The sequence below is a fragment of the Pseudorca crassidens genome, chromosome 1 (genome assembly GCF_039906515.1).
Source record: "Pseudorca crassidens isolate mPseCra1 chromosome 1, mPseCra1.hap1, whole genome shotgun sequence".
NCBI classification, from domain to species: Eukaryota; Metazoa; Chordata; class Mammalia; order Artiodactyla; family Delphinidae; genus Pseudorca; species Pseudorca crassidens.
In genome coordinates, this window is record NC_090296.1 from 153,339,448 (window position 1) to 153,483,626 (window position 144,179).

The 144,179-nt window shown below is 42.6% G+C and overlaps 1 protein-coding gene and 1 pseudogene across 8 annotated transcripts; one reads left to right on the plus strand and one right to left on the minus strand.

Annotated features, from left to right (window-relative positions):
• Positions 1–1,807: 1,807 nt before the first annotated feature.
• Positions 1,808–90,520, minus strand: LARP4B (La ribonucleoprotein 4B). 8 transcript variants are annotated; one of them, XR_010933155.1, is made up of 21 exons: positions 89,043–89,064; positions 60,486–60,620; positions 59,780–59,839; positions 42,283–42,687; positions 37,854–37,992; positions 37,471–37,611; positions 25,205–25,283; positions 23,833–23,969; positions 21,047–21,150; positions 19,570–19,680; positions 18,320–18,373; positions 18,028–18,237; positions 14,062–14,168; positions 13,265–13,516; positions 11,832–11,877; positions 9,046–9,210; positions 6,608–6,726; positions 6,396–6,504; positions 3,678–5,296; positions 3,261–3,317; positions 1,808–2,375 (listed from the first exon to the last, which is right to left on the minus strand). XR_010933155.1 is itself a non-coding variant. In XM_067699831.1 (19 exons), exons 2-19 carry the CDS (start codon positions 60,564–60,566, stop codon positions 5,024–5,026), a joined length of 2,592 nt encoding a protein of 863 aa, XP_067555932.1. In that variant the 5' UTR covers positions 60,567–60,620; positions 90,472–90,520; the 3' UTR covers positions 1,808–5,023. The 8 variants fall into 8 exon arrangements, 5 of the variants coding, with proteins under 5 accessions (XP_067555932.1, XP_067555922.1, XP_067555940.1 ...); XR_010933153.1 differs by having other exon boundaries at positions 1,808–3,317; XR_010933154.1 differs by having other exon boundaries at positions 3,261–5,296.
• Positions 90,521–97,871: 7,351 nt separating this feature from the next.
• On the plus strand, positions 97,872–97,967 carry LOC137207280 (U6 spliceosomal RNA; annotated as a pseudogene).
• Positions 97,968–144,179: the final 46,212 nt, after the last annotated feature.

The window sequence follows — 144,179 nt, forward strand, 5'->3', positions numbered from 1 at the left end:
ATATCTCCCCCACCCACCACCCATGGTGAACTGGGAACACAGTATGTAAAGGGGAAGAGCCCCCCACACCTCAATCTAGGTGGCCCAGCACTTCATCCGGATCAGGAAGCGCTAGTGGCCCGCCAGGCCCAGCTGCCTCGGTGCTGGGGGTGCTCCTCTGACTGCTGGTTTTACCCAGTGATTTAGATAAACAGAGGGCTTTAACGTTAGTAAAAAAAAACATGCACATGCCAAGGAACGGAATGCAACGACTGCAACTTCTTGGTGGAGGGGGAGGTGCAAACATCTGGGGTCCTTCGGGGTTCAGCTCTGTGCCACTCCACGGCCACAACAGAACACGCCTCGGCTGGCCCGCGGACGACACACATGGCCACGAGCTGTGTGTCCCTGGCCAGGCCCAGAGCGGCTGACGCGCACCTGGGAGCAAGAGGGGTCGAGGGCTGGCAGAGCTGCCAAGCTGGGCGTACATCTGCCAGTCCCGATGTATGACTTGTCATTTCAAGCCACTGTGTTTGCGAAGAGTTATCTGGAAAAGGCAAATCAACACATCACCCCATTTCTCCCCCAATTTCCTATGCCAGGGCTGTGCATGGAGAACACATAGTCAGCAGATACTTCATCAACTTTACAGGTATTTATTGAGCTTCTACTATGTTGCAGACAGTGTACTGAGACCAAGGGGATACAAGGGTGACAGAGACGGGCTTGATTCCCACCTTCAGGGAGCACATCGAATTATTTTTGTGATGAGTCCTATGAAGGAAATTCCTAGGAAGGCAGAATGGTGGGTGAGTGGAATTCCACGGTGTCCGCAGAGAAATGAGCCCAGAGGCACAGACTAGAGAGGCTAGAAAAAGCTGCCTGTGCAGGTGGGAGGGAACACCAAGTAACAAGAGTGGCACACGGATCAGTGGAGGAGTAATGAGCTACTCAATAGGCAAGTTTCCACATGGCAAAAAGTAAAACTGGGTTCTCACCTCAGACTACACACACAACACACACACACACACACACACACACATCAATCAATTCCACATGGGCTGAAGACACATGTATTCATCAAGGGAGATTGTCTTCATGGCTCTGGAGTAGGGAGACTTCATAAACAAGACCAAGACACTCAACCATAAAGGAGAAGATGGGTCAATTTTACTACATAATTAAAAACTGTAAGATAAAAGCTACTCTAAATAGAGTTTAGACAGCTGGTAGGGATTGAGAGGAAATATCTGCAACACGTAACAAAGAATGAACAGCCAGAGACAAAGAAGCCCACATCAACAAGGGAAGGATAACCAAGTAGAAACACGGGGGAGGGGGTGCGCAGGTCAGTCACCAGCTGGCAGACCAGCCATCACACGTAACACATGCTGGAGGCCCAACCACCGCTGCTGGCGTCACCCTGATTTAGGGTGAAGTCCATCACCGTTTCTGAGGCTCACTTAGGATCTGAACACGATGGCCCCACCTCCACCCCAGGTGACTTTATGGGGATGTCTCCTGAGACGTTGCCATTTAACACGAGAAACAAGAGCCCGACACAGGGATACTTATTTCTGTGGTAAACCTCAAATTTAACAAAATGTGCCCTCACGAACACTGGCTTGAGGGCCAACCCTGGAGGCCCACAACTGAGCTGCTGGGCATGGTGCCCCTGCTGCGACGACTCGGGCTACGATCCGAACATGGGTGGACGGAACCCGCATTTCATTCTCACGACACAGATGGGTTCAAACAAAATACTATTTTTTAAAAAGGTGCATTCTTGAAGAAAATTTTAATTAAAAAAAAATGAAAAGAAAACCCAAACAGTGCCTAAATCTTTATTTTTCATAACCTACATTTTTTCAAATTAGACAGTTTTACACTGAATGACACAAAGGAAACTTAAATTACCAATAGTTTACACATAAGCTTGATTCCAGTCTTAATGAAAAGAAATAGAACAGAAACAAAAGCCCTGGCGAGGCATCCGCGTCACTGCCCTCCTGTGAGCTGGTGCCGTGGCCGCTCCTTCAGGCCGATTGTCCGCCGCTCCCCGCGGACGCAGATGCAGACACGGGTTGTACCTGCCCCCGAGGCCCGCGAGGCCCCAGACTGGCCTCCACACGGCACCGTGGTGGCCCTGACCACGTGGCAACTTGACAGGTTTCTTGCCACCACTAGTGACAACCAGTGATGCAGTTACAAGAGGGCCTGATCAGAAACATGATGACACGGACTCTTAAAAATCAACGACTCTTCTTGAATTCATGTCTGGTGAAACGGGGCTGGGTTCTCATTCTTATCTCTCCAAATGACAAGTATCATCACACAATTGTCCAAGTTAAAATGCCATTTGTGATGCTGTGTCTCTGACTCTGTACCTTGAGGTACTGCCAGGGGAAAGGAAAGAGTTATATTTTACACGGACGAAGCCAGACACCAGCTGTGCATGGTGGGGCTGCCCGTGGGCTGGCGCCACAGCTTCCCACTGTGCACCCCCTGTGCTTTTCTGTGAGTGGAAAACCTCAGGAATATCAGAAAGGTGGAGGTTGGGGGACATTATATAGCTCTTTGGCATATCGCCCTTGCTTAATTAAAAAAAATGCTATAAAAATCACATCAGAGTGAAGTCTTAACTTGGCTGCGGGAGCATAGGCCTCATGTGCCCGGCCGGCCATGCCACCTGGCTGGGCCCGGCTGCTGTCACGGTCACCTTCATCCCAGCTGCACGCACAGCTCCACCCTGGTCACACAAAGGGCGGACAGCACAGCTGGCCCCCCACACCTGCCTCCAGGGAAAGGATCTGCCACTATTAAAAACCAGTGTCTGGGCTGCACAGGGTTTGGGATTCGGGGATGGTGCTGACAGCATCGCTCCCTCCTCCAGCAGAGACCGCCATGTCATGGGATCCCAGGGGCTCAGAGCTGGCCTTTCCAGCTCTTTCTACAGTACTCATTAGTTTGGGTGTAAGAGGTCAATTATTTCTGATTTTTTCAGTCAGCAATTTCAAAACTACAAAGAAATTAATTCCCCTGTTCCTTTTAACAGGCATTTGCAAATAGGAGCGCTGTGTGGGTGTCTAGGTATTTGAATAAAGACGCTGCTCTGAAGGAGATGGGCTTGTTTTCCTCTGGCAGGCAGATCATGCCTATTAGCTATTTGTAATTTTAAGTAGATTATTTTTTACTTTCACTTGAAGACCCTGCCAGTTTCCACTTTCCAGATTATACCTCAAAAACCCTTTCAACATTAGCTGTGATTAGTACATACTTACATATGTTTAAGAAGAGCATGAAAATATTCGAACATTTTAGTAAAACTTTCCATTTCCCTTTCACAGCAGCAAAGAGGCAGAATCAGTTCAGCACACCAGTATAAGAGAAAAAGAAAAAACCTCAACAAATTAAAATAATATTCAAACCACAACACTGAGTTTATCTACATCCAGGTCAATAGCAACATTTATAATATATCAATTTTTATCAGCTTTTTCTCTTTAGGGTACCTTTTTAATATGTTCTGATTATTTACAACTGTACAAGCAAAGCACACACGCCCAAGTGCACATATTTAATACAGTATCGACTATTTGCATTTACAGGATTTTTCAACAGTCTGAAAAAAGATCAACTGTGTAAGATCTTCCAGGTAAATTACAAACATGACTGCTCGCTCTTCCTACAGTGCTTACCCAGTAACACCGTGACAGCAGACCCCACTCACGCCAACACAGGCCGGTCTCAGGAACTCTAAGCTGTCATATACAAAAGTTAAGGCAAAGTCATTTTCAAGTTTAAATAAAATTCAAGTCTTTAAATATTGGATGGAAATAATCTCTTTTTTAAAAAGAAAAAACCTTAGTCTTGTTAAATAACATTTTGTGGAATAAACTGTATGGTTACATTTAGCAGGAAATATTCTTATTTTAATGTCTGCTGCTTAGAATACTTAAAGAAAAAATTTAGGCATTTTAAAACAAAATAATTTATGTTTATTATCAACTGCTAGCTTTAGTGCATGCGTGTTCTTGGAGAGCAGCACTTAGAGAAGGGATCACAGACCCTGTCTTGGAGGTAAAGAGAGAGGAACTTGGATCCTCCAACACTAGAGGGCACCACAAACACCTTCTCCCACGATCTGTGTGCCGTGTGCAGAGGTTCGGAAAGGTACCCCAGGAGGGGTAAGGTGGGGCAGACTGGGGCAGACGAGGGAGCCGGGCTCCATGTCCTCACCACCTGCTCTCGGGAGCAAAACATCAGGGTACAATTTCGTGGTAACATGACAGTGGGCAACAAAGTTTATGTTCCATTTAAGTTCTATTCACAATGTGCTTTGAGTTTATCTTACATAACAGCCACTTGAGACTGGAGTGAGGAGCTGGTTACTTGCTGGCAGGACATCAGGACTCTCGGTGCTCTGCAGGGTTACTCTGCCCAGTGGACCAAAAATGGGCTCTACTTAAAAAATGCTAGAACCACTTGTTAGGCTTCTGAATGAAAGGACAACTCCCAGGCCAGCGTGTGGCGCCATTGGACCCCGTCCCTTCCCCAGGATACACTCACAGCATCGCCTCATGCCCTCAATTCCACGGTCCTCAGCCTCACCCGGCAGTCTGGACATCTCAGAGATACACACTTGCTAACCAGTTATTTTAAAAAATGAAGTAGCATAGTTCCGCTTAATTTAGAAAAACTCACTATATATATATATAGCTTGCATTCATAGCCACATGGAGGCTTAATAAAAAATATCAATTTGTTAGGATAAATGCATTTTCTATCCTGAAAAAAATCAGACTTATGCATCACCTCCAGTTAAGCACCAACCTAAAATAAGGTTTATATTAATTAAATCCTGAAAAATAGATTTTTTTCAAGAGGGGGGAAATCCGACTCATAGAAGAAAAATAACTTGCAGGCACCTTGTAGGCCTCATCTACACTGCAAGCTCCTAACCAGCGGCTCACTCACATCCCGAGCAGGACAGTGCTTAGTTGTGGCGACCTCAGCTCCTTGAAGCCCTCCCAGACCTCGGCGCTCACTGAGGGGACCTGGGTGGGGGGCTCTGTTCTCTGTGCAGACGCCGCCCCGAGGCTGGGGGAGAGGGCCGGCGGCCTGGCGGTCTCCTCTGGTCTTTGGGTGGTCCTGGGCTGGACTTGGGGGCAGAGGGCTCTCTCTCGGCGAGCTTCTTTTCTTCCTTCCCACAACCAACAGTGTTTGGCTTTTGTTCTTTCTGGGGCTGCAACGGGGAAGATGGTGGCTCTCTATTCGTCCTCTGACAAATCTCTGCGTAGCTGGGTTTTCGCAATTCCTGGGAAACAGACACAGCTCTGGGATTATATGACAACATGCGAAAATAAGGTTCACTTGAGGTAGACGTAAAAAAAGGTTTCAACTGTAACCACATTCAAAATTATTTTAAATAAAGAATTCCTACATTTTAACAACTGAGGTTCCCCTGCAGCACAACTTTCCCTCCAAGATACTCTAGAAATATATTGTAAAAATGGTTAAAACTAGAAAAGGCATGGAGATGAAAAGTGCCGACTGAACTCTTTCCAGCCTCTGGCCTGTAATCACTTCTGAGCCACATACGAGCCTGAAAGGTGGCAGACAGCAGACACCCTAGAAAAACACAGAAGCAGCATCTGCTCTCCCTGCCAGACAATCTGCCTCGGCACAGAGCAGGTCTCCTGGACCCAGGAAGAGGTCCGGCTGTCACTTATGGGTGACCTTCAACAGCTGTCTCTGCAAAGCATTTGTACACACTGCAAACTACAGAGGGCTGGAGGTGTGGTTGCAGGAAAGTCAGAGGTAACAACAACAAAAAAGTAGGGTTTTCAGGTAAGTGGAAGCATGAAGGCTAAATGACAGATGAGAACATTTAGAAGTCTGTCACCTCCATCAACCATTTGTAACTTAAAAATAATTAAAAAAAAATAATTTTAACCTATAAAAAAGTTTTCTTTAAAGATTCAACCTAGCAGACAATAAAGGGTTTAACTCCCAAATCTAAACGATAAAGGCCCACCCAAGATCAAACTAGGGACAACACAAATCAGAATTTAAAAAGCTGGACTGAGCACCCAGGGGAGGAGAGAGGAAGAGGAGCTGGCGGTAGGCCTGTGTGGACCCGGGCGGGGTGGGAGGTGGGCGTCCCTCTGATCCGCCCTTGGACCACCCTAAGTCCTAGGGGCATAGGAACTGGAAGCTGTGGCTCCTCGGGCGACAGCCTCACTCTACTGACCCTGAACAAGATGACCCACGGCTGCAGGGACAACGAACAGCCAGATCGGTTAGTTACAATCATTAGCAAATGCCCAGGGTACCCTGCACAGAAAGCGAGCTCAGTGTGCACACAGGCGGCCACCGCTCCAGGGAGCCCCTCCACATCCTTGCGCCCGACATACCGAGACGGCGCCGTCCACCTGCACCGATTTACTTGCAGTCGTGCTCAGGGTGGGAGGAGGTCTGTCCACACTCGGGGTTTCCTTCTGCTTCTCCACCACCTTGGGATCCCTGGAAAGACGCCACCAGGCAGACACGTGAACATCCGGGCCCCACGGGCAGCCCCACAGTGAGCACAGCACGGGGCACGGGCATCAGGTGCAGGTGGACTTACTCGGGCGGGTGGGCAGGGGAGGGGGCACGCTCGCAGGCTGTGGACACGGCACAGGGCACTGAGGGCTCTCGGGGGGGCACCGCGGGGAGAGTGTTCGTGCTTGCGTCTGCGTTCAGGCTCTGAAACCATCAAAAACAGTTTATCACTGCACAGAAGCACGTCCGTCAGATCTTTCTCAATGATCTTAAACACACAACAATGGTACCGGCTTCGCCGTCCTCCCGGGAGCACGGGTGGGCCAGCCCGGAGTACAACTGGACACACTGTGGCCAGGAAGCAGCCCCCGGTCTCCCCTTCCTCTTGGCAGACGTCTCACCGATCTGAGGCCTCCCTCTGTGCATGAGCACGATTGCCTGCAAGCCTGCTTTCCTACCTGAACAGGTACTGAAACCTCCACCCATCTGACACCCCAGTGCCCAGCACCGCCTGGCACGTGATCTGTGAATGTAGAGTCCCCAGCACAATCCAGTACGGCTCACCCGTTTTTACAGGGAAAACCAACAAGGTTACAGCTCCATCCCAATAAACCTGAGTGCCTTGAGGGGTGCAGGTGCTGACATCAGTTCCCACCTGAAAGCAGTGTGTTAACTCTCCTGATTTAACAGGGAACGAAACTGAGGCTTAGTCTGTTTAAGGCAAACACCTGGAGAATGCCAGCCCCATGAGCAGTAACCACTCACACATGTAGCCTTCTGTTAATTAACAAAAAAAAAAGGCAGCAGAGCAAATAAAGAACTGGAAGGGAGACTAACTGCAAACAAGCGTTTTCTCAAAATCTCACTTTTCAAAGCAGATAAAAAGTTCAGAAGTGAGAGGTTCTGGAGGGAGTGAGATGGAGGGAATAGCACTGCCCCCCACCATGGGGCGAGGGTGGTGGTGATGGAGACATGGGGCCCCTGAGAACCACCACCTCTCACGATTTTGTGCTCAAGGCTGGTGGAAACACAGGCATGGAAAACGCCTCCTTCTTGTAAAAGCTCCCTCAAGTCCAGAGCACGCCCGAGACCTCCCCCCTCCCGTCGGAGGCCTCCCAGGGCCCCGCAGAGCCGCCGAGCACTTCACCAAGAAGCAGGGACACAGTCTCTTCCACCTAGAATTGGGCTCAGGCTTCTTAAAAGTAGCAATTCTCGGGCTTCCCTGGTGGCGCAGTGGTTGAGAGTCCAGCTGCCGATGCAGGGGACACGGGTTCGTGCCCCAGTCCGGGAAGCTCCCACATGCCGCGGAGCGCCTGGGCCCGTGTGAGCCACGGCCGCTGAGCCTGCGCGTCCGGAGCCTGTGCTCCTCAACGGGAGAGGCCACAACGGTGAGAGGCCCGCATACCGCAAAAAAAAAAAAAAAAAAAAAAGAGGAGCAATTCTCTCTTCAAAATAAATTTTACACAAACTCACAATGTAAAAACAGTAAAAATTAAAAAAAAAACCAACAACAAAATACTGTTTTTGAAATGGGGTGGAGGCCTGCTTGTTCTCTTCCCCTGCCCATCCCCAAGGGGAGTAAGGTCAGGGTGAAGCCAGGACTCAGGGTCTCTAACATCATTCCATGGGGCACTGATAACTCAGAATTTAAGACTGACAATAACGCACAAGACATGTCACATTTAATAAGTGCTTCTCTCTCCAAAATACAGGGTCTTGGAATCCTCTCAACCTTGAAGGCTAAAAATGGGAGCAGTAACCACACACTAGTATGAAGACAACTAAAGACCTGGCTTTATAAATCCCACTATGACCCCGCCTGGTACTGAGAGGCGACCCCACCCCTGTGGGGGCTCTGCAGGTGTAGACGGTCTGGACACGGTCTGCAGGGCAGTGCCTTCCCCAACCCAGAGGCCAGGGGTTCTGACTCCTTAGGTCTTCGGACAGTACAGGGTGCTGGTGGGTGGGTTCCCACTGGAGAAAGACATGGTGGGTGGCTGTGGTGGAGCGCCAGGCTGAGAACTCAGCAGGCGCTGGATGAGGCATTCTGGCCACCTCTGCCCTGGTCTGCTTGTCGACTGCAGCAGGGCCACGGGGAGCCCCCGGGCTCTTGCAGCACTTGCTGATTCCCGGGATGTAATCGCTGCAGAGGCATGAATACCACAGAGCTCGCCGACAGCCACCCATATTACAGTAAAGTTGCCCTGGGCTTCTGGTTATTCATGTAGATTATTAAAAACGTGTTACTTCTGGTATAATTCAGATTTTTCTTTTTTATTCTGCTGACTTGTAAAATAAAAGCAAATCGTGAATAGCAAGAATAAAAATGCAACCTGAGTTTCTGGGTGAGTGAGTGTCTGTACAGTACACCAGTGCAGGGCTCCACCTCTGACCCTACCGCTCAAAACCTATGTGGCCTCTGCAATCACTTATCCTCATAAACCTCTTCCGCATGTGAAAAAAGCACACATGTAAAGAGCGGGACGCCAGCGGTGAGTGAGCATCAGGCTTGGGATAGCTTACCCTTTCTTTGGACGATCCTGTGAGCAAGCCAGACAGCCTGTTCTCAAACAAGTCCTCCGTCTTCAAATGCCCCGCCGCCCCAGGCAGTGGGGGGAAGCTGGAGAGGCCTAATTCAAAGCTCGGGGAGGGCGGCCTGGGCGGTGTTGGAGACTGAGTCTGACTCCTCTGAAAGAGAAGAACACCGTGGAGTCGCCCTGGGGCGGCTGGGTAGGAGGGGCTCAGAAATACCGCAGGTGAGCGATGCAAACACTCGCTCCCTAGTCTTCGAAGGTCCACACCTGTCTGGAGAAACGGACGGCCAATCCAACCCCGCCGACTTGGTCACCTATCAAAGGTCATCTGTCAGGCAACTTCGACCATGAGAGCAGAGCTGAAAAGACGAAACCTCAGGGCTGCTCCCGGCCACGGTCAAACACGCCGGTAAGAGCTGTGTGTGTACGACACCCAGACCCCCGGCAGCCGACAGAGACCAGTGGGGCACAGCAAAGTGACAGATGCACAAGAGCCTAAGTCTCGACATTAAACTTATTCACCTCCAGACAAGTTTTGTGTTATCGCAGCAGAGTCTGTGATCTAAGTCATAAAAGAGAAAGTAAAAGAAAACAAAAGCCACTCTCTCAACTCTGTACAACTTATGTAAAAAATTTCACAAAGATTTCCATTAAAAAAAGTTTAACAAAAAAGGGAGGGAGCTTCAGTTATCTGAAAATTAACTTACTGAAACTCCTTATATTTTTAAAAGGGAGGGGGCTTCAGTTACCTGAAAATTAACTTACTAAAACACCTTATATTTTTAGATCAGTATGTAAAAGCATGGTATTTAATATGAGACTGTTATCACATTCCCTGACTTCAAGAAAGTAAGTGAACTCAGCAAAATAATACCCAAGTAAAACTTATAAGCCAAAGAGAAAGGCAGGAGTCTCAGAAGAAAGGCAGTGATATACTTTTATTGAAACACTCTTAGTCAACCTGCTAGGTAGGAGTCATTCTGTAACATCCAGTTCCTTGGCTGAAACAGACAAGGAACAGAACGGGGAAATGAGTTTGTATTAGGTAGAACACAGGCATTTTTAGTTGAATGGTGGGCTACTTGGACTGGAAGCAATGCTCTCGTGGGGCTCACTTAACTTGAAAGGCCAAGATTTCCCAGAAACTTATACCAACTGGAAGATTATCCCTACAGAAGTAAAATCTACAGAAGATCTGTTACAGCTCAAGTGAGAGCAGGTTAAGGATGAAATCGGATCCACGCTGAGCACAGCCCACCTCTCCTTTGGGCCTCCTGCTGCATGTCTCCTCCTTGGCGTAGGTGTCTGAGGGCTGCCTACCTTGCTCGCGTGTGTGCCCTCTGAACCAGGCTGCACGGGTAACCGTGTGGCTACAGCGTGCCCTGTAGTTCAGCATGCTCTAGGTTATGCTCATCTCAAAGCAATTTTTAGAGGCTTTATTTTAAACATCTGCATGTTTCTGAGGTGAACCCAGCTTTTCAGAAGATGAGCGTTTCTAGGAAGAAAGACCTGAGAAAAAATTGACTAAGTATCAACTTTCAGGAAGAAAAGAGGCAATGTTTAACGTTTTTAGGGTCTGAATGGCTTAAGGCAAGGCATGAATGTCAACCCCTGGTCCCGAGGGCGTGGCCAGGCCACCTGCTCACACATCTGCAACCTGCCCCCAAGCTTCTCAGGTGTTCAGAACACCCAGTGCAGCAATGGGCTCACTGTCGAGTACACACACCTGAGCCACATGTGTGGGCATCTGAGTGGTTCCAGGTATGAACACGCAGATCAGGAACACAAAACAGAATGAAATGGAAATGGCAATAGAAAAACATTTCACCTTTGCAGGTAATGCAGTGACCAGGGGCAATGATTCCTGCAGGGTAACTAGTACCTGAAGAGATAGTCAGATGCCTGTCTTGTTAGTCCAAATGTAACAGGAATTCATGCATTCCAACTGGAACCAACCGATATAAACTGCCTTACCACAGGGTCACCAAAAACTAGACTGAACTGACCAACATGGTAAAATTAGGGTGTTCATTTACCACCAATTTGCACTTTCTAAGTTCTAGGCAAATACAGTAATGAGAATGTACACACTCAATGGCTTGGGGTCCAGACCAAGAACTGTCTCAAGGCCTTTTCCAGGCCCTGAATGTGGAGCTCTACGAGAGCCCACGTCTACATGCACACCGCCCACGCTCTCCCCTGCAGAGCACCACCCAGAGGGGGAGCTGGTCAATCACCCTAAGCAGACACAACCACGTCTCCTGTACTTACCACTCACATAAACCCATCACTTATTTTGGGTTTGTCCTGACCCTAAGTTACATGCAGCAAAAATCAACAATGCTTTCTACACAGTGGATACAGAGTAAAATATTTTGAATGAAAAATACTGATGAGCTAATTCCTACGTGAGAGAAGTTTATTCTGCTTGCCCAAACTCGTGATTCCGGTGATTTCAAAGTACACTACCTGGTCACCCACACAGAAAGCACTCATCTGGACAAGTGTAAACAGACCACATATGTGCATGATGCACTCCTGGGTGCACCTATGTGCCGCATAGGACACGCAGGTGCCAGCAGTTCCTCAGGAAACCAGCCACCACCACCTCCTCTTTAGAGCATCAAAAAAAGGTCTATTATCACCTAGCGGACATCACATTACGAGAAAATCTCTTTTGAAAAGCTTTCTCACATCTTAATTAAATCTCAGGTTTGTTTAGTGTAAGCTAGGTTTAAGCATCTTGTGAAAGTGGCACAGGCCTGATGTACTCACTGTGAACTTCTCCTCCCGTTTCTTCCGGTAACCAAAGGAATTTTTCCTAGAGGAGAGGAAAGCAGAAGACTGTTAACTTTTCCCATTTGAAACAATTTCACTGAGCACAGTATGTGCAGACACATTCAGTCTTCATGACTTTGTAATCTTTTATAGATGACTTTTGATTTTAAAATCCCAACCTTAAGAAGTGTAAGCAAAACAAAAAAAAATTTATAGTAAAGAAGTAAAATTGAGGTCTAGATAGGTAAATAAAAGAAAATATTTATTGAAGGAATTTTCCCATTTAGAATTTTTGTTATGATATGAACATCTGAATATCCATTCAGTTGGAGTGGCAAGATATGTAAAGTGTGACACTGAGCTATAAAGGTGAATTGTTAAAAAATGGTAATGACAATCTATCCAATTTATCATCAAAAGGAAAAGCTCCCAAGTAGCCTAGTCCACTCCTGCACCCCTGGCCCTCACTCCAGTGAACCACATGGGGTTTCTGAGCTCCAAGCACTTCCTCTCCCCATCTGCCAGCCTTCCACTCCACAGTTCCTGAGGCACATTTCCAACATCCAGAGTCTGAACCGCCAGCATTGGCGCCGTTCCCTGCACAGCAGCTTAAACCGCAGCAACAACCCCACCTACTGAGTGGATGTCACGGCAGGCCCAAAGGCACCAAGACACTTCACTGCCCGGACGGGCTTCCGTGGCCTAACAGTTCACACATTAATTCCCATTTATAATTTCATTTTTATTTATTTACCCTTTGTCATTTCAGCTGAACGCAAAGACTCCCTAAGGGCCCGTATTATGTAAGTTGAAAAGGAATTTAGAAATAATCTTGACCAATTCCACCCCTGATGGGCCCAGCAAGGCCTGACTGCGAAGACGGAGCCGCCTGGGGTCCCTCCCGCTCCCACAGCACCGGGAGCACACACCCCCCGCCAGAAGGAGCTCCTGGAGGCAGACCACGTCCTCCGTACATAATACTCAGAAAAGTAGTCTTTACTTACAGGTTTCAAAGTGGGTTTACAACAGGAAAAGCTTATGGAGGCTGAGCCCACGCTAGATACGCTAGATGTGTGCTGGAGCGCATGTCCTTCCTGACATGCCGCGGGGGGGGGCGGGGGGGGGCGGGGGCAGTCTGTCCGTTCAGTTCTCCACACATAATGACTGTGACCCAAGGCAGCCTGGCCCACCCTCAGTTCCCACTGAACAGTGTCCTGTTACCACAAAGATGGAACTGGTCAAGTCTCTGCTCTAAAAGTAACACCCCTGAGTAATTATATAAAACCTTGGATGGTTACAGCCTTCCATTTGATTTTCTGTGATGGACTTGAAAATAATGATTATAAAACACATCTGAATTAATGGAATCTGACACTACGAATAGTTTCTAAGTACACAGTACCTGTCCAAATGAAATTGTGAACACTCACCTCCCTCTACCTAAGCCCGGAGAGGACTCGAGGCTGCTCTGTTCCACCCGCCCGGGCCCCGCGTCTCTCTTGGCGTAGACTGGAGGGTTCTGTAGCCGAGCTCGAGGCTGACCCGTCTGCCTCGTTTGTGGGCTCCGCACACCGTTCATCAATCGGTCCGCAGTGAAGTTAAATATCGAAGGACTTTCTAACAGCCCGGGCCCTCTCTCTGCACTGGGAATGGCATGGCGCAGATGAGATTTACTAGGATTCCTGTAAATAAAATGTTTGTATACGCTCAGTTCTAAAATGATCATGGCATTATGAAAAAAGCGTGCTAATGCAGAAATGGCTAAGCTAAAATGTGCTTTCTTTTTAGGAAAAATATTAAAAATGTTAGTTAGTTCATAATATGTCTGATAATGCAAATCTAAATGCAGTATGGACGTTCTGCTGGGCTGTAGCCCAGGTCTAAATTAAAAGCAGGCGCATGCAGATGCAAGCTGTCCCAGAAGCCTTTGTCTCACGAGTCTACCCTCTACGTAGGCGTTGCAACACGCATTTCAGGGTTTAATGCTCACAGAATGGAATTCCACGCCTTGAGTCGTTTTACTCCTGGTGGACATTACTGGTGGTCAAATCTACCATTAGCCAGCACAGAACAGCCTCTTCACTTAGTGTGACTCACCCAAATGGTGAGAATGACGGAGGTTTAACACATTTGCTTTTGCTTTGCTTTGAAAATATACAATGTGGCAGTGACCTCTTGTTACAAACCCTGGGGAAATAGCAGCCTTTCAACCCCTCACGGGACTTGCCTGCTCCTTGGAGGGTATTGTCTGAGTGAAGTCAGAGGAGATGCTGCAGGTTTGAAGGTTGGAGACGTGAACCCATTTATAAATCCAGTATTTGGAAATGGCGTTACCTAGATTCATTAAAAACAAACAGACTTCAGGCTGGTTAACACTGGTCGCTGACGTTCCATGTCATACTTGGAGTGCTCGCCGTGGAGAAGAGCACTGGGTAGGACTACTGCTAATGGCCAAGACTTCTTGATCCAGGCTGGGGCCGAGACCTCACAACAGCCCCACGAGGAAGCCGCCTCACACGTGTGGAGGGAAGCGTCTGCCCCCACCCCGCCTCGCCCGGTGCTGAGCACAGGCTGAGCACGTGATCCCACACTCTCAGCCCGGTGCCCGGACTGACACCCACGATGTGCCGACATCAAGTCAACAACTCTTCATTCCTGATGACTTTAATAAAATCCATCAAAGCTCTCAATCTTGGGGGCATTTAGGGATCTATTTCACAATCACTGCCTTTGAGAATGCCCTTTTAGCCTCACCTGCATGCAAGTCTTGCTGAGTATCACGATATTTTCAGGTCATTAACAATTATGCCCCAAGTCACAATTTATGGCGATATACTTCATAAACATATACTGACATATATGTCAGAAGAAAATTAAACAGGGTCACAGTGCCCTTAAAAGATACAATCCTAAACATAATCTTAAAACATTAAAAAAATTAAGTACAGAATTTTAAATATCAGCCAACTACTAAAAAATCTAGTCACAACAAAAATAAGATCGAACTTAGTGTTGAAATAGTTTTTAAAAATCATGAAAAGAGCGATCACTCCTGTTTTCTGGATTCTGAACATGTGGTTTCACACAATTTCTGTATAAACAACATTCCCTGATGGATTGAAAGGCATTTAACTCCTTGGTGCCATCCAGTTCTGACCTCACGTTTTCACTAAATTGAGAGATACAAATAGGCCACTCCTTGTTTGGGGAAAAGGAAAAGACAAAAAGCCGGCAATTCCTCTTAACTAGAGCTAACCAAAAGCTGTAATAGGATGATTAAAAACAGCTTAAGACCAAAACAAATCATTCCAAATTTTGAAAAAGAAAATGAAAGCAATAAAAGGGAAATGCTGAGGGAGAAAGATGCAGTTAAAACTGTGTTAGGGGACTTCCCTGGTGGTGCAGTCGTTAAGAATCCACCTGCCAATGCAGGGGACAAAGGTTTGAGCCCTGGTCCAGGAAGATCTCACATGCCACAGAGCAACTAAGCCTGCGTACCACAACTACTGAGTCTGTGCTCCAGAGCCCACAAGCCACAACCACTGAGCCTGCGTGGCACAATTACTGAAGCTTGCACGCCTAGAGCCTGTGCTCCGCAACAAGAGAAGCCACCACAATGAGAAGCCTGAGCACTGCAACGAAGAGTAGCTCCCGCTCGCTGCAACTAGAGAAAGCCCAAGCACAGCAACGAAGACCCAATGCAGCCAAAAATTAATAAATAAATACGTAAATAAATAAATTTATTTTTAAAAAAACCGTGTTAGGGATTTCCCTGGTGGCACAGTGCTTAAGAATCTGCCTGCCAATGCAGGGGACACGGGTTTGATCCCTGGTCCGGGAAGATCCCACATGCCGCGGAGTAACTAAGCCCGTGAGCCGCAACTACTGAAGCCCATGCACCTAGAGCCTGTGCTCAGTAACAAGAGAAGCCACCAGAATGAGAAGCCTGCACACAGCAATGAAGAGTAGCCCCTGCTCGCCACAACTAGGGAAAGCCCGCGTGCAGCAATGAAGACCCAACGCAGCCAAAAATAAATTAAAAAGCAACAAGAAAAAACCTCCAAAAAACTGTGTTAAGATCTCCAAAGCTCTTCTGAGGAACTACCATATATTCAGAAATACATCTATCACACCAGAACCAGAGTTTGAAGATTGTAAATCATGATAAGAACAATTGAGACGAATCATTTCATACCTGTAATTTTACATATAAAACCCTGGTATTTAAGTAATTTTTCTCAAGAGTTTAAAAATAAATTGGTTGCTAACGCAGTAATTTAACACAACTTGCTGAGAATTAACAGGCCTCATCTTGTCACTTCTGCTCAAAATGACGCAGTCTGTTTTACAACGGGCCTCACGTGGCCCAGCCAGATCAAAGGAACCAGCTGCACGGCCAGACTACCACCCAGGAAGCGAGGGCCCCCACTTGGGACAGGGACAAATACGATTAAGCGAGATTAGAAAAACAAGCACAGCAGTGAGACTCCTTTGGAGGAATCATTCAACCAAGAATTGACGGATGCTATTCCCCTTGAAGATTTCCTTGCTCACGATACATTAACTGCATGGCTCTCGGTACACTTCCATGGAACGCGGTGAGGATTTCAAAACAGCAGTGTGTTTTCTTACCATAAGGATTCACTCAACAGAGACGGAGCGCTACCTTGTGTGCTCACTGCTCTCGTCCCACGCTGGCCCTGGGCTCCTGAGGGCTGTCCCTCATCCCCATCCATCCTCCCGGCCCTCATGCCTCAGGACACACTCAAGGCCTGGACAGTCTGGCCCTGACAGACCTTACCAACCTCCCCTCCCAGTCACTGCTTCAGCCTCTGCTTTAGCTCAGAAATACTCAGAGATTCACACAACTGTCGCCTGTCCGACATGTGCCTTTCCTGGACACGCATCTTGACATTCTGTGCAAAACAGGCACCAGGTACCCAGGTGCACCAATGCTCCCTCCCCCACGCCTGCCCTCTCACCATCAGTGGTCCTGACTATCCCCAGACTTGGCCACAGCCATACCTTCAGGGTTACTCAGTTCCTGCTCTTTGACCACAACTCTCCCCATGGCCCACCCTCCGCAGAGCAGCCCTGATTCTCACATCCCGCTCCATCAGACTCCTGCAATCGCCAGACATGGCCCGCCAATCACGCTAACATCTAGAGCAGCACAGCTGGAGAAAAGTGATGGATCCATTACACATCTATCGAGTCTAACCACAGGCCTTAAACAGGCCAAAATCTGTAAAAATTAATCACTCCAGCCAGCTGTAGGGCTGGTGTGAGAAATAAAGCTTATAAGACAGTACAGGCAGACCTCAGAGATACCATGGGTTCAGTTCCAGCAATAAAGCAAATGTCACAATAAAGCAAGTCACACAAATTTTTTGGTTTCCCAGTGAGCATGAAAATTATGTTTACACTATCCTATTGTCTAAGTGTACAAAAGTATTATACCTTACAAAAACAATGTACACACCTTAATGAAAAAATACTTTATTGCTAAAAACTGCTAATCATCCTCTGAGCCTTCAGTGAGTCTAAGATCACTGATGACAGATTACCATGACAAATATAATTATAATGAAAAAGTTTGAAATACTGTGAGAATTACCAAATGTGACACAGAGGCACAAAGTGAGCACTGTTGGAAAAATGGCACCAAAAGACTTGCTCAATGCAGGGTTGCCAAAACCTGCAATTTGTAAAAAAAAGAAAACCAAAAAAACGGAGTACCTGCAAAGCGCAATAAAACGAGGCCTGTCTATATGTCTTCCACTTGTCCTGGATTGTTAGAAGCCTATTAAACACCCTTTTCTCCTTCAAACCATGTCCCGTTGGGTTCCTCTCTGTGCTCAGAAGGACCCCGGCTAGCCTACAACTCGTAATCACATTTTGTGTTTTTCTAGGGATTACACAGCTTAGGAAAGGAAATGCTAGACAGGAGGGGAGGCAAACCAGGCAAAGGATCGGGATCTCATTATTGGAAAGGTTTTTAAAAATTTACACAGTTCCATATTTATCTCTCAATTAAACTGAAAATCCACCAGAGAACCTGAAGGCCTGTTTTACTATGGCAAACGGCATCCGTACTGGTTTCCCCGGTTAGAGGAAGATCTTATTCTCTAAAGCACCCAGTGTCTGCCACAGGGTTGTCTGCCATAGAAGCTCCAGTGAAGCCAGGACTCACCAAGGGCGGATCAAGATAGCTATGTGTCGCTGACCATGTCTGGGGGGCGATCAGGCTGTAGAGAGGAAACTGCTGCTGGGGGCTGTAGACTGGAGGTAAGTAAAACGATGCGGTGTAGCGCTGCTGTGTGTAGAGGCTCATGTCCAGAGGTCTAAAGCCATTCTTTGGCAAAAATGTGTTTATAGCTATTGCCTTCGCTTTTATCCGTGCCTGTTTGAAAACATGTAAGTTTCTCTTAGAACACTTAAGGACACTGGTTTGCAGATAAAGTATAACCAATGATCTTGCTTACCTTAATTGGTTTTCCTTGAAAAGTTTTGACTTCTTCTCGCAGATATTTGTAAGCCTGAAGACAAAATCATTCATAACACCATTGTGTTAATTTTATAAATAAGATGAACCTATAATTAATTCAGCACCTCAAATAAGCAATTATATAGTTAAAATATGGTGGATAGGACCTAGCACAGTGATTCTTAACCTTTTTGGGTCACAGATTCCTTAAAAGATCCTGATAAGAGCTATGGAGCCCCTATCCAAAATTCTCATTAATGTAATACTGTAAATTGACTATACGTCAATAAAAAAGAAAAAAAGGAAAAAAGTTCTTATGAACAGTATTTGTATACAATTTTGTAAGTGTTAATAGAAACCATAAAAGCATCTCACAGATCATAGGCTAAGAATCCTTACCTGGGAAAACAATGGATACCAAGGTCCTAGTAATAACCCCAATATGAACTTGGAATTACAGTTTAGGAAATGAAAGGATTATGATCGCAATATTCAAAAGTCATTATTTGTGAAGCTCCTGATTCTGCTCCAAATTCTCCTACATAACTCCGAAGGCTCTGACCCATGTGACTCAGCCTCAGGCCATATTCCCCACGCAGGTAAGGGGGGCTTGCACCTGCCCCACAGACCTGCCTTTTCTCACCTCCCATCACCTTGCTCCTCCTAGTCCTTCTTTCCCTTCCATCCAGTTAAGACCCATCTTTCAGATTCTTGTTTCTCTCTTCTGAACCCACAGCAGCCTCAAATGTGTTAACGCCTCACACTCTACTGCCATTCCTTTACGCAGGCTAGAGTTTCCCCTGAATATGATGCTTCCTTCAAGGGCAGGGAGACGTCTGAGCTCCATGCCTCTCACAGAGCTTCTCAATGCCTTTTCAAGCACCTTGTAATACAAGGCTGCCCAGGGAAAGTTAGAATTAGGTTCAAACTTCCCAAACACTTTTCCAAATATTAAAACCTTTATCTGTACAGAGATAAGAAAAGAACTAGTTTTCCTAGGCTGCCTGTCTTACATGTCCTTAGAAAATAACGTCTATGCTTTTCACATCGCTACAAAACTGTCTACACATACACCTTTTTAGGTTTCTTCAACCTGATTTCCCTGCACCTTATGTTCACACTCAACACCACATGTGATCGTAATCTCCGTGCCCACGTTTAGTCCCACAATGTACTGACTGCTAAGTACTGGTAAACTCTGTCCTTTGTGGCAGAACAGGGTGGGGGGTAAGGGGAGGAAGAACTTACCTGTTGTGCATCTGCTTCTGTTTCAAATGTAATAAACCAATTATCATTATAGGCAAATTCACAGTTTATAAATCTCGGTAAGTTATCTCCTTTAAATAGTGCTTCTACTTCCTACAGGAAACAGAGAGGTTAGGAATTAATTCTCAACTACGCCACTGTTTGTCCTCACCAAAGAAACACGGTGCCCACTCTTAAGGACAGATGCCTAGAAGACAACCCCAGCACACCGAAGTCCAGGGCCCTCTCTCAAGGTGGCTGAGGAGTTCAGTGTGGCTTCCAGAATTAGGATCCCATTGTCACAGGAAATAAAATTCACAACCCACTGACAGCTTTCCTGATCCCTAAGAGACCCGAAACTAAATTAATAGGAAAATATTTTATTTTACCAGTAGCCAATAACTACACAATTTGGAGCCAGAGAAAGGTAATTTAAGAAATCTAAAAATTAGCTGGCCTTTTGCTTCCAGCCAAGATGGACTACATTTACCCTCCCATATGAAATAATTACAAACAAAAGACAAAATATATGAAATAGCATTTTTCAGACAGTGGACCTCGGGCCATGCAGGACAGCAATCCCTGAGAGGGACAGGTACAGACAGGTCCTCGAGTGCCTGACTCACATATGGGGCTTCCAGGCCGTGGTGCCAGGAGGGTGGGCACAGGCCCAGCCCAAAGCTGCAGAAATAGCAACCTGAAGTGATGAGAGGTTTCCCCTAGAGCTCTCTGGGATCGAGGAGTATCTCCATCAGCCTGAGTGGAAAACAATCCTAACTCAGGACATCAGGTGGAGCTCTCAGGAAGCACTGCCCCAGGGGGAGGCCAGTCTGCTTCCACCAGTTCCAAGTCACTTAACTGAGCCTCGTAACAGAGCTCAAGAACATGTACAGAAAGGAGTACAAAAACACTCTGTACCCAATGAAATAAAATCCAAAATGCCTGGCTGGCATCCATTCAAAATTTGCAAGGCACACAAAGAAATAGAAAAATATGACTTATAATGAAAAAATCAACCAGTCAAATTAAACCCAGAAATGCACCGATACTGGCACGTCGGCTCAAATCAAGCACAGGCCACACTGGTGTTCACTGCATCCTTCTCATCGTGAAAATTTGTTTTGGAAAGTGATTTAACATAAAAATATGTTCTCTGTCTCAACTTGTTGGTTTACTATTCTTATTTTTAAATGAATAAATATTTAAACCTTTTCTCTTTCTAACTTCGAAATACTGAAGTTACCATAAACTCTCACTACTTTTTTCAGCGTGAAATGTGTAATGGAGTCCTGAGACCAAAAAGTTTGAGAACCACTCTTACAAATGAATCACACTGTAACTATCAGAGTGTGTAAAATCTTGGGAAAAAAGTGTTACTGTACATATTTCTGCTTTAAAATACATCTTCCAAAAACCACAGAAACAAACAAAAAACCCACCCAAAAAAGTCCAAGTTTCCTTCAGAGGAGAAATGACTTACTTCTACAGGGGTGGATTCAGGTATTTCACGTAATATTACTATGCAACGATTCTGATTTGGCCTTACTTTTTCTCCCTTCTCATCCACTTGGACTAAAGGTAAAGCTGTAAAGAGAAGAGAAATGGATGATACACAAATATTAAAACAAAGCAACCATTTGCACTACATCGGGACCTAACGTAGATACTCTAGCGGGACGTGTTAGACTACATCGCCAGACGCGTTAAAGAAAGCCGTATACAACGGGAAAACTATCAAAAGTCTTGATAGCTTAACACAAGCTATCAAAAGGTTTTAGACCAATCTTGCACATTACAATTAGGGGCTCTGGGGAGCCCTGTGGGAGCTGTAACAGAGGTAACGCTATGACACAGGTTCTCCATAGCTCAAACAACTCCAAGTCGGTCACAATGCAGGGCTAGAGACTTTCTCTTTCTACAAGTCCCCAAAACAAGACACTTTCCTGTCTCCTTACGACTTAATTTTGAACTCACAGAAGTTGTCAAGCACCCTTCACTCAGCCTTCCCTAACGATGGATCTTACATGACCACAATCCACCATTGAAACAAGGGTCAATGCTGCCAGCACGGGGACAGGCCCAATTCAGGTTTCACCAGCTTTTGCCTTATCTCCTTTTGTTAGGTTTTGTTTTTTGGTGTCACTCTATGAAATTCTATCACATGCAGACTCAGGTCATAGCACACCAGGATCAAAATCAGGGCTCAGAGCTGTGTACCACCACGAAGACATATATTACCAACATCAGAAATGGAAACATCCCTTAGTACCAAAGCTAACTTTTGGGAAGTAGGATCCATGAGAGAAAAGAAAACTCAAGGCCCATGTGGTTTCTGGAGAATCCTACCAAATGTCAAGAAAAAAAATAACAATTCTGTAGTACAAACTCTTCTGAACTTAAGAAAGTACTTTCCAATTCAACCTATGAAGCCAGCAGTTCTTTGATACCCAAACTAAACAAAGGCATTACAAAACAAGAAAACTATAGACCAATATCTCCCATGAACAATAAAAATTCTTACCAAATATTGCCAAATTGAATCTAACAATATATAAAGATGGGAATACAAAATGAATGACAAGTGGATTTTTCTCAGTAATGCAAGGTTGGTTTACCAAAAGAAATAAGCAATATAATTCACCATATTAATGGACTAAAAAACAAAAAAAAACCCCACACAACTATCTCATAGATGCAGAAGCATTTGACAAAATCCAACATTCATTCCTGATAAAAATTCTCAGATAACTAGGAATAGAAGGGAAACCTCCTCACCTACAAAAAAAACCAACGTCTAGCATCTTTCTTACTAGAAGATGGGCCAAGGCAAGGATGCTGACTCTCCCCACTTCTATTCAACACAGCACTGGAGGCTTAAGCCAGGGCAATAACACAAGAAATAGAAATTACATACACCCAGACTGGGTGTAAGAAGGTAACCTTTTCATTCACTTTCATTCAAGTTGAGCTCTATGTAGAAAATCTGATACAATTTCCATAAAAAACTAGGATTGTGAGTTTCAAAAGGTTTAAGTATACAAGATTAATATTCAAAAATAAATTTTATTCCTACATACTAGCACCGAACACCTAGAAATTGAAATAAAAATATTTATGCCCAAATATGAAATACTTAGTTATAAATCTGGTAAGATATGAAATACCTGCACTATGAAAACTGCAAAACATTGCCAAGAGAAAAATTTTTAAGATTTTTCTAAATGAATGGAGAGATATCCTATGTTCATGAATTAGAAAACCCAATACTGTTAAAATGTCAACAGTCCCCAAACTGATTTATAGATTTAATGTAATCCCAGTAAAAATACCAATAGGACCTTCTGAAAGAACAAAATGTCGATTCTAAAATTCACAAGGAAATGCCAAGCATTTGGAAGAGCCAAAACAAAGCTGGAGATTTTGCAACTACTCTAAGATGTACTCTAAAAGCCAGTACCATCCAGACACTGCAGCAATGGCATCAAAACAGACAAAATAGATTGAGGACAGACATACGGCCCAGAGAGAAACCCACACATACAGGGATACATGATTCTCACGATGGCACAAAGGCAGTACAGTGGAGAAGTAGAGTGTTTTCAACAAACGGGCTGGAAGAGCAGCACATTCACATGCAAGGGGGTAGAGAGCTCATACCACATACAAAAATCAGCTGACAACAGATCACAGACCTAAAAATGTAAACCCTAAAACTAAAACTTCTAGGAGAAAATCCTTGTGACCCTGAATTAAGCAAAGATTTCTTAGGCACAATACCAAAAGCAAGATCCATAAAAGAAAAAAATTAACAAATTGGACTATATAAAAAAACTGAAAACTCTGCTTTTCAAAAGACATTAGAACAAAAAGAGAAGCCACAGACTGGGAGAATGTATTTGCAAATCACATCTCCAATAAGGACAAATACAGATATGTGCATCTCAAATTGCACACAAATACACACTCCTTAAATCTCACCTGTAATAAAACTAATTTAAAAAAAAGTGGTGGGGGTGGGGCATCTGCACAGACAGCTCAGAAAGGCAGCACATGAAAAGACTGCCCAGTGTCATCAGGCACTAAAGAAACAGAAATTAAAACTACAATGAGATACCACCGCCCACCTGCTAGAAAACCTACAGTGGCCCATCTGTGACGCCAGGCCTGGGTACCTTAGCACGAATGGCTGTGAATCTAAGCATCACACTGGCAAGAAAAATGCTGTCAAGACCACGTACGATGCAGCCTGGGCTGCAGTCTACTTACATCTCAGCACTTCGACAATCAGGTCTATGTCGGTGCTGAGCTTCTTGATGTGGTCCAGGTTAGCTACCGTGGTGATTGGCACGTACTGATCACTGTCCATCTGCGATATAAGGTACATGTCACTAGCAAGGTTCTCCCTGGAGAAAGAAGACAATCTGTCTTAATTCACAACTTCTTTAAAAGGAACCTTCACAAGAGGCACGAGTGTGGTACGGTACTGCCCTGGAGTGAGAGCTGAGTTCAACCCCCACCCCGCCGCCGCGATTTGCCATCTCTCTGACCTTACGTCGATTTTGTCAAAGACATCTGGGGAGGCAGAGAGAGCAAAAGTAAAAGTGTACTGCACTTTATACGATCAAAATTAATGAGCAGGTAAATCTTTAAAAAAATGTATTTATAGCTCATCTTTGTTCTAAAAAGTGTTTTGAGTAGCTTTTTAAAAATAGAAACACAGGGCTTCCCTGGTGGCACAGTGGTTGAGAGTCCGCCTGCCGATGTAGGGTACACGGGTTCGTGCCCCGGTCCAGGAGGATCCCACCTGCCGCAGAGCGGCTGGGCCCGTGAGCCATGGCCGCTGAGCCTGCGCGTCCGGAGCCTGTGCTCCGCAACGGGAGAGGCCACAACAGTGAGAGGCCCGAGTACCGCAAAACAAAAAAAACATAACAAAAACAAACAAAAAAATAGAAACACAACTTCTTTTTTTTTACATTGATATTTATTCATTCATTCATTCATTCATTCATTCATTTATTGCGGTACGCGGGCCTCTCACTGTTGTGGCCTCTCCCGTTGCAGAGCACAGGCTCCGGACGCGCAAGCCCAGCGGCCATGGATCACAGGCCCAGTCGCTCTGCGGCATGTGGGATCTTCCCGGACCGGGGCACGAACCCGTGTTGCCTGCATCAGCAGGTGGACTCTGAACCACTGCGCCACCAGGGAAGCCCCGAAACACAACTTCTTAAAGTAAGGAAACACAGCTAAGAGAATGAAAAAGTAAGAAAAATGTGATAAGGCCAAGAAAGGCTGGTGCCCAGAGTGCTTGCAGTTCAGGCTGAACACTTGTCAGAGGGGCTGTGACTCCAACTCTGGCCTCAACAGCCCTCTGCAGCAGAGGACGGAAAAGCAGTAAAGTGAGTGACCAACAGCACGACCCAGGACTAAAACCTGTGAGGCTGACCACCTATGGCTCCACCATCAGAGTCCAAGTCCGTGGGCAGGGGATGGGGGTAGGGGGGATCTCGACTTCCTACAGATGGACGTACAGACACAGATGTTAACAGATACTCCTTCTGCGTAAAGCATGACATCTGTACATAGTAGCAGTGCACAACACCTTAGATATCAGATACTAGAAAAACACTACCATCCTCACCTAGACAAGCAGAATTCCAATGTTTTTTTAAGTACTTCCCGGGGGTCTTCCTGGCTTTCTGGTTGAGATTCATTTCCTCCTACAGAGAAGCAATGGAAAAACGGCTTAAATTTACCAAGCACATGATTCAGTATAGCAATTCTAATGTTTTCAATATACACAGTAATTTATCTACATAATGTATAGAGAATATAAGAAAAATGATATTTTACAAGGCAATCAGAGGCAAAAAAACAAAACAAAAAAAACACTCTCCCCCAAACAAAAACACAGTTTCAAAAAATAACCTGAGGGCTTCCCTGGTGGTGCAGTGGTTAGGAATCCACCTGCCAATGCAGGGGACATGGGTTCGATCCCTGGTCCGGGAAGATCCCACATGCCGCGGAGCAACTAAGCCCATGCACCACAACTCTAGAGCCTGTGAGCCACAACTACTGAGCCTGCGAGCCACAACTACTGAAGTCCAAGCACCTAGGGCCCGTGCTCCACAACAAGAGAAGCCACCACGATGAGAAGCCTGTGCACTGCAAGGAAGAGTAGCCCCCATGCGCCGCAACCAGAGAAAGCTCGCATGCAACAGCGAAGACCCAATGCAAAAAAACCCTGAGGAGTAAGATTTATTAGCAAAGTTTAGCAGGTGCTTTTTATTACAAAATAAGTATAAGCTTATTTAATGCTTTGTCTCAATTCAAAAAGGATTTTCAAGTAACCTAGAAGCACACGAGATACTAAACATATAATAAAATATACAGGAAATAATCAAAATAACTAAAAGTTTTTTTGCACACTACTATATAGATTTGCATGGCATAATAATACATGAAGAACTTTCTAACAAGAGACACTTGTATTTTAAAAGTCAAAGTTAAAGACCATCAAAAAAGCAAAGACAAAGTGGGAACACTGATGACAAATAAGGACAGAGAGCTTGTGTGTGTTTTATGTAAAGAGCTTTAACAAAATCCATCCCCCACCAGCAAAAAACAAAACAAAACAAACAAAACCAATGGAGCAAATGAGACAAAATCAGAAACGGCCGTTGAAACCACAATCTCATTTCATTCCTTCATCCAGAAAGGCCTCTCCTGAGCACCATTTAAATTCACATTGAACAGATATGTCCTGTCTCTCCTTTAGCTATCTCCTGCATGCCGGGCACTGCTGTGGAACTGCTTACTCAGCCTCAATGAGGCAGTCTCTGCTCTTATTGGGAGGCAATCAATAGTCAAACAAGTCAACAGTAAACAGGTAGAATGTGACACAATGGAGAAAACCACAGGGCGCGGGCAGACCTAATTGTGCAGAAGGAAGAATCAGCAAGCTCGAAGACAGGTCACGTGAAATTAGCCAGTTACAGGAACAAAGAGAAAAAAGGATGCAGGACAAGGAAGAAAGCCTACATGACTTGTGACATACCACCAACTGTACTTCTATACACTAACAACAAACTACCCGAAAAAGAAATTAAGAAAACAATCCCATTCACCATTGAATCCAAAAGAATTAAATACCTAGGAATAAATCCAACCAAGGAGGAGAAAGATCTGTAAGCTGAAAACTTTAAGATATTGATGAAAGAAATTAAAGACAAATGAAAAGCTACCCCATGTTCCTGGATTGGAATAATTAATACTGTGAAAATCTCCATGTAAAAATTTCCAAAGCAATCTACAGATTCAATGCAATCAATTCCTATCAAAATTCCAATGGCATTTTTCACATAAATACATCAAACAATCCTAAAATTTGTATGGAAACACAAAGACACTGAATAGCAAAAGCAATCTTGAGAACGAAGAACAAAGGTGGAAGCATCATACTTCCTGATTTCAAACTACTTTAAAAAAAGCTATAGTAATCAAAAAAGTATGGTACTGGCATAAAAACAGACATATAGACCAATGGAACAGAATTGAGAGCCCAGAAATAAACCCGTATATTTATGATCAACTGATTTTCAACAATGCTGCCAAGGATACTTAAGGGGGAAAAGGACAGTCTCTTTAATAAAAAGTGTGGGGAAAGCTGATGGCCACATGCAAAAGAATTAAATGGAACCCTTATCTTACATCATATACAAAAACCAACTCAAAATGAATTAAAGACTTAAACGTAAGACCTGAAACCGTAAAACCACCGAAAAACATGTAGGAAAAAATGTCCTAAACATCGGTCTTGGCAACAATTTTTTTGGATATGACACTAAAAGCACAGGCAAGAAAATCAAAAATAAACAAGTGGGACACTACATTCTATTTAAAAGCTTTTGCACAGCCAAGGAAAGCATCAACAAAATGAAAAAGCAACCTACTGAACAGGAGAAAATATTTACAAATCATGTACCCGATAAAGGGTTAACATCCAAAACATAAGGAACTCACACAACTCAGTAGCAAAAAAAACTCTGATTAAAAAATGGGTAAAAGACCTAAATAGACATTTTTCCAAAGAAGACATACAGATGGCCAAGTGGCACGTGAGAAGATGTTCAATATCTCTCATCACTAGGGATGTGCAAGTCAAAAACCACAATGAGGATCACCTCACACCTGTTAGAATTGTTATTATCAAAAACAGGTAACTAATAACAAGTGTTGGCAAGGATGTGAAGAAAAGGGACCCCCTTTGTATTATTGGTAGGAATGTAAATTGGTGCAGCCAATGGAACACTATGGAAAAGTGTGGAGGTTCCTCATAAAATTAAAAATAGCACCCACTACCACATGATCCAGCAATCCCACTACTGGGCATATATACAAAGGAAAGGAAGTCAGGATCTCAAAGATATGTCTGCACCTCCATGTTCACTCGATTATTATTTACAATAGCCAAGACGTGGAAATAACCTACGTGTCTACTGATGAATGGGTAAAAAAAATGTGGTATACACACACATACATACACACACACACACACACAAATGGAATATTATTCCACAAGAAAGAAGGAAATCCTGCCATTTGCAACAACATGAATGAATCTGGAGAATATTATGCTAAGTGAAATAAGTCAGACAGAACCCAAAAAAACTACACAATGTCACTTATATGTGGAATCTAAAAAAACTGAACACATGGAACCAGAGGGTAGAACCATGGCTGCCAGGGGCTGGAGGTGGGAAAATGGAAAGATGTTGATCCAAGGATACAAACTTTCAGTTATAAGATGAATAAGTTCTGGGGACCTAATGTACACCGTGGTGATTATAATTAATAATACTGTATTGTATACTTGAAATATGCTAAGAGAGTAGATCTTGTGTTCTCAGCATACCAAAAAAAAAAAAAAAGGGTAAGTATGTGAAGTGGTGGATATCAAACCATCATGTTGCTGTATACCTTAAGTATAATTAATTTTTACGTGTCAATTACACCTAAATAAAGCTAGAAAAAACTGTAACCTACCCTACCATGCTTTGTCTTTTCCACTGTGTTTTATCACCCTTACATTATATAACATGAACTTATTTATTATGTGTATTATGAATAGTCTGTCTCTGCCCGATAAGATGTAAGCACAGTAGGGCAAAGGCTTTCATTGATCATATTCACTGATGTGTCCTAAGTAAATCTGGCATGTGGTGGGTTTTGAATGAGTTTTTTTTTTTTTTTTTGCAGTACGCGGGCCTCTCACCGCCACAGGCTCCAGACGCGCAGGCCCAGCGGCCATGGCCCACGGGCCCAGCCGCTCCGCGGCACATGGGATCCTCCCAGACCGGGGCACAAACCCGCATCCCCTGCATCGGCAGGCAGACTCCCAACCACTGCGCCACCAGGGAAGCCCGAATGAGTATTTTTTTTATTTAAAAAAACAAAACAAAACAATAAGTGAAGCAAGTTTTCCAGATGTAGAGCATCGGCTCCTGAGCGATAAAGACACACAACGGTCGTGGGCCTGGGCTCAGGAAGCGGGAAGCAGATGGAAGCCAGCAGGCTCAATGAGTTCAGGGCGTGGGACAGAGTGCACTGGGAGGGCGCCCAGAGGCGCGGGGAACCCCCGGAGGCAGATGCGTGTTCTATGCACATCACAGGTATGATGGACTCCCTGAGGCCAGGAAAGAACCACTTGAAAGGAAGAAGGGAGCTCACATATCCTGCTGCACAGTGCCTGCTCCACCAGCTGGCCTGGAAGACCTCACGCTCACAGAGCCCCAAACACACTGGCAAGAGGAGAGAAGGGTCTGGCCTCAGAAGTGGGAAATAATGAGCCCCAGACTGAGCACTGCTCCACTCATGCCTAACAAATCATAAAACAAGATATGGAAGGATCCATTTGTTTCCAAGTAACTTTGTGGCATCCTGGAACAAGAACCAAAATATCTATAGAAATATAAAAATATTAAGTACCTAACAAAGTCAAATCCAGTCCAACAAAAAATTACAGTGAGTGTAAAGAAACCTATCCCACACAGATGTTAACATTAACTGACAAAGACATTGTAATGGTTATCCTACCTGTACCCCACATGCTCCAAAGGTTAGGTAGAAACATGAAAAATATAAAAAAAGACCCAAATAGAATTTGTACAGATGAAAACTACAATGTCTGATATCAAAAATATAGTTTGTGAAATTAACAACTGATCAGATAGTATAGAAGACTAGTGAACTTGAAGATATGAGAAACTTTCCAAAATGAAACAGAGAAATAAGATTTTTTTTAAAAAGGACAGAGGATCACTTCGAGGGACTTAATATAGGTATAACTAGAGATCATGTAGGAGAAGAAATGGCAAGGTGGGGGAGGAGCATTTGAAGATATTACAGCCAAGATATTCCAAGTTTGATGAAAACATTTATAAATCACAGATCAAGAAGCTCAACAAAGCCCAACCACAAGAAACAAGATTACCTTTAAGACTAAGATACATCATAATCAAAATACTCAAAACTACTATAATGAGAAAAATCTTAAAAGCAGCAAGAATTTTTTTTTTTCCAGTACGCGGGCCTCTCACTGTTGTGGCCTCTCCCGTTGCGGAGCACAGGCTCCAGACGCGCCGGCTCAGCGACCATGGCTCACGGGCCCAGCCGCTCCGCGGCATGTGGGATCTTCCTGGACCGGGGCACAAACCTGTGTCCCCTGCATTGGCAGGCGGACTCTCAACCACTGCACCACCAGGGAAGCCCTAAAAGCAGCAAGCTTTTAAACAGTGGAACAAAGTTAAGGATGATACAGTTATCAGAAATAATGCAGGTAAAAAGAGAGCACCACAGTATCTTTAAGGCCAAGAGAGGGAGATCAGGATTTACACGTAGGAATAAAGAATACCAGAAATGCTAACTGCATGGCTAAGTATGGAAGCTTGCTTTCTTATAAAATACCATTTTCCAGTACAAGGAACCAAGGTTCCTTGGAGAAATGGCTGATTCTAGGACCAGAGCAGCCAGAATGAGAACAAAACAACAAACCCTTCACTGATGGGATAGGTCAGATGGAGGAGCCAACTAGAAGAGCTTCCAATGGCCAAAGGTAGAGCATCGGAGCAATCAAATAAAGAAGTGATGATTTTTACACATGGATACAATAACACCCATGAGTCCACACTGATACAAGTCAATGGCTGAACAAATAAATAAATGAGAGGGAAGAGACAAATCCCTATGCATAAGAGTTCCAAGTTATTTATGGAGATTCTCTGCCCTCATGAAGGGGACATTCCTTAAGTGTAGGTTGGGTACAGTCAGTGACTTCCTTCCAAAGAGCACCACATGGAAAGAGGTAGGAAAAAGAGAGTAACTTCACAGTTGAGAAAGCTAATAACAAACCTACTTCAGCCAACTGGTCAAGGTCAACATCAACCGTAATAAATCATGCTGATAGTATGTACCCTTAAAATGATGGGATGAAAACTGCTCTTGACCTCTGTGGTATTCCTTCCCTCAAATCCATCATGATGAGAAAAACATCAAATGAATTCCAGTACCATACAAAATAAATGACCAGTACTGCTCAAAACTATCAAGGTTATCAAAAACAAGTAAAATCTGAGAAACTGTTACAGCCAAGAGGAGCCTTAAGAACACATATCAACTAAATGTAACATGGTGTCCTGGGACAGAAAAAGAACATTAGGTAAAATGTACCAACATTGGTTCAGTAACTGTGGCAAATATATCATACGAATGTAAAATGTTAACAGGAGAAAATGAATGCTGCGTCTATGGGAACTCTCTGTACTCAATCTTCTCAATTTTTCTGTAAGTCTAAAGCTATTCTAAAACAAATAGCAAGGTGAGAGACTCAAACCTAAACATATCAATTACCACAGTAAACATTTATGTTCTAAACATTTAAATTAAAGGTAGAGACCATAGGATCTGACTTATGATCCAAATACTGGTTCTCTGATATGAATATAATCGACAAACCTCTACCCAGATTGACTAGGGGGAGGAGGGGAGAAAAGACATAAATTACCAATAACAGGAATGAGTGATGTGACATGACTACAGATTCTACAGATATTAGAAGTATAAACAGAGTATTATGAGCAATTCTATGCAATAACTGAAAATTTAGATGAAATGGACAAAGTACATAAGTAACCAAAGCTTTCTCAAGAAGAAATAAACCTGAGTAGCCCTATATAAAAAAACAAACTGTAGCTGACAACTTTCCCACAATCAATACTCTAGGCTCAGATGGCTTCATTCTTCATTTAAGGAAGAAATAAACTCTTCCCAAAAATTTAATAGGAGGGAAAACATCAAAAATACAGCTACAGAGCAATATTCCTCATGAACACAAGTGTACAAATTCTAAGCAAAATTATGGCCAGTCTAATCCAAATATATATCAGAAGTGTATTACATCCTGACCCAGTGAGGCTTACCCCAGGAATTTAAGGTTGGTTAAACATTAAAAAAAAAAAAAAAAAAAATCAATGTAATTCATCTTAACACACTAAAAAAGAAAAAAAATATTTGGTCATTGCCATAGATGAAGAAAAAAGTATCACAAACTCCTCTTCAACCATTTCTCTTTAAAACTCTCAGCAAATCCTAACAGAAGGGTACCTGTCAACCGATAAAGGTCATATACGCAGAACTACAACTAACATTATACATAATGGTGAAAGACAATGTTTTCCCCCCTAAGATCAGTCAGATATTTGCTCTCACCACATCTGTTCACCTTTGTAAGGAAGGATCTAATCAGCGCAACCAGGCAAGATAAAGGAATAAAAGGCACCAAATTGGATAGGAAATAAAACTGAATTTATTCATAGATAACACGATAGCCTATATAGAACATGCAACAGAATCTACAAAATAGTTTCTAAATACTATCTAATAGTTTCTAAAACTATTTTCATTTAATAAGTGAGCTTAACAAGTTTTCAGGGTATGATATCAATTTATAAAAATTAATTATATTTCTATCTACTAGTAACAAACAGTTGCAGATTGAATTTTTAAAAATGACTTACAATAGCACCAAAAAATATGAGATACTTAAGGATAAATTGGACAAAAGATGTGAAAAGCCAGTAGGCTGAAAACTGAAAAATACAGTCAAGAGAGATTAAAGAAGATCTGAACAAGTGGAGACATACACCATGTCACAAACATCTAGCCAAGATGTCAATCTTCTCCAGCTGATCTACAGAGTCAATGAAATCCCAATAAAAATCTCAGCATTCTACAGAAATTGACTGGCTCATTCTAATTTGCATGGAAATGAAAAGGACCTAGAATAGCCAAAATAACTCTGAAAAAGAAAAAATCTGGAAGACTAATACTACCTGTTTTTAAGAATTATTTACAGTAAGCAAAACAGGGTGGTTTTGTTGTCCCAAGAGATGGATGGAGAAGAGACAGTCCAGAGACAAACCGACATACTCAGGGACAAATGATTCTGACAGAGGCACAAAGGCAGTGCAGTGGGGAAAGGAGAGTCTTTCTGACGAATGGTACTGGAACAGTGGCATATCTACATGTGAGAAAAAAACAAAAAAGAACTTTGCTTCACACCTCAGACCACATACAAAAATTAACTTAAAATGGGCCACAGACCTAAAAAATGTAAAATTTAAAACCATACAACTTATAGTAGAAAAGCTTTGCAACCTTGGATTAAATAAGGATTTCGCAGGAAAAACACCAAAAGCAAGATCCATAATTGGACGATATAAAAGATTTTAAACTTTTGCTTTTCAAAAGATATTGTTAGGAGAACAAAAAGACAAGCCACAGACTGGAAGGATGTATTTGCAAGTTATATATCTGGTAAAGACTTGTGTCCAAAGAACTCTCAACTCAATAATAAATCAACCCAGTAAAAACATGGGCAAAAGACTTGGACAGACCCTTCACCAAAGAAAACATACACAGATGAAAAGATGTTTTGCACCGTTAGTCATTAGGAAAATACAAAGTAAAACCACAATAAGATTCCACTGCCTACCTTTTAGAATGGCTAACATTAAAAGATTGACCGTATCAAGTGCCGGTGAGGACGTGGAGCTGCTGGAGCTCTGATCCACTGCAGGTGGGAGTGCAAAGGGTGAAGATAAACCTATGCCTAATAGATGATGCATCTACTCCATTCCTATGTATTTACCCAAGAGAAATGAAAACATATGTACATACAAACCCTTGTTTATAAATGTCCATAGCAGCCTTATTTGTAAGAGCCTCAAACTGGAAACAATCCAAATATTCATCAGCAGGTGAACAGAAAAACAAACAGTGGTATATGATGAACTGGAATACTATTTGGCAATAAAAAGGAAAGGCCCATAAATGTTATTACATGAATGAATCTCAAAATTAGTAAGTAAAAAAAGCCTAAGAAAAAGCACATACTACAAAACTCCGTTTACATAAAATTCTAGAAAACCCCAAACTAATCTACAGTGACAGGAAGCAGATGAGCAGTTGGCAGGGACAGGGAGCGGGCAGGAGGAAGGGCACAGGTAGCTTCGTTATCTTGACTGGGTCACGGTTTTTCATGTGTACACACACCTCATCAAATTCAGTAGAGAAATCAGTGAGGAAGGGAAGAGTCAGCAAGTCAATTCTAGAATGCACTGAATACTGTGCTTTAAACTACGGAAAATAAAACTTATAGAAAGGTTAGGGTATTCCAAACATGTGATGTTTATGGTACATCAATTATGCTTCATTAATGCTCTATACCCCAAGGTTGGTAGATGTGAAATAGCCATCCAGAAGCTGGGCTGCACGGGGCCACGCAGCCCCTCTAGTCCGAGACCGTGAATGGAAAATGAGACCATTCCACACTGCTATAATCCTTTTCTTCACCCACATCTGTCTATCTGCTCAGGAACAGACACAGAGTAGGTAGAGAATTATATTTAAACAAGATGGAGGCATTTGCTAAGCAACTGTGAAGAAGTTAGATGCAAGGAAGTAACTGAAATGATGGTCTGTGTAATCCAGGCAGAGTGAGGAGGGAAGCGAGGGTCCAGGCAGGCATGTGACCACAAAGGTCAGTCAGTGCCAACCGAAGCAGAAACCGTGTGGATGAGGTCTTCGTGGGGCCCCTTCAAGGGGAAAATAAACAAATATTTAATGCCAAACACTTACACGGTGCTTATTACATACCTCTCGTACATAACATCACAGCTGGTGGTGAGAAAGGGAGGACAGGCTTTCTCAGTCATGTAATCTTCTCTAACCCAAGCATGTCTCTAGACAGTCACACAGGGTCCTGAACACGCTCCACAGGCAGTTGCTCTGCTCAACTGCTAGCAGCCAGTTTCAGGGAGTTATTTCTTTCCACTCAAGCTTTCCCATCCAACTGGCAATAATGAGAGTGTAGTCTACCCCTAAGGTCTGTTGGGGTTTTAAAAACTGTTTGGTTCTTTTAGATCAAGGCAGAAACAAAATCGGAGGTGAGCAATTGGTGTCCCATTACCTACAGCCATTTCTATGCTGGTCCACACCCTGGACCCCAAAAGAGAACCGCTCTCTTCCTCTTTTCCTTCTTCTGAAAAGCTTTAAATATCCCTTTTATAGAAAGCCAACTCCTTTTGGGTTTGACTCTCAATTTCAACATTAACGTTCCCTCTCTGTACTTTTATCGACGTTTTGCCCTACAGTCAGTTTTCCGCTTCTCCTATTTAAATCTGATTTGCCGTTCAGGAACTATTCAGGTCTTACATTCCCTGTGAGGCCTCTGGACCAGAACCTCTCACCTCTGTATCAACAGAAGAGTCAGTTTAAAGGAGAAGCAAAGGAAGCAGTGAAAGGCACATTGTTTAGGGAAAGATTTAACAAGCTGAATTTTTAAAAGCACACAAACCTCTGAACAGGGCAAGGGTGGCCATTGTCGGTACATGTGTGCACAGAGATATTGGACTAGAAATGGCCTGGGGCTCTGACGGCGTGTTGGGACCACCTAGTGTGCACCCCAGCTCACTCCAGCCCCTCTGGCTCTGGCCCGCTCTCCACTAGGGTGGAGGAACCACTGCGGGGTCGGGGGGTCTGCACACATTTAGAGGGAATGGAACCAGCTCAAACCCAACCCTCAAGGCTTCTGTTCCAGCACCATGGGCCCCCCAACCCCCCCCAGCCATGATAGTTACCTGTTTTATCTAATTTCATAGAGACAGAGAAAGTTAAACAAAATGAGAAGACAGAGGAATATGTTTCAAATGAAAGAAAAGGAAAAAACCCTGTAAAAATCCCTAATGAAACAGATAAATAACTTATCAGATAAAAAATTCAAAGCATTAGTAATAAGAATGCTAACTGAACTAGGGAAAGGAACAGATGAACACAGTGAGAATTTTAACGAGAAACTAGGAAATATAAAAAAGAACCAGTCGGAACTGAAGAATACAATACCTGAAATGAGAAAGACAGTACAGGGAATGAAAGCAGACTAGGCGACACAGAAGAACACATAAGTGATCTAGAAGATAGAATAATGGAAATCACCCAATAAGAACAGCAAAGAGAAAAATTTTTTAAAATGAGGATAGTTTGGGACTTCCTTGGTGGCACAGTGGTTAAGAATCCACCTGCCAATGCTGGGGACACGGGTTCGAGCCCTGGTCCAGGAAGATCCCACATGCTGTGGAGCAACTAAGCCTGTGCACCACAACTACTGAAGCCCGCGTGCCTAGAGCTTGTGCTCTGCAACAAGAGAAGCCACCACAATGAGAAGCCCGAGCACCACAACAACGAGTAGCCCCCGCTCGCCGCAGCTAGAGAAAGCCCGCGTGCACCAACAAAGACCCAACACAGCCAAAAAAATAAATAAGTAAAATGAAATGAGGATAGTTTAAGGGACCTCTGGGACAACATCAAGCATACTAACAATCACATTATAGGGGTTCCAGAAGGAGGAGAGAGAGAGAAGGGGGTAGAAAATGTATCTGATGAAATTATGGCTGGAAACTTCCCAAAGCTGAAGAAGTAAACAGATATCCAGGTACAGGAAGCACAGAGGGTCCCAAACAAGATGAATCCAGGGACCCACACCACAACATATTATAATTAAAATGGTAAAGGTTACAGAGAGAATTCTAAAGACAACAAGAGAAAAACAAAGAGTCACATACAAGAGAACCCCCATAAGGCTATCAGCTGATTTTCCTGCTTAAACTCTGCAGGCCAGAAGGGAGTGACATGATATACTTAAAGTGCTGAAAGGGAAAAACCTGCAACCTAGGATACTCTATATAGCAAGATTATCCTCCTTCGGAATTGAAGAAGAGATTAAAGAACGTCTCAGACAAGCAAAAAACTAAAATAATTCAATACTTAAACCTACACTAAAAGAAATGTTGAAGGGTCTTCTCGAAGTGGAAAAGAACTAAGAATCTATTGGAAAGGGAAAATTCCACTAGGAAAGGCAGACATATAGCAAGGAATGAAGATTACTTAAGTAAGTCAGTATGTAGATAAGGATACAAACTGTAAAAGCAACTATAACTACAATACACAGTTAAGGGAGAAACAAGAATATACAAAATGACATCAAAAACAAAATGTGGGGGAGGGGAGTAAAAAAAGAAGGATCTTTTAGAATGTGTTTGAACTTAAATGACTATCAGTCTAAAACAAGTAGATATAGTTATAGGTTAACATCTACAAGGAACCCCATGGTAACCACAAATCAAAAACCTACAATAGATACACAAAAGCTACAGAGAAAAGAACACAAGCATGACACTAAAGAAATCATCAAACCACAAGGGAAGAAACAAAAAAGAAATGAACAAAGAATTAAAAATGTAACATAAAGAAGCCCATACTCTATATGAAAATGAATTCATAAAACAGCTTTACCCGTCTCGCTATTTTCAGGCGGTGATTCATACTCTGAGTGGTCCAGACCCAAAGTGCTCATGGCTGTCTGGTCTGACTCCTGTAAATCTGACAGTGCAGCATTCTCATGACTTTTGTCACCATCACCATTGGTGTCCAATCCTGTAATTAAGAATTTCACCCCAAAAGGCAGGGTTAGAAGAACAGCCTTCTCTTAAAACAAAACAAAAGACTTATACCTGCAGTTACCTGACCTTTTTAACTTGACTGTGAGAAACCTCATTGCTCTTAAATACTGTCACTAACCATGACACAGATCTTAACAAACACTTTCCCAAAGATGAACTACAAGGAAACAAAGCCAAAGCCAAGAGGAAAGATGCCCCTCGCCCCCACCCACTCACCCTCCTGGCCGCGGCCGGGCGTCGCCTCCCAGGCTGCGCTCACACTGCCATCCGCTGCACTACTTGCTTCCAAGTGTAACACAGGAGTCCCCCATACTTTTGCATTAGGGTTTAGCTCTGAAACCTTGGCCGTTGGTACCTAAGAAAAAATGTGATATATTCATTTGTATCCAAATTTCAATCAAATGCAATTTTACTTACTAATTCAGAGTTAAAACACATCCATCTTAGAGAATTTATGGGAAAAAGGCTGAACCTATTTACACGTACGTTTAGGATGAAATCAAGTGAAAAAGTAATAAAAGTTGATGTACTCAGAACTCAACTCACCAGTAGATTTTAAGTTCTTACTAAGTAGAAGGCTCTCTAGAAACAGGAATGAAAGAGTCCCTGCCTTCATGGAGATATCTGATCAACTGTGTAACTGATAAATAACTGGTGATCCAATTATCATTTCTGTTCCAGATTCCCAACACAATTCACAGATTTAGAAATCTGAATATCAATGGATAAAATGTTAAAATAAAGCTCGAACACTCACAGAAGTAAAGGCTGCAGAAAATGAAAGTCTGTCGGAGAGGTGCCTGATGCGGCCACTCTTTGTGCTCATTTCCAGTTACTCGGCCTCCTCGCTGTTCTGGACACACCGGGCCCTTCTGCTTGCCCGGCTCCATTTGACCAGAACACTCCCAGACGTCCGCACGGCTGGCTCACGCCTTCACACCCCTTGGGGATTGCTGAGGTCTTCCCTGGCACACCCTACTAAACCCACAACCACCCCTGGATTTTTCCTCTCCTGCTTACAAACCTTGAGTGGTTCCCAAAATCTAAAAGAAAGTTGATGTCCTGGGGACAGCTGCCCCCCAAACTAACTCCAGTTCTACTGCCATGATTCCTGAGCAAAACCTAGCCAAACGATCTGCCTTTTCCCAGACACCATAAGCCTTAACACCTCTGTGCAGGGGCCAGAGCTTCCAAAGGGAGGGAGACAAGGTTCCAGGTCCCAGAAGCCCCCAGGTAGTGCCAGACAGGAGCTCCAAACTGGGAGCAGCCTCACTGCATGACCCCAGAGATGCCGTCTCCAAGGTCAGGGGCACCATGATGAGCCAAGAAGGAAAGAACATGTGGGTTAACAATCCTAAAAAATAAATTCACCCTAGCTGGGGCGATTAAAGTTTGTAGTGAAAGTTTTTCTGAAATTGAGCATAGAGACTGATGTGGATTAAAACTACAGAATATATTCTGTTCATACCTAGGAGGCATGGGCAATAAACTTCATGCCCACAAAACCAGGGACCTAAGTGAGGGCCTATCTGGAGTCCTTTTAAGTAAAGTACTGGATAGGGCAAAGAATAGGGTCCCCCTTCTCCTTCAAGAATATCATTCTCAAGAAGCACTTACTCTTCAAGCTCCCTTCTTAAATGACATCTAAACTTCCAGCTCATTTCTGGTCTCTGCTTCTGCACATCCATTCATCTCTCCAACAAATTCTGAAATTCTCACTAAGTGCCCGGTACAGCACGAGGCGATCAGAGTATCATGGGGAACAGGCAGAAACAACTGCTGCCTTGAGCACAGCAACGCAGAAGATGCTCCGCACCTCACAGACACCACTGCCCTTCTCAGCAGTTACACTTTTTCAATCTGTTCTCTCTTTTTTTTAACTCAAATCTTTATTTTCTTTCCTATTCTAATACTAGCGTATATCACCTTTTCTGGTTAGACCCAGTCTCGTTCTACCACACAACACACATCAAGTTTCCCACCCACGGAACATACTCCCCTGACCTCATGGACATGCTATACATTCTCTAAATTCCCAACACCAACCCACACTGGTCTTTTCCATTTTTAGCACCATCTTCAGTTGGCTACACTGCATCACCGACACACATTTTTTAGCTCACTAACACACACACACACACACACACACACACACACACACACACACACGGTCCTAGGAGCACCCTGCCTGCAAGCAGCATCCCAGGGCCGCGTGCTCCTCCCCCTCTGCTCGCACCGCAAGGACATGTCCTGTCCTCTCTGCGGCCTGAGGGTTCCCGGACGTCCACCCTGGGCACACTTCACGGCTGACACCTGGCAGTCCTGAGCTCAGCATGGAGCTGCCTGAGAAACATGCAGAAGGAATGAATGTTTAATAACGTAATAACAGAAAATTCTACTTTCCACTATTTGACAACTTGTGCAGGTTTTATGCCACAGCTGAATGGAACCATATCTGTACACAATTTACTACTTCTAAAGCAGTAAATCAAGTATTAGGGATTTACCAGTTTTGAGCAGTTAACAAGTATTCAAGAGGTACTCTGAGGTGTGACATGGGATGCAAGAACAGAGACATGATTAAGGGGGAACAACATGACAGCTAGCACGAGGGCCTGCTGGGTGACAGGCGCACACCACGCACATACCTGCGTTTAATCCTAACACCCTAGGAGGCAGTGGTCATCACACCCCATTCCACAAGGAAGAAAACCAAGGCAGAGAAAGGTTAAGTAACTTGCCAACAAAAATTATGGTAATTAGAAAACTGTATTCTAATATCAGGAAAAACAAAACATTTATCAAGAGTTCATTAACTTCATGTAACTCACATGAGAAACAACTTGTACTAAAAATATTTCTTTAAAAATGTAGCTACTCTCTTGCAGTCACAGGGACCTCCAACTGATTATCAACAACTCAAGTTTCATCTGCACAGCTTCCTAAGTCTTATTTTTCCACTGAAAAATCATGGCTAAGCAATGGTTATTAGAACCAGCGGTGAGCTGACCTTAAAGGCTACATGCTGAAGCCATCCTATACAAATGACCAATGTTACTCTTTGAAGAGTACAGTATCCCCAAATTCTTGACACTCCAAAGAAACTTTCTAAGCCTCTAAATGCTACGCTCCATTAACAAAAATAAATAACCTACCAACTCAGAAACTTACATTTTCTGGCCAGGAAACAGAATGGTCCCACTGACAAGTAACTGAGTAGGAACTAGAGTAACTAACACCAGAGGAAGGGAAAGGCACATGGAGAACATAAAATAGGTGAGATAATGGAGGAAAAGAAGCACTCGTTTTCTATTTTAAGTTAGCATGGACTACTCCTGGATTTGCCACTAAGTTTAGTAAGGTTTTACAGTCATGACATCTGTAACTCTGGCTTTTTATTTGTAAAATGGAATAACAGTGGCTACTTAAGACTAGTTTAAAAAGATGTCTGTACAAGCACTTTGAGAACTGGAGTTCTGAACAAAGAGCACTCTCATTAAATGTAGTCTGTCAAATTAGAATACTGTTGGGCACATCTCACAATTGAAAAGCTAATTCAGAACAGTGCACACGTACCTCACCCACGTGTGTAAGAGCAAGACCCATGGGCACTCTACTTGAGGTACAGGCACGGACTCTCGCAGCCAGGTGTCAACCACATCCACTGATGGAAATGATTAGGTAGCGTTTTGCCTCCATAACTACTTAAGGAACAAAACTGATTAACTTGAATGGAACTGTTTCTGGTAAAAATCCCAAATGTGGGCATGGAAAGGAAAGAAAGGAGGTTAATGGATAAATTATAGGATTTAATTTCTACTTGTTTATTTCCATATAATAGGCATAACACTGGAGCCACATCTATCTCCTTACTATTACCATTTTTCTTGCCTAATGCAAAAATCACTAAAAATAAACTACTGACTGAATGAGATTTTGCTATTACAAGTATGCAGGTCCAAAGGACAGCTTTAAGAGCAAGACTAACTTCCTGTTTGTTGAATGTTTCACTTATTACAGAAATTCTAGGAAGATGCTCAAACTAGCTGCCCGTTGCAGGATCATTTGCGAAGGTTCTCCCAAACCAGTGGGGCCTGAGCACTGAGGTCCAAAAAGCTCTGCAGGTGCTTCTGACTAAAAGAAGACAGAACCAAGATTTTGGAGCCAGTTAAAAGCATCAAGGTCTACCTCCCTTAGATGGTTACCATACAAAAACAGTGGAAAGCACAGATTTTAATGCCTCTACATTCTGCAAGTGTAAACTTCTTAGAAGTGACTTTAAACACCCAATGGGCCAAAAGTTTGTTCCGCTCCAACGAGGGGCTGGTGGTGAGGACAGGATGGATGAAGACTGAGGGGAGCAGCCTCTGGGGGCACATGCATCTGATGACCAGCATGCAGGGGTTAGTGCTAACGAGAGTTGACACGTAGATTCTGGCTTAAATATACTAACCAGTGAACCAAATTCACGTTCTTCACTTTGGAAATGGTTAAATTGATGTTATACTAACTTATAGCTTTACAATAACATTCAAACGACTGCCAATTGTTTAGAATAAATCTTTGTTAATCTGAGTTAAAAGCAATCAAAATGAAAGATTAACACATCACTGCACAATAATAAGAACTGGTACAGCATACTTACTAACTGTCCACCTCTCTCTTGCCATCCCCAAATAACACCATCTTCTGCCACTGGTAGCTGATAAGGGGGCTTTTCCATCCAAAACAAAGAGATCTCTAGGTCCTGTGGCTTACTGTGCAGGTCCTCACTAAATATCTGCTCTTCTAATGTGTCTTTCGCAGCTGTATTAGTCCACGGGCAGCCCACTTGATATCCACAACCGTCTGCCAGCCCTTCAGAAAACATCTGTCTTGCCAACTCTGCCATCGGGTAACAGGAAAGTTCATTCAAAAACTGGGAGTACAGTTCCTCTGGGAAGCTCTGCAAATCCCCCTTTGAGGGCTTTTCAGATATGAGTGGTAGAACAGTGTCCTTGCAACCTGGTACTGTTATTTCCTTGCTGTCACCTGGGATGACGGGAATCACCTGCGGACCATCGAGAGGAGCAGCTGAGTATCCGTCCACTTCGGCAGGGTCAACACCAGCCAAGCAGGAGCACCCCGCACGAGCGCCCCCTAACTCCATTCTTCCAAAGATCACCTTTGAACTTCCCACCAAACCCACTTCCCTATGTAACCCAGGTCCCTGCACAGTGGGCCTGGCACCCCTTTGTCTGAAACGGCGTGCATGTCTACTTGTCCCGCGCAGACCCACACAGCTGATGATGCCGGGACCACTGCCGCCTTCCTTCAGACAAAGCATCTCCTCCTCTTCTCCACCGAGCAGCTCTGGTTTTCCCACCCCCAATGCACGTCCACCGGAGGCATAAAAAACTTCTTCAGCTGACTCGGAGAAAACCTGCTTCAGTTGCGGGCTCCCACCATTGTCCACAGAGTTCATCTGCACTACTTCTGACTCGCGCGCACCTGGACTCGAACTCTGGTTTAAAGCTGGCACAAGGCTAAGATCTTCATATCTGTCGTCATTCACTCTACAAGTTTCATCATTTTTTTCTACTTCATTTGTTTCAAAGTCAGGGTTTTTTGCTACACTAGAACTAACACAAGCCAGCACATCCTGACTGTGCACCACCTTGCATTTTTGTGCATTTGTTTCCCAGTCAAAGGCTGTTTTAGGGTCTGACTGGACACTTCCTATGTCAATTTTACTGGTTTCTCTGTGATTGGCTCTCAATGATTCTTGTTCAGCACTTTCTAGTCTGTGAGGGTGACTCCCTGAGCTCTTCACACACGTTTCATCCTCTGTTTCACATTCCTCTTCAGCGCAGGTGGAAATACATGCAGAGGAAATGAAGTCACCCTTGAGCCACCTGGAGCCACAGAGAGACTCGCCGTTTCGGGGCACTTCCTGTGAGTTTCGGAACACTCCCTCCACGTCTGCTGCCTGCACTGCACACGTTACATCACTGATCTGGGCCTTGCTGGCCCTAATGTCTGCACTCAGATGTACCTGACAGGCAGCTCTCCATTCAAAAGCCCTCGAAGCACAACCCTCATCTTCAAAAATGCTAATTTCATCCTCATGTTGATAAGATGAACTATTTTGAGACTGCAAAGACAATTCTGCTTTGTTTGCAAGCTGGCTGCTTCCCACTTCCAAGCTGTAGTCACCCTGGTGCTGCTCCTCAAGCATCACTGGCCCCAGGAGGAACTCAGGGCCTGGATCATCACATCTGTTAGGGGCTGATTCTTGGATATTTGCATGAATAGGAAGACACTCATTTCCAAAGCTCAGTGAAGTGATACATCTTTCTGAACTTAAATTGATTCTATCTAGACTTATGGAAAGGAGACTGTCTGATCTGCTAACGTCTAAACTGGAACAATCATTGTCTTTTAGTGGTTTTATAGAGTTATTTTCTCCTTCCTTTTCAGAGTTTAAACTCTGATGTACAGTAGCTGTTATAGCACCAGAATCACCGTTTCTTTCAACGTTTGAAGTGCCATTAATTAAATTAACATGTGAATCAGCCACCTGACCTCCCGGTCCTGAACTGCAGTGCTCTCTCCCTTCTGGAACAGTGCACACACACAGTAGCGAGTCAATGTCTGTGCTGATATTTAATGTGGGGAGTGTGCCAACATTACATAATACACTCCTTTCTGTGTAATCTTCAGGAAACCTGGTGGAAGTCTTTGCCTGCAGGTCACCGATGTTTACTTTACAGGGTGGGTCACCATCACTCAAAAGTTCAGAACTAGGTTCAGTTTTCTCGTTAAAAGCTTCCTTCCTTTCCCCTGGGAGTGGCCTGCCCTGCAGGGATGGCTCTGCCCGCGGTGCCTCTGACTCCCCTGGCCCTTGGGCAGCATTGTCTGGTGGCCAGGCCCCTCCGCAGACCCCCTTGGAGGTGACAGCTGGACGACTCTCTGGAGCCGCAGCTGTTCCATGCACATGAGCACACAGCTCATCTCCAACGTCCGGGCCGTCAGGGTCAATAACACAAATACTGTAAAACCCGCTCTCTCGTGAATTCCTACATCGTTTGTGGTCACCACAAATAGGATCTCCACCCTCCCTCTCCCCACGATTCAAACCTGCAGAGTTAGCAGCGCTGCCAATCTGAACAGTTACCGCTACCTCATTCTCTACTGCAGAGCTTTCCCAGGTGGTTGGGTGACAGCAGGGAGGATGACTGCCAAGGCCCCGGTGGGAGGGCACCCGGGCACGTGAGCGGGGTCCCTCGCCCTCAGGGAGGCCCCCGCTCAGAGGGGCGCAGGCACCTTCACCACCCCACCCGACAGCAGAGACGTCGGGGTTCTTGTCAGCCTCACCCACACTTTCAGACCCAGTTAAGAACCCAGATGTGGGAGAGGAGACCGAGTTAAGTGGCTGCCCTGGCATTGTACCCTGTCTGTGCACCGGCCTCACAAAAACCCCGGCCCACACACCGGCCCTGCGTCCCACTCCATGAAGTTCCTCACCTCCAAAGGTACCGAATAATGAAGATAAAGTTTTACTTATCTTGTTCTCTGGTTCCTTCTCCTCCACAGATTTTTCTAACAGGCCAGTTTTTTCACTGTCATTGTCACTACTTAATTCTTTGCTGAAGCAACAACCCATGTTCGAAAGTTCAAAAGCTCACATAAAAATGCTTGTCACTTTCTGAGCCTCCGCAAGTGCATCTCCCACTAACTTTCTATAGTTTCTGATGAGAAGCCGACACCCAGATCCCAAAAATAACCCTCGCACAGCAGTCACATGTCCCTGCCACTCAAGTCCAAAATCCTAATCACAACAGACCCTGTCCAACAGCCATTCTATTCCACACATTAAAACCCAAATGGCACACGGAATCCAAAGACTGAGAACACAGCAAAAAGATTTTCGTATTATTTTTCTTATTCTCATAAACTCAATAAAAAAATAACTAAAATTATTATCCCAGACAGAAGAAGGAATTTCAGACTTTTGCTTTTTCTACAGTGTTTCAGCATTCTCTGAATTATATTTCATGGAATGGTGGCAACCAAAGGAGTTAACATGTATATTCCCCAAAGGGAAACAAGTGTAAAAATTTGTTTTTTAAAATTCTTAGGTACTTATAGTTGAATCTAATTTTCTGCCTTAAAGAAATAAAGTCTGTGAGTGTTTGGGAATGATCGTGCTAGGCAAGAAACTGGAATGGTGTCTGTTAGAGATGCATGTTGAAATGTTTACGGCAAATGGCACGCTGTTAAATCACACCTGGCCTGAAAATAAATAAGTAAATACATACAGACATAACACTTTTTAAAACTGTGTGTGCAGAGGGGAGGAAAAAACAAAATAAAAGCAAAATGTGAGGGTGGGAACTGTTCAAGTCAGAATGGGCACACTGAGGTTCATTTTATTACTCTACTTCTACAGATGTCTGAAAGTTCTAGTTAAGAAAACAGAAAGAGCAAGAGAAAAAGAGAAAGAAAGAAAATCTGCACCTGCCAATCCAATACAGGAATCCCCTTGAAAGCTCCCAAACGAAGCCCTTCTTCGAGCAGTAGGAGCACCGCCACCCTGCACCCTGTGGTCCAGGACCGCTGACACATACAATGGGTCCGAACCTTCTTCAACATCTGTAAGCTTTGTTCTCAGTATAAGAGATTCTTTTTCTTATTATGATTCAGATATGCTACTCTGAAAACAAAATAATTCTGTTAACTCCTCTGCAAGGAGATTTTTCTACTTTAATCTACAAGTTATGGCTGGTGTACTACTAACATTTTACAAAACGCTGATATCTTTTATTTTTTAAAATAAATTTATTTATTTTATTTATTTATTTTTGGCTATGTTGGGGTCTTCGTTGCTGTGTGTGGGCTTTCTCTAGTTGCGCCGAGCGGGGGCCACTCTTCATTGCGGTGTGCAGGTTTCTCACTGTGGTGGCTTTTTTTATTGCGGAGCATGGGCTCTAGGTGCAGGGGCCTCAGCAGCTGTGGCTCATGGGCTCTTAAGAGCGCAAGCTCAGTAGTTGTGGCGCACGGGCTTAGTTGCTCCGTGGCACGTGGGATCCTCCTGGACCAGGGCTCGAACCCGTGTCCCCTGCATTGGCAGGCAGATTCCCAACCACCGCGCCACCAGGGAAGTCCCAATGCTGATATCTTTGACGAAAAAAGTTTAGGAGTTCTACTTAAACATGAAGATAACAGGGACACTTCTAAATGTACATAAACTCAAGGACTGAAACCACAGCAGATGATGGTGATGATGATGATGATGATAATGGTAGCACTTATGTGCTATAAGAATCTAAGCACACAAATATTTTCATTTTGTCACACATTTATTTGAATTCACACTCCCAACAACCTGGGGTAGATGTATTAACCCCATTCTACCGATAAAGAGGTCTGTCTCTATCACTATAGAGTTAAATATCCCTACAAAAAATGGATTCTTCACCCAGGAAGACACAAACCCTTCATATCTGTGACATGGAGTTAAATGGAGCAGGAGTTACAGGGGCAAATTCATAAGCTTATCTGCCTAGGTATGTGCCGGTTAGCTTTTACCATGTGTATAAGCTTTGGCAAATTATTTAGTCTCTTTTTCTCAGTCTTCTCACTTGTAAAATGAGTTGTCGTGATGCTATTAAGTAAAATACTTAGAATCAAACCCCAACATCACTTCAAACTCCTCATAATCCGACCCCAGCCCACCTCTATAATTGCCTCTCATTCTAAGATGCCATCCCCCTCAGCTCCTCTATTTCATCTAAAAAAAACCCAACTGGGAACTCCCTGGCGGTCCAATGGTTAGGACTCGGTGCTTTCACTGCTGAGGGCCTGGGTTCAATCCCTGGTTGGGGAACTAAGATATGTTAGTTTGGCAAGCCTCGCAGCACAGCCAAAAAATAAAATAAAATATAAATAAATAAATTAAAAAACCCCAACTGAATAACCCTGGCATATCCTATCTTTGCTCAAACCGTTTATCAGGTCTCCTCCCCCCAATTTCCAGATCGCACCATCCTTTATAAGGCCACCCCTCTCAATTTTGCAAAACGACTCTCTCCTATCCCCACACACTGCCCCATTCTTCAAGCCCCTGGGAAAGCATCCTAATAGCAAGTCAGTGTCTGCACCATCGACTCAAAGTGGGGGAATCTACAGGCTCTCTAAAAGAATTAAAGGATGCAGGGCTTCCCCGGTGGCGCAGTGGTTGAGAGTCCGCCTGCCGATGCAGGGGACGCAGGTTCGTGCCCCGGTCCGGGAAGATCCCACATGCCGTGGAGCGGCTGGGCCCGTGAGCCATGGCCGCTGAGGCTGCGCGTCCGGAGCCTGTGTTCCGCAACGGGAGAGGCCACAGCAGTGAGAGGCCCGCGTACCACAAAAAAAAAAAAAAAAAAAAAAAAGATGCAAATACAAAATTTTAAAGATACGTCCATGTTTGCATGTAGGTTTAAGAGTGCAGTGGTGCTATGTGATAACACCTAAATTAACCTAATTTACTGAGAAAAGAACTGGATCTAAAACGTCATAAATTCATTCAAGCCCAGTGAAGGCCAGGTGACACCAAGGTGCACCAAAGAAACGAATCAACAAAAGCAGTAAGAAGTTATTCACTCGAAATTCTGCAGTTTAGGTTGTGGTAAACTCAAAGAAATTCTGGGTAAACTAGTACCACAAGTACTTGGTGAAACAGCTTTTAGTTTCAGCAAAACATCACCTGCCAGACGAAATGAATGTCATTAATTTGCATTTTATAGGTTTGAACAATCAAGTTTTATATTTGTATAAGAATTCTTATTACATGCAATAAGAATTTATCAGTAGTTCTATGTTATTAAAAAGACAATTTAAATCAATGACAACCTGGAAAAAGTTCTCACATAAAAGGTTATGAGAAAATGTGGGGAAGGGGAGTAAGAAAATACTGATCTTTTAGAATGTGTTTGAGCTTATATGACGACCAGTCTAAAGCAAGTAGATACAGTTATGCGTTAACATACTTGAAAACCAGGGTAACCACAAATCAGAAACATAAAACAGATTCACAAAAACCAAAAAGAAAGGAACTCGAGCATAATACAAAAGAAAACCAACAAACCACAAAAGGAAAAAGAAGAAATACAAAATTAACTGGAAAACAAGATTTAAAGTGGCAATAAATACATACTAATCAATGATTACTTTAAATGTCAATGGACTAAATGTTCCAATCAAAAGACAGAGTGGCAGGGCTTCCCTGGTGGCACAGTGGTTGAGAGTCTGCCTGCCGATGCAGGGGACGCGGGTTCGTGCCCCGGTCCGGGAAGATCCCACGTGCCGCGGAATGGCTGGGCCCGTGAGCCATGGCCGCTGAGCCTGCGCGTCTGGAGCCTGTGCTCTGCAACAGGAGAGGCCACAACAGTGAGAGGCCCGCGTACCACAAAAAAAATAAAGACAGAGTGGCAGATTGAATAATAAAATAAGGACCTACAATATGCTGCCTACAGATCACTTTAGGGCAAAAGTCACATATGGACTGGAAGTGAGGAGACAGAAAAAGTCATTTCATGCAAATGGAAATGACAAGAAAGTGGGGGTAGCAATACTCATATCACACAAAATAGACTTTAAAACAAAAGCCATAAAGAAGGACAAAGCCGGACACTATATAATGATAAAACCATCAACAGAAGGAGTGGATATATGCACCCAACATAGGAGCACCTAAATACATAAAACAAATACAACAGACATAAAGGGAAAATTCGATGGGAATATAATAAAAGTAGACTTTAACACTCCACTGACATCAATGGATAGATCTTCTAGATAGAAGATAAATAAGGCAATGAAGATTCTGAATGACACATCAGAATAGTTAGATTTAGTTGATATTTCCAGGACACTGCATCCAAAAAAACCCCAGAATACACATTCTTTTTAAGTATGCATAGAACATTCTCTAGGGTACAAAACAAACCTCAACAAATTTAACAGTATAAAAATTACTTCAAGCATCTTTGCTGATCACAACGGCATGAAACTAGATAGAAATTCACCACAGAAAGAGAAATAAGAAAAAAAACGATTACAGGGAGACTAAACAACATGCTACTAAGAAACCAATGGGTCAACAATGAAATCAAAGAGAAAATTTAAAACATACCTCGAGACAAATGACAATGAAAACACAACCGTACAAAATCTATGGGATGCAGAAAAAGCAGTTCTAAGAGGGAAGTTCATAGCGATACAGGACTTCCTCAAAAAAAAACAAGAAAAATCTCAAATAAACAACCTAACCTACCACCTAAAGAATCAGAAAAAGAACAAGTGGAACCTAGTGCTGGCAGGAGGGAGGAAATAATAAAGATCAGAAAGGAAATAAATAGAGAGTAAGAAGAAAAAAAACAGAAAAAAAATCAATAAAACCAAGAGCTGGTTTGTTGGGGTTTTTTTTGTGGTACGTGGGCCCCTCACTGCTACGGCCTCTCCTGCTGTGGAGCACAGGCTCCGGACGTGCAGGCCCAGTGGCCACGGCCCCCGGGCCCAGCCGCTCCGCGGCATGTGGGATCCTCCTGGACCAGGGCACGAACCCGTGTCCCCTGCATCAGCAGGCTGACTCTCAACCACTGCGCCACCAGGGAAGCCCAGAGCTGGTTTTTTGATAGGTTAAACAAAAGCAACAAACCTCTGGCCAAGCTCACCAAGAAGAAAAGAGAAGGGATCTAAATAAACAAAATAAGAACTGAAAGAGGAGAAACAACAACCAACACCACAGATTTTTATGGTATTTTAACAAAATACCATAAAAAATACTATTAACAGTTATACGCCAACAAAATGGACAACTCAGAAGAAATGGACAAGTTTCTAGAAACATACAGCCCACCAAAACTGAATCAAGAAGAAACATAATTTGAACAGACCAATCACTAGATGTGAAACAGAATCTGTAATAAAAAAAAAATTCCCTGCAAACAAAAGTCCAGGACTGGATGGCTTCTCTGGAGAATTCTACCAAACGTACAAAGAAGAACTTATACCTAACTTCTCAAACTCTTCCAAAAGACTGAAAAGAAGGGAACACTCCCAAAGTCATTTTATGAAGCCACCATCACCCTGATAATAGAACCATACCAAAAAAAGAAAATTACAGGCCAACATCTTTCATAAATAAAGATGCAAAAATCCTCAACAAAATATTAGCAAACCAAATAAAACAGCACATAAAAAGGATTACACACCATGATCAAGTTGAATTCATTCCAAGGTCACATGGATGGTCCAACACATACAAATCAATCAATGTGATACACCACATCAACAAAAGACAAAAAACACATGATCATCTCAATAGGTACAGGAAAAGCATTTGATAAAATTCAACATCCACTCGGGATAAAAACTCTTCCCAAAGTGGGTACAGAAGGAACATATCTCAACATAATAAAAGTCACATGACAAACCCATAGCCAACATAACACTAAACAATGAAAAGCTGAAAGCGGGACTTCCCTTGTGGCACAGTGGTTAGGAATCCACCTGCCAATGCAGGGGACATGGGTTTGAGCCCTGGTCTGGGAAGATCCCACATGCTGCAGAGCAACTAAGCCTGTGCGCCACAACTACTGAGCCTGCACTCTACAGAGCCCACGAGGCACAACTACTGAGCCCATGTGCCTAGAGCCCATGCTCCACAACAAGAGAAGCCATGGCAATGAGAAGCCCGTGAACCGCAACGAAGAGTGACCCCAGCTCACAACTAGAGAAAGCCCACGTAGCAATGAAGACCCAGCACAGCCAAAAATAAATAATTTTTTTTAAAAAAGAAAGAAAAGCTGAAAGTCTTCCCATTAAATTCTCAAACAAGCCGAGGATGCCCACTATCACCACTTCTATTCAACATAGTATTGGAATTCCTCACCATAGCAATTAGACAAGAAAAATAAAAAGTATCCAGACCAGAAGGGAAGAGGTAAAGTTATCATTATATGCAGATGACATGATACTCTATATAGAAAACCCTAAAGACTCCACACAAAAACTATTAGAAGTGATCAATGAACTGAGCAAGGTAACAGGATACAAGATTAATATGCAGAAATCTGTTGCACTTCTTTACACTAACAATGAAATATCAGAAACAGAAAGTAAAAAAGCAATCTCGTTTAAAACTGCATACAAAAAATAAAGAAAAAAGAAAAAGAAAAAAACCTAGGAATAAACCTAAACAAGGAGGTGAAAGATTTATGCACTGAGACCTATAAAACACTGATAAAGGAAATCAAAAATGATTCGAGGAAATGGAAAGATATGCCATGCTCTTGGATTGGAAGAATTAATACAGTTAAAATGGCCATACTAACCAAAGCAATCTACAGATTTAATGTGATCCCTATTGGATTACTCATGACATTTTTCACAGAACTAGAACAAATAATCCTAAAATCTATGTGGAACTATGAATAACCCAGAATTGCCAAAGCAATTCTGGAAAGTACAGAGGAAAAAGGAACAAAGTACAAAGCTGTAGGCATAACCCTTCCAGACTTCACACAATACTACAAAGCTACAGTAATCAAAACAGCATACTATTGGCACAAAAACAGACGTACAGATCAATGTAACAGAACAGAGAACCCAGAAATAAACCCACACACCTATGGACAATTAATGTTCAACAAAGGAGTCAGAATATACAGTGGAGAAAAGACAGTCTCTTCAGCAAGTAGTGTTGGGAAAGCTGGACAGCCACACCTAAATTAATGAAGGTAGAACACTCCCTCACACCATACACACAAAAAAACTCAAAACGGCTTAAAGACTTAAATGTAAAACATGACAACATAAAACTCCCAGAAGAGAGCATAAGCAAAATATTCTCTGACATCAATCATAACAGTTTTCTTAGGTTGGTCTCCCAAGGCAAAAGAAATAAAAGCAAAAACAAACAAATGGGACCTAATCAAACTTAAAAGTTTTTGCACAGCAAAGGAAACCATAAACAAAACAAAAACACAACATACAGACTGGGAGAAAATATTTGCAAATGATGCAACTGACAAGGGCTTAACTTCCAAAATACAGAAACAGCTCCTACACCTCAGTAACAAAAAAACAAACAGGCCAATCAAAAAATGGGCAGAAGATCTAAATAGACATTTCTCCAAAGAAGACATACAGATGGCCAACAGGAACATGCAAAACTACAATGAGGTATCACCTCACACCGGTCAAAATGGCCACCATCAAAAAGCCTACAAATAATAAATGCTGGAGAGGGGGTGGAAAAAAGGGAATGCTCCTACATTGTTGGTGGGAATGTAAATTGGAGCAACCACTGTGGAAAACAGTATGGAGGTTTCTCAAAAAACTAAAAATAGAGTTACCATATGATCCAGTAATCTCACTCCTGGGCATATAACTGGAAAAGATAAAAGCTCTAATTCGAAAAGACACACACACCCCAAGCGGCACTATTTACAACAGCCAAGATATGGAATCAACCTAAATATCTACTGACAGATGAATAATAAGAAGATGTGGTACATATATATATATATATATATATATATATATATATATATAATGGAATACTACCCAGCCACAAAAAAGAATGGAATAATGCCATGTGCAGCAACATGGATGGACCTAGAGATTACCATACGAAGTGAAGAGGTCAGAGAGAGACAAATATATCATTTATATGTGGGATCCAAAATATGATACAAATGAACTTATTTTACAAAACAGAAATAGACTCACAGACATAGAAAACAAACTTATGGTTACCAAAGGGGAAAGGTGGGGAGGGATAAATTGGGAGTATGCGATTAACAGATGCACATTGCCATATATCAAATAGATAAACAACAGGTTTTACTGTATAGCATAGGGAACTATATTCAATATCTCGTAATAAACTATAATGGAAAAGGATAGAAAGAAGAATATAGATATATACATACATATGTATAACTGAATCACTTTGCTATACATCTGAAACGAACACAATATTGTAAATCAACTGTACTTCAATAAAATAAATAAACATAAAAAATGAATTACGCAAGTGTAGGATTAAGAAAAGCAAAAAAAAAGGTTATGAGAGGTCAAGCAAACTGGTGAACTAGGAAGCTCCAGGCTCTCATTCCTTCACAGAAATATCATGAAAAAAACAGAAGTTTCTGAACACACTTGGTAGGAGCTCTGAAAAACAATCACAGTTTACAGCAACTAAGCAAAAAAACAATCACGAAAAGGCTGTGCTCGACATGGCAGGAACGTTTTGTGGTGTGGTGTGACCTTGGTCTGGGGTGGCAGCAGCCCAGGTCCCAGATCCCCTCCAGGAGCCAGAGGGAGCAGGGTAAACCTTACTTGCAAATTAGTGTGTCCATCTGTTCTGTCTTAGCTGGAGGCTACCTAAAGGACTGACTTGCCCCTCCTATCTCACATAACTCAGAACACAAATGGGAAAAGTGGGGAATTCCCTGGCAGACCAGTGGTTAGGACTCAATGCTTTCACTGCTGGGGTCCAGCTTCGATCCCTGGTCAGGGAACTATGATCCTGCAAACTGCACAGTGCAGCCAAAAAAAAAAAAAGGCGGGGGCAAAGTGTCAGGCACTGCTCATAAAAGCTATAAGGTGACTACAAACCCACACATGCCAGGGCAGAAGATGACACGCAGAGACATGCAAGAACCACCTAAAGCCCCTAGAAGAGGCTGGAGTGTAACTCCAGGAAATTAGGACACTCAAAAGCAGCCATGTATATGGGGAATTCAGAAAGCTACAACCAGGCAAGATGTGTGCTCAAAAACATCCTGAGAAGACCTTCAGCTTTCACTTCAGGCTGATCCCTAGTCTCCAAGGAAGTTGAGCTACTCAGTGAGGGACTGTCCCAGCACAAAGCCAGTCTACAAAGACTGGGAGAGGCAGCTCTACTCCCTCTCACTGGGGGGAGGGTTGGGGGGGGTGGGGCAGGAGGGGGCCACCAGGCAGGGCAGTGCTGGACTGACTGTCTGCTTCAACTCACGACATTCAAGGAATCTCTGTGAAAATATCAGTTGAACACAAGCAAAAGGAACAGAGACATCACTGAATACACATGACAAGGAATGGTCTTTACAAAAATAGTTTGGAAAAGTCTCAAAACCATGAGACTACTATAGCCTTCAACAACAGTGACAACAAACAGCAAACCCTGGGTAAGAAGCGAATCTGACGTCCAAAGTTAACACATTACAAATGTAATCAAATGCCCAGTTTTCAACAACAACAAAATCACAAGGCACACAAAGAAACAGGAAAACACAGCTCATTCAAAGGAACAAAATCAACTGTCCCTGAGAAAATCAGACGTGGAACTTACTAGATGAAGACTTTAAACAATCATCTTAACTATGCTCAAAGAGCTAAGGAAAAGACATGAACAAGGAACTAAAGTTAATCAGGAAAACAAAATGTGAACGAAATGAGAATATCAACAAAGAGATAGGAACTGTAAAAAAGAACCAAACAAATATTTCAGAGCTGAGAAGTACAATAACTGAATTGAAAATTTCACTAGAGGGGCTCAATAGCAGACTTGGACAGGCAGAAGAAAGAATCAGCAAATTTGAAGACAGGACAATTAACATACACATTGTGGGAGTCCCAGGATGAGAAGAGAGGAAGGGTAAGAGAGAATATTTGAAGAAATAATGGCCAAAAATTTCCCAAATTTAATGAAATCCATGAATTTACAAATCTCCACAAACTTCAGGTAGGATAAACCCAGAGACCTATACCAAGACACATTACGATTAAACTGTCAAAAGACAAAGAAAGAAGCTTAAAAGCAGCAAGAGAAAAGTGACTCATCAAGTACAAGAGATCCTCAATAAGATTATCAACCAATTTATCATTAGAAACCTTGCAGGCTAGAAGGCAGCGAGATGAAGGAAAAGTGCTGAAAGAAAAAAACTGAGAATTCTTTATCCACCAAAACTGTCCTTCAAAAATGAAGGACAGGGGCTTCCCTGGTGGCACAGTGGTTGAGAGTCCGCCTGCCGATGCAGGGGACATGGGTTCGTGCCCCGGTCTGGGAGGATCCCACATGCCGCGGAGCGACTGGGCCCGTTAGCCGTGGCCGCTGAGCCTGTGCGTCCCGAGCCTGTGCTCCGCAATGGGAGAAGCCACAACAGTGAGAGGCCCGCGTACCGCAAAAAAAAAAAAAAAAAAAAATGAAGAGCATTCACTTCATTTTGGACATTCCCTGGAATGTTAAAGGAGGGACATTCCCTGGGAAAGGACATTAGCAGATAAACAAAAGCCAAAGAATTTAAAAGGCAAATGCATAAAAACAAGCATAAATCTATGGTATTGGGCACATAATAATAAGATATAATTTGTGACACCAGAAATGGGGGTGGGGAGTTAGAACTTTATAAGAGAAGAGTTTCTGCATGCTACTGAGGTTATTAAGTAGGCAACTTAAAATTTGATAGTTATAACTTCTGGATGTTATATGTAATCCCCATGGTACCACAAAGATATATATATGATATACACAAAGATAAGTTTTTAGGATGAATGACTAAATTATCAATTATGCCATGTTGATGTTAACAAAATTTCTTTTCAATTTAAATAAAGTATGACTTGCAGAGAACTATCAACGAGCTACATTACATAGTTCCTGCCCGAATGGGTCTTAAAACTCCCATGACAAAGCAAACACATTTGAAACATTTAAAAAATAACACAGAACATAATTTATTAAATAAATTTTAATCAAATATACATATAAGGAAGTAATACAGGTGACTATGAAAAAGATGAATCAGTGAAGCTAACAGTTATAACTGAGAATGCCCTTGAAGGACATAAAACTTCTAAGATGGGCAAAAATATTACAGAAGGAAAAAAAAGTATTAGAGTTGATTTTATTCTAAATGGCAGCTCAGTTACTTCTTAATTGTAATTTTTAATTTTAGGTAACTCAGTTACCTAATCCACATAAACAATAGTAGCTTTAATATTCTTTTCTGTGTAATAAAAACAATAAAAAAAATCTATTTGTTTATTCCAGATTTACATCTCAGGGCCTAACCTCTCTAATCAGGTCCAACTGGCACTGATGACCCAATTCACTGCTCACTTAAATTTATACCAGGTGGATTTTCCCTCCACAAACCTTTCCTTCTCCAGTTTCTTCCATCTCAAAATAAATGAAACCACCATCCACTAAGTTGCTCAACCATCCTTGATTTACTTTTCCCTCACCCTAACCCCTAAATCCAATCCATAAATGGTGCCATTGAATCCACCTCCAGAGTAAATCTGAAATCCATTCATTCTTAGTCTAAGCCACCATCATTTCTCACCTTACTTAACAGCTTTTTAATTTGGTTTCCATACTTCTATACTTGGCTCACTACAATACATTCTATTAATATAATAAGGTCAAAATAATGGTCAAAATAATCTTCTTAAAATATAAGTCATGCTATTCCCCACCTAAAATCCTCTAGCTCTATCCCAAATTAATTTCAACCACTTAGAGCCAATGCAAATAGTTCCCAAATGGTTGACAAGAGCGAGGTTTTGTCTCTCGTATTACTTTCTACTTGTTGTTTCTCTTTCTAAAGGAAATAACAGATGCCAAAGAGGAAGTTCTCTTCTCGAGTTGGCTCTGAAGCCAGGTTGCCTAGGTTCAAATCCTGGACAGCTGAGCAATCTTGGGGAAATTACTTAAGCCTCTCTGGGTCTCAGTTTCCCCTAGCTAAGATCACTTTTTGGCTGATTGGCTAAACTTGTAAATAGTTACTACTCAATAAGGGTAGTATTTTATAGGGGGAGGGAGCAGGGAGCTGTATAATAAACAATTGGTATTACCAATGGATAAATGCAAACCTGCTCCTTAATTATCCAGACATTTATTTCGGGATCACTATGGCCATTCTCCTCCTACTTACACTGCATCCAACTTTGGGGGGAACACTAAACCTTAAAGAAAATGGTTCCTAAATTAGACTGCTAAGCACATTCACCTTCCAGTCATACAACTGCAGACCACTGAGGATCAGCACTCAGAGCCACCACACCAACTATGCTATCCACACACTTAGGTGCACCATGATAACGCTGGTTAGAAAAATGTTCAAAGCAATGCCATTTATAATAGCAGGAAAAAGAGAAACAAGTTAAGTAAACGTACCCAAAAACCCAACAGCTAAAGAAGTGACGGCAAATCAACATAAAGAAAATACTACAGGGCAAGTACAAGGCGATATACAGATGAAATCTGCTATGGGGGAAAACATGAGGTGAAATATATATATATTGATTACAACTTCATAAAAGTTGTAATGGATTTCTTTTATTTTCTATAAAATGCAAGTTTGTTTTAAAGTTTTAAAGAACATACATGTTGTGAGCCCAGACGGTCTCTTATGGTCCCTTCCAGCTCTAGTATTTAATGATCCTATGAAAACCTCAAGTGTGCAATACCTTGAAAAACTGATAAATAGTATATGCACGTTACAATATCAGGTGTCAGAGATGTGCTCTACCCAAGAGACTCCAGGGGTACTGGGTTGCAGGACTGGACCAAGAACTAGTCATATAATATTCTATTGTAGTACCTTGACCCTTTAAAATGACAAAGCATGTGTAGGCAGTACTAGTTGCAAATTATTTCGCCACAGAAATGAAAGATTGAATTCTGGCTAAAGTGTTACACTTCTTTTCCACATAGGTCTCTCTCAGTTATTTTCCACGAAGTAATTTTAAAAAGCAAGCAAAGAAACACCAAACCAAAACCCACCCATAGAATCCAAATATCTAGTTTTATGCCCTGAAATATGTTTTAAAGATGTTTGAATATTATATTGGACCGCAAATCAACCAAGAGGAAGAGGGAGATTTGATCTGAAAACAATTATTTTAATCCATCAATGATTTCTGTATAAGTCTTATATTTGGATTTTGAAGTACTTAAGATATTATAAAATTCACTTAAAAAATCAATGTAAAGTACAATATGCAAAAAACCCTACATACATAATAGAATAACAACAATGAAACAAAGTAGTTTGGAGCGGATCCCTCATTTTTTAAAATTCTGCCTTACTAAAAATAGATCAACAGGGACTTCCCTGGTGGTGCAGTGGTTAAGAATCTGCCTGCCAATGCAGGGGACACGGGTTTGAGCCCTGGTCTGGGAAGATTTCACATGCTGCGGAGCAACTAAGTCCGCACCACAACTACTGAGCCTGTGCTCTAGAGCCCGTGAGCCACAACTACTGAGCCCATGTGCCACAACTACTGAAGCCCACGTGCCTGGAGCCTGTGCTCCACAACAAGAGAAGCCACCGCAGTGAGAAGCCCGCTCACCGCAACAAAGAGTAGCCCCCGCTCGCCACAACTAGAGAAAGCCTGCGTGCAGCAATGAAGACCCAATGCAGCCAAAAATAAATAAATAAATAAATTTATTATTATTTTTTTTAAAAGATCAACAATCCAATCCCCGCCTTTAGTTTCTACATGAGCTGCTTATATTTTCGGGGTGTAGATGAGGTTGACTATAAATTTAGTAAGATTACTCTTAAAAATTTACTTTTACTTTAAAAAAAAGACTTACTTTTAAAATTTTGTAGGATTTATGAGATCACTTAGAGGACTGCCAAGCTAAATGCGCCTGACTCCAAATGCACCTGACATACGCAAATGCAAACGGTGTAAAGCAGGATTTAAAAACCAGAGGATCTCTATTTCCTTATTCTTTCATTAATCACAGCTAAAATGTGAAATCAATTTTCTTACTAAAAGCTTACTATCACTTTTGTGCTTTAAGGAACACAGGCTATTAAAACGTAAAGTTAATCATATACATACAATAGATGATCAGTGAACCATTAAAAACTGTGAGGAATACATGAAATTAAATTAATACACATGGCACACTGCTGTCTGTAGAACTATACACATACACACACACACAAGCCAGAAAAGGATATACAGTACTGACATATAGTGTACCCAGGTGGTGGTTCCCCCCACTCTCTTTTTGGGGAACACTGACATTTTCTAATTTTTTTTATAATTAATATTTGTTGTTAGGCAATATCTGTGAGCCTCAGCTGTGATTAATCTCTGAACTGAATTACCTGACTCAAAGCTGGGATGGAGCTTGTCTGAGAAGTGGTTTGAGATATGGGACCATTCATCTGTAAAATTGAAAACACCAAACACACCATCACAACAGTGTAAAGAAACATATTTTCAAACCATAGTAATTTAGCAAAACAAAACCCACTGAGAAAAGCAAATTTTTACATGACAAAGAAATTCAATGAGATATTCAAAATGATGTAGGAGTCTTGAAATTTAAAATATTTTGAAATTTTGACTGAACACCATTAAGTAAAATTCCTTGTAGTTTCCACAGGGAAAATTAAGAAAACCTACTTTTCCCAATGTCATTTAGAAACTTTAAATATTATTGCTTGACATGATAAAATCTTACAATAAACAAATGGACTCAAAATTAAAAACTTACATAATTCTAATTAACTCTTTAAATAAATACCACTACAATGACTATAATGTTATTAAACTATTTACAAATCATTGCATTTTTCTTGGTGATTTTAAATCCAAAGCTTTAAGTATTCAGAGCTATAAATGACATCTGTTTTCTCTATCACTTTGAAACTGCTAATTTCCTCTACTAAGCAACCCCTAAATTTACTCAGAATATAACACCTATATTTCAGCATGAGATATGCTAGTGTTCCAAGTGTACTGTAGGATCTGTTATCAGAAGAGAAGAGAGGTACACCAGGCCAGTGTTGGCCTTGGATGCCCACTCACCAGATGAGCGCTGTCTTTGCCTTCCTGGACTCGCTGGCCCTGAGGTTCAGCCACGACCTTAGCGTCCTGATCAGAAGTCATGAGCTGTTTACTTTGTGGCTCCACTGGGAGAAGTTTAATGCTAGCCGTAGGATGCTGTAAAACAAGAGACAGTAAATTGGTAACTTGAGGTGCAGAGTGTAATTAATTCTAAAATGATATTACTAAGCAGTTTTAAAATCTTCAAGTTTTCCAGGACATATGTTTATCCCTCTGGAGTCTAAGTAGTTTAAAGAAATTTGCCCATAATTTCCACCTTACGCACCCAAGAAATAATACTTGTTTTTTAATAAGTTTCTTCTTCACACTGATTTGGTAACCATGATAATATCCTAAGACTTAGAAACTAAATGCTAACATATCCAAGCCCACTCATGTTCAGAAAGTTATTTTTTAAAAACAGAAAATTACAAAATTAATAGAACTCCAATTTGGGATTGATGAATCCCAAATATACACACACACACACACACACACACACACACACACACACACACACACATATGGTTTTTGACCAGCCCCATTAATTTCATTCTGTTCCAGGAAAACAGCTGTCAGGAGAAATAAACAATAATTCATTTAAAAGGAATCCCTTCACAATTTCTGAACCAAAGAAACCAAAAACAGTCTAAACAGGGCACAAGTATGCAAAGCAGCCTCTGCAAAGCATTCACTCAGCTCAGAAGCTGGACACTGAACTTCACATACAGTATCTCATTTGATTTTCCCAAATGGCTTATGAAGTAACTCTGGCTCAGAAGGGATAATAGTTTGCATAATTTCATATTATGAGTATCGGAACCAAGATTCTCAGACATCCAGGTGTGCCTTCAGGCACTCCCTCTCTTCACTGTAAACTACACTGCTTCACAAGATAAAGAAGTTGATTTAACCCAGATTTTTCAGGCTGCTTCTGAAAACACATAGTATCCAAGTGGCAGATAAAGAAATTTAAAAGCTAACTGTTCTTGTCTCACCAGGTAACCATGTAGGGTTTTTTTTTGCGGTACGCGGGCCTCTCACTGCTGTGGCCTCTCCCGCTGCGGAGCACAGGCTCTGGACTCGCAGGCTCAGCGGCCATGGCTCGCACACGGGCCCAGCCGCTCCGCAGCATGTGGGATCTTCCCGGACCGGGGCACGAACCCGTGTCCCCTGCATCGGCAGGAGGACTCTCAACCACTGCACCACCAGGGAAGCCCACCATGTAGGTTTTTAGTTTCTATTATGGCACTCCTTATTCTCAATAACCTGCTTGTGATAAATTCTCAAAACCCTTGATAATAGTCTGATGGTCAAAGGTGATCTCATCCTTTGTCAAATGTATAATATCATCAACCACAAAAGCACAAAATCACTGAAATGCTATAAGACACGTTTGGAAATGTAAACTACTAACAGAGGAGAAATGCTTGAAACAAATTAAATCAGTTTCACAGAGATCAATGTTTTCCACAATGTAGGATGAATGACAAATATGTTAAACTGTAATTATTTGCAATGTGTTAAATTGTAAAATCCTGAAAATATAGATTGGTACCCAGACTGACAGTCACAGAATGGGGTGTAGATGCATTTTACCACTATTAACTTGATTTTTAAGATTACCAAAGGAAAAAAAGTTTGGTTGAAAACAAGATATGATACCCAAAAGAGAAAAAAAATCAATAGTCCTTTATTATATATACTACCTATATTTTTTCAGACAGTCAGAAATTATGTACCTTATAATAGAAACAGCATCACTACCAGATAGGAAGTAGTCTTGCAAAACAAACAACAAACCCAGGACGTGATCTTATTACAAACTTGCAGCAAGCACAAGCACAGAGGAATGCCAAGGGGTTCAGCGAAGCTCGCAATTCCTGGATGAGTACCCTTGGCTTCTTCAACACAAAAGGAGACAAGATACACATACTGGCCAAACTATGGCTTTATTTTGTTTATATGGCTTTATCTGATGCAAATAAACTGAAACCAAAGACAATCAGGGAAGCAATAGTGATGGGATATTTGACAGTATTAAAGAATTCCTGTATTTTCTTAGATGTCATGATATTGTGGTTATGTTTAATAATAAAAGTGAGCCTACCTTTCAGAGCTGCATATTTAAGTACTTACAGGGGAAACACCATGATGTGGGGCAGAGACATGGGGGTTCACAACTGTTCTTCCCAGAAGAGGTGAATGAGGGTTCATGATTCGACCCCATCTACTTTTGTATGTTTGAAATGTTGTATAATAAAAGGTTAAAAAGGTAGCCATGGCAGTAGCTTGTATAACAGAACAGTGGCCCTGATCTGACCCATGCATCCTATCTATAAACAAGTAATCTTTACATCACACGACTATATCTCTTTATTACTGACCTGACACACGTTTTTTTTTTTTAAAAAGTCCAACAACTGGAAAAGTTGCCAGAAAAAAACCATAATTCAAAAAGACACATGCACCCTAATGCTAACTGCAGCACTATTTACAATAACCAGGTCATGGAAGCAACCTAAATGCCCATCGACAGACGAAAGAATAAAGAAGATGTGGTACACATATACAATGGAATATTACTCAGCCATAAAAAGGAACGAAACTGGGTCATTTGTAGAGATGTGGATGGACCTAGAGACGGTCATACAGAGTGAACTAAGTCAGAAAGAGAAAAACAAATATCGTATATTAACATATATATATGGAATCTAGAAAAATGGTACAGATGAACCAGTGTGCAAGGCAGAAGTAGAGACAAAGATGTAGAGAACAAACGTATGGACACCAAGGGGGGAAGCAGGGAGTGGTGGTGGGGTGGAGGTGGGATGAATTGGGAGATCAGGATTGACATATATACATTAATATGTATAAAACAGATAACTAATAAGAAAAAAAAAAGTCCAACAACTGGAAAAGTTGCCAACAGAAGGGGTTACTGATATGCACCTCATTAAGCAAGCTGTACAGAGATACACAGCATTAAAATTTGCATTAAAATTAACCTTATTATCAAATATCTGAATCTGAAATAAGACTAAGAGTATGATGAGTATGATGATGAATATGAGTATGATTGACAACAGTTCCAATAAATAACAAAATAACTTTTTCATTACTTGTTCAAGAAACCAAAACTACTTTAAGACTTACCACTATACAAACTATTGTTTCTTGGCATAAAAGTAGGTCTCTAGGTTGTGAAGACAAATAGGCAAGGGGGGAATAGATCTACTGTCAAAGCAAAATATTTCCTGGCATAAGACCTAGTAATGTGACAACCTGATAGTGGTCAGAGGCAGCTTTCACAAAGCTTTAACGAGCTGAACAAAAGGAGTCATTTTCCTGATTTGATTTCATTTTCTCTTTACATGAAAAAACAAAGAGATGAAATCAGAGGGCCCACCTGCCTACTTAGTGGTCTTTCTGCTAGCAGACCTGGTTAATTCCATCTGTCAAAGCTCCACCTCAAAAAGTTTTATTAATCTTATTAACTACTTGGGAGAGTATAGTTCTCTTAGTTCTGTTTCTAAACAATTCTTTTCACATATACCTGAAATGTTTGTTTCATAATTAAATATTTATTTAGGTCTTTTGGGACAAAGAAATCCTTAAAAAAATATAAATCAGTTTCAAATAAACATAACTGTATATCAAGGTGGCATAAATATCCAGAGAAGAATTATTCTAAGTGATATTAAAAGATAGTATTTGCACACAAAATCCTAAAAACTCACCAAGAAATCTTAAAATGCACCCAGTAGGCTTGTTCTTTGGGGTAAATGTTGGTATTATTTTGAAACTATTTTACATATTATATACACACATACACACACTGTAATATGATAAGGTAAGTAAGAATTACATTAATATTAAGTATTCATTTTTAGCATAAAAGGAAATACAAACATAAAATCAAATAAGCTAGGTAAGATCTACATAATCTTTTTTTATTTACTGTAAATGTAACTTTTTAAACTACAGTTGGCCCTTGAACCACGGGAGTTGAGGTGTGTGGGTTCACTTATATGCAGACTTTTTTCAATAAAAAATACCAGAGGACTACACGATCTGGATCTGTGGTTGGTTGAATCCAAAATGCAGAACCAAGGATACCAGGGTACAAAACTGTGGATATGGAGGGCTGCATGCCAAGTTACATGCTGGTTTTCGACTGCATGGGAGTCAGCGCCCCTAACTCCTACGTTGTTCAAGGGTCAACTGTATAGATTTTCTTTGGCTTTCACTAGTTTTTCTACTAGTATCCTCCTTCTACACCAGAACCCACTCTAGGATCCCACACGGCACTGAGCTGTCACTTCTCTCCAGTCTCCTCCAACCTGTGACAGCCCCTCAGTCTTGCCTCCTCATTCAGCCACACTTTTGCAGAACGTTGCTCAATTTGAGATGAACCTGGCACACCTTATCATGACAGCAAGGAAGTGCTCCAAGACTCCTGTGGTCACATCACAGGAGCAACAGGAAAGGAAGGGAGGGGCTCCAGATGGCCAAAGACAGAGAATGTGAGGGGCACAAAGAAAGAATGGAAACAAACATATAAAAATCCACAACAGTTCAAACGCCACCACTATACTAGTCACTTCTGGATGCTGTTATGATACCAACTTCTTTTTCTGAAGATTACTCTAGGAAACAAGCATCAGCCTGCCTTTCCTGGATGACTATTTCAGCAAAACCAAAGATCAGGGCACACAGTTCACTATACAGGAACCACAATTAAAAACTCATAGTGAATAACAGCATTAGAAAATCAAAATGTTGCAACATCTAATGAAATGATGGTTGATGTCTGCTAAAACTAGGGGAAGAGCTGATGGGGAACTTATAATGATTGGCTCAGAGGGACTGAAGCTACTTTTCAATCTTATCACTAACGTGCAACAAGTAGGTATCACACTCTTAATGGGACGAAGAGTATCAGATCTATGAAGTATTCTTGCCAAAAAAAAAAAAGAACCTGTATTCAATCAAACCTCTATATCCAACTCCCAATTTCAAGGAAATTCTGGGAACACTATGTGTTAAATAACACCAACACAAAGCCACTAGCTAAACCCAAAACGTGGGGCATACTACAAACAGATGCCCTCATTTCTACAGCAAATCTACGACATGAAAAAAAAAAAAAGGGAGACTTTTATTGCTACAAAATACAAAAGCTTTAACCAAAATAACCTTATGTAATGTGAGAACTGTATCTGGATCCAGATTTGAATAAATTAAGTTAAAATGACATTTTTCACAGGAATAATTGAACGCTGCCTAGCTGATAAAAGGTGATTATTAATTTTGTTGAGTGCAATGAAGGTGCTGTGGCTGTTTACTCCTAAATGTCTTATTTTTAAGAGACATAAACTAAAAGACCACAGATGAAATTACACATCTGGAATTTGCTTTGAAATATGCTAATAACTTTTTTGTAAGTTTAAGGAAAGAGAAGAAACAGAAATACAAGAATGCAGCAAGTTAATGGTAGCTGAAACTAGATGATGGGTACAGTACGTGGAGGACTGCTATAATGTCCTCCCTACTTGTGTAGTTAAAATTTCCATAATAAAAACCAAAAATAAAACTCTAACTAGGATATAGTATAAATACACATCCAAAACTTCCCATACTTACTTCTATTTAAAATCCGTACTAATGAAACAATTCAAAAATATGTAAACCATTTTATAAAAAATGTTCATGGAAGCTTTAGTCAAAAAAGGGGAAATAAAAACTACAGAAAAGCAAAAAAAAAAAGCAATATATTACAAGTATTAAAAAATATTCACAAAGATTACATAAAGTAAAAAAGCAAGATATAAAACTGTGGACAGTATAATTACAACTATGTTTTTAAAATTCACAGAGCTTTGTGAATATTTAAAAATGAAACAAATGAAACTAGAAGGAAAGGACACCAGATGAGTAACAATGTGTGATTAAGATTAAAACTCAAGGATCATGTTCCACTTTGTTTCATTCCTGTAGGCTCAATTTTTTGGAATAACTTATGATTTATATATCACACATACTTAATAAAACTCACCGGCTGGCTGATTCCACGTTCACAAACCACCCACCTAATCCTTTAGGGTTGAGAAAAGTCTCTCCTGCAGAAAGAGCAGGTACTGACCCAGCTGTCTGTCAATATGGGTAATAAAACTGTCATTCAGTTATCACGACATTTTCTCATGAAGTTATACTATCAGTCTTGTTCTCTGAGACAGGGGGTCTCAAAGTGTGGTCTGCGCTCCATCAGGGGTCCCAAAGGCCCTTTCTGGGGCAACGAGGTTGAAACGAATGCTGACATGTCTTTTCCACCCTCATTCTCTCCTCACAGAAGCTCAGTGGAGTTCTGGTGTAAGATCAAAGTTCAAGGTTACATGAAAAGACTATTAAAAACTCACCTTCCCAAACTGAAAGCATTTCCACTAAGATCAGGAACAAGACAAGGTTGCCCACACTCATTACTCTTATTCAACATAGTTTTGGAAGTTTTAGCCATAGCATTCAGAGAAGAAAAGGAAATAAAAGGAATCCAAATTGGAAAAGAAGAAGTAAAGCTGTCACTGTTTGCAGATGACATGATACTATACATAGGGAATCCTAAAGATGCTACCAGAAAACTACTAGAGTTAATCAATGAATTTGGTAAAGTAGCAGGATACAAAATTAATGCACAGAAATCTCTGGCATTCCCATACACTAATGATGAAAAATCTGAAAGTGAAATCAAGAAAACACTCCCATTTACCACTGCAACAAAAAGAATAAAATATCTAGGAATAAACTTACCTAAGGAGACAAAAGACTTGTATGCAGAAGATTATAAGACACTGATGAAAGAAATTAAAGATGATACAAATAATGGAGAGATATACCATGTTCTTGGATTGGAAGAATCAATATTGTGAAAATGACTCTACTACCCAAAGCAATCTACAGATTCAATGCAATCCCTATCAAACTACCACTGGCATTTTTCACAGAACTAGAACAAAAAATTTCACAATTCGTATGGAAACACAAAAGACCCCGAACAGCCAAAGCAATCTTGAGAACAAAAAACGGAGCTGGAGGAATCAGGCTCCCTGACTTCAGACTATACTACAAAGCTACAGTAATCAAGACAGTATGGTACTGGCACAAAAACAGAAAGATAGATCAATGGAACAAGATAGAAAGCCCAGAGATAAACCCACGCACATATGGTCACCTTATCTTTGATAAAGGAGGCAGGATGTACAGTGGAGAAAGGACAGCCTCTTCAATAAGTGGTGCTGGGAAAACTGGACAGCTACATGTAAAAGTATGAGATTAGATCACTCCCTAACAGCATACACGAAAATAAGCTCAAAATGGATTAAAGACCTAAATGTAAGGCCAGAAACTATCAAACTCTTAGAGGAAAACATAGGCAGAATACTCTATGACATAAATCACAGCAAGATCCTTTTTGACCCACTTCCTAGAGAAATGGAAATAAAAACCAAAAATAAACAAATGGGACCAAATGAAACTTCAAAGCTTTTGCACAGCAAAGGAAACCATAAACAAGACGAAAAGAAAACCCTCAGAATGGGAGAAAATATTTGCAAATGAAGCAACTGACAAAGGATTAATCTCCAAAATTTATAAGCAGCTCATGCAGCTCAGTAACAAAAAAACAAACAACCCAATCCAAAAATGGGCAGAAGACCTAAATAGACATTTCTCCAAAGAAGATATACAGACTGCCAACAAACACATGAAAGAATGCTCAACATCATTAATCATTAGAGAAATGCAAATCAAAACTACAATGATATATCATCTCACACCAGTCAGAATGGCTATCATCAAAAAATCTAGAAACAATAAATGCTGGAGAGGGTGTGGAGGAAAGGGAACCCTCTTGCACTGCTGGTGGGAATGTGAATTGGTACAGCCACTATGGAGAACGTTAAGGAGGTTCCTTAAAAAACTACAAATAGAACTACCATATGACCCAGCAATCCCACTACTGGGCATATACCCTGAGAAAACCATAATTCAAAAAGAGTCATGTACCAAAATGTTCATTGCAGCTCTATTTACAATAGCCCAGAGATGGAAACAACCTAAGTGTCCATCATCAGATGAATTTATAAAGAAGATGTGGCACATATATACAATGGAATATTACTCAGCCATAAAAAGAAACGAAATTGAGCTATTTGTAGTGAGGTGGATGGACCTAGAGTCTATCATACAGAGTGAAGTAAGTCAGAAAGAAAAAGACAAATACCGTATTCTAACACATATATATGGAATTTAAGGGAAAAAAAAGTCATGAAGAACCTAGGGGTAAGACAGGAATAAAGACACAGACCTACTAGAGAATGGACTTGAGGATATGGGGAGTGGGAAGGGTAAGCTGTGACAAAGCAAGAGAGAGACATGGACATATATACACTACCAAACGTAAGGTAGATAGCTAGTGGGAAGCAGCCGCATAGCACAGGGAGATCAGCTTGGTGCTTTGTGATCGCCTGGAGGGGTGGGATAGGGAGGGTGAGAGGGAGGGAGACGCAAGAGGGAAGAGATATGGGAACATATGTATATGATTCACTTTGTTATAAAGCAGAAACAAACAGATTCACTTTGTTATAAAGCAGAAACTAACACACCACTGTAAAGCAATTATACTCCAATAAAGATGTAAAAAAAAAAAAAAAAAAAAAAACTCACCTTCCCAACCACATATTTGTGTAAGGCCAGGTTTTCCCTCTTACACTTCAACCAAAATAACCCATCACTAACAGAGGAAATGCAGAAGCAGATGAGATTACAGCCGAGATTCTATTAAATCAGACATTAAAGAGATTCACAAAAACAGAAAATGATGCCACTTTCCTCATTAAATTACTTTTTGTTTTTGGAAAAGACTGCTGTTTTTTCACAGGCAATGTTATTTATATTACATGCAAGGAGTTTGTTATTTTTAAAGAAAAATACATTTTTAAAATTTTGAAGTCTTAATTTTTAATATAAATATAGATAGAAATAAGTCATGTAAAGAAAAGCTCTTAGGGACCTTCAATGTTTAAAAGTGTAATGAGGTCCTGAGCCCACAAGGTTTGAGAACCACTGATAAAAGACATAACTAGTTCTCATGGACAAGTGCCTGGTGTTCATGGATGGGATGACGTGCTACTCTTATGGCCAACACTCCCCAAATCAATCCACAGAATCAATGCAATCCCTATCAAAATCCCACCTGCCTTTTTTGCAGAGACTGATGAACTGATCCTAAAATTCCTATGGAAATGCAAGGGATGCACGATAGCCAAAACAATCTTGGAAAGAACATAGTTGGAGGGACTTCCCTGGTGGCACAGCGGTTGAGACTCCGTGCTCCCGATGTAGGGGTCTGGGTTCGATCCCTGGTCAGGGAACTAGATCCCACATGCGTACCGATACCAATCCTGAGAGTTCCCATGCTGCAACTAAGGAGCCAGCGAGCTGGAGCTAAGAAGCCCACAAGCTGCAACTGAGGAGCCTGACCTGCTGCAACTAAGACCTGGTGCAACCACATAAATTTAAAAAAAAAAAAAAAAAAAGAACAAAGTTGGAAGACTGATACTTTCTGATTTCAAAAGTTACTACAAAGCTATAAAAATCAAAACAGTATGGTGCTGGCCAAAAGACAGACATACAAATCAATGGAACAGAATTAAGAATCCAGAAATAAACCCTTATATTTATGGGCAACTGAGTTTCGAAAGAGTGCCATGACCATTCAATGGGGAAAAAATACTCCTTTCAACAAATGACTCTGGGACAACTGACTGTCCACATGCAAAAGGATGGAGCTGGACCTCTAAACTTACTCTCTCTATAAAAATTAACTCAAAATGAAGCAAACACCTGCCTATAAGAGTTAAAACTATAAAACTCAGAAGAAAATAGAGTGAAGCTTCATGAGCATGGGCTAGGCAATGGCTTCTTAGCTGGGACACCAAAAGCAGAAACAACAAAAGAAAAAATAAACTGGTCTTCATCAAAATTTAAAACTTCTGTGCTTCAAAGCACACCATCAAGAAAGTGAAAAGATAATATGGAGAACGGGAGAAAATATTTGCAAGTTATATATCTCATAAGGGACACATATCTAGAATAAAGAATTCCCAAAACTGAGACACAAGTAAGTTAAAAATGGGCAGAGTCTGAATTGACATTTCCCCAAAGAAGATATACAAATGGCCAATAAGCAGGTGAAAAGATGCTTAACATCATTAATCATTAGGGAAATGCAAATTGAAACATGAGATACCACTCTACACTCACTGGGGTGGCTACAATCAAAATGACAAAAAAAAAAAGCGCTGACAAGGATGTGTAGAAATGAGAATCTTCATACATTGCTGGTGGGAATTTAAAAGGGTACAGCCGCTTTGGTAAGCAGCTTCAAAATGTTAAACAAAGAGTTACCATTATGACTCAGCAATTGCATCCCTAGGTATACACCCAAGAGAATTGAAAACATATTTCCCCACCACAACTTGTACATAAATATTCATAGCAACATTATTTATAATAGCCAAAAAGTGGAAACAACCCAAATAGTAAACAATTAGAGGTTAAGAGCCTTATTTTCAAACACATGCCTGGCGCACTTCAATGGGTTTTCAAATAATAAGGACAGAGAATTTGATAATTTCTAAAACAGTCAAAATAAAGATATCATTCTCGGGACTTCCCTGGTGGCGCAGTGGTTAAGAATCCGCCTGCCAATGCAGGGGACACGGGTTCGATCCCTTGTCTGGGAAGATTCCACATGTCCCGGAGCAACTAAGCCCGTGCACCACAATTACTGACCCTGCGCTCTAGAGCCCACGAGCCACAACTACTGAGCCCGCGTGCTGCAACTGCTGAAGCCCGTGTGCCTAGAGCCTGCGCTCAGCAACAAGACAAGCCACTGTAATCAGAAGCCCGTGTGTCACAACGAAGAGTAGTCCCGGCTTGCCTCAACTAAAGAAAGCCCATGCAGAGCAACAAAGACCCAACACAGCCAAAAAAAAAAAAAAAAAGATATCATTCTCCTAAAACAGCATGAAATTCTTTTTCTTAGTACAAAAAGGTAACGTGGAAACATGGATGATTTGTCTCTAGATTAGAATCAGCATCTGGATCTCTGTTGTGCAACGATTATTCTAAGTACTTTACATAGTACTAAATTAACCTTAATTCTGTTAGGTCTCACGGCCACCTAGCAGACTGGGAAACTGAGTTCAGAGGACACGCAGTCAAGGCCACAAGGCTAGTAGGTCCAGTGAGCTGGGTCACAGGCACCTGTGCAGGTAGCTCACCCTGTCAGTCCACACTAACGGGCACACGCCCCACTGTGACGGGGCCTCAGACGTACCTATAGTTTCCTTAGCTGCTCTTCGTTCCTTCTTCCCTTTTATGGTAATATTCATTTTCTACCAATGTGCAGATTATGATTTTGGCACTTAAAATAAGCGGTTTAAAAAAAAGAAAAAACATGGTGCCTAAATATAAGCCAAATACTTCATCTTTCTTTACAACAAAAAGTGATCTGATTCAATGTCAGAATAAAAAGTAGAGTGTGGAGAGATGATACACTGCACCTTCCTGGGGAATTTTCAAGGGTAGAGACAATTTTTGCTTTATGAGTTGACCTTAAAAGGTACACATTTCACATAAGACAACTCTCCACTATATGGGTGCCAAATACAAAGCCTCTTTTCTGAATCTAAAAACATTCTGAAGTCAGGAAGTCTGGACAGACTTCCCCCCACGCTCCGTATTCACTGAACCCTTGAATACTTCCAGACCTTTCTTTGCATTCTGTTCTCCTGGCCTGGAACGCTCCTCCCTCCTTCCTGAAGGCAACCTTAGATTCCCCTTCTCATTCCCTTCCTCACACACCACAGCCTCTCTGCTCTTTACAGCAGTGACCATACGTGTACCTCTCCCTTACCATCCTTAGTTTCTCAAAGGTATCCATGTGCTTCTTCTTAGTATGTATAGGACACAACAGGAAAATATATCCCACCAGTGATATATTACAATTTACCCCAAAGAGCTTCGTTTTGTCAGTAACACTCAAATACATATGGTTTTACTATCCCGTTGCCTAAATACTCTTTCTGCATTTGCAGCCACATATGCTAAGGTCTCTTCTAACGCCTAATAACTGTGTGTGATCAAGAGCAATGAGTTAAGGAACACAGCACAAGCAGAGGAGATGGACGATCCACGATGCTATCACACAGACATATGTTCTAAGAACTCCAGCCTAACAACTGGAATCATTTTACAAAAAAACAGTAAATATTCAACTAGAAAAGTAAACACAATTTTATCTATATATGAAAAATGGATTATTAGTAACTTCAGAGGTTGTCTTAATTAAGTAGTGTGTGACCCCTTTGACAATCAATTAGAAAAGTTAAAATCTGTTACTTTCAATGTCTAACCATACTTTTTAGAAAGACAGTTTACCTCCCAGACATGTGAAACTAAATAATCTCATTAGAAAAAGACAAAAATGGTCAAAGAAGCTAAATCAAATCATCAAAGCACAATTCTAAAGTTTTGGGACTGTAAGGATGTGTGTTAAGAATTGTACCTTAAATATTTTATGAACTCAATATGCCCAACTCTAGATAAAGAGGTGTAAGAAAATCAAACACCACAATGGGAATGACAGTTATCAAATACTTGTCTCCTACTGCCGGCTGGGCTGTACTGTTTACCTCACAGCTGTCTGCATCACCCTACAGTATCTGAAGTGCATATTCCTGTCTCACAGCAGAATAATTCATATTGGGGCAGATCAGCTTATGCACCTTCCACAGCACCTTCCACAGATTATATCCTCAACTGAATCTGTAGGCCTGAATAGTGGGAACATTTACAGAGCAATAGACGGCTGTCTCCAGGAAAGCTGTTACTCTAGCTCTTTTGCTTTTTAAGATTCAATATCTCTATGACAGTCCATTCTTTCCACTGAGTCTTCCTACAGTGATGATGAATGAAAAGAGCAATCCAATCTCAGTGGAGTAGTTGTTTAATTACGCTTTCAAACTGGCACCCAGTATGGAAATACGTATTCCTAAGCAGATGCTGCCAATAAACTGATATTAATTTTTTAAATTTCCTTTTATACATGCATACCTGTGCTTCTACTGAAAAAGACAGTAGGAGGAAAAGGTAACTCTTTTTCATAGTTTGATCTGGTTCTGCTCCTAGGGAGGGCATAAAATCAAACACAACATGCAAAAACTTATTTCTTAGCCAAACAGGAATGGGAAAGTATCTACATGACACATATACCATAAAAATTACATTATAATTTTTTTCTACTGCTTCCAATTTAGATCTTTACTAGATAATTCCACACAAAAAAGTGAAAAAGGTCCCTTGCAGCTTTAAGACTTATAATTGGTTTATGACATATTATCTTGCCCTGGAGAAGACAAATATTTGAGAAGATTATTTTACTAGGTTATAAGGAACCCTAAATAAACTATTATTTGAAACAAGTAAAGCAATATGAAAAAGATTTTAAAATCCTTCTCTTACTTTGCAAGTGGTCGTAATGGCTGTTTTGTAAAAATTTTGGTAAATGTGAGTGCAAAGGTGAAGCAGAGAATCACATCCTTAGAGATATAGCCTTTCTGCCCTCAAAGTATAACCTCTTGCTCTTATCATGAGTTGCTCCTTTTCCAACAGAAGAGCATCTCCTGAAACAGCCACATATTTTTTCACCAGTGCAAGCTTTGCTAATTGACACATCTTTCTGGACACGACCAGGAAGTGCCAGGGCCAAACTGGCAGCCTGCACAGGACACAAGGCAGCACGTCCACACCACTCAGCCTAATGTGGAAGGAGTACATATGCCAAGAAATACTTTTATTTTAACAAAGATATTCAACTTCATAGTTTGAAAGCTAATGGTCCTGAGTCCAGCCTGTTTAGAATGTATTCTGACCTCCATTCATCTGTTTATCAGCATTTTTTCAGTAAGAACTACTTCCCAGGTTGAAAGTGAGGGCCCCCCCCACGTGCCAGGTGCACAGGGTCTGGCCAGCAGTCTGCCGGGCTGAGAGCCCCCCTATACCTCTCCTGCCTCACTCAGGCCCCCTCACTTCCACCCCCAAGTCCTTCTCACATCAGCAGCACATCAGTCTGCTCACCTGCTGCAAAGGCCCTTCCAGCATGAGCGCCTGCGCCTCTTATTCACGTGTCTCTGTTCTCAGACACACACTAACCTTGCTGATAGAAAGCTGAACGTGTCTATAGTCCAGAGCAGGAAAAAACAATCACTGCTGACCTTTCATGCATAATATCACCCTTTGGACAAAGAGCAGAACTGCTTCATTCAGTATCTTTCATAATTTATTTTTACCTTAGGGGACTGAGCATATATAGGTTTTTTTCCCCTAAACCATACAGCTTTGTTACTTTCATTTTGAACATGTGATCACTTTCTTGAGATTATTGAAACTCTCCACAAAAATCACTTTCTCTCATTTACATTTGAAAACAAAAAATGCTGATAGCCAAATATACCAATAGTATACACCTGTACCTAAAGTCTGAACCAATACCACAAAAGTGTCTTTCAAGAGACCCAGAAGCCCTCTTCAAAAATAAACTCTAGACAGTACATTTCTTCAACTCTTTTTATGGGAAAAAGTCTCTATTCACCTCACCCTTTTAATGAATCTTGCATTTTTTCAAGGACTGCCTATCACGTTCTATTGTGCTTTCCAATTTATAATCACATAACTACAGTTTTTCAGTTGAAAGAGCACAATACTCTTTAACCTGAAGAGGAAGACGGGTGGGGGGTGGTGAGCAAACTTAGAACTCAACATTTTAAAGAATGACAGAACGTCAGAGCTGGAAACATCTTAGAGCTGCTTTAACCCTGTGCTGCTCAAACTGGGACATGTTTATTATTCCTAGGAGGGCGCCACAAAACCAGAACTAGAGGTGGCACGATTGTTCGAAGTTCTGGAACCATATACAAATTCAGTGATTTAAAAAAACTGTACACCTGATACTGACAGAATATTTTCACTTCTTCATCCTGTAACAGACCAATTTCTTAAAGTACTATCAACATGTAATTTTCAAGTATGTTAAATTAAAAGAAAAGCTTTGGGGCTTCCCTGGTGGTGCAGTGGTTGAGAGTTCGCCTGCCGATGCAGGGGACACGGGTTCGTGCCCCGGTCCGGGAAGATCCCACATGCCGCAGAGCGGCTGGGCCCGTGAGCCATGGCCGCTGAGCCTGCGCGTCCGGAGCCTGTGCTCCGCAACGGGAGACGCCACAACAGTGAGAGGCCCGTGTACCCCCCAAAAAAAAAGAAAAGCTTTGCTGTGGGGAAAAGGTACTTCTGATCTACATTAATCAACTAAGCAATAAACCAAAACAAAGCAAGAACATCTTGAATATGTAATGTTTCTCCAAAGGAAGGACAATGAAATTCCCACAGGGTCTGCAGAGCTCCAAAGCAGTAAATAGCTGTATTTGATGCAACAGATGGCCGTAATAAATAGCGCAACCTATCTTCCTCAAGCCCCATGTACAGCCCTATGGGTCTTCCCTAAAATCTTGTTACCTGACATGCAAATCATCTTCTTTAAAAATTAAAAGCCACTTAACAGCTTTATAAGTAGTGATAAAATATGACTTATTTCAAGATCTACGTTAATGTGCATCTTTCCTTTCCTGAATTTAGTATTTCTAATAGACCTATATTTCTTAGCACTTTGGTGAAAGGGAAATATTCCATAACAACTATAATCTTATATAGCTCTTGAAAACTAGACCTCGAAAGTCAAGGCAAGGAACCCAAATACATACAACCTGCACCTAAGACAACTTTTAAAAACTTCATGAAAATGAATGAGTTTTTCTCTGCAGTTTCTATATCAGAGAAGGTTTAGAGAAAAAACTACCTGTTAATTGTAAGAGTGCTGGTCATTTATCTGTGGTCTGGATCCCATTCCCTTCTCTTTTCCTATATCTTCAACCTCCTCCTCCTGTCCCTGTCTAAACGTGCCCAGCCCGTGCTGTCTCCAAAGGCAGAGCACAAGGGAGGGAGAGTGGAGACAAGAGAAGCAGAACAAAACCAAGTGACTGGGGGAGTCCTGGACCAGATGCAGCCTCTCCAAGGACACTGTTCCTTCCAAGACGGCCACTCGCCTGCCTGACACTAGATGGACCAGAAGGCAGCCTCTGCAAGCGCTCTCTTCCTCATGTGCCTGCTTTTCTGCTCCTCCTCTCTGACCCTCCCTGGATGCTCTCTAATCCTATGTGACAGGAAGTAACTGTATAGTAAGGGAGGCGATTCTGAAACCTGATACATGAATCCTGAGCCACCTGAACTTGTATATACTCATCACTTGGGCCTTTTTCTTAGACTGAGTTAGTCTATTGGACGTTCTTTTATTTCTTTCTCACCTAAACCACATCCTAATGAATCACCTAAGACTTTCACTTGTTTCCTTAAAGTACAACTTAGATACTTAAAAAATAATCTGAATGGTGCAATGCTTCTAGAATAATTATTCCCCAATTTTTTATAGTTGTCATATCCATCTACCTAATTTAATAGCAGTTTTGGTGATTTGTTTTTATTGAGACACTCCAAAGTTTTCAAATTAGTTTTCCTATGATAACTGTTTTGTACTATTTTTATCAGTTTATATTAGTTAAATCATCTACTAATGAGTACAACTGCCCTGAACAAACTCGGGGACAAACTTAATTGGCTCGTGTAAGCAAACAACTCAACTGGTAGGAAGAGGAACAGAGAGAAAACAAAGAGCAGCCCACCAGCCCCAGCACTTTGCTGCCCACATGTAGCTGGTTTCACCAGGAGGTCATCACCTGGAGCTTCTACCTCACTGGGCCTTCTGCTCTCAGCTTTTCCTGATTTCAGTTAACACCATGTGTTAAATTTCAGTGCATCTAAGCAAATATCTGGCAAACATTTTTTGACCTATGGATTCCTCAAAATCAACCATTTAAAAAAATCCATTCTCATATAAAACAAACAAACAAAAACTGACAATTCCTCAATCTCAAGGAAAGACAGTACATCATCTACCCTGCTGCTCTAACCAGAAACCTGCAAATAAATTTCTAACCCCTTCTCTCACATAAGCTTATACCTCCTCACCTCTACTGTCACTAAACTGTTCCAGTAACCATGATCTTTGCACAGAATGACTACCTCAACCTCCTAGGTCTTCCCCGTCCCACCAATCCTTCCGCAGAATGACACTCCTGAAACAGGAGACCTGCATCCCACCCTCAGCATACACCCACCATGCAGGCACTCAGGACACTGGGACACCAACCAGACAGCCCAGCTGGAAATGTCACTCCCCATGCTCTCCACAAAGCCTGAGTTGCAAACCCTTTACACGCAGCGAGGCAGCCATCTCTCCAGTACTGGGAGGGTGGGAAAGTATCTACTTTCTTGACCGCTGTATCCTGATACAGTACCCAACAGAGCATAATCTCAGGAAATGTGTTTAATCATCTCATCTTTCATGCACTAAACATGTGGGAGGAAACTCCCAGTATTTAAAATATAAAGCTCAGAAAATGAGATGACTCCAAGTGAAAGCTTCTGTTGCTGAATATTCCAAATGATGTGTTAATGTGGGAAAAGGCAACATTCTTAGATCACAGTAAAATTACTTTGAGTTCACTTTCATTTTATTTTAGATACTCTCTAGGTTTTGTATATGTGTGTACATGTGTGTACATACATGTAAGTGTACACTTGGGATCTGAACATACAGAAGAGTTAAATACAAAGTGATGTTGGCAATAAAAAATTACATTTAATTATCAAAATGACAACTCACAGAAGAAACTCCTAAGCGGCAAACACACAAAACCTATTATTTGTATTGAAAGTAGAGGTCAGGACTTCCCTGGTGGCTCAGTAGTTAAGAATCCGCCTGTCAATGCAGGGGACACAGGTTCGATCCCTGGTCCAGGAAGATCCCACATGCCACGGAACAACTAAGCCCATGTGCCACAACTACTAAACCTGCGCTCTAGAGCCTGTGAGCCACAACTACTGAGCCCGCACGCCACAACTACTGAAGCCCACGTGCCTAGAGCCTGTGCTCTGCAACAAAAGAAGCCACCTCAATGAGAAGCCTGTGCACCTCCAAGAAGAGTAGCCCCCGTTCGCTGCACCTAAAGAAAGCCTGCATGCAGCAATGAAGACCCAACACAGCCAAAAATAAATAAATTAAAAAAAAAAAAAAAAAAGAAAGTAGAGGTCAAAGATCCTTCTGAAAGTATGCTGAAAGTTATGACTCCTTTCACTGGAAAAATGGACATACACTAGAAATGTTAAACACAAACCCAGGAGCTCAAGGATTCCCTCCTCACCCCAAGTCCACCTATGACATCAGGCTGGGCGTGGGATGAGGACAGTAAGAGCAGTGACCCCCACCCAGCAGGTGGTGAGCATATTTAGGGCCTGTCAGCACAGAGCATGTGCTCAAACAAGTGCCAGCAAACAACCAGGCACCGGCTCCAGGGAGCTATGAAACACAGAGATCTCCCACTTTGCCAAAGTTTGCTTGTACGAAAGGCCTATGTTAGTACCCGTTTTTGCTAACCAAGAGACCTGAAGAGAACTTTTGCTTTTGCGAAAATCAAAAATGGCGGCTTGGCAGCTTTCTGCGTTCGTTTTGCAGCAGTTACAGAGGCATCGCTCACTAGAGCAGTGAGAGCAGCCTCGCTGAGCTTCTTCCCCCGCCACACTCAGCATCTCAGCACCCAGCCACCTGGCTGCGAGCTGCGTCTGTGAGCATCTGGGCTTTACCTCCATCTATTCTCTGCCTCCCTTAACAAGATGTGTCCTAAGGTAACTGCTTCTTTGCTTTATACCATTTTGGCTTATGGAAGGTTCCAGAGGAGTGCTCCACTTCCGAATAGGACAGCAGGGACACCCATACTACATTGTACTCAGAAAGTAACAGCCACTGAGTCCAAGCACAGAACCTAATCACGATCCTCAAAGATTAGGTTTGACAATTGAACACGCTTTCATATTTTCCAAAATGACTGTGCAAATCAGTTAATATTAAAATACATCAAATACCCCCTAACATGAAGCATTCCTTACAAAAATGATACCATGTTTGAAAAAAGAATTTATGTTCCACAGTTATAATTCAAAAGCATGTACTACTTTGGATAATCTTTCAGTTTGATATTCCAACATAATACCATCTCCATTTTGTAAGTAACTGGATCACAAGTCCTAGCCCACTTAGGATTACAGTTCAACAGACGATGAAACTAATAACATCACCATAAAAGTTCCAAGCCAACTATGAGGATCAGAATCAGCTCCAATAATTTTGAATTACTGCTCAGCAAGGTAAATGACCTTCTCTCAGACTTCTGTTGTGGGCTACCCCTGACCTAAACAATCATCACTATAAAACAACTATTAAAACTTTTTAACTAAAGCCAGCATTTCTGATGATTAGCTATGCTGTGTTTATTGCTCTCAAATCTATCAGGTTACTGGACCTAAGACACCTTTATGCAAGACACCTATGCTTTCTGAGAATTGGGCACTATTTGCAGTGGACTTGGAAACAAGAAGTTAGGCAAATCCCATTTTCTGCTCTTCTCTCTTGTGTGATATAAGGTACCTGTCTCCAGGCCTCAGTTTCCTAAACAGTAAAACAGATGTTCCTGAACAGTAAAACAGATGTTCCAAAGAACAAATGGGGAAAAAAGCAGCAAGGGCTTTGGGTCACCTGAATTACAAGTCCAATACACTGCGGAGGATGACCTGCGCTCAGGTCTCCGTTTAGGAAAGCTGCAGGCTATGGAGGTGTGAAATCACTGGGCACACGGCAGGAAGGAACACAAATAGACAAGGTCGAACTGAAGGCCTGGAGAGGTGCTCAGAGCTCTGGAGCCCGCCCTCCTCTTCACAGAAAGGTGGTGGGTGTGAACACAGGGGCTGCTGCTTCCAAAGCCTGAAGGCAGAGCCCTGCACCGGGGTGCGGATGTTAAGGTCTAAATGCTTTAGGAAGGAAACCACTGAATTTAAATGAATTTTCCTTAGACTATTTCTCAAAGACGAGTCTGAATATATGATACAGACAAAAGACCTGTTAGCGCCTTCCTAACAGGAAGGATTTTAAATGGATTAAAGCTAATAGGTTAAATTATCTAAAATGGCAAACAAAACCCTTAATTTTCCTGGAGTAAAAACATTAATTCAATGTTTTAAAAAGCACAGTTTAATGGCTGCTTTACAAATCTGCTTTAAAAACATAACAATAAAATGCTGACTTAAAATTCTATAGGATACATAAAACTAACACTTTCACCAATTTCAATTTTTCTTTTGAAATTCCACTGTTAAGGGTATAACTTGAAAAGTATCCTACTGAGTTCTATTAATAGTGGACCGAAGTTATAGTCCTCACTCTGCCACCAGCCAACTAGCTGTATTTCTAATTAATTTTACTACTGTGGGTTTCAGTCTCTGAATCTTTAGAGCTCTAAAACCCTCACACTACAACTGTAATACTACACAATTTTTCTGGCAGTTATTTTCAGAAACTATTATCAAATCTCAGTTAATAAAATAATGTAGACCAAAACTCAAAGTCTCAGAAAATGACTTACTTCAAAGTGTTATTTCATTCACACCAAACATTACATGAATAGTCAAAAAGGATAAAAGGTTTCCCTCTCAGTCTTATAATTCCAGGCAGGTAACAACGGCATTGATAAAAACAAACTACTCGGGCTTCCCTGGTGGCGCAGTGGTTGAGGGTCCGCCTGCCGATGCAGGGGACACGGGTTCGTGTCCCGGTCCGGGAGGATCCCGCATGCCGCAGAGCGGCTGGGCCCGTGAGCCATGGCCGCAGAGCCTGCGCGTCCAGAGCCTGTGCTCCGCAACGGGAGAGGCCGCAGCAGTGAGAGGCCCGCGTACGGCAAAAACAAAAACAAAAAAACCAAACTACTCCATGTAACTGGATTAAGGCTGATTACGTGTATTGTTAATTATTAAACACTTAGTACACTTATTCTTCACCAATTATCAATAAACCTACCTAACCTCACCCCCACGCACCAAACTGTAAATTGGAAGTTAATGATCTAGCTTTCATTTGCCCCACTCAGAATATTACCTAACATAGTAGTCCCTCCCTATCCGTGGTTTGCTTTCCATGCTTTTGGTTACCCAGGGTCAACCATGGTCCAAAAATATCAAGTGGAAAATCCCAGAAATAAACAATTCATAGGTTTTCAATTGCGCGCCATCTGAGTAGCACAGCCCAATCTTGCACTGTCCCACCCGGGACATGACTCAACCCTTTGTGCAGCTCATATCCCGCCCATTAGTCACTCAGCAGCCAGCTGGCTATCAGATCAGCTATCACAGTCTGGCAGTGCTGGAGTTCAAGGGACCCTTATTTTATTTAATAATTGCCCCAAAGTACAAGAGTAGTGATGCTGGCAATTTAGATATGCCAAAGAGAAGCTGTGAAGTGCTTCCTTTAAGTGAAAAGGTAAAAATTCCTGACTTAATAAGGATAAAAATTGTGTGCTAAGGTTAAGATCTATAGTACGAACACTGAAAATTGTGAAGGAAAAAGAAATTCGTGCTAGTTTTTCTGTCGCACCTCAAAGTGCAAAAGTTATAGCCACAGTGTTTGATAAACGATTAGTTAAGATGGAAAAGGCATTAAATTTGTACAATAAGGTACTTTGAGACCACATTCACATAACTCCTATTATGGTATATGGTTATAATTGTCATATCTTATTATTATTGTTAATGTCTTACTGTGCCTAATGTATAAACTTTATCCTAGGTATGTATGTATAGGAAAAAATTATATAGGAGTTATGGCACTATCCGCAGCTTCAGGCATCCACTGTGGGAATGTATCCCCCACAGACAAGAGAGGACCGCTGTAATATGACTTGTGGCCATACAGTGAATTTGGGAAAACACCTGATCTATGGTTTTTTATCTTGAGCTGTAATCTTGCGATTTCACGAAAAACTTATAACTACATTAACAGATTAAAAACCTCCACAATGACAATCAAACACACTCTCAACATTCTAAACTTCAAAGAACAGTATGCTAAGAGTGTCCATGACTGAAAATACTAAAATTTATGGTCATTTTAGGATCCCAAGCCACTCTTTTGTAGGAAAACATTTCACTCTAAACTGAAAGTTTCGCCAGGTCACAGAGACTTTCAAATTCTATCTGTGTGCCTGAATGCTTCTGCAATTTTATTTGGTGATCCTATTTTCTACTTCCGGTCCTTTCATGTTTAGGATTAGCTCTCCTGCACTGAGCCCTGAAAGATAATGATTTCAGCAGAATAAAGGAAAATTTGTCAATGTATACAAAGAAATAGGAAGAGCTCTGAAAAACTAAGGGCCACACACACAGACAGCAAGTACTACGTATGAGCTGCTTTAATCACTGCATCCTTCTGTCCTCACCAGCTGCCCTTCCCCTGCCTAGATATTTAAGGTGTGAAGAAGCAAACACTGCTGACTCATAGTTACTCACTTGTACAATGGTCTGTACTCCAAGGGAAATGGTCTGTACGAAGGGAAACTAGAAATAGCATTCTAGTCTGACACCAAACATCACTGGAGATACAGATATGAATCCAAAAGGAACATGGACCTTACAATAATGCCAGAGAAAGGTTTATCCCAAAAGGTTTCCACACTGAGCTTCTGCACTAAATGACAACCAGCATACCATAAAAGTACAAGCAAAGATCAAATGCTTTTGCCTTCTAAATACCCAGATTTTTAAAAGGCAACTCTCTCCATGGGGACTTCAAGTCTGCTTTTAAAGGCTGCTGTTATTCCCTGACCATGGGAGTTGTGAGAAGCCAGGCAGCAATGGATTACAGTACATACTATATGCAGTGTGCTTATGACTGACTGACACACACACACAGACACACACAGTTGACTCAACAACACAGAACTGTGTGGGTCCACTTATACACAGATTTTTTTCAATAAATATGTACTACAGTACTACACGACCCAAGGTTGGTTGAGTCCACGGGTGTGGGACCACAGATACAGAGAGCCAACTGGAAAGTTCTATTCTTATTTTCAACTGTGCAGAGGACTGGCTCCCCAACCCCTCCGTTGTTCAAGGGTCACCTGTACATGGCAAGGCAGAAATTATACAGATGGTAGAATCTCAACAATGAAATACAGAGACATACGTAATCAACAAACAGAAATAAAAATGTTCAGAAAGTATTAAGTATTTAAAGAAGAGGTTTTAAAGGACTTATTTCCAGAAAAAAATATTTGAAAAGGGAATGTTTAATATATTCAGAAAGAGATAATAATCGAGGCAACTTGTAAATCTATATCCAACTGGTCACTATGTTTTTAATCCCTATATTTTCAAGCTTTGACAATAAAACAAAGCTTTTTGAAATCTGAAAACAAAATGTTCTCATTTTTCAGAGATGTTTCTAAAAAAGGAATCTGTTAATTAGTCTGCCTTAATAAAAGCTGAAATAACAAATATACTTTATACTTTAAACAAGTATACTTTAAACAAGTGACAAATGCTAGCAGGTTTGAGGCCTATTTTTAAAGTATTTTTTAAACACACATGATTATGTGTAAGACAAATGAAAGGGGTTCTAAGCAACCTATTCTTCATTTAGACCAGGGCTTGGACTGTTCCACTGTGACAAACACAAGTGTAAGCAAGAGAGCTTGCCACCCTGGGGCCAAGTAAAACCAGTCTGTATGCATCCATTCCTCCCCTTCGACACAAGTCTCTGTAAAGCAGAAGGATTGCTTAAAAAGGCAATTCTGGTCTTGGAATACTGTTTCAAACCCTCTGACTGCTTCTCACTGTTCTTAGGATAGAAAGCACAATTCTCACCCATGCCAGGAGCTCCAGACCCTGCAGGACCCCGCTGCTGCCTTGCCCACCCCATCCCTGTCGCCAGCCTCTCCGAATCAGTTCCTAGCTCAGAGTTTTTGCACCATTATCCTCTGCCTAGAAGGCTCCCTCCCCTTGCCCAATCCCTCAAGGTCTACATGACAACCTCCCAGCACAACATTATCTGTTTGTCTCCCTGCCTCAGTGGACAGGAAGTTCCAGAGAGGAGGGCAATTTTCTCTTTTGTTCACCATTACAACCCTGGGATTTACTCAATTATTTAGTGCATACTGTTTTCTAAGGTCTGGGTTCATACCAATGAACAGAAGAGACAGAAACCCTCAACTTCATAGGGTTTACATTCAAGTACAAGAAGACACAAGGTACGTAAAATACAGGAATTACATGGCATGTTATAACGTAGTAGTAAGTGCTACAAACAAAAATAAAGCAGGGAAGGGAGATGAGGGATGTCCACCACACACCACACTACAATAAACTCGACTGTCCTAACGGGACTGCTCAAGGAAGCGTGGAGTGGAGAGTCCTAAAGAAGTTTCACGTACAGAGGGTTCAAGATTCCAAAAATGCTGGTCTACTTTACTTTAAATAAAACAATTCACTGTCTTAATTCCTTCTAGACCACAAGCCTTAGAGAAAAGTTCTGGTATCATTCATCTTTGTACTGCTAATGTGTGGTTGATCAAAAATACCCGCTCAAAAAAGGAATGAATGAACTCTCCTCTTTCCTCTCAGTGGCCCTGCTCTGCACCAGGTCATGGAGCAATGATTCTCAAAAGGGAATAAAAAATTGAAAAATCCACTGAAGTTTAAAAATACATTTTCACTATTGTAATTGCTTTGTTTTTGGCTAATATAATTTGTTTTCATTTCAAAGCAAAATAAAGAAGGTAAGAAATATTGTTATCAAAAGGGGCACATTTTTAAAGACTGAGAAAGAATATCATCTAGAGGTCACGTAGTTAAATCACTCCACCTAAAATAGTGTACGTGCTAGATGTAGCTATCAAGTCAGTTAACATTTTGTAAGTAGAATTTTTATGCATTTTCTATTGCATTCTTTTCAAGTAAAAATTTGCATGTTTGTTTATGAAAGCATGCAAATAATTCCTCTAAAACTGAGGTGGGAGGTACCTTATCCCTCTAGTGAAACAAAGTTTCCTCAACATCTGTAGTGCAACACTTGGCCCCGGGCTGGGCAAAGAGATTAGGGACATAAAAGGATCTTGCCCACAAGAAGCTTACATTAATTAATTAGTGCAATGCCTTGGGGTGCTATGGAAACAGAGAAGCACTCAGCATGACATTAAAAATTAAGGCAAGCATTCCTGAAATACCTTTTTAAGGATGGGTTAAGGAGCTAAGTCAAAAAAAAAGAAGAAAAGACCTTCAATTCCAGGCAAAGGAAAGAAAGAGCAAAGACAAGGCCATGGTTTTGGGGAGAGGACTGTGGCCAGAGCAGGCCAACCAAAGGTGGCCCAGCCGGCAAGGAGAAGGCAGAAGTGGCAAGGCCCCTGGGCACTTCTTAGTTAGGCAGGGGACAGTCACTGAGGAGTTTTTACAAAGGGCCTAACAATCAGGATATGCCTTTAAAGCAACCTCTCACTACAGTGTAACAAAAATGGTGTGTGTAAATAAAAGAGCATTTTATTTTTATCACACAAATAAATATCACCCTAATTTATCAATTTTTAAGCCAAAACTTTTGCATATCAGATTTCATAAATAACATTTTCAGTGAAGACTAAGTCTCACCTCAAGGATTATCAAATTTAAGTTAAATAGGAAATGTCCACCATGTTACAGAATGCGCTCTGTGGCCCAGGTCTCACTATAGTAGGGAAGTAGGTCTGACACTAAAGAGGAAACCAGACCATGACAGAAGGCACAAAAGGGGTGGCATCACTCACCTGCAGCCCTTCATGATTACACAGGAACCATGACTGCTTCTCCAAAAAAATGATGAAAAAGTTTATAAAGCACTGAAGGAACAAAAGGTTTGGGGTGGGGGAGGTGAGAAGGAAGGAAACATAAGCTGACTTAATCATTTTGCCTGATCATAAGGAAGACATTTACATGTGGGAAAAATAAAGCGCTAGAACATTAGGGAAAAAAATTTCCATGTTGGAAATATCCTCCTCCTTTCAGTAAGAGAACCTAATGGTTATCTACCTTACAATTCCACATTCTAATAAAGAAATTCATTTTCTAATCAAGATAACTCCAGAAGTAGAGTAGCTCCAAAGATACCAACAAGTGCAACAATTAGGAGCAAAAAGTTCAAACTGAACTAAATTAAAATCAGGTCTGGTGAGTTTAGCCCTCTCAGAAGGCAGTGCCTCCTTTACTAGGTACTCTAAAATTAGCTCTTACAGAAAAAGGAGAACTCTTTACAGGAATAAAGTTTTACAAAGGAGCATAAGCGACCAAACCCTGTAGCAGTGTCTGTTTCTTTTAACAATGCACTTTCCATAAACACAACTTCAGTGCTTGTTTTCTTCTCTCCATTATTAAAAGGTTGAGTCAATGGTCTTATAGGAGGAATTACAAGAATATACATGATTTTCTTGCATTTACCAATCGGGAAAAAAAAATCCTTAAATATGAGAGAACCCTGCAAGAGTACAGCATGTGTTATGAAAGCCTATTTGAAACTTGTGCCTTAAATATTAAGACGAAAACAAATGGAATTTAAAGTAATATAGCTACAGAGCTTTTTGCAATCTCAAGGGACAATCATAAAGAAAACACAAGTTACTAAAATTAGAAGACCTAGGTTATAATCCTAGTTATCACTACAGAAAGTATGAATTCCAGCAGCAGGACACTGAAATTAACAGTGAAAGGAGTTTGTCAGCCACTTGGTTGGTAACATCAACTACAGCTCTATCATTGCAAAAACTTGTAATATTGTTGCAAATCTATGTTAAGTAGTGGGGCTACTTTAAAGCACTGTTTATTGTTATTAACATTAAAAACATGATGTTCCCACCTTGCACTTAAGTATTTTGGAACTGTTTTATGATAGATATATGAAAACTGCTTCATTAAAAACAAGTGATTAAGTAAAATATTTGTTTCCACAGATTTTAAATACGTATTTGTCTAAACATGTGCTTATCTGTGAAAACCATATTAATATCAATAAGTTCTCCAAATCTCAATTTTTTTTAAAGTGCAATTCCTAGGAAACTTAAATAAAATCAAAATCTTCCCTGAACATGTTGCCATTTAATTTTGGCTACTCTTCAACAAAACACGTTAAAATAAATGCCAAGAAACTTCTGTTCTCATATTATCATCCATTTTCTCTCTGGCTCCTACTCAAATATAGTATAAATCCTTTCTCCAACTACACATTCTGTCCTCAGACCTGCTTTCTCTGCCCAGATACATGTGATAAAGAAAAAAAAAATCTGTTAATAAATTTAAACTGACACTCACTAAAAGAATATTGAAAACAGTAATAAGGTAAACACCATTTTCAAAATTCTGAATAAGAATCTGAGTAATAAAAAAAAAGAGCAAAAACAGCCAACATCAATATGTTACAAACAGTCCAATGAGGCTGATGTTATTATAATCCTCCTTTTAGAGATAAAAAAGTGAAGCCCCAGAGGGTAATTTCTAATCAATAAGAAGCCATGTCTCTCTTCACACACCCACTTCTTCATCTTACAAAGGCAACACACATCAACTTTTCAAAATACAGGATGAAATTTATTTCTAACTAAACACAAGTTTCAAAACGAAGTACACAAATCAAACTTATGGTTGAATAATAAACTTGCTAACCTGATGCCTTTCATAAAGTATTCCACCTTAGCAACTCAAGCAAACTTACATCAAGCGATTTCGTAGAGCCTGATTATAAAACTGCCCTTCAGAATATTAAATACAGAGAAAAGTTGACAAGCCACAACCATTTCAACTTCTGTAAATTACCCTGACTGTAAATTAGAGGGAGCCAGGCAGGTGGGGAAGTATGGAAATTGCACACTGCACATATTATCTGACCTCCAAAGAAATGAACGTCACTCTTCCCCACTGTGGTCTTTGCAAACTACAACTCAGAACCTATTTCAAAAGCATTTTAGATACTTAATACAAAATAAGAGACCAGCTAAATGTCATGAGAAAAACTTTAAAAACAAGAAAATAACTTGTATGCTTACAATATTCAAGTTGATATTATCTTTTTCTAAAAACCCTCACACAACCTGATTTCCCTGAAGAGTCCAGGGAACTCTTCCCATTCCTTCAGTTATCCAAAACGTCAAACTTCCACTTAACATTTAGGGCAAGTTACTGAGCAGCCAAAGAGAGGGTCTCAAACGCACAGGATAGCTACCCTACAGATAATCTTCTCAAGTTTCACCTCAGCCTAAATTAAAGACCGTTTTATGTAGAAATGAGGGGGAAGACAAGATGACCTGCACGGAAAGTTGCAATACAAAATTACAGTGAAGTCTGAACAAGTCTTAAGTTTTACGTTCTGATTGGACACGACTGAGAAGCAGGTGGTAAGAGATTCCTGACCTGCCCCTTTCTCGAACACAAGGCGTCTTTAGAATTTTTTCTTAATTCTTCCAGAATCTGCCTCTGCTCAAACCTCTCTGAGGAGAGCGGGACCGTCCCAAGCATACCCGGAGCAACAGGATCCTACTTCCTGGTCCGAGTGACCCGGGCCCTCCCCGCCCGGCCGGCCGCGGTCCCGGGCCCGGGCGGAGGGCAGGGCGAGGCCGCCGCAGTGCGGGCCGGACGGCGGTGCTGCCCGTACCCTACCCCTGCCCCGGCCCCCGAGACCTCGGCCCGGCCCTGGCCGGCCCCAGCCCTGCCCGCCGCCCCGGTCCGCACCCAGACCCCTCTGCCCGCGCCCCGGCCCGGCTACACTCGCTGGGCCCTGCCCGGCCGCGTCCTCCGGGAAGATGGCGGCCCATGACAGGCGGGCGCGGCGCGGGTCCGAGGCGGAGGCCGGGCGCGACGCGTCGGGAGCGGAGCAGAGCAGCCCGCCCGCCGCCGCGCTCACCTGTCAGCACCGCCGCCGCCCGGCCGCCGACCGCCGCAGCCCCGGTGCCCGGCAACCGCGCCACACGCGGACGGGCCGTGAGGGAGGGGCGGAAGCAGGGGCGCGGCCGGCCCGGACGAGCGGCGGGGGTCGGCGCGGCGCGGACTGGCGGCGGGGCGGCGGCAACTCTTTCCCGTTTCGGGCCGAAAAATATCTCAACCTCGCGACTCCAGCACCCCAACGCTCCTTCCCGTTCGCAGGAGAACACACAGCTCCCGCTTCCGGGCCCCGCCGGAAGTCCCGCCCAGCGCGCTCCCGCGCCCGCGCGCCCGCGTACTCACCGCCTGGTCCGCCGACTGGCGCTCGGCGCCCTTACGTCATGACGGCACGGCGCCCTGATTGGCCTCGCGCAGCGCCGGGCCCGCCCCCTCCTCCTGGCCTCTCGGTGCTCGTGCCCCTCCCGGCGACGCCTGTGATTGGTGGGGGCGCGCACGCAGCCCCACCCCGCGCACGCTCTCCGTACCGCCCCCGCCGCGACCTGAGGAGGAGGTGCTGTCGGCTGGGACCGCGACCACTGCCCACTTTAGCCGGGGACCGAGACTCCCGCCCCCGGCCTCATCCCGGGACCCTGACCCCGTCACCCCGGGATCGCGACCCCCGTCCCCCTCGGCCCAAGACCCCGACCCCTCCCTCCCCTCATCCCGGGACCGGACCCTCCCCGAGGCCGTCTGGCCATCCGGGTGGTCGGGTCAGGAGAGCCCCCTGAGCGCGCCCGGGAAAAGGGAGAAGGCGGCGTCGCCTGTCCGTGGAGCGGGTGCCCTGGGCCGCTCGTCGGCCAACTCCGTTCTCCGCGGTTTCAGGGGAAATGCTGAAGACTCGGGATGTCTTCCCAAACCCGAGCATGTGCCACCCACCCGACCCATTCTATGGGGAGGAAAAACAAAAGTAAAGTATGTTCACCGGCTTTAATCTTGCTGCCTGATTTCCTGTGTGCCTGCTCCGCTCGGCTGTTGATTATGTAGACATACATGTGACCTGGAAAGGCTTCTCTGGGTCACTCTGTCCAGCCTTATCCGTGCACCGGTGCTTCTTACCTGTTCCTTCTGCGGGTCCGAACGCCGACAGGATGCGCTCTGGACTTCCGTGTATTGACTGGGAAGATCACATCGGTGCTGGGCGCCTTCTGCTTTGGCATACGTTGTAACATCCTCGCTCTAAAAAACTTGGAAGTTCAATAATGCTATTCATAGCAATGTCTTTAAACATAATCACGTAAGACTGAGATTTCCTGTAATATTCAAAGCAAGTACATATTTCTGGAAAAAAAGTCGCGTTTAGAGTTCACTTTCCAAGAGAACCTGTTGGATATGTTGCAGAGCCCTTCTCAGGTACCTCCGCTTGGAACGTTTTAGACTGAGGCCCAGGAAGTCATCCCTAGGCCGGGCCCAGTGATGTGGTCCACCTCTGAAAGGTCAGGAATTCTCCAAAGTTATTAGGTTAGATTTCCATCTTTTTTGCTGGTGTTTACATTCTGGCAGACTTTTTGATATACAGATAAGTTCCCATATTACAAAAGAGACTAAATGATATGAGAATAGTTTATATTGAAATGACATCTCTCACTTTCTATTTGTGTTGGGTGATCCTTCCTAAACAATCAAAACTGGCTTTTTATTCGTCTGTGCTTTTTTTTTAACCTGTGCTTCAAAAGAAGCACCCATTTTCACCTTGGGATGTGAGATTATAACAAAATGAATTTTTATGGCATTTCTACTTAGAAAAATAAGATCAGTTTTTAAAAACCACTTCTCATCTCAAGCAGTTACAAGTCCTACCTATTCTATCTAAAAGCTTTCCTTCTGCTTATGATGGATTTGCCTGCTGTTACTTCTCTCCCAGTTTGTTTCAGTAGCATCACAGCTGGTCTCTGCCTCCCCACCTTTCACCATGCCAGCTTACATTTCCTTTAAAAGCCTCCTCACCATTCCACTCTGAGTCAAGACTTGTTGAAGTCCAAGTTGTTTTTCATGGACTAGCAGGCCCTTCACAAACTGGCTCACGGGCCTCTCACATCTCCTTTCCTGCCCCAGGGTTAGACAACCTAACCTTCCAATCACATTCTCTTAACATGCATTTTTGAAGACCTTGGGGTAGTCTCTGGGTGTGGATGTGAATGACACGCAGGCTTTACACTCTATGACCCTACTGTTTACTGAAAGGCCAATCAACTGGCAGTCACCACAGTGTTATAATTCCTGTTAGAGAACAAAACAAAGAGAGAAGCATTGGTTCCCAAATGTTTGCTGCGCATGAAGTTGTGTGTGGAGTGTCTTCGTTTCTGAACACTTTGGTCCTCTAGTGTCCTTCATCTGTGCTCTTCCTTCTGCCAGAAGGGTCGTCCTCTGCTTCCACTTCTGGCAAAATCTGGCTTATTTTTCCAGTTACAGCTCAAGTGTCAGCCATTTACATCTTTTCCTTTCAGACAATCGGTTTCCCTTCTGGGTACTCGTAGCACTCACCAAGTCCCTGCTCCGCTTTAGGGGCGGTGCTAAGTGCTGGGGAGATGGCACAGAGCAGTACCGACCAAAAGACAGGTGAACAGGTAGAGGGGAATAAAGAGGAGTAAGGTTTGCTATGGAGTGTGTGCAGATTGCCCAGGTAGCAAGCACATGGGAGGGTCTGAAGCCAGCTTGGGAAGGAATCAAAGAAAGAGATGACCGAGCCAAGGCCAAAGACACCAGAGTGGAGGGGCTGCCAACACACCTTCCAGCAGGGAGGGAGAGGCCAGTCCTGGTCAGAGAAGGAAATATTTGAACATGACAGATCATAAAACCAATGTGGTAAGGTGAGTGGAGAGCATGAGAGCCTGGAGGGGTAAGCAAGGCAAGAATCCCAAAGGTCTTCCGAGCGCTTATGATGTTTGAATTCGATAGTGAGTCAAGATTTGTATTAGAAGGTAAGAGAGGGCTCATAAAAGGTATTAAGCTCATAGAGAATCTCTGGCCCCCAAAAGCCATCCAAATAGAAATGCAATAAAGAACTAACTTAGTCAAATTAGGTGGAAGTATCAAAATGAAAATGACAGTAATACATGAGAATACATTGGAAAATAAAAGAATCCATGAGTTCTTACTAAATATAAACAAATGTGTGAGTAAAAAAAAATAATAGAGATGAGGAAGGAAAAGGGAAAGCTATTCTTTACAGTAGAAGGCTGACTAATGAATGAGAAAGAATTGTTTTTTAAATTACCATGTTGCAACTATCGTAGCATTTATTCTGGCAAGAGTCATCAATGTATGCTAAAAATCATTGGATAAAAGTTGTTGAGTAAAAAGTTGTGAATGCCATTTCACAGCTTATTAATTGCTTATTCCTTATTAATTTCAAAGAGAGGAAAGGTATTTTTACAGTGGATAAATATGGTGGACCCCATCTTAACTGAGAGGTGAAAGTTGGCATCCCCAATAATGGTGGCCTGCTGACATCACGTGATGTCAGTTATGTCGGGTTCCTGTCAAGCCACAAACTAACCATGAGGAATAATCACAAACTGAGGACGTTCTACAAAAACTCTGACTCTTCAAAAACCCGTACTCTTCAAAAATATCAAGGCTTGGGAATTCCCTGGTAGTCCAGTGGTTAGGACTTGGTGCTTTCATTGCTGAGGGCCTGGGTTCAATCCCTGGTTGAGGAACTAAGATCTCACAAGCCGCACGGCATGGCCATAAAAGACAGTGAAAGGTTAAGGAACTTTTCCAGATTTAAGGAGACTAAGGAAACATGACAACTAAATGCAATATGTAATCCTAGACTAGATTCTTGATTGGAGTAAAATTTGCTATATGGGTCATAATTAGAATTTCAATATGGACTCTATTCCAGTCTTATAATCAAGGTTAAATTTCCCAAATTGGATTTATTTATAAATTGTTTTATGGCTCTGTAAGAAAATGTCTTTGATCTTAGAAGATATAAACTGAAGTATTTAGAGGTGAGGGAATCAAGATATCTGCAAGTTTCTTTCAAATAGTTTAGTGAAATACACACACACATACTTATACAGAAAGAGAATATAACAGAACATTAATCGGTGAATATAGGTGTGGGATATGTTAAGTGTTTGCAACTTGCCTGTAAATATGAAGCTCTTCAAATGGAGAATTATCTTTTAGAGATACATACTGAAGTGTTTATGAATGACATGATATTATGTATGTTTTACATTTGATTCAAAACAATCTAAAGGAAGGTGGTCAGTTGGAATACAGAAGAAATAATGGGACAAGCTGGTGTGTTGAAAATTGTTGAAGCTGGATGATGGATACATGGGGGTTCATGAAACTCTTCTCCCTGCTTTTCTATATGTCTTAAATTCCTCATGATAATAGAAATACAGTGATGAAGTGGAGGGTTTTAATTCATTAAAGATATTCCATTAACATGTATTGCTCAAAAAGCAGTCACAGAGGAGGACTACATTTCCCAGGATACTCCACAGCCTTCCTGCTGGAGAAACAAAGGGGCAAAACCTCTGGGTCTCAAAGCTGAGAGACCAGGACAGGGGGGCAAATTTGTGTTGGCAGGTGCCAGCCCAGGCGGAGGAGGCCTGAGGGCCTGTAGGGGAGATGCAGGGTTTGCATGAATGTTGGAAACAGGAACCATATCTAGAGAGAGTTTCTGAGAAACTTTTTTGTGTAGTGTGCTTTGTAATACCCCAGGGCTAGTTCCTAGTAAAGACCCTGGCCAGTCCTTCAAGGCTTCTGTAGTTGGATCGTGTTTCCTTTGAAAGTAACTCCTTTCTTGGCGGCGGGTGCTGCCTGGGATGGCAGCTTAAATTTGTACTATTGCTGGCAGATATCTTCTGGGGTAGTTGACCTACATAGTACCTCTGCAATGAGGCAAATGTATTACTCTAGGCCTCAAAAAAGATTGCATTTTCACCATGATTGCTGCCTCCCTGTAGCTCTCATAGAAAGAAGGATGAGTTGATGAGTCATAAGAGACATTTTGGAGAGACTTCCCAGTTTGGATGTTTCAGGCAGAGAACCAGACTTAATAAGCATGTTGTTTTTATTAGATTGAGAAAAATTAACTTCCTGGAGATCTGGCAAAGTGGACATTCTTTTTAGTCCAACATCCATGTACATTCCTCTAATGGGAGGGAAGGTCGATGGCTAGACATCATTGCCTTTCTTCAAAGTTCTAGACTATGCATGGCAACTGCCAGACACTCTCCTGTTTTCTTCCATGCAGTCACTCCTTGCTTTCCTGGCCCCTCTTCTCCAAGCTGGAGTTGGTCCCAGACGCTCTAGGATGGAGCGCTAGTGCCAGGTGCCCTTTGGTAGGCTCACAGGCGTCTCCTGAGAAGTGTGCTTCTCTCCCCCAGGCTCCTCTGATGAGGACTCTCCACCTCATTACTTTAAGAAACGGGCACACCCACCCAGTAATCCAAGATGGGCAGCTCCTGTTGCTCCCTACTGGTGATGAGCTGTCAAGGTCAAGGAAAGGAGCCCCTGAACAACAACATGCTCTGTTTTTGAACCCTAACTACAACCGCCTGAAGGGGCTTGAAATTTCCCTCCCTGATCCTGGAACTGACTGGAGTTTCCTGAGCACACTAAGCCACTCCACCTCTGTGTTTCTCCCCCTCTGTCTCTCCCCTCTTCTTTCTGGCCAGTTGTCTTCCACAGTTTCCACAGCCTAACTCAGACACTTTGACCTCCTCCAGGAAGCCTTCTCTGAATACCTGCCCCCTTACCCATCCCCGGCGGGATCAGGGCCCATCCAGGGTGTACCTTTATCACAGTTCTTACTGAGTTGAGTAGGAGTGCCAGTTTGTGTTGTTGTTTATCTCCTGCTCATTATGAACTTTGCAAAGGCAGAAACTTTATTTATCCTCATCATTTTTCACAGTGACTGGTCATTAGTAGATGTTTGCTGAACTGAAATCATCCCAACTTTGCTAGCTCACCCACCAACTTCTGAGAGGTTTCTGTCAATTCTTAGTGAGCTGCTTTCATTTTTGACACCATTCACTATAGTGAATCTAGTAGACTTGGAATTCTTATCATTTGCACTTGGTGTTTTGTTTTTTTTCCTAGATTTCATGGTGATAGCTATTTTTGTTTCCTTGTTTATTTATTTTGACATTATAACCTTAGATACCATATACCGAAGTTGAGTGAGTGATAATTTTCCATACATCAGCATTTTTACAATCATGTTTGCTCTGGATATATTTTAGTCACTTTGATTAGACTTAGGAGACACTGTTTCCTTCATCCAGTTAGCGCAACACTTAAGTCTCATCAGAAACACAGCAGTCACCACGGGTGGAGTCACCACCGAGAAAGTGAATCTAAACCAGTGCATGTCCATTCTTTTTTACCTTCAAAGGATTACATCTTCTGACTTTATCCCCTAACTCTGGGGGTGTTACCCTGTTTCAACATACCATCTGCACACATTTGTCATGTGAGCAAATATGTAACACACACATAAAAAATACGCATTTCAAATTTTTCATTTTGTCAAATGTTTGAATTTATCTTTTTCTTTGGAAGTATCTCCTCACATGCAGGGTTAGAGTATTTCTCTCACACCCAAGTTCCATCAAAGTCACAGTTAGTGGAATATCCATTGTCTTACATATGGGAAAAGTGAGTTAATGCAGGGTTTTCATGCTTTTTTGAAAAAGCCAAGACCCATAGTAAGAAATACATTTTATATTACAGCTCAGTACACACACACACACACACATACACACACAAAGCAAAAGTTTCATGAAATATTGTTGATGGTGGTACAACTTTGTGAATGTGCTTAATGTCACAGATCTGTGCTTAAAAATGATTAAAATGGTAAATTTTGTTATGTATATTTTACCACAGTTTTTTAAAGTTTCATGAGATAATATTTACCCTTACTTTGTGAGATTTTCTCTGATCTCTTCTGTTTTATTTTTGTTAATTCTAGTTGTAACCCTTTTAATTGATTTATGACTCACTGTGGTCACAACCTGCCTGCTGAAATGCTGACTTGAGGGCCAGGAAGCTGAAACTTATTCACTCCATTTTCACAGTTTACTGGGCACTTTGCTTTTCCAAAGCATTTGAAACAGCATAATTAAAAAGAACAAGTAGAGCTTCCTTGGTGGTGCAGTGGTTGAGAGTCCGCCTGTCGATGCAGGGGACACGGGTTCGTGCCCCGGTCCGGGAAGATCCCACATGCCACGGAGCAGCTGGGCCGGTGAGCCATGGCCGTGGACCCTGTGCGTCCGGCACCTGTGCTCCGCAACGGGAGAGGTCACAACAGTGAGAGGCCCGTGTACCGCAAAAAAAAAGAACGAGTAAAAGCAAGCTAATAATTCCCTAAATATGTGTGTATAAGTCACTATTTTTGAAGGCCGAGCTTGGGGCCATATTTAGAAAATATGACTTAATTGTATAACTGTAAATTATATCTTAATTTGCAAATCTTCCCTTCCTTAGTTTGACATTGTAGGTATGTGATTCTGTTGATTATTATTTTTATCTTTAGTGCTAGAGGTTATAAATGCAAATGCCTTTAGGGACCAGACATTTCACATAAATGTGTGAACTGGCTGGAGTGATAAAAGGGAGTTTGCCCAACCTGGAGGCACTCACATTCTGTTAAAAACAAACACTCAAACTGCTGTGTCCACAAAGGAGTGATCCGGAGCCTGTGTTTGAGATCTTGGTTACAGACAGTTGTTTCAGGTAGTTTGACCATAAAGGCCACAAAGGAAAAAGAAATAGTAGGTTCAAGAAGGAACCATGGAGTGACAGGAGAGATTTTTAAGATGGGAAAGACTTGAATGTACAGAATGAGAGCATGGAAAACATCACAGCAGTATACAGAACTGCTGCGATCCTGCTTTTGGATCTATAATATTAATATTGATGAAGATGTTATTTGTAGTTCTTATCGTATTATAGAATTTTATCCAGCACTCCAAAGTGCTTTTATATAATATTAATAATTATGACTCTCATTTCTTTACCACTTTGAATTTATAAGATGTTTTTCACATGCACAATCTCATATCCCTAAAATGACACTGGAATGTAAATTATCACCATTTCCACTTTAAAGATAAGGAAAGTGAACTCAGAGGTGTAAAATAATCTGCTAGTGAGTAGAAAGCCAGACTAGAACTCCAGATTCTGTGCAATTTCCACTATCCCATAACGTGTACTGTGTTCTCTGTCAGCAGAATGGAGGTCCCATCATGGAAATCTCACATTTCACTAGGTGGAATTTTTTTTTGTTACACCTTGCTTAACATGGCAAAGTGGAAGACAAATAACTTTCTATATAAAGAATTAATAAGACTTGTGCTCGCTTCGGCAGTACATATACTAAAATTGGAACGATACAGAAAAGATTTGCTCAAGGATGACACACATATTCATGAAGCATTCCATATTTTTAGGTCCTACTGTATAGCACAGGGAACTCTACCCGATACTCTGTAATGACCTATATGGGAAAAGAATCTAAAACGAGTTGATACAGTAAGTCCCTTACACATGAACCTTCAAGTTACAAACTTTCAAAGACGCAAACGTGTGTTCGCACATACAATCACGTAAGTTAGTTCACGTGTCTGGTGTACATTGTCACGTGCATGCATCCTCTACAAGTGGTTGTGCTTTTGTGTACTTTACTGTACAGTACTGTATAGAGTATAGTAGTACAGTGCCTTTATTTCAAGCCCAGCATGTCCGGAAGCAAGTGTAAAAGCAGCGGTGATATAGCTGGTTCTGCTAGGAAGCGCCAAGTGATAATGATGGAAACAAAAAGTGAAAATAATTGAGACAGTGGAGTGACAAGAGGAAGAAGAAGTAACTGAAGGACTGAAGAGATTCACGATGCAGGAAATGGCAAGAGGATTTTCTTTATTTGAAGAGGCACTGTTAGTTTAAGGCACTAGTAAAAGTTAGTCACTTGACGTTCCTGGTGGAGGAGGAGAGCATCTAGAGTTGGGAAGTAGGGCAAACAGAGGAGAAAGGAAGGGAGGGCTGGTGGTGAGGACGGTACATGACCCCAAAGTCAGTCCTACTGGTATAGGACAGATGTGAGTTAGGAGAAGATGAGCCAGAAGGACATTAAATTCTGAAGTCCACCTTTTCCACCAACATGGTTGCATGGTTGCATCTCCTTAGAATTCTCAATAAAGTTCTGAACATTGGAAGAACTCATTGTTTACACACTTATCATTATGTCACTAAAGACTAAACTTCAAAATTGATTTGTTACCAATTTGTGAAGAGTGGCATGAATAGTGATTGGACAGGTTGCCTCATCATAAGAAGGGAAAGCAAAATTTTCATATTAATACAATTATATCAGAGCTTGGCCAATTTCTCTTCACTACAGGGTGAACGTGGAAATCTTGTTCGGCATCATTGGCCTGAGGTTACATCCCTTAGAAAACTGGGGAGGGGGCATGGGTCTTGGAATGAATGGATTTGGATTTGAATCTCAACTTCCACGCTGGTCCCTGCCCCAAAAGCCTTAATCCCATAACAGTTCAATGGACGAGTGTCATTCAGTCAGTTTCAGGGAAAAAATGAATTTCCCTTCCTGGTAACACTTGTGCTTTGGACGTTTATTCTTGGCCCTTCCTGTGTGTGTTGACCCTGCCCTGCCCCTGTACTGCTTTCCACTCAGTTTGCCCTGCTGGCCACGGCTGCATACGTTCTGACTCTGAGTCCTGTGTCTGATTTTGAAGTGCTTTGTTCTGTTCTAGATTCTGTTTCTGGTGCTCTTCCTTGATGTCTAATTGAAATCAACCCATAATCAGTTTCCTAAAAGTTAATATCTGAAGGTTGCTTTTCTGACGCTTTAAGCTGCAGGAGGTTACATCATAGTCCAAGTTGTATGCATAGTTAGTGGATAGTAAATTGTTGATAATATGTGACAGAATTTGAAATTCACTAAGTATTGTTGATTCTTATGTTTCTAGATTCTTAAATGTTTCCAATTTTTCGTGTATTATAAAAATAAAAGTAAGTGTATATTAACTATGGTTATAATTCATATTTTATTGATTATATTCTTGAATGTGAAGACATTTTAGCATTACTATCTATTATGGATTGAATGTTTACCCAAAATTTATATGTTGAAGCCCTAACCCCCAGTATGGCTGTATTTGGAAATGAGGTGTCTAAGGAAATGATTAAGGTTCAAAGCAGCCATAAGGGTGGGGCCCTGATCTACTAGGATTAGTGTCCTTGTAAGAAGAGACACCAGAGAGTTCTGGGGCACCCTCTCTCCTCAGGTATGACTGAGGAAAGGCCAAGTAAAGACAAGGCAAGAAGGCGGCCAGGAAGAGGGCTTCACCGGAAACTGAATTGGCTAGAACCTTGATCTTGGACTGCTAGCCTCCAGAACTGTGAGTAAACTAATTTCTACTGTTGAATCCACCCAGTCTATGGTACTTAAGGCCAGGAATAATGCAATTATGAAAGAATTGATCCCTAGGGGAAAAGTCTCTCCATAAATATTACTTGCTTCCTGGTACTTTTCCCAATTTATCTGTTCTCAGTTAACATCACATTATAGAATACTGAAAATCAACTACTAAAAATAAACTTTTAATTTCTACATTCTGTATGAATATTTCTCAAAAGGTCTTTACATCCCTTACCCTCCTCACTGATTGTGTGTTTTATATCAGCTCTTAATTACATAGACTGGTTTTTAAATGAAAATATAAAGATTTATAAAGATTTTTAATTAGTTAAATTAGGGAATATTTGTTATTTTTATAAATAAATACACATTTGTCCCAATTGCTTTTCTGATAACTTTTAGGGCAATTAGCATACGTTCCTCCAGTTATTAAAAGAATCTTAAAAAGCCAGGGAAATAAACATTTCCTGTAAGGTTTGTCTTCTAATGACATGTGGTGGCATAAGGGAAGGTGGTGTGAGTGTAGGGAGTGCAGGACTGTGGACCCCAGTTCTAAGTAACGTCCAACAAGTTATTTCAGCCCTTTGGGGTTCATTTCCCCCATTTGCTTAATCAAAGGATTGAACGAGAAGCTATACTATAACTAAACAAAGCAGCTACATTAGATTAAAAGAAGGCACTCAAAAAATACTCTTCATAAAAAAAAATTAGGGGTAATGACTTCAGTCAAAGCTAACTGGAAATGAAAACTGCCATAATTTTGACTCTGATATACTTTTATCTGCTGAGCTCCAGAAGTAAACATACTTTGGGGTGAAAAGGAAGCAAGAACCAGCATTTCATCATCAAAACCAGTGTATCTTGCCAATTTTTGCCAACAAGCAAACAAAAAAACGTTTTGTTCTGCTTCTTTCAGGCATGGAAAAAATATGACTCGGTTCTATCCGCAGTACAAGAGGCAGAGGCTCTGTGGTTCTCTGCGTAGCAGATGGTCTGTGAGTGACCCACACGTTCCAATCAGAGGGTGTTAGACCTCGGCCATGGTTAGTGGTGGTGCACACTGAGATACCAGGAGCTGGGGAGGAAGTCTGTGACTCGGTAGAACCAAGAAGGAAGTAGGCTGTGGGCTTGGAGAGGTTAAGAAGTCTCAGATTTTCTTGATTGACTGAGGAATAGTGGTTTCTTCTTTAAATGTAAAAAGCTCCCAGATCATGACGGCTTGCCTGGTAGCGCAGTGGTTGAGAGTCCGACTGCCGATGCAGGGGATGCGGGTTCATGCCCTGGTCCAGGAAGATCCCACATGCCGCGGAGTAGCTGCGCCTGTGAGCCATGGCCGCTGAGTCTGCGGGTCCGGAGCCTGTGCTCCACAACGGGAGAGGCCACAGCAGTGAGAGGCCCGCATACCGCAAAGCTCCCAAATCATGAACTTAATTATACAATTTTTAAAAGCTAATGAATCAAACAAAAATGTCTTCAATCTTGGCATGGTCAGACGGCTGGCAGTGTTATGGTGACTGGAGAAGGACAGAAAGACATCTTGAGGACAGGGTCTGTGACAGTATGTTTACTGTTTCAACTGGCAGGCCTCCACTCTGGACATTTGCAGAGTGGTATGGATGGACCACAGTTTAACCATTCACTCATGGAAGACATCTGAGTTGTTTCCAGTTTGGGCCATTACAGATAAAGCTGCTGTGAACATTTGTGTACAGGTTTTTGTGTGAACATAAGACATCATTTCTGTTGGATAAATGCCCAGGAGTACAATTACTGGGTTGCACGGTTAGTTGTATGATTAGTTGTTAAGAAACTGTTAGACTGTTTTCCAGAGTGTTTGCACCATTTTACATCCCCACCAGCAGGATATGAGTGGCCAGGTTTCTCCCCAACCTTACCAGCATTGGACGTTGCCACTATTTTTTATTTTAGCCATTCTGGTAGGTATACAGTGATAACTCATTGTGGTTTTAACTTGTATTTCCCTAATAGTTCATTATGCTGAATATCATTTTGTTGAACATCTTTTCCTGTGCTTATTTGCCATCTGTATATCCTCTTTGGTGAAATGTCTTTTCATATCTTTCTCCCATTTTATAATTGGATTATTTGTTTTTTACTGTTGAGTTGAGTTTTGAATGTTCTTTATGTAGTTGAGATACTAGTCCTTTGTTGGATATGTAGTTTGTGAACATTTTCTCCCAGTCTGTCATTTGTCTTTTTATCTTCTTAACATGTTTTTTTGCAAAACTATCCAAAAGGTTTTATTTTTGATGAAATCCAATTTATCATTTTTTCCTTTCATGTGTCATATTGATGGTCTGAAGTCTAAGAAATGTTTGCGTAGCCATAGATCCCAAAGATTTCCTTTTTTTTTCCTAAAAGTTTTGTGGTTTTGTGTTTTATATTTAAGTCTGTAATCCATCTTGAAATAGAGTAGAGCGAGTCCATTGCTTTATTCTTCTTTTTCAAAATGGTTTAGCTATTCTAGTTGCTTTGTCTTTCCATATAAATTCTAAAATTCTCTATACTAAATATCTTGCTGGCATTTTGACAAGAATTGCATTAAATCTGTATATCTGTATTATATCAGTGTGGGGACAATTGGTATCTTTACTGAGTTGAGTCTTCGAATCCATGAACACCCTATATTTCTCCATTTATTTAGATCCTCTTTGAGTTCTTCCATTGACATTTTGTAGTTTTCAGCATACAAATCCTGTACATGTTCTGTTAGATTTACATTTACGTATTTCTTTTTTTTTTCTTTTTGAGTGATTGTAAATTGCATTGTATTTTTAACTTGAAGTGTATTCATTGCTAGTATATATAAATACTATTAACTTTTGTATGTTTACTGTGTATCCTGTGATCCTGCTGAATCCATTTATTAGTTTTAGGGGTTTTTTGGTAAATTCTTTGGGATTTTCTCTGTAGACAATCATTTCATCTGCAAATAGGGACAGTTTTCTTTCTTTCTTATAGTTATGCCTTTTATTACCTTTTCTTTCCTTGTTGCAATGGCTAGGACTTCCAGCACCATGTTGAATAACAATGGGGAGAACAGACCCCTTTGCCTTGTTCCTGATCTTAGGGGGAAAACATTATCTTTTACTAGTAGATATATTATTAGCTGTAGGGTTTTTTGTAGATGTGTTTTATTAAGTTGAGGAAGATCCCTTTTATTTTTTTTTCTGAAAGTTCCTTTTTTTAATCATGAATAGATGTCAATTTTGTCAAATGCCTTTTCTGCATCCATTGATAAGATCATGTGACTTTTCTTCTTTAACATGTTAATGTGGTAGATTACATTGATTGACAATTGAATGTTGAGCCAGCTCTATTTATCTCTATAATAAACTAGGTCATGGTGTAGAATTCTTTTCATATATGCTGAATTCTTTTTGCTATTTTGTTACAAATTTCTGTATCTATATTTATGAGGATGTTGGTCTGTAGGTTTCTTTTTTCGTACCATCTTTTGTTTTGGTATCAGCTTCATGAAGTGAATTGACAAGTGTCATCTCCTATTCTGTTTCCAGGAAGAGATTATGTAGAATTGGCATCAATTCTTTAAATGTTTGGTAGAATGCTGCAGTGAAATTATCTGGGTCTGGAGATTTTAGTACTTTGGACAAAGTACTTGCTTTCTGTGTATGATTTGATGATACGTCAGTGAAAAACACTCATAAAAAATGAATCATATAAAGTTGACACGTATTAACTTAATAATTCTTAACAGTTTATGCAGTGAGTTATTGTTTATGTATGCGTGTTCCATTAGATCATCATATCAATGCTGTGAATTCAATGGGGCAGGATTACTCTCACCTTTTTAGTTTATTTCAGTTAAAGAAACAGGCTCAAAATTTGAATGACTCATCCAAGTATACTTAATAAGCTAAGAAAGAGCAAAGAAAAGCTTGGCGCTCAGATTTTTTCATGATGGGAAATGTGAGATTATATTAGATTAGAATTTTTAAAAATAAACTAAGCTATCCGAGAAAAGGCAAATGAACATAAAAAAGTATGATTGTGAAAGCCAATTTTCCTAGTTGTTACTTTATAGAAGCAAATTCTCAAGGCACTTTAAAAACTGAAGTATAGTTGACTCACACTATTATATTAGTTTCAGGTATACAACATAGTAATTCAATATTTTTATAGATTATACTGAATACAAAGTTATTATAAAATATTGACTATATTCCCTGGGCTGTACATTACATCCTTGTAACTTATTTACGTTATACCTAGTAGTTTGTACCTCTTAATCCCCTTCACCTATTTTGCCCGCCCCACCAGCAACCACCTGTTTGTCTCTATATCTGTGAGTCTGTGTGTTATATTTGTTCATTTATTTTTTAGATTCCATATGTGTGATAACATACAGTTATTTGTCTTTCTCTGTCTTATTTCACCAAGTGTAATACCCTCTAGGTCCATCCATGTAAATGGCAAAATTTCATTCTTGTTTGTGGCTGAGTAGTATTCTATTGTATGTATGTATGTATTTATGTATGTGTGTGTGTGCATGCGTGTGTGTGTGTATATGTGTATACCACATCTTCTTTATCCATTTACCTGTTGATGGACACTTAGGTTGCTTCCATATCTTGACTACTGTGAATAATGCTGCTAAGAACATTGGGGTGCAGATATCTTTTCAAATTAGTGTTTTAGTTTTCTTCAGATAAATACCCAGGAGTGGAATTGCTGGATCATATGGTAGTGCTATTTTAGTTTTGTGAGGAACCTCCATACTGTTTCCCATAGTGATTGCACCAATTTACATTCTCACCAACAGTGTATGAGGCTTCCCTTTTTGCCACACCCTCACTGACACTTACTACTTCTTGTCTTTTTTTTTTTTTTTTTGCAGTACACAGGCCTCTCACTGTTGTGGCCTCTCCCGTTGCGGAGCACAGGCTCCGGACGCGCAGGCTCAGCGGCCATGGCTCACAGGCCCAGCCACTCCGCGGCATGTGGGATCCTCCCGGACTGGGGCATGAACCTGTGTCCCCTGCATCGACAGGCAGACTCTCAACCACTGCGCCACCAGGGAAGTCCACTTCTTGTCTTTTTGACGATGGCCATTCCAACAGGTGTGAGGTTCTTAAGGCACTTAATGCTTCAACAGGCAGGTTTTAAAAAATATATTGTGAAAGGAGATCTGGATGGTTTTTACTCCACCTGTAACCATGGCATCCTACTATGTCTAATAAGTAGAGAGGGTCCTTGGAGGTGGGCAGGAAGTAGGAGAAGAGAGCTTCAGGTTTTCCATTTATTCCCTGCACATACAGCCTCTCCTCACCCCAATATCTGCCTTCCTTGCCACTGCCCAGAGATATAGATAATGAGGAAGATTAGCAAGTAGTCAGTAGTGCTATTTATGCTCCACAAAATGAGAGGGAAAGCCAGGAAATACTACCTGACAGCATCTTACCCTCCACTACACACACACACACACACACACACACACACACACACACACACACACACATACACACTCAGAAGGCTCTACTTGCTTTTTTCAGATTATTTGACGCTTACCCATCCTGCAAATACTGCTCAAATCTTCTCTCCTCCGGAAGCCCCCTACACACGACATACCTCCTGCCTCTGAACAGTATCATTAGCACTGCTTTGTGCTGCTGCACACATTTTGACTCTGAGTAGACAGTAAACTCTTGGGTTCTGGGATCCCATCCTTTACAAGTTTATTCACTTCCCAACTCTGTGTGTCAGTTGCAGGAAATGCACAGGCCAGGATTAGGCCAACCGGTCTCCTTGCTGTGCCCTGTGCGTGCCTCGTGCTTCTCGCAACCGTTCAGAACCTGGCTCTCACCTCTGCCTAGAAAGTCCTCTTCCCTTCTACCAACTTTGTCCTTGAGTCATTCTAATGAGGGGAGCAAGCATCAGCTGTGCCTAAACAATGATCGTCCCTGGCAGGAAAGAGGGTAGGAGATGAGTTGGCAGTGGGGCTTTGAGGGGGTTTGATTTATTCCTTCCCCATCACTTGATATGAACATTTGCAAATATATTGAAATATTGAAGGAATGGTCTCTGCAACATCCATATAGCCACCACCCACGTTCAACTGTTAATATTTTATTATATACTATTTTGAATAGCTTGTATTTACTTTAGCTTATATGCACAGTTCTTTTTTCCATTAATAAATTAGCACAAATTAAAGTATTTGTATAAAAAGTCATTTGGTCCGGGGTCCAGGTCCAAGCCTGGGACCTTTGGGTGGCTAAGCGAAGGGCCTTCCTCTTGGGCTGCAGCCTTCTTCTGCCTAATGTTTGCTGCCTCACTTTAGGCTGGCTTCTATCTTAGCTTCCTGCTGAAATCAGTCTTGCCCAGAAACCTGGCCTGTTTGGCCAAAACCTTGACACCTGTGCCAGTTTTCCTCCCCCTTCTGGGTCCTTCTTCCCCTTTCCTTCTTTTCCTGGAACTATGCTGTTGCCTCCCTGCAGTTTTGAGTATCACCCACTATTTATTTTTGCTGTATGGCCCATATTCTTGTCATACTCTTCCAGGAAGTGAGTTTCTGTCTAGATCAAGTCTGAATACTGCATATTGGACTGTCCTCTGGGTCAAAACCTCCTCCTAGATCCTTGTTTCCTCCTCTTCCTCACTTCCCCAAGGCCAGTGACTCCACGGTCCCAACGTGTGTAGAAACTGAGCCAACACAAGTTTTGCTAGTGTAAAAGTCATCTCATTCCTTTAAGTTGCTGGAAACATCGTTAATATGGCCCTAGCTCTGTCTCTTTGAATTGCAGTTATCAAAAACATCTTATTTTTCCTTACCAGATTTTAATCTGTAAGTGGCATAGACAATGTCTTATGTGTTTTATACCCCTCATAATGTCCTGCATTTGAAAAAGTGGTCATGTATTTCCTGAATTTATTGAATGAATTTACTGACTAAAGGAAAGAATAATTGTGGTGGAGTGAACTTAGAAAGAGTTGAAGGTGTTGTGGTGATCTGAATTTAAAGAGGGGGATGGTCATATTGAGAAGGAAGGTAGAAGGCTCTGAGAGCAAAAGGAGAAGGAGAGAGAAGCTTCCTGCCAACAGAGGAATAGACACGTCTGCGTGCGTGTGAATGCCGCTGTGTTTGGTGGGGACCGGAGATGAGGCTGGTGAGGCAAGGGTCAGTTGGGGAAGGTGAGAGGCTGTGTTGGATGGATGACGTGCATGCAGAGGCGGAGTGAGGGGCCTTTCAGGAAGGGTTCTGGACAAGCATAGTACGATGACAGTTTTTCTTGTTAGCAGTACACAGGATGTTTGATAGGCAAGGAGACTGACAAATAATAACATCTCATCTTTGGCTCTTTCCCCTTTGCCCCAAATCTTATCTTTTGGTTCCCTCTGGGCAAAGGGGACATCCTCTCCTCACATTGGCCTGGATGATGGGAAACTTCAACTTTTAATTTTTGCAGAGAGAAGCCAGCTTTTTAAGTAAGAAAATGTGGTGTGTGGTAAATATTTTCACAAACATTTCCTAAAAGTAATCAAGAGAGAAATAAAAATGGAACATCTGATGAGAAAAGTCTTAAAGTAAGACCATTGTTTATTTTGATATTCCTTCTTGGAAATCAAATAGTTCCAGCAAGATATGTCAATTGGCTGATGCCACCATTCTTTCCACATTTAGGAAAGTTCAAGAATGTTGTTACTTAGAAAATCACTGGGAAAGCTGACAGCAAGTACATGGCCTACATAACTTGCAGGGTTTTGCCCTTGTGTACTTTGCGCAGGTGCCCAGAGAAAGCCTGCTCCTGTTTGCTTATTTATCTTATTTGTAAGATAAGCATTCTTACTTTCTATCGCTCCTTTCTTTAAAAACAATAAAACCCTTTCTATTTCTTGGCTTGAAAACACCTCTCTGCCTCTACTGTTGCCCAATGTCTGGACTATTCTTCAATTACATATTCTCCTTTTTCTTTTCTAACCTTCAAGTAAAATACTCAGATTCAGTCCTTCTGGGAGGTCAACACATAGAACATCAGAAACTGCAGGGTGTGAACTGAGTGATTATCCCAGAGACCTGCTGACATGAGAGGCCTGGTCTCCAAGCACCACGACCTCAGAAACTGCAGGGTCTGGACTGTGAGATTATCCCAGGGCCCTGCTGACACTAGCAGCCTGGTCTCCAGGCACCATGGCCTCCGGGTCTGGCACTTTGGAGGGCCTTTGGGTTCTACCTACAGTTCTAATGAGTGTGAGTCTGAAGAACACACTTTAACACAGATGGACTGCAGCCTCCTGACTACATTGGCGACATTTAGGGTGAGGCAAAGCATGTTTCATTCTCTGGGTTGTGCCCACCTTAGGGGGGGTCTCAGCAAATGGATGAGGACTCAGCCCTCTTTCAAAATCTGAGGGAAGTGATGGACACTCTCCCTAGAAAAATACCCATGATTTTTTGTTATTTTGCACAACACAGACCCGAAGCCCCTTCGGCGGAACCACGGTGTGAATCCCCACTTAGAGCTTGGACTGTGGCCTCTCTTACCCACACCCCAAAAAAGCCCTTGACAAAGTCAACACTGACACCCACTCAGCAATAACAGAGCAAAATGAGGTGCTTTATTCATCGTCCTTGTCCAGTTGACATTCAAAATCCCAGAAACATTTTCCTTTTCTTCCCATTTATTTGTCGTATTTTGATCTTAGTTCAAGGGGTCAGGGGTTTTATGTGCTGGCAGATTCTGTGTCTGGTGAGAACCCCCCTCCTGGTTCATAGACTACGTCTTCCATGTCCTCACGTAGAGTAAGAGGGGAGGGGGCTCTGTGGGGTCTCTTTTATAAGGTCACTAATCCCATTCTTGGGGGCTCCACCCTCATGACCCAATCACCTCCCAAAGCCCCCACATAATACCATTACCTTGGGGATTAGGACTCAACATATAAAGTTGGTCGGGGGGGACACAAATATTTGGCCCATAGCACTAGCTGAAGGTGTGAGTGAGGGGGACAGGTTGGGGATGGTGGGTCACCTTTACCCACCCTTGTTAGATTATACAAGGCCTGAAACATTTCATGGTGGAGAATTTGGAGTTGATTCTGCATCCAGTAAGGAATCACTGAGTGTTTTAAATCAAAAGCGTAAAAGTATCTGTTTAGGATTGAAGAACATCATTACTTCATATTTCTTCTGGGCAGAAAATGGATTGGAATAGAGCAGTGGTTCTCAATCCATGAAGATTTTTATCCCAGTAAATATTTGGCAGTGTCTGGAGATGTTTTTGGTTATCACAACTGGTAAGGGGAGGGTGGGGAGGGAGCTGTGGGTCTGGAGCGGGTGGAGGCCGGGAATGTTGCTCACACCTTACAGTGCACAGGATAGCTCTGCTCAGTGACAGAGAATCATCCGGCCCAAATGCCAGCTGTGCTGCTGCGGGAACAGAGTGGGTGCGGCAGGGACCTACCACAGCTGTCTGGGGGGATGTGGACGGAGCTGGCAGCTGGAGCCAGAGGAGGGTGGACATCTTCCAAATACATCAGGAGCGTAGAGAGCAGGACTTGCTGATGGGATCATGCATGTCTGGAATGGAGGCAGAAATCAAGCAGGAGTCCCAGGTTTCTGAGTCACCATGTTGACAGTGGTGTTACTTATCCAGGTGGAGAAAACTGGGAAACTGTTTGGGATGGGCAAGTCGAGATTTATGTCTGGATGTGTTTGGTTCAAGAAAAGCATGAGACACCTACGTGCAGATGTCAGGTCAGCTGTCTGAAGCTCAAAGGAAATGTCAGGACTGAGTTGGAGTCTTCTATGTATAAAATAAATAACTAATGGGAACCTACTGTATAGCATGGGGAACTCTACTTAGTGCTCTGTGGGAACCCAAATGGGAAGGAAATCCAAAAAAGAGGGGATATATGTGTACGTATAGCAGATTCACTTTGCTGTACAGTAGAAACAACATTGTAAAGAAACTATACTCCAATAAAAATTAATTAAAAAATAAAAATGTTGGCGTCTTCAGTATATACGTGGTTTTGGAACCATCGAGACTGATGCAGTTGCTTAGGGAGCTTAGAAGAAGAAAACCAAAAAGACACAGGATGAAGGCCTGAAGTACTCCTATTGTAGTAGGCTCATTAATAGTCACTAGAAGTTCCTTTTTGAATTGATAATAACCAGAAAATCTCTTGAAACTGAAATCCTCGAAGTTCACAGAAGTTGGTATTTACTGCATTACAATCTAATCTTTATTTTGATTTTAAAATATTAGTCTTTTTAAAAGCCGCATTTTGATCCTCTTCACCCCATTTCTAACATCGGAAATACTGACATTTTTGTTAGACTAATCGGGGGATTCCCACTCCAACAGCCTGTAGGATACATGGCCTGGGTGGAATGTGGACCAGGCCGGGGTGGGCGGCAGGTTTCTGAGTCAACACGGCGGGGTTGGAGTCTAGGCTGTGGCCTCAGCCAACTGGAGTCACAAAAGGCTTCTGCTCCTGCTGTGGGTCCGTGATGCTGGACACACCAGCGCTCAGCAGAAATCTGGTGCGTGGCGTGTTTAACGTCCATTCTGAATAGCTGTATACGTAAATATCCTATGTGAACATGTAGCTTTACCTTGTTGATCTGAAGATTCTGGTTATGAAAACCTCAGACTCTTACATTTGCCTAAAAAGTACAGGCTTTCAAGGTAGTAAAAGCAAGTAACTCCATTACAGAATGATCTACCTACTAAAACCCAAACATTATCATATAGAACCACCACAAAATGGAACCGAGGACCCTGCCCTGCTCTAGAAAAGGGCAGAGAGGGCCCCTGTGTGGGGAGTGGAAGCATTTCTGCTTAGAATTCCACAGGGAACACACACCACAACCTGGTTTAGAGACTCCAGGGTCTCTAGTTACAAAACATCTCAGTAGACTTGTGGGGAATCAGTGTCTCCTCCGGGCTGGCCCCGCTGCTCCGGCTCGTGGACCACCAGGACTCCAGTTTCTGCTGTGATGATAGACAGTGAGCCCCCGGCCCGGGAGCCAGCGGAGGACGCGGTGCTGGGGCTGCCTCAGAGCTGCCACAGTCTTGGACAAATGTGGAATGTTAGGAGAGCCGGTGGTTTCAGAGAAAAACACATGCAAAATACTTCGAAGCGACTCTTCCACTGCTCACCCCGGCCCCTGTGCCACTTCACCAGGTGCGCGGCCAGCGACTGTAGAGGTTCAGACACTGTTACCACGTGGCCACGCTTCTAGGAAGGTCCAGTCGAGCCTGGCGAGCTGGCAGCTGCGGGGGTAGGAGACAGCTGGGGAGAAGGAAAACGGAGCGCTTTGGGGTGGGGACAAGCATGGCCACTGTGGGAGGGGCCTCGGCACGGCACCCATGCAAGATGTGCACGAAAGAAGGTTGGGTCACAATACTGTGCTCAAGCCCAGCTCTGCATAAAGGGGGCAGAGGAACTCTCCCTCGGCCACCACTTCCCTGAGCTGCAAAGCCCCACCCACGGGACCCAACGTTGGGCTGGGGCATCAGAGAGCTTTACAAACGGATGAGCAACCAGGCCCCATGGGAGGGCCTGGTGTGGCAGGTTACACTGCCCTGCCTCAGCTACTGACCTCGAATGTGAACTCTTGAGTTCTCGCCCTTTGCAGACCTCAATTTACTCATCTGTAAAATGGGGATCATACCATCTGCCTCACAGGGCTGTTCAGAGTTAGACAGCTGACCTATGCAGTCACTCAGTAAATAGTAGCTCTTGTTTATTCACCCCAAACCGACACTGTTATTATCTAATTCAGCATCACCGTATGTTAGATACTTGGTATAACTTATGCACACAGAGGTATTTTGAAAAGATACTGGATTTGCCCTCAGTTGTGTTTGGTGAGTCAGCTGAGAATCGAACTACCATTGGTGACATTATTCCAAACATCATATGTGGATTAGCTTTGGGACTATGACTTACCTGTAACTTGAGGACCCCCGGAGCAGTGTGTCAGGAAATGCCACCTTCAGAGATAGAAAGCCTCAAAGAGTAACCTAGCTCCCTCCTATTCGTAAGAGACTGCATTCAGCACCGCTGCAAAGAGTTCTGCGTGAAGTGGTCGTGCACAATCTTCTGCCTTGGGCCATGTTTATTCCTGGAGAATAGTGACTCACCAGCTGCTGAAAATATTGCGACTGGATTTTTGTGCCTTCCTGCAGGGCCGTTTCATTTAATTATAGCATAATAGTAAACTGCAGCTTTTCATTTAATTATAGCATAATAGTAAACTGCACTGAGCAGACGCATTTATATTTTTGTTGTCAGTGGGAGCTCCTTGAAGAAAATATGTGGTATTTGCTTACCGTGTTCTTGCAGCTACAGATACACAGCACTGCTGTTTAGCTCCTCTGGGGCGATTTTCTGCCAGTGCACATCCCTCTACCCAGAACACGATTGTATCTGCAGAGAACTGTGTGCTGCAGCAGGCTGTGTGGATGGTGATGGAAAGGAAGAGCCTCCCCTTCATCTTTATGCCTGCTAGCTATGACTGGTTTTTTTCTAGAATTCCACCTAAAGAGAGGAAGAGTTAGCCCAGTGAGAAAGAATATGGAATTGAAACATAAACACTGACTCGTTCATGATCCAGAAACACTTACCTCATTAATACCCTGACCTCTAGCTTTATCTTCGGGTTTTTTCATCTATTTATATTTTCACCTTTGCCTGTAGTTGATTTGTAGGACCAACGGAAAGTGACCCTCAAAACTGAAGATAACACTACCCTTTAGACCAGAATGAAGGAGAACGAAGATAGCAGGTACAACAGAGCCACACGACTGCAGAAGAATCCATGTCAGCAACAAATACTCATAAACCTTGCTCTTCACTTAAAAACTTGGACAGACCTCCAGGGGCCTCCAAGGCTCCTAAGACATGTAAGGACAGAAGGACCACAGGTAGAACTGGAATAATCAGCCCCAGATGCAGTGGTGCTAAAGTCAGAAATAGAAAAAAACTTAAAAAATATTAAACTAATAGAACTTTCGGAGACTTTCAGGACAGTATTGTATATATGAAACAAGAATAGATTGCCAGGAGGAACACCAGTACAAGAAAGAGTTGTAGGGAATTTTAAATATAATTTTTATTTTGTGTGTGTTCATTTTGTTAATTTTTTTATTATAAATTTTGTTTATTTTTTAAACAAATAGGTTTTATGGGTTATTTTTGCAGCCTTCAAAATTAGCTAATCAACTCTTGGTTTGAAAAACACAACAAAAATCCTCTATTATATACTTTATATTCAACATGGGGAGTGGGGATAAAATGTAATTTTTAGAAGAAGTTACAAAATACAAAGGGCCAACCTAATAACAAAATGGACTCAAGTATATAAACGACAGGTACAGGGTGTGTTTGAGGAAATCTAGAACATGCAGTAAAAACACAGAGACAGGATGAGAGGATTTCTGCTTCCATTAATGGTGGAATGGGTAAATCTGCCCAGACCTCCCTGAAAACACCTGAAGAGGCAGCATATTAAAGATCTTCTGGAAAACATATAAGGACTAACCAAAATCCGGGGAAAGATGGGAATTTGCTTCAGCTCTTCCGTGCTTGCGATGGGGAAGAGGGGGCTGAGAAGGTGGAGCTGGCTTTGACCCGGGAGCAAGGGGCCCAGGACTGCCTGGGTGTAGCCATCTGTGGACTGTCTCGGAGCTGAACCCCAAGGCTGGGAGCAAGTCAGCACTGCAGAGACCGCATCCCAGCTGTGTGGCGTCGGGTGGCCCAGAACCTCTGCAGCCCTCACGCTGGATCCCTGTCCTCTCTGGGGCCGCAGGACAGAGTTCTCTGAGACTGTCCTCAATTCTTTTCATTCTTTTTACTTTATTCTGCTCCCTGGCAGTTATTCCCACCACTTTATCTTCCAGGTCACTTATCCATTCTTCTGCCTCAGTTATTCTGCTATCGATTCCTTCTAGAGTATTTTTAATTTCAGTAATTGTGTTGTTCATCACTGGTTGTTTGGTCTTTAGTTCTTCTAGGTCCTTGTTAAGTGTTTCTTGTATTTTCTTCATTCTGTTTCCGAGATTTTGGATCACCTTTACCATCATTACTCTGAATTCTTTTTCAGGTAGGTTGTCTATTTCGTCTTCATTCATTTGGTGTTGTAGGTTTTTACCTTGCTCCTTCATCTGTAACATATTTTTTTGTCGTTTCATTTGTTTTTGTTGTTGTTGTTGGGTGGGGCTGTATTCCTGTCTTACTGGTTGTTTGGCCTGAGGCATCCAGCACTGGAGTTTGCAGGCAGTTGGATAGAGCCAGGTCCTTGTGCTGAGATTAGGACCTCCAGGAGGCCTCACTCTGATTAATATTCCCTGGAGTCTGAGGTTCTCTGTTAGTCCAGCAGTTTGGACTCAGAGCTCCCACCACAGGAGCTTGGCCCTGACCTCTGGCCTGGGAGCCAAGATCCTGCAAGCTGGTCACTGGGTGTTCCTCCCATCCCCTTAATTGTCAGTGGTCCCCTACCGGTGCCTGGTAGGTGTCCTAGTTGTGTGAAGACACATTTTCTGCATCCTCCTACTCTGCCATCTTGACTCTGCCCTCTGCTGAGTACTTTCTTGCTTCAGTTTCTGACATATCTGTTGCCCCGGGCCATTGGGCAGGCTGGCTCCCGACTGGTGTGCACACTGCACACTCTGTGCTGGTTGTGGCGAAGTCCAGAATTCCACACCTAGAGAAACTTTTCGGCCAGCAGGGCAACCACAGGGGTGTACGTTAGTTTTACATCCTGCAACTTTACTGAATTTATCAGTTTTAATAATATTTTGTGGAGTCTTAGAGTTATCTCCTATATGATCATGTCATTTACAAACAGAGAAATGTTTACCTATTCCTTTCCAATTTGGATGCCTTTTATTTCTTTTTCTTGTCTAATTGCTCTGGCTCAGACTTTCAGTTCTATGTTGAATAGAAGTTGCCTTGTACCAGATCTTAGAGGAAAAGCTTTCAGTATTTCCACATTAATTATGATGTTAACTGTGGATTTTGTATTTATGATTTTCATTATGTTAAGGTAAGTTCCTTCAATACCTATTTGGAGATGTTTTACCATGAATGGAAGTTGGATTTTGTCAAATGCCTTTTCTGCATCTATTGAGATGATCGTATGGTTTTTATCTTTCATTCTGTTAGTGTGGTGTATCACACTGATTAATTTGTATATGTTAAACCATCCTTGCATCCCAGGGATAAATCCCACTTGGTCATGGTGTATAGCCCTTTTCATGTGCTGTTGAATTTGGTTTGATACAGTGCCATCTCTGGGGGATGAGCAGTGGTCCATCTCCAAAGGGGCACAATGGTGTGGGCTCTGGTTGTCTCTAGCAAGGGCTGCAGGATCCTCAATGAAGAAGGCTGCTGAGGTCCTCCTGCTCTTTTTTTTTCCCTGTGAGGGAACTCACAGGGAACTCCTTTTGGCACTGAGATGTGCCAGTCTGGGGAATAGGGTGACAAAGGTAAAACGTTTCTGTGCCTTTCCTATGTGGCCATCCTCAGTTTTTCTGCTCCACTGGGTTGCTACAATTTCTTAATTGTACTCCAGAGCTCTTCCAAGGATATTATCATCTGTGGATTGTTGTTAAATTGTTGTTTTTGTGGAGGGACAAGGGCTGAGACCCTCCTAGCCCACCATCTTGCTGACATCACCTGCATCCCTACTCTTACATCAACCCGCTAGTACTGTAGCCAGTGGGGGAGTCCCACACCACAGGCGCCAGGTGTGCTGTGTGATGGAAGGTTAGGCAGGTACCTGAATACACTGCCAGGTTTTTCTTCTCTGAGCCCCAACCCCTCATGAGATAAGAAATGTGTTTCAAGCACTTCTGTGTTCCCTGAGCTGACTCCTTTTTCTGTGGTTTTGATGCTGACTAAACAATACTGATGACTGATAAACCTTTAAGGTTCTACTCAGGTCATTGTCTTTTCAATGAAATATTTTGTTGTCTAGGCAACATATATCTTTACCTGTTGCCTAGAATGTGTAGCTTATGTTCCTTACTCCATGAATTTAAAAGAGCCTTTCCATCCTGCAAGACATACTGCAAAATCTGAAGAGATTAATACTCTTCTGCTTTAAGTTGTAGCAGGAAATAAGCAAAGTAAACACTGTTCTCTTAGCTGGAATAACTTGAAACTGCACTGGTAATTTTATTTATATATATATATATAATTTTATATATAATTATATATATAATAAATTTATATATATATATATATAAAATACTTTGGAAACCCTGGCAAGAAGGAAATGTGTGAGGGTGTTTAGAACCTTGGGTCTTAATTTCTCCTTCTTAATCCTGTCTGATGCAGACAGTTCCTGGCTGGCTGAGAAATCACTCCCTCCCCACTCTGGTCCCCACATTATGCTTCTCCCACTTCATGTACACACTGTGCCTGCCCAGCAGCCCTACATAGAAGGTGGGTCACACACACCACTCTGCAGGAAAAGAGGCTCCAGGCTAGGTTTCTGGTGTACCCATCAAACCAGAGGCTTCTTTTTACAGCTGTCCTGGGAGCTGACTCAGACCAACTTTGTGCTCTTAAACTGCTGACCCCATGAACCCTGAGAGATTCAAGCAAATTATACATGCACCAACCCCTACAGCGAAATGTAATAGCAGCTTGGAGTTTGATTTGCACCACAACTATGTAGTTATGTTACCAGAGTACTTATCGGGCTCCTGTCTACATGCCCAAGACTACCCCTACATCTAAGAGACACTAAGGTGCATAGTCTAAGGCAGAAAATCTTTAACTTATTATTTTGTTCAGCCTAAAATGACAAAAACTAAGCAGGTTCCAACTGGACTACTTCCCTATTGGTGGTGGGCTGTGGGCAGCAGGTAAGCATGCTGCCTCCCAGAGCTTTTGGTAGAACCCCAGCCCCTTGTAGCCAACAGGAAAGTTGCACCTAGGCCTGGGGAGTGTGGCCTGGAGCTAGGCACTGAGAGAAATGGAAACTCTACAAATTCTTTATCACGGAAAGTGTTAGAATGGACCTATTATGTAGAAAAATACTGAAAGAAGAGCTTAACATTTTCAAGATCCTGGTATTTACATTTCTGGCCTCATCTGTAGCTTGAGCTGTAATCCATGTTTTATTCCTTTAGAGTCTGTCATTCTGTGAATGGAATAAACTCCAAATCAAAATACAACTAAACCTAAAGTCCCAAGTCTAACAACCCCCCAGACTGTTTGTAAACATTTTTGACAATGGGAGAGTAAACACTGGTTGTTTTAGTGGATCTGAAAATATCCCTTCTCCTCTCTCAGCTACAAACCAATACTCTTGGGTTGGTTAATAAATAAATAACACGTATTTATTTCCCCACATGTCTGGAGGTTGAAAGTCCATGATCAAGTTTCCAGGGTTTGTTTCTGGAGAGACCTCCCTTATAGAGGGCTTATAGAGGACACCTTCTCACTATATCTTCACGCGGTGCTTCCTCTGTGCATGTGGAGAGAGAAGGGAGGTGTCTGGTGTCCCTTCCTCTTTCTATAAGGACACCAGCACTATCAGATTAGGACCCCACCCTTATGACCTCATTTAACCTTAATTACCTCCTTAGAGTCCCATTTCCAAATACAGTTATACTGGGGTGGGGACTTATACGTATGAATTTGGGGAGACACAGTTCAGCCCATAAAAGAGTGGAGTGGTCAGGGCTTGAGATGCAAATCTAGGTTTCTTTTGCACATAGATGACTTTACCCAATGACCCCCGCCCCCTGTATAATCCCTTCCCATTAAGTGTGGGAGGATCTGTACCTATGATGTGATGTAACTCTTATGCTATGGACCACCTCATATGGTAAAAGGGATTTTATAGATGTGATCAAGGTTCCAAATCAGTTCCTCAAAAGAAAGATTGTCTTGGGTGAGCCTGACCTAGTCAGGTGAGCTCTTTTAAAGCAGAGGTTTTATTCCTGGCTGGCCTCAGAGGAAGACAGCAAAAACCTGTGTCAGGAGGTACCTGTCTGTTGAGAGGGGTGGCTTCTAGGAGCTTAGAGTGTCCACTGGCCAACAGCCAGCAACACCCTGGCACCTCACTCATACAACCTCAAGGAACCGAATTCTACCAGCAACTTGAGTGAACTCGGGTGAGGCTGTAGGCTTTGCTGACAACTTGGCTGAAGCCTCGTGAGACCCTGAGAAGAGGACCAAGCTAAGCCACGCTCAAAGCTGAGAAAATTCATGGATTTGTTTTCAACACGAAGTGTGTGGTGAATTGCTGTGCAGCAGTAGAAAATGAAGAACTTCCTCTCTACCAAAGCCATGTTAAAGCTACATTGTCTCAGCTCTTCTTACAGGACCTTCTGCTCCCCTGCCCTTGCATTCTTGTGTCACCACTGTTTGGAAAGATCTCAGCCCAGGACTAAACCCACTGCTTCCCTGCCCCCTCCTCCAGGGCTGCTGAATATGTTGCTGGTGGGAGCTGGTGAACTCAGAGACCAGAAGCACAGACTCTAGGGTCCATTCAGCTGTGCTCCACAGCCTGCCGCTCTCCCCCGTTCTCCATGATGCTGGTTCATGTCTTCTCCATCCTCCTCAAACCACTGAGCTTCCTCCCCTTCATCACTCTTGGCAGACAATCTTTTTTTTTTTTTTTAATTATTTATTTATTTGGTTGCGCCGGGTCTTAGTTGTGGCAGGCAAGCTCCTTAGTTGAGGCACGCAGGCTCCTTAGTTGCAACTTACTGGGTCCTTAGTTGCAGCATACAAACTCTTAGTTGTGGCATGCATGTGAGATCTAGTTCCCTGACCAGGGATTGAACCCGGGCCCCCTGCATTGGGAGTACAGAGTATTAACCGCTAGACCACCAGGGAAGTCCCTTGGCAGACAACCTTGCCTTCAATTTCAGAGAAAATAAAAGCTACCACACAAGAACTCCCTCTGATCCCTGGCACAGAATCTACACATTCACCTGCATTTGAGCCTCTTGTTTCGTAGGAATAGGCGAGGTCTTCCTGGGTAAAGGCTGAGTTTTCTGCACTTGGCACCCCCGGTTCCTTTCTTTCTCGTCATCCTCTTAGCCCATTGCCAGTTGGCCTAAGCTGCCCTCTACCTGTGCAGACTGCTCCTGCTGGGTCACTGACAGCCTCCCAAAGGACAAAGCTGTTAGACAGCTTTCAGTGCTCAAGCCATGGCATCCCTGTCGGCCACACCCTCCTTTCTGAGCAGTGTCTTCCCTTGGCTTCTGGTCTCCTCTCTCTCCGCAGATCCTTTTTTGTTTCCTTTTTAGGGTCCTCTTCCTTTCTTCCCTAACTTGTGGTATGTCCTAGGTTTCTGCTGTGAGTCCTCACTCTCCCCACCTCATCTGGGGCCTTCCATCATCTTCTCTGTGCCAATTACACCCAAACCAAATTTCCAGCCTTTGTATATATCCCGAACTTAACTTCTGTGAACCCAGCTACCTACACAACACTTCCCAGAAGGCTGAAGAAAAACTCTCGCTCAGGTTAACATTCAGGTTACTCCTTTTTTAAAAAAAAATTAATTAATTTTATTTATTTTTGGCTGTGTTGGGTTTTCGTTGCTGCGCGCGGGCTTTCTCAATTTGTGGTGAGCAGGGGCTACTCTTCGTTGTGGTGCATGTGTTTCTCATTGTGGTGACTTCTCTTGTTGCAGAGCACAGGCTCTAGGCACACGGGCTTCAGTAGATGTGGCATGCCAGCTCAGTAGTTGTGGCACACGAGCTTAGTTGCTCCGTGGCATGTGGAATCTTCCCGGGCCAGGGATTGAACCCATGTCCCCTGCATTGGCAGGCAGATTCTTAACCACTGCACCACCAGGGAAGTCCCTGCTCCTTTTTTTTGACCTGCCTATGTGAGAGGCACTAGCAACCAATTCTGCCCCTATGCTCAGTCCCACCAGTTCTCTCCACTGGACACTGTACTGGTTGTTGCTAGTCCATTTACCCCTCACCTGGTCACTACACTCATCTCCTATGTAATCTACCAACACCCCTTCTTGTCACATCCCAATGCTCTGTCACTCAGCAGTGAGGGGAAATGTTACACAAATGTGCTTACTGCTGCCCGTCTGAGGCATCCAGACTCCTTCCCAGGGCACCCAAAGCCCCTCCTGGTCTGACTCCGTTTCCCTTTTCACACTCACTACTACCCATTTTTCTCCTGAATGTCACACTTCTCCTTTTCTCGAGCGGGCACACCATAGCTCAACTTCAGACTCTCACAAACGCTGTTTCTTCACCAATGATGTGGTTTTCCACCTGGAGCACACAAACTGGAGCCAACAAGGGCTAATCAGAGGCCTTCCAGGCATGAGCCCAGCAGTGGGTGGGGTGGAGAGGAAAGAACAGAGTCAGGGTAGAGCTGAGGGCTTCAGGGAAGGGAGAAGTCTGCTTAGAGGAGAAAAAGGACCACAACACGGGACAGATGGGATGACGCCATCAGTGCTAAGAATCAGGTCTTGACAGGTGGACATCAGAAAAAAGGATATTTCACTCGTCAGCAGTGATGTAAAGAGGAGGGTTGGCATGAGTGAAAGAAAGCAGAGACCACTCTGGGGAACCTGCTGGACCACTCTGCCTAGAACACAGACTCTTTCCAGGAAGGAGTGAAAAATGTCTGGCAAGCGAAATCCTCTTTCCTCTTGAACCTTCCTCCCCTGCATCTCTCCATCCGTGAAGTGTATTTGGCATAAGTGATACTGACTGCTTTTCTCCCCTTAATCTTTCTCACTTATGAAACAGCACTTGGTGCTACAAACCAGAAAATACAGCACTAAATTATATTCTTTGTTCTCTTACTTTTTCCATATGCCTTAGTCTTAAATCCTCAATCCAGTAAGCACTCAAACTTCAGTTATTCAGTAAGTACCTTCTGAGCATCTACAATGTGCCAAACACTGTGCCTGGTGAGGTTCAAGAAGGAGGGAATGGTCAGCAGTGTTCAATGTAAGTAAGCAACGAAGATAGAGGCAGAAACGTCCTCTGGGTTTAGCAGCCAGGAGATTCTTGTTAATTGATTTATGGAGTAATGTAAGATTTTTTTAAAAATGAGGGGGTTTTTTAAGAAAAAAGAAAAGAAGCCAGCTGAGATGCTGATAAAGATTGCATTGAGCCTATTGATCAATTTGGGGAGTATTGCTGTCTTAGCAATATTAAGTCTTCCCATTCATGGACTTAGGATAGTTTTCCATTTAGATCTTATTCAATTTCTGTCAACAAGGTTTTATAATTTTCAGAGTATAAGTTTCGAACTTCTTATGTTATTCCTAACTATTTTATTCTTTCTGATGCTATTGTAAATAGAATTTTCTTAACTTCACTTTTTTATTGTTCCATGCAAGTATATAGAAATATGATTCATTTTTGTATATTGACCTTATATCCTGCACCTTGAATTCGCTTATTATTTCTAATGGGTTCCTTAAGATTTTCTGTATACAATATCATGTAATCTGTGAATAGAGATAGTTTTACTTCTTCTTTTCCAAACCGGATGGCTTTTTTTTTTTTCTTTTCTAATTGCCCTTAGGCTAGGACCTGTAGTATAGTGTTGAATAACAGTGGCAAAAGTGGACATCCTCGGGACTTCCCTGGTGGTCCAGTGGTTAAGACTCCAAGCTTCCACTGCAGGGGGCACGAGTTCAGTCCCTGGTTGGGGAACTAGGATCCTGCCTGCGGCGAGGTGCGGCTCAAAAATAAATAAATAAATAAATTAATTAAAAAAATCTTTATTAATAGATTTTCAGACGTTAAATCAACCTTACATTTCTGGAATAAATCCCACTTGATCGTGGTGCGTAATTCTTTGTATGTGTTTTTGTATTCCATTTACTAAAAAGTAGTGCTTTGTTGAGAATTTTTGACATATTCATAAGAGATATTGATTTGTAGTTTTCTTTTCTCATGCTGTCTTAGTCTGATTTTGGTACCAGGGTAGAATTCCCCTCACAGATTGAGTTGAGAAGTGTTCCTTCCTTTTCTATTTTTTGGAAGAATTTTTGAAGAACTGGTATTAATCCTTCCTCAGGTATTTAGTAGAATTCACTAGTGAAGCCATTTGGGCCTGGGTTTTTCTTTGGGGGTAGTTTTTGAATACTGATTCAATCTCTTGTTATAGGTATATTCAGATTGTCTGTTTCTTCTTGAGTCAGTTTTGGTAGTTTGTATCTTTTAGAAATTTGTCTATTTTAGTTAAGTTATCTAATTTATTGGCATACAATCACTCAGAGTACTCATTTACAATCTTCTTTATTTCTGTAAAGTCAGTCATAATAGCCTCCCTAATTTGAGTATTTCATGTGTTGTTGTTAAATCTAGACAAAGGCTTGTCAATTTTGTTGATCTTTTCAAAGAACCAGTTTTTGTTTTCATTGATTTTATTGATGTTTTTCTAGTTTCTATTTCATTCATTTTCACTCTTATCTTTATTATTTCCTTCTTTATGCCTGCCTTAGACTAGTTTGCACTTCTTTTCTGGTGAAAAGGGACTTACCATATACATCTTATCAGAGTTAGCTTTAGATTTATACTTAATTCCAGTGACAAACAGAAATTTTCCTCATATATAGTTATATTTTCTTTTCCTCCTTTTTGTAGTATTATTATTTTTTAATATTTGTTTATTTATTTGGCTGCACTGTGTCTTAGTTGTGGCATGCGGGATCTAGTTCCCTGACCAGGGATTGAACTCCGGCCCCCTGCATTGGGAGCGTGGAGTCTTAACCACTGGACCACCACAGAAGTCCCTTTTGTGGTATTATTGATATACATTTTACTTCTATAAATCCTACAAACCCAACAAGACATTGTTATAACTCTTTCTTTTTTAAAAAATAAATTTATTTATTTATTTTTGGCCGCATTGGGTCTTTGTTGCTGCGCGTGCGCTTTCTCTAGTTGTGGTGTGCGGGCTTCTCATTGCAGTGGCTTCTCTTGTCGTGGAGCACGGGCTCTAGGTGCACGGGCTTCAGTAGTTTTGGCACACGGGCTCATTAGTTGTGGCTCGTGGGCTCTAGAGTGCAGACTCAGTAGTTGTGGCGCATGGGCTTAGCTGCTCCGTGGCATGAGGGGTCTTCCTGGACCAGGGCTCGAACCTGTGTCCCCTGCATTGGCAGGCGGATTCTTAACAACTGCGCCACCAGGGAAGTCCCTAAAATTATTTCTTTATATAATTTTATGTCTTATTAAAAAGCTTAAATAAGAGAATGAATATATATTTATAGCTTTTGTTATATTAGCTTCTTACTTATCATTTCTGATTATCTCTATTTGTTTCTATGAATTCCGGTTACCATATGGAATCATTTCCTTAGTACAATACAGCTTTGCTGCAACCCATCTCTTTTGTTGGCATATATATAACATTTCTAATATGGTATAGGCGCAACAATACATTACATACATACTGTTTTATACAATTGCTTTTTAAATCAAGAAAAGAAAGGGGGAAATATGCATTTATACTGCCTATTACAATTACATAATTATCTTTATTAGTACTATTTGTTTGTGTGTATGTGTGTGGATTTAAATTACCATCTGGGGTCACTTGCTTTGAACCTAAAGGACTTCCCTTAGTATTTCTTGTAAGGTGGTCCACTGACAATATATTCTCAGCTTTGTTTATTTTGGCAGGTCTTTATTTCACCTTCATTTATGAAAGATAGCTTTACTGGATAGAGGAAACTTGGTTGACATTTTTTTCTTTGAGCACTTTGAAAATCTTCTTCTGGTCTCCATAGCTTCTTCTCTTTTTAAAAAATATTTATTTATTTATTTATTTGGTTGCACTGGGTCTTAGTTGTGGCAGGCAGGCTCCTTAGTTGTGGCTCACCCGCTCCTTAGTTGAGGCACGTGGGCTCCTTAGCTACAGCAGGTGGGCTTCTTTGTTGTGGCATGCAAACTCTTAGTTGCAGCATGCATGTGGGATCTAGTTCCCTGACCAAGGATCAAACCCAGGCCCCCTGCATTGGGAGTGCTGAGTCTTAACTCACTGTGCCACCGGGAAGTCCCTCACCCTTCTTCTGATGAGAAGTTAGCTGTCGGTCTTGTTGGAGTTCCCTTGTACATGATGAGTTGTTTTCTGCTTTCAAGATTTTCTCCTTGTCTTTGGCTTTCAGCATTTTTATTATGTTGTATTTGTTGTGGAACTCTTTGTATTTATCCTACTTGAAGGTAAGTGAGCTTCCTGGATGTAGAGATTAATGTTTTTCAATTACTTTGGGAAGTTTTCAGCCATTAGTTTTTTGTTTGCTTGTTTTGTTTTTCTGTTTTTGGCTGCATTGGGTCTTTGCTGCTGCGCATGGGCTTTCTCTAGTTGTGTGAGCAGGGGCTACTCTTCATTGCGGTGTACAGGCTGCTCATTGCCGTGGCTTCTCTTGTTGCAGAGCCTGGGCTCTAGGTGCACGGGCTTCAGTAATTGTGGCATGTGGGCTCAGTAGTTGTGGCTCTCGGGCTCTAGAGTGCAGGCTCAGTAGTTGTGGTGCACAGGCTTAGTTGCTCCATGGCATGTGGGATCTTCCCAGACCAGGGATCGATCCCATGTCCCCTGCATTAGCAGGTGGATTCTTAACCACTGTGCTACCAGGGAAGTCCCAGCCATTAGTTTTTTTGAGTACTTTTCCCTGCTCCTTTCTATCTTCTCCTGCTGCTATTTCCATTACAAGTATGTTGGTGCCCTCAATGGTGGCCCACAAATTTTCCAAGGTTCTTTTAATTTTTCTTAATTAATTTTTCTTTATTGTTCTTTAGATTTTATAATCTCTATTGTTCTAGCTTCGAGTTTGCTAATTCTTTCTAATGCCAGTTCTAATTTACTATTAAGCCCCTCTAGTGAATTTTTCATTTTAGTTATTTATATTTCAACTTCAGAATTTTGATTTGGTTCTTTTTTTTTATCATTTCTGTCTCTTTTTTGGTATAATATATTTGATGTGACATTGTCATCATACCTTTTTTTTTTTTTACTTCTTTATGGTTTTCTTTAGTTCTTTGAACATTATTTATAATGGCTGTTTTGAAGTCATAGTTAACATCAGGTCACTCTCACTGGCACTTTTTGTTGCTTGTGTTTTCTTCTATTCTGGTGTCTGGGTTATACTTTCCTCTGCATGTCTTGTAGCTGCAATGTCTGGTTTTTATTCTGCTTTATTTTTTCATTTAGCAACATAACATTAATATTTTCCCATGTCAATAAAAGATTATCCTATGATATTATTTTTATGGCTGTATATAGATTTTAATAGGCTCTTTAAGAATGAGTACCCCAATTTATTAAACCAATACTCTATTTTTGGACCTCTCCCACTCTAATTTTTCACTAAGCAAACTTATTTTATATATACTTTTGTTTTTCTACAAACACAAAAACTGAGGATCAGCTGTTCTTTTTCCTTCTGCAAATAGGATTAAAAAAAGATGGTCTTAAAGTGTAACAAAAGTGGTATAATTTAGACATTGGGGAAACTACCTATAAAGAGTATAAACATGGATAGACTTGTTTCAGAAACTTGTTCAATCCTTCCTTCTTTCCTTCTGGATTCTAAGACTGAGCTTTTTTTCACAAAGGGAATACTAGTGGCATTTTGGATGCGACACTTTTCCTCCATGCGGTGCTGTGCTGCATGTTGCATGATGTTTTGCAACCCTGTTCCCTTTCTATTAAAGTCAGTACTGCTTCCGGTTATTATGACAACCAAAACCCTTCCACCTTTTTACAAAACACTTCCTTATCAAAAATCTTTGGACTATCTTTCTATAATAATTTAGTTTCAGTTTTGATAGTAAGTAAGGGGATGGAGAAGGTAAGACATTTCAACAAAAGCATTACTTAGAGTGTTTAAAAATCATGAATTCTACTCTGTATCTCAGGCCTACTGCTCAGGCTCAGAAGCTGGGTTCCAATTTACGTAATCAGCAAACAAGCTCGGGAGATAGGCATTCTTTCTTCCATTTTATGTGTGAGGAAACTGAGGCTCAGAGGCAAGTAAATTGCCCAGAGTTACAAGTTGGTAAGTCATTGAGTCTCAGTTTGATATCTGGTCAATCCAATTTCAAAGACCAGCTCTTAACTGCTACTGCCCCTCTGGTGAGAGGTGAAGTTTCCAAACACGGTGTAGATTCAACAACAAAGCACCCAAAAGTAAAGTGAAAAGTGAAGATAAAAGATGGAATATATAAAAGGAGGGCACCCAGGAATTGTTGCTAATGTTCTATTTCTTGCCTTGAGGGCTTGTTACATGGATGTTCCTAATTATTCATTGTTCATATGTATGTTGTACTTCAAAATTTTAAAAAATAGTAAAAAGGGAGTGTTCAGTGAGGACAGTTTTTGTACAGGTCTGATTATAAGTTGAGAAGAGATAAAGGAATCAAAGGATCAAAAACATAATAAGATCAAGGTGTTAAAAAAAAACCCCAAGTTACAAGGAGTTAGAACTTTGATGCTTAAGAGGATTAGGAAAACATTTGCTTCTCATCTGCAGTTAATTTCTTTATTTGTGGGGCATAAATAATACTTTCCATGAGCTAACTTACCCTCTTTCAAAATGTATTTTTCACTTTCTCGACTTCTGCATGTGTTAGCATGGCATTTCCACGGCTGTAATACCATTTGTTTTCTCCTAATTTGCTTCTTCCTTAGATTTTCTTAATGCTCCACAATGGGGAATGTATTCGTGCTTCGTTTCTTGCTCCTTCTGGACACATATGCTTCACCTGCTCCTGGAGGCCGAGGGGAAAGAGAAGGGCTACCCTCTCTCCATCTTATTTCCTTTCCTCTCCTTCACTAAAGGAAAGGTATGCTTTAGCTGTATGCTTGGATTACCTGCCAAGTAACCAGCTGTCAGAGAATTGGTCGGATAGGTTTTGAGGTCCAGTACTGAGCATTCCGGTTGCTGATGGGGAAAAAAGGCGAAGACTTGAGAGCAGACAGTGCTGTGCCCCTTCACACAGGCGTCCTCATGCCAACAGGGTGGCTTTCCTTCTGAAGCCACGTCCTCTGTCCCTGACGTCATTTCAGGTTTGTCTCATGATGGAGTGGATTTGCTCCTTTTATCTTCAGCAGTGCACAAGCTTTGCCTCTTTCCTTTCTGACTTTAACTGCTGTTCTCTCCTTGGCACCCTGTGGCTTTGCAAGATCTCTCATTTCTGTATTAAAATACTTTGTTTACAGCAGACCCAACAAAGCCAGCAATAGTCACGTGATCACCTTGGTTGATGCTGATCAAAGATGTAGCCCTAACATAGCAGAACTTTGAGAACCACAGGTAGAGTCAGAGTTCAAACAGGATTGGGGCCTTCTGTTCATTAAAGATAAAGAGAAGTTTATCTTCCATTTCCAGGCCCCCCCATAGGGAGATAAGTTGTACCTGCCCAACAGAGGGGTTTCTGGACTGTTTGATGTACATTTGTCTGAAAGCCTTGTGTGTATTTCTGCATGGATGGTGCTAGGAAGATGCTGAAGATAAGGTAGATGGGGAAACTGACCCCACCCAGGCAATCATAAGGAAACTTCCCCTTCTAAGGCAGAAAACTGGCATTTTAAATACCTAATTCTCATCTTGTAGGATGATAACAATTTTCCTATCAAGAAATGAATGCCCTTGCTCACACGGTGAGCTCATTTTCTCACATACTTTCAATTGTTGTATGATAGCTTTTGCCATCCATTTATCTGCAGTGAGATAGCAGTGCTCCATGTTGCTTTAGAGCTTTCTCAGTCACATGACTTGAAATAAATAAGTATCTTTTTCTAGGGAGCAGCCACTGAGCTGTCATTGGAAAATAACTGTACTCTTGACAGGCTTCAAATTTTTGCCTTTATTTTTAAACCAAGAAAGAGTTTAAGACTGTTGGGAATCCACTCAGAACCCCAAAGTTGGTATGCAGATTACTTTAGACTCACAACATTTCATTCAACAGGTATAGAAAGAAGCCTTCTCAAAGCTCCCCTTACCTAACTAAAGGCAGCTACCTCAGGGCAATGAGAATCGCCATAAGCTCCCTCATTGGGGCAGCTTCTACTCCCAGCAGAAATACTAAGAGTAAACCTACCATAAGCCCCCTCTCTGGGGGAGCCCAATGGCCATGAAGAAGACAGCAAGACCACTTGCACCTGCAGAAACAAACATTATCAAAACTTTCTTATCTCCCATTTGTTTTCCTAAAAACCCATTTGTCTTTCCTAAAGAAATGTGCTTATTCTTCCCATAGGAACCTTTTCTCCACTCTCCCTTCCCCTACTAAGGTGGGTACGTAAGCCCCAAGTTCTAACCACCGCTTTGAGTTATTCATCCCTGAATCTCTGTGTGTATGCACTGTGCATGAGTAGATAAACTCTGTCTCTTGTCATTTAATTCACAGTTACTGGAGCTAAGGGGGCAGAGGAAGAGTTTTTCCTCTCCAGCAAGACACATCTGAGCTCTGCAGACCGAGAGGACCCCATAGGTGCCATTTCAATCTTGTAAAGTGAAATGCACATGAATGTTCTAAGTGGGGCAGGTCAAGTCCATGAAACTTGATTTCCAGACCGTGAATTCAGAGATGACCCTGGATTTCTTACTTGCCTCATATTCCTTCTTTATTCCCCAGGTTTTTACTTCTCAGTGTGTGGTCTGAGGACCACCCATCTTGGTAAAATGGCCATCGCTAGGCCCTGCCTCAGACGTACAGAATCAGAATTACCTGCACAGGAGCCGGGGTTTTTACGTATTCTACAGGTTCACCAGGTGATTCTTGGATGCATGAATATTTAATAAATCCTCTGGTATCTGATGCTCAGTACAGTCTTATAGTTATCAGTAAAAGAAAAAAAAAAGGGTTTCCCTGGTGGCGCAGTGGTTGAGAGTCCGCCTGCCGATGCAGGGGCGTGGGTTCGTGCCCCAGTCCAGGAAGATCCCACATGCCGCGGAGCAGCTAGGCCCGTGAGCCATGGCCACTGAGCCTGTGTGTCCGGAGCCTGTGCTCCGCAGAGGGAGAGGCCACAGCAGTGAGAGGCCCGCGTACTGCAAAAAAAAAAAAAAAAAAAAAAATGAAGAAGAAAGGGAAAACACACTCCTTACACATCAAAGAAGAAAAAGATATACCCCAACCTTGAGAAGAATCAAAGCTGACATAGGTGTCTTTTCCTCTGTAAAAGGAGTTCAGTGCCCATTCTAAGGAGCCAGAGTAAAATTAGCCCTTGAGTTGTTCTTCAGTGCAAGTGTTCTGACGCTGAAGTCCCAATCATTGCTTTCAAAGGACTCCCGTGTAACTAATTACCAGCTACTTAGAATCTCAATCCTCCTCCCACTTTTGAGTCAGAGTTGGGAACGAATTCCACCGTACTTGAAAACAGTGCCGGACTTGAGGAGCTGGTGGAGTTCAAGCACTCTTAGGGCGTATCATTTCCCTCCAGAGTTCTCCACCTATCCAATTATCTAACAAGGTCCCAAGGAGGGTGAAGATTTTCATGCCTGTAGGGTCTGAAAGCATTTAGCTCTCATGCACTCTTCCTCGGGAAGCCAGTGGAGGATGTGTCCTCTTCAATAAGGGAGTAAACAAGAAACACACAGGATCTAGGAAAGAAAACCCAGCAGAGGAAAAAGGGAAAAATCCCCAGGATCCCTTGTATGGATCCCGAGCAAAACCAGTGCAGACTGGAGAGGAAGACCGAGGCCTCCAGGAGGTCGACACCCAGAAGAGACAGACGGGATGCCGGATGTGCTGTTGGTGTTGAGAGGAGATTTATGTTCATGGGAGAGTTTGGGGCTGAATTCATAGCAGGCACATAGAAAGTTAAACAATTGGAAGAAAGACCCAGGCAATTTATTCACTTTAGCGGGGAAGAGTGTGGAAGAAAGGAAACAGAATCATAGTTTTCCATGTGAATAATGTTTACTTGCATACAAGTCAAATAACCAAATATTTATGATAGAGCATGTTGAGAATATGGTGTCTGGAGTGTGTGGGTGCGTGTGTGTGTGTGGGATGTGTGTGTGCACGTGTGGGATGTGTGTGTGCATGTGCACGTGTGTATTTGGTGGTGAGCAGCATCCTGCAGTGAGTAGCTGAAACCCCAGCACACAAGATGAAAGTCAATGGATAATGACTAAAACAAAAGGAGCAAGAGGTACCATTATGGACCATTTTTTCCAAGATAAATCCGGTGAGTTGGATTTATTGGTCTGGGTGTGGCCTGCAAATCATGGTTTCTAAAGCTCTCAGGTGATTCGATGTGCAGCTCAAATTAAGAACCCCTGAAGAGAGATTGCCGGTGGGCCCACGAGGCTGCAGTCAATCTGGGCTACCAGCTCAGCGCTGCACTGAACTTCCCTCTTAAGCTCCTTCTAGGAGAGGCAGAATGTCTGGCTCTTGGGTGTAGGCATCCCACTGTCCTTTCTGTTGACTGGGAAAGGAAGGGGAAGGGATAATCAGTAGTTACTGATCACCTTTATGTGCCAAGCACGGTATTAGGTACTTTGCACACAGATAAGAAAAGTAAGGATCAGGTTGCTGAGAGGCTGGTTCAAGGTCAGGTGATCAAAGCTCTAGTCGCCCAACTCAGAAGATACGCATCGTGCCACGGTGTGCTGCATGGGTGGGGTGCCACCGTGGGGAGGATGCATAAGGAGTGAGGGGGCTGGGCAGGTCTGGGACCCCACCCCTGGTCCAGGCGACTAATGTTATCTAGCCTGTGGTGAAAAAAAAATCATCAGAGGGGAGTGTTGCAGCCTTCTTGCACATTGTTTCAGAAAGCAAATCACAAGAGGCGGGGGTGGGGGGACGGGGGTGGAAATTAACCTGCAAAGGTTTTGGCTCCGCTAAAACTAATGCATTTTTTTCCCATCTTCCTTCTCCCTCTCTGCTCTCCCTCTCCCCATATATTATGTAACATATTCTATCACACAGTCCTTGTTCAGGAAAAATATTCAAGCAGGGGCTTTTAGCAATGAATAGAAATTTAGATTCAATATCCCGCTGAGGTTCTATCTCCCAGACCCTATAAGCCTTACAGCATAAAAACCTCATTAAATTGGAACCTGGTAATTTGTAATAATCTCACTGGACTCAAACTGTGGTTTACCTTTGAGCTCATAAAAGGCTCTTTAAAGCAAGTAATGTTACTTGAGAGCAAATTGAGGTCAAACATTATAGATGTACCATACAAACAATTTGTATGCTAATTAAAGGGATTCTTAGAGATAGTTTCCAAAGGACTTTTTTCTACTTAGCAGCCCTTTATTACCGTATTTTTGGTTACTAAATGTACTTGACTTTTCACTAAGTCCATTGGCCTTTCCTCCAATTAGCCTAAGTTGATAGGGTTGTGATCCATGTGGGCATCTGAACTATAGATGCAGATAGGAGATTTTAATGAGGCTCCTCTTATCAAACACACTTTATAAAGGCAAGTCACCGAGGATGGAGACTTTGATTCCTAGCTAGTTGTAAATCTGATTCTCCTAAAAGCCCAGTATCTCACAGTTTCACTTGCTTTGCCGATGATCTCTCAGAAAGCGGAAATCCCTTTGAACCACAAAGAAGAGCCTGGCTGATGAACTGAAAATGGTGGAAACGTTTGGAGAAATTGTGGAGAAAGCAATGGAAGTGCGCTCCTTGACCTGTGGGCTGTTTCCAAGTCAGGGTACACATTCTGGAGAAAGTGCTAAGAAGAGACCATGCAGTCCTGTCTTGGCTGCATGTTTAGGGCAGGCCAACAGGGTGGTGTGTCTGGGGAGGAGACTGACATTATCTTAATGCCCAGAGCAAGGGTCTCCTGACTCTGCTTCTCTGCCTAGCGCAGACCGCGTCTGGGCATTAGGTCTCGGCACTAGGTCTCAGCACCGTATTTTAGGAGAGACTTGGGCAAATAACAGCAGGTTAAGATGAGGCTAAAAAACCCAGAAACTCTGTTTTATGGGGAATAATTGGAGGAAACAAGAGTAGTTTCTGAATTGGATGGGATTTTAGGCAAAGATGACAGATATTTTCAAATATTTGGAAGGAGGTTAAGAAAATGATTCATTTTTACCAAGTGTGGCCGTCACAACGTGCATTTACCTTCCTTGTTTGTCTTCCCTGCCACACCACACATTTCAGGTAAGTGTTCTGGCTGAGTTTTGTTGGCGGGGGTATTTGTGGGGAAACTTGATGACAAGGACTCTTCTCGACTATGATAAAAGTGTGGAAGAAATCAAACACACAGTTTCAAGTGGTAGGATAGAGAAAGGAGTGATGCTTCTAAGAGTTAGGAGAAAAAGAGAGATTCAGTTAGAGGCACCTGACTCCCTTTCCAGGGAGGTGGGAGGACCTCAGGGACGCTGAATGGCGTGCCAGGGGCTACACTCCCCAACAACAGCCCCAAATGGGACATGGAAGTTAAGAGACCATGAGCATCCCAGTGGTGATGAGCATGGGCTGGTCAAAACAGGAAAGTCCTGAACATATGCCTGTGCATCGTCCCCTCGGACCTTTTCATTGGCCGGGTTTATTGGGTAGTGGCTGTGAACTCTATACTCACTGTGATTAAATACTGTCTACTATACTACCACCAACACTGCCAGAAGGAGGCTCGGGCGTGGATGTAAGTTGACTTAAAGAAAGGAATTACAGTGTCTGGCATGTTTGTATTTATGGACTAGATAACTCTACATTTGTATAGCTCCATGGCAAAGCAAGGACCAATGAATCGAAGGTTCTGGAAAGAGGATTTTAGTTAATTCAGGAAAGACATTTATAACCATTGACACTGCCTGGCAGTAGGATGGACTTATTTGAGAAACCACGAGCTCTGCTCATAAGTGGAAACTTAATTTGATGTCTATCCTTCAGGGGTGTTTTAAAGAAAAATGTCATGATGGGTGGTGTAAATTGGATTGTGATCTCTGCCATGCCTTCCACATCTGGAGTTCTGTGGTTCTATGAGTCATTGGAATCCTTGGCTCAAATGTGGGAGCAGGATTGAGATTCTAAGTAGCTGGTAAATATTTACACAGGAGTCCTTTGAAAGCAGTGATTGGGACTTCTGCGTCAGAACACTTGCACTGAAGAACAGCTCAAGTGCTAATTTTACTCTGGCTCCTAGAACAGGCATAGAGGGAAAAGACAGCTGTGTCAGCTTTTCTCCTCAAGGTTGGGGTGTATCTTTCTCTTCCATGATGTCTAAGGAATGTGTTTTCCTTTCTTTATTTTAATGGTAACAATAAGACTACACTGAGCATCAAGAGAGAAGAAATTTGAAGTAAAAACTGGAAGCTCAACAGGAAAAATTAGGGGCGAAGGAAATGAAAGATAGCGATTGAGAAGAAAGAACGGAAATGTTGCAAGTGTCATTTCCAAGCCAGGCTAGAAGTTTTATTACAGGCTGTCTTAGCGCTCCAAATGTTGGGCTTGGCTTGACTGTCCTCCGGTGATTGCTGTGCTGTGTGTCAGATGAAGTTGTCAGTGTTTGCAAAACCAATTAAAGTGGCATTAGTGCACACGCACACACACGCATGTGCTAAGCTGCCCACACAGTGTTCATGCCCAGTTCCTTGGCAGGTATTCAAGCCCAAACTATCATTTAGAAAAGAGTTATTTGAGCAAGCTTTGGAAACAGAAATTTGTCTTTCATTTTAATTATTTTTTATTTTATTGAAAACTTCAAGAATTCCATCAGTTCAAATATTGGTTCAAACTGTAGAAAAATAACTTTTCCTTTCTATTTTTAACAGGCTTATAAAAATTATTTTTGCCACTCTGAATGAACTCTTTTTTTATTAATTTATTTTAAATTAATTTATTTATTTTTGGCTGTGTTGGGTCTTTGTTGCTGCACGCGGGCTTTCTCTAGTTGCGGCTAGCGGGGGCTACTCTTTGTTGCAGTGCGTGGGCTTCTCATCGCGGTGGCTTCTCTCATTGTGGAGCACGGGTTCTAGGCGCGTGGGCTTCAGTAGTTGCGGCATGCGGGCTCAGTAGTTGTGGCTTACAGGCTCTAGGGCACAGGCTCAGTAGTTGTGGCACACGAGCTTAGTTGCTCCATGGCATGTGGGATCTTCCCGGACCAGGGATCGAACCTGTGTCCCCTGCATTGGCAGGCGGATTCTCAACCACTGCGCCACCGGGGAAGCCCGGGGAAGCCCTCTGAGTGAACTCTTAGCAAGTTCTATGTAATGTCACAGATATTAAACACAGGAAAAGAGAAGATGTAAATGAGGAAGAAATTACTCTATTTTATTGCTCTTTAAGTATAGAATGTGTCCCTAAATTACATAATACAAAAAATTGGATGTACAGATGACCAAAATTATTTTGTAACAACAGTTGGGAAAATAATTTTTTCTCAATTTGTAACAATGTCTGATCTTGATTTCACATTATTCAATGATCTGAACACACTTGCACATTGGGAAAATATTTTGGGCATCTCCTGAATTTGTGTAAGAACATGTGTTGCAATCTTGACTGGCTCCTAACTACACGTGTGGGTGAGACTCCAAGGAACCTCCCCCCAACCAAGAAATCAGCAGCGGGAAAATTAAAGGGCTGAGGGGCACTGGGCTGCCCAGTGCAAGAGACACAGTGTGGAGTCCAGTGTCATCACATTGGAAGGGCTCAGTGGACACCATGGCTTTCCCAGAAGGGACACCTTTTGGGATATTGGTCACATTCTAGGACTGAGGGTGTTCTGTGTTCTTTTATGTAATAGTCAGGTGCAGTCACAAGAGAAGATGCAGGAGAAGCTTGGGAAAGAACAAAATTTATTATTATGGTCCTAGAAATGGGAGGCATGTCATTCCATGCGGCGCCACATGGGGAAGACACCAGGGAGGTCAGGAGTGAGGGGACAGCCAAGGCTAGCACCTTTACTGGGTTTTCTGTGGGAGAGAAAGGCAAGACAACGGGGTAAACAGTTAAGGATTGGCTGGTTTGAATAATTCCAGCAGGCTCTAAGCTGTCGTGGTGGTTCCTGGCTCTGATCTGATGAAGGCAGAGGAATATTGCCTCCTGGGGTACATGACCCAGATAGAGGAGGTCTGGCTCTAGATTGGTTAGTTTGCAGATCAGAGGCATGCTTCCAGCTGAGCCTTTTAGTATCTTTAAGAATTGGCTAGGGCTTCCCTGGTGGTGCGGTGGTTGAGAGTCTGCCTGCCGATGCAGGGGACACGGGTTCGTGCCCCGGTCCGGGAAGATCCCACATGCCGCGGAGCAGCTGGGCCCGTGAGCCATGGCCGCTGAGCCTGCGCGGCCGGAGCCTGTGCTCCACAACGGGAGAGGCCACAACAGTGAGAGGCCTGCCTACTGAAAATTAAAAAAAAAAAAAGAATTGGCTAGCCCTGGGAGGGGCAGTCTCTGTCCAGCCAGAAAGGTTTTAAAGGTGTCAAAACATCATAATATACAAAAAATTAAAAATAGAAACAATAGAAAAGGGTATACTCTAGTGCAAAGAAGAAAACCAAAGCAGGCCTGTCCTCACAGAGTTTAAAGCTAACCTCACAAGATCAAGGTAATCTGCCAGTAGTTTAACTGCCTTTGAGAAAAACAACAAGTAAATGTCAGTTCTTTGTAGAGGAGGATAATGTGTTCCAGAGTCTGTACAAGGTATCATTCACAATGTCAAGTATACAGTGAAAAACTACTAGATATGCCAAAACACGTGAACCATAATCAAGAAGAGAATCAGTTAATAGAAGCAGATCAACAGATGGCCCGGATGTTGGAATTAGCAGATGAAGACTTTAAAACAACTGTTATAAATATGAAAATACTAGCAAACTGTATTCAGCAACATATTAGAAAGATCATACACCATTACCAAGTAGCATTTATTCCTAGAATGCAAAAATGGTTCAACATACAAAAATTAGTTACATAGTATCACACATTCATATGATGAAGGAAAAAACACACATGATCATCTCAATTGATGCAGAAAAACATTTGACAAAATTCAGTGCCCTTTGATGATGGAAACACTCAATATTCCTATTATAAGAGGCGACTGGAAGGGAGTATGATGGGAGGATGTATTTGTGTCACATAACATCTACTTAGAGACTCACGGGATCATCTACATCCCAAGTCTATACACCAGCACCTTTGAAAATTAAGTCTGCCTTTTACAGACAGGGTTTAGATTAAATTTAGAAAGTCATTGCCTCAGCTATCAGCTGAGAACCACTTTCCTAACAGAGATGAATGTGAGAGGGAGGGGAAAACGGACAAATGAGGGAGCCCCTGCTCAGTTCAGAGCTGACTGTGCTCCATGTCACAGGAAGTGTTGTCTAGATTCAAAGTGTCAGTATGGAAACAGTGACACAGGTGTCCATGGGGGTGGAGCCTTCTTCCTGCTTTAGACCCAAGGTCCAGGTACATCCCTCCTCAGCCTCTATTGCAGCTGGAGCAGCCCCCCTGACCTGGGCATGCCCCATGAGACACTTTGGGCTCAGAACGTGAGACAGGAGTTGGCATCGGGGTAGAGGGGCTGTTATGAGGTCGTGGTCCTGGGGGCACGTGTGTCTAGTTCATCTAGGCCGCACTCAAGGTGTGGGACCTTCCGCATGGTTCACTCAAACTCAAATATCCAGCCTTCCAGAGACCAGAAGGCCACCTGTGCTCTCAGTAAATGTCTTGTCTCCTCCATCATAGAGTTGGTCCCATTGCCAGCCGCTGAGCCCACCGATTCACTGTTGAAACATTGGAAATTTGGCCAAATCCAGGTAGTAGCACAAGAAGCCATTCTGTTCCCACTTGCTGCTGGAAGAAGGATGGTTCATGGGATGCTCCTTTGAAGCCATTGTTATTTCCCAGACTTAAGGAAGTGGTTTGACTCCAGGGGAGAAGGTCCCCACTTCTCGCCTTGTCTGGATTCTGCGGGGTGTGGCAACTAGAAAAGCAGAGTTTCTTCCTTCAGCGTCCTCTGGCCTTTGTCCTGGAGGCTCAGCAGCCGGAGGCGGTTTACTGAGTACTTAGCACAGTGGCACTGGGAGCTGGATTGGAGCCCTTATGTGCTGGAGCTGCTCGCGCTTACCTGACACGGCTCTTGTCCTGCAGGATCCCTCCCCTCCCCCCCAGCCCAGGTTGGTCACTGAGACCTCACAGCACACCTTCGGCCATAACTTTTCTCTGGTCTCCTGTTCTCTTCTTACTTTACCTTTGTCCTGGATTTTTCATATTTCATATATTTCTCATTTTATGGTAGAGCATATTTTCCATAACTTTCCTTATGTTTCTTAAGAACAGGACAGGCTATACATCTAGACATCGATAGGTAAGAAAATTAAATAAGGCTGATGGTGTCACTGGTATTCTTCTGGAGTGGGATTCCAGCACCTGCTCACTGGGGGACCCTAGGCAAGTTATATAATCGCTTTGTGCCTCAGTTCCCTGATTTATGAAAGGGAATAATCATAGGATTGACACGAGGATTAAAGGAGAGACTAGAGTTCAAGTGCATGTACACCACCGGGCAGGGTGGAAGGTGTCATGAGGGCAGGTTGCAGTATGGCTGTCATTGTCAGTGTAAACCAGGCCTCCTGAGGCCGTGGGGGTGGGTTTAAGCCTGAGCTCTTCACTCGCTGGCAGGGGACTGTGTGAGCTGCTCAGCCTCTGTGAAGCCAGGTTTCATCTGTTAAATAGCAATACAACTTACGTCATAGGATTTTGTGGGCATTAAGCTAGAGAAGATCAGAAAAACATTTAGCAAAGTGCTGGGTGTACCAAGTGCTCAGTCCTAGGATCTTCTTCCTTCCTTCCACCACAGCATTACCGGGGTTCACACTTAGACCCCAGCACCTCAGCCACAAGTCTCCCTCTTACAGACACCAGGGGACTTTGGGCCACAGAGGTGTCATTACGTCAGCTTTGTAAATGGGTCCTGGGCCCAAAGATCCAGAGGTTATCCTCATGCAGAGTGAGAGGCGGGAAGGATGCACCTCAGAACATCAGCGCAGGGAAGACTCCCGGGCAGCCAGGTGTGTTCACAGTGGGTCTCCTCAACGTGCTGGAGAGTCCATTTCCTCTTCTCAGAACCAGCTAGATTCCAGGCCTCTGGGGGCAAGGCTGGACCAAGGCAGATCTCAGGACTCCAGCCCAACAGGCTGGGGGTTAAGACCAAACGTCAACCCTGGGCAGGAGTCAGAGCGTGGGGCAGGAAAACCAGATTAGGGCTCGCACTTCCTGAGACCAGGCCAGGGCAGCAGGGCGGGGGTCCCAGACCGGAGTGTGGGGTACAGGGCGAACCTCGCTCCATCCTCGCTCTCCCTGACATCCCCTCCCCACCCCCGCACGGGCCTCCCTTCTCTCCTCCTCCTCCCACTCTCCTTGCTCATTTCTGTGGTTGTCTCATCCAGTCTCAGAGCTTTAATGTCATCTGCATCCTTGATTCCCACATGTCCACCTTTGGCCCGGGCCTTTGCACCGAGTCCCAGACTTTCCTGTTCAGCGGCCTCCTTCATGCCTCGCTGGGGCGGGCGTCTGATCTGCTCTCAAACTTACCGCGTCCAGGCCGAGCTCCCGATCTTGTCTTTGCGCCGGGTCCACCTGATGCTCTCAGTGAATCAGTGGCTCAGGCCCAGGGTCACCTCCACTCCTCTTTTTTTCAGACACCCCAGTCCAGACCTAGCAAAACTTTCTGTTCACCTCGGACTCCCCCGACTCCGCACCTCTCACCTCTCGCTGCTCTCACTGCACTTCCTCCACTGTCACCCGCAGCCGGGCTGGCAGGGCTCCAGCGGGGTTCTCCCTGGCTCCCTCCCCGGCTCCCCTCCCGGGCTGAGCCGCGTCCCTCCTCTGAGCAGCCCTCCGGACCCACTGTGCAGTTCTCAGCTGGCAGGTGCCTTATCCTCTAAGGCCACCGTCTAGCTGATTGAGTGAGTGCATCACCAATGGAGCTCAGCGGGCTCTGATGTGTCCACCTCTCCCTCCACTGCCTGATTCCTTGTTTGAGACCATAAAAGAGGCTTGTCCCATTCTCTGGGTTAAATTCTTCTTACTTCCTGTTTGGTGGTATTGTAAGGACAGGTAACTAATAGCTTGATGAGTGTTAAGAATAAGATAAAGGGCTTCTCCACAAAGTCCTTTAAAAGAACTATTTACTCTCAAAGGAAAAACACATTTTCATAAATTTCTGGAAGAAAGTTTGGAGCATCAGGATGTAGTTAACACTAGGATTTGGAGATAATTATTTAAGATCCATATCTTTTAAAAGTATTTATCTGTCAAACATATCAAAATGTCTTTCAACTACTTAAAAGTATCTATCAAAATTGCTATTTTTAAGTGACTGTATTTTAGTTCTGATTCTATTTTGAAAAGAGCCACAGTGGTGAGGGCTTTAGTTAGGAGTGGACACGCATTAGGAAGCCCACTGGCACGTTCTTGCCGAGAGTCCTGCTTCCACAGTCACTGAGTACCTTTCCTTGAAGACTGGGCCAGATTTGGGCTCGGGAAGAGGAAAGGTAACATCTAAAACTATCAGAGCTTTCAAACCGGAGGGCTCTAGAGAGGAGGCTCGCCCACTAATGAGCGAGTAGCTCCTGGCTGCTTCTTGGGTTTCTAACGTCACTTGTGATGTCCTGGAAGCTCTAATCTGCCCTTTGCGCGTGTCTCCCCGACCTGCTCCTGAGGCCGCTCTGGCAGAACCGTCTGTGGTGCACGTCCCCTGAGGGGTGTCCTGCTTCATCCTGCCACCTGCTGACTTTGGTGGGGTCGGGGATGGGGGGGCAGTTGAAGCAGAGGGTGCAGTGGTGAGCGGTGTTCCGTGATCAGGGAAGTAGTGATCAGTGAACGTTTGTTGTGCTCACACCAAATGGTTGGCAAACCTAGAGGGGTGGGTTAGGGAGGGTGGGAGGGAGGGAGACACAAGAGGGAAGAGATATGGGAACATATGTATATGTACAGCTGATTCACTTTGTTATAAAGCAGAAACTAACACACCATTGTAAAGCAATTATACTCCAATAAAGATGTTTAAAAAAAAAAGAAAAAAACTGGGAGCTCTCCAACCAAATGGGGTGAGGCTCAGGGTTGTGTTTTTATAACGCAGCTTATCTAGTGAGAAAGTGGTGACTGTATTCTTCATAGTGACTGGTTAGAATTTTCCTAAATAATAGGTTATTGGCCAGAGGTGACCTCCTAGCAACCTCAGGAAGCAGTTTAAGTTTCGCTCATGATTCCAGAGGCAGAAACAAGGAGTGAAGTTACTCTCGCAAAAACAGAATTAAGCTTTGCCTGTGTGACATCACTGGTTTTGTCTGCTTGGGGAGCTGTCAGTGCTGGTCTCCGTGAAGTATTGATTTTAACAAGCTGCAAGCGGACACTGGGTCCGAGGGACAGCGCCGTTGGGGGGTGGCCTGTGTATTTCAGCCAGAAAGCTGGGTGCCGCTCCCCTAGTCCTCCTTGCTCCCCCACACTGTGGTGCAGCCGTGAGCCTGCACCTGCCGGCAGCCAGTCATCTGGGGGCTGCTTGCCCAAGACCCCGGTCCACTCCACAACCAAGGATGTCTTCTGGGGCAGGGAAGCTTCTGCCCAGTAACAGGGCTGCAGGTCACCTGGGAGGCTCAGCCTGGCTCTGGAAAGACCATTCATTCCCTGTTCATTCATCCATAGTGATTAAGGGCTGGACTTTGGAGTTGGGCAGTCAGGTCTGAACTCCACCTCTGAGTCTGACGAGCTGTGTGACTGTAGGCAGCTGACTCAAGTGCTCTGTGCCTCAATTTTCCCTTTCGTAAAAAGGAGTTAGTAATGGTACCTGTACATAGAGTTGTTATGAGAATCAAACTATTAACAATTTGTAAAGCAGTTAAAACAGTGCCCGGTGCACAGACATTGCTGTCTAAACGTAGTTGAATACATTTATTCATTCGACCAGTACTCATTGAGCCTGGATTATGGGCAAGCAAAGTGCTAGAGGCTGACAACGTAACAGTCTAGTGGCTTAACCAGGTCAGTGGTCGCACTGACTGCCCGGTGCAGCAGCGCCTAGGCTAATCCCTTGGGACAAAGGCCTTCTAGGTGGCTCCGAGTGTGCCGGCAGGAGGGTGCCCCTGTTAGCAGACTCCAGTCAAGGTCGTCTGCAACTAGGAGTCTCCTGATGCAAACCCAGTGGTCGCAGGCCAGGAGACTGGGGTCAGGACCGACGCAACCAGTTACCTTCCTGCTAATGTCTCAACCCTGAGTATTTCGTTTTTTAAGGTTAAGACAGATTAGACAGTTTCAATATTAATCTTCATTCAGCAAAGCCATATTAATAACATTTAAAAATTGCTTTATGTTTATCTTTGCCTGGAGTAAACCAGTTAACTAGTTAGCTCACCCCTGATTCACTCTTCAGTGGCTGAGAAGTGACTTGGTAGTATGCTCGCAAACGTGCCACACTCACTGGGCATGTAGGTGACTGACGGCACAGTGGACGGAGCACACTCTGGAGTGTGGAGCTGCAGTCCACACACCACAGGCGCCAGGTCTCCGGACTTCCTGGAGCTCCTGGACTCTGCAGGGCAGGCAGAACCTTGCCCCCAGCACCACGGGTGTTGGCTTGTTTGCCTGATAAAGTCGTTTGATCAGCTGTTGACGCCACTCTCAGATTTCACCTAAGGGAAGCTGAATGAATTCCACAGGTTTTACACGCAGTGGTCATTGCCATGTCATAAAGCCTTGGTGGTGGCGGAAGTATTCTCTCCGGACCCCCAAAGTCTCCTTTGATCTCTGGGAAGAGACGTGTGCAGCCCCGAGGAGCAGGCACCCCAGCTGCATCACGCCACCATGCTCCTGTCTGTCCCGGCAGCTGAGCTGCCTCATTTGGGGGCCGGCACTGCCAGTCCCCCGGCTGGCTTTCTACTTCTCTTTTGTGCTAACAAGAAAATGGCTATGATAATGGTGAAAAAGAAAACAAAGAAATGAAAGGGAGGTGGGACTTCCCTGGTGGCGCAGTGGTTAAGAATCCGCCTGCCAATGCAGGGGACACAGGTTCAACTCTAGTCAGGGAAGATCCCACACGCCGCGGAGCAACTAGGCCCGCGAGACACAACTACTGAGCCTGCATGCCGCAACCACAGAAGTCCGCGCGCCTAGAGCCCGTGCTCTGCAACAAGAGAAGCCACCGCAATGAGAAGCCCGCGCACCACAATGAAGAGTAGCCCCAGCTCGCCGCAACTAGAAAAAGCCCTTGCACAGCAACGAAGACCCAATGAAGCCAAAAGTAAATAAAGAAAAAGTAAATAAATTTATTTCTAAAAAAAAAAAAAAGAAGAAAAAGAAATGAAAGGGAGGCTTGGTGGATGTGATGGCTAATTTTATGTGTCCCCTTGGCTAGGCCACGGTGCCCAGATATGTGTTCAGACAATATCCTGGATGTTTCTGTGAGGCAGTTTTTGCAGGAGATTAACATTGAGGTCGGTGGACTTTGAGTGAAGCAGGTGACCGTCAAGGTGTGGGTGTGGGTGGGCCTCATCCAACCAGTTGAAGGCATGGATAGAACAGAAAAACCAGCCTCCCCTGCGCAAGAGGGAGCTCTGCCAGCAGGTGCTGTGGGCTCCACCTGCAGACTGGACTCGCCAGCCTCCATGATCCCGTGAGCCGGTTCCCTAAGTCTCTCCCTCAGTGTATGCACATCCCACGGCTTCTGTTTCTCTGAAAAACTCTGACTACAGATTTGGTACCAAGGAGCACGGGTTCTGCTGGAACAAACACCCCAAAAGGCGGAAGTGTCCTTGGCACTGGGTGAGGGCTGGGGCTGAAACGTCTTGAGGAGCCTGTTAGAAAAAGCCCGGAGGACCGTGAAGAGACTGTTGTGGGAATGTGGGCGTTAAAGGGACTTCTGGTGAGAACTCAGACACGAAAGAGGAACAGGTTATTGGAAAGCAACCTTGTTATAAAGTGGCAAAGCACTCGGCTGGTTGTGCTCTGGTGTTTTGTGAGCCATGAACTTGTGAGTAACAAACTTGTATACTTAGCAGAGGAGATTTCATTTTTTTTAATTGAGGTATAATTGACATACAACATTATAATAGTTTCAGGTGTACAACATAATAATTCAATATTTGTATATATTGTGAAATCATCACCTCAGCACGTCTAGTTAACATCCATCACCACACATAGTTCCTTTTTTTTCACGTGATGAGAATTTTTAAGACCTACTCTCTTAGCAACTTTCAAATATGTCATACCTTGGAATGCATATTTTCAAATATGCATATATAGTATAATTAACTATAGTCAGCACGCTGTACACCACTTCCCCATGACATTTATTTTATAACTGGAAGTTTGTCCTTTTTGACCCCCTTCACCCATTTCACCCACATCTGGCAACCACCAATCTGTTCTCTGTAACTATGAGCTTGGTGTTTTGTTCCGTTTTGTTTTGTTTTTTAGATTCCACATGTAAGTGAGATCATACGGTATTTGTCTTTCTCTGTCTGACTTACTGCCCTCGAGGTCTACAGAAGAGTTGATTTCTGAGCAAAGTGTTGAGGGAACAGGCTGGTTTCTCCTGGCTGCTAGAGTAAGATGCGAGAGGAGAGAGAGGACTTGCAGAAGGAATTGTTCAGCAAAAAGGAACCAGAACTTGAAGATTTGAAAAGGTCTCTGCCATCCCCAACAAAGACAGGGACAGAGACAGGACTGAACCAGCAGCAACTCTGCCAGCTGGAACCAGAGGCACCAGAGACAGACAGAGTGAAGGAGGAGGATTCTACAGAGTGGAACAGCAGAGCTGTCAGGAGCCTCGGAGGTCAGCCATGCTGCCTCTCCCACCACGGCCCGGAAAGGCAGAAAGTGCCCCAGAAATGCAGAAAGCAGGAGCCTGCCAGGGCCAGCAAGCCAGTTCCCGGTTCCAGGAGGCAGGCCGTAAAGATATACAGAAATGCTCATTGGTCATCATCATCTTCATTGCTGGCCTCCTCCCTCTAATGCGCTCCGCCAGCGAGGAGCAAACGCATGGGAAATCCCTGCTGTCACTCCAGACACGATGACAACCCTTCTGCACAGCAGTGAGGGAGTGTGGGCTGTGGGTAGATGCTTCCCGGCATTCAAGAGTAGAGGGCTGTGAACGTCTGTATCGTATTTCCTCGACTGAGAAAGGAGGCCGCGTTTAAGTGGCACTGGATAGCCAATGTGCTCATGGTTAGATGCCAGTCGGCCCTTAGGGAGAGATCACATCCTGCTGGGACCACGCCAGCGTGTCCAGCGCCGTGATTTCTCTTAGCACTGACAGAACAAAGCCTCCAGGACTTTTGCTTTTCTGACAAACATCTAACTTACGGCCTC

Bases quoted from the DNA above. Each gene is read 5' to 3' on its own strand.
- LARP4B (XM_067699831.1), bottom strand. From the start codon at position 60,566: ATGACTTCTGATCAGGACGCTAAGGTCGTGGCTGAACCTCAGGGCCAG. The intron at 23,970-25,204 runs GTGAGGATGGTA...TTCTTTCTCCAG, and splicing joins TTGGAATTCTGCTTGTCTAG to GGAGAACCTTGCTAGTGACA. The intron at 18,238-18,319 runs GTAAGCAAGATC...GTTTTCAAACAG, and splicing joins TTCAAGGAAAACCAATTAAG to GCACGGATAAAAGCGAAGGC.